Source organism: Platalea leucorodia (assembly GCF_965183815.1).
Source record: "Platalea leucorodia genome assembly, chromosome: 5".
Taxonomy (NCBI): Eukaryota; Metazoa; Chordata; class Aves; order Pelecaniformes; family Threskiornithidae; genus Platalea; species Platalea leucorodia.
In genome coordinates this window covers 60,479,369-60,623,547 of record NC_138827.1, presented here as the reverse complement: position 1 = coordinate 60,623,547, position 144,179 = coordinate 60,479,369, and the positions used below count along the sequence as shown (strand labels likewise).

General features: G+C 43.7%; 2 protein-coding genes across 2 annotated transcripts; both read left to right on the top strand.

Annotated features, from left to right (window-relative positions):
• Nucleotides 1-24,362: 24,362 nt before the first annotated feature.
• TRPM8 (transient receptor potential cation channel subfamily M member 8) lies at nucleotides 24,363-68,885 on the top strand (the record flags this gene model as incomplete). Its single annotated transcript, XM_082314537.1, has 24 exons — nucleotides 24,363-24,479; nucleotides 26,065-26,138; nucleotides 29,555-29,711; nucleotides 34,456-34,633; nucleotides 35,014-35,186; nucleotides 36,375-36,549; nucleotides 37,571-37,638; nucleotides 43,004-43,201; nucleotides 45,609-45,711; nucleotides 46,671-46,789; nucleotides 47,133-47,423; nucleotides 48,550-48,645; nucleotides 49,496-49,625; nucleotides 52,183-52,328; nucleotides 53,100-53,212; nucleotides 53,680-53,896; nucleotides 56,852-56,943; nucleotides 57,977-58,118; nucleotides 59,648-59,819; nucleotides 60,040-60,217; nucleotides 62,961-63,151; nucleotides 65,438-65,537; nucleotides 66,879-66,912; nucleotides 68,835-68,885. The coding sequence occupies 24 exons, from the start codon at nucleotides 24,363-24,365 to the stop codon at nucleotides 68,883-68,885; spliced, it is 3,315 nt and encodes a 1,104-aa protein (XP_082170663.1).
• Nucleotides 68,886-90,409: 21,524 nt separating this feature from the next.
• On the top strand, nucleotides 90,410-95,703 carry SPP2 (secreted phosphoprotein 2; the record flags this gene model as incomplete). Its single annotated transcript, XM_082314665.1, is given in 7 exon segments — nucleotides 90,410-90,449; nucleotides 90,452-90,517; nucleotides 90,622-90,746; nucleotides 91,674-91,796; nucleotides 93,386-93,496; nucleotides 95,165-95,219; nucleotides 95,606-95,703. Coding segments are annotated over 7 exon segments (618 nt in total).
• Nucleotides 95,704-144,179: the final 48,476 nt, after the last annotated feature.

The window sequence follows — 144,179 nt, the reverse complement described above, 5'->3', positions numbered from 1 at the left end:
CTGACTGCTGGGAAAGGAGCAGAGTAGCATGTATGGTGTGGATTTGAGTAACAAAAAAGGTCAGCACAGCTGTTGCTGTGCAGAAAACTTGCTTTAGAGATGGACTTCATTTTCAGATACCAAGTGTTAAGCTGGTCCTTTCACCATTTAACCTCACCTTCTATGTGATGGAAAATTACTGCCCTCATGTTCTCTCTTTGTCCTGTTGTAATATTAAATACTCTGAGAGAGATGCTTATCCATGCTGTTAATGTGTAGTAATGGGATTGCTATTTTAAAAATCGATACAAATATCACACTAAAAAAGAAGGGCTTATAGATTAGTCTGTCAAGAGCTGTTTTAATAGATCTGTCTGACATTTGAGACACTTTCCCCAAAAGTACTCTTTCAGCTTCAAATTACTTTTTAAATGTTGCTGGTTGCAGATTCCAGGCTGGCTAATACAGTTGTTAGAGTGAAAACCTTTCTCTGCAGTTTCAGAGAAGCTGGAAATCATAAACGTTTTCATTATTTTTTCAATTGATCAAGAATGTATTCTCTCACAAATTAGGGAGCGGCAGCTCCAAACACATGCTTCATTTTTGTGGTTTCAGCCATCTGGTAGATTGGAGAAGCTGGAGAGCTGAAGATGATGTGAAAGTTCAGAACGAATCTTTCTAATACTGCCACTTGCAGTGTGAAAAGCTGAATGATGCTGACTTGATTGAGATTCTTCTTGAGATGCAAGAAATTGCTAGCAGATGGTATATGCATTTATAATGTAGGTATTTGAAGTCATCTTTAATATCCTTTTTATATTTTAACAATATTTCTTACCCTTCTCATTTCCTTCCACAGCTCTGTGTGGAATGACTCAATGGTCCTTGTCTGTCAGTGTGCTCGCAGCCTTTCTTTTTCTATGATTCCTAAAGGCCTATTAATTACCACTAATTGCAGTCATTCATCAGATTCAGGGCCATGTCTTTGGGGTGTGTATGTTTTGCTGAGAGTCTGAGACCAAAAAATGTTACCAGTGCAAATAGCTTGAAAACTTGCATGTCTTTGAAAAATGACTGCTATTATTGCTCACTCCAAGACTTAGCACTGCTCAGAGAAGTACTAGAGTTCATTTGTGCAAGGGTTTGATTCAGGGGTGTGTTCGACTTGACTTAACTCCATCTTAACATCTGCTGCAGTTTTCACTTTGCATACAGGGAGGAACGAGGAACTAGCACAATTACTCCCTTCCCCTTAGAACCCACAGCATCAGTGGCAAGTAAGTAGATAAATGGAGGGAAGGAGGAAAAAAAAAGTGATAGACATTCACTGCTGCAGCTGGGTGATTCTTCACTCCTTTGGAGATGCTCCATTATGAGACTGTACAGAAGCTTTTGCTTGTTTGTGATCACCTTTGTACTCTAGCAGGTATAAATAAGTTTCACTAGGGACTGTTAGGCTTGTTGGTGTCTTGTTGGATCAGGGCACTCCAGTGAAAGACTGGGTTGTTGCTGCACTTTGATACAGCTAGCAGATTTTGTGATGCTCTCAGTTACCTTTGGAGGTTGAATAAATGAAGCCATCCTTTTTTTTTTTTTTTATGTGCTCAGACTATTTTTATCTGTGCAACATACCAAGATGTTTTGTCCTTAATTCAGCATTTTGTGGAGGGTTGCTATAAAGCGCTGTTTGCCACAGGATCTGTGTGGAATGGCTACCTGATCTAGGCTTTCCCAAATAATCTATAATGCCCAATTATATGCTTTGTCTTTAAAAAGTTTTCACAGCACACAGCTCTCAGCAGGAACCAGAGAAAGACTCCACAACCACTTTGAGGTCCTCAGACTTTAATCAATGTAGAATTGGATGTTCAAACTTTGTATAGTGGCAGTGAGAATGAAAAGCTGGGGTGTTTGTTGTTAACTGTAGTGAAACAGCCAAAGAATAGGTTTAGCCCTAGGTGTCCACAGGGCAGTGAGGGTGAGACACCTGGGTGTAATGGCAGGAATCCACTGAGCCTTGAAAAATTTGGCAATCTTTGAAAGATGTGCAATTGTAAAGGAGGGCCCACTGTAATACCCTTATGCTTATTCAGAAAGAATTGTCTAAAGTAAGTCCAGACCTGGTATTATTTAATCTCACAGTTCTTGATATTTGCTCTGTATTAGGAAGCACAGCAATTTCTGCAGAATTTGGTAAATACCCATTTAAAAGCTGTCTGTGGCTTAAAGAGCCTAGACAACTTCAGCCTTGTCCTATCTACATTTTCAAGTATTTTTGAGTTCATAGACTTACTGTAGGGTTTAATGGCCTGGAAAGTAGCTAGATCAAATAGCTTATTTACCTATAGGCCAAGTCTGCCCTTAGGCAGACCAAGGCCAAACCTAAAGGTCTTAAGGCTTGGTATTGCAAGCAGGGAGGTTAATCCCAGCAAACTTCTTTCCCCATGTTTTGTTTTTATTTATAGCCTGTTCCTCTCAGATATTGTGGTGGGAGTCTGTTACAGACCACCCAACCAGGATGAGGAAACAGATGAAGTCTTCTACAAGCGTTTGGCTGAAGTCTCACAATCTCTAGCCCTTGTTCTCGTGGGAGACTTCAACTTACCAGATATCTGCTGGAAATACAACACAGCAGAGAGGAAGCAGTCTCAGAGGTTCCTGGGGTGAGGAAGAGAACTTCCTGACACAGCTGGTAAGCGAGCCAACCGGGGGGGTGCCCCGCTGGACCTGATGTTTACGAACAGAGAAGGCCTGGTGGGCGATGTGGTGGTCGGAGGCTGTCTCAGCCTCATGTTGCTCAGCAACCATGGCATGATAGAGTTTTCAATTCTAGGAGAGGTAAGGAAGGGGGTCAGCAAGACCGCTACCCTGAACTTTAGAAGGGCAGACCTTGGATTGTTTAGGAGTCTGGTCAGCAGAGTCCCTTGGGGGGCAGTCCTGAAGGGCAAGGGAGTCCAGGAAGGCTGGATGTTATTCAAGGAGGAAATCTCAAAGGCACAGGGGCAGGCCATCCCCATGTGCCACAAGTCGAGCAGGCAGGGGAGAAGACCGGCCTGGCTGAACAGAGAGCTTTGGCTAGAACTCAGGAAAAAAAGGAGAGCTTACCACCTTTGGATGAAGGGGCAGGCGACTCAGGAGGAGTACAAGGATGTTGTGAGGTTATGCAGGGAGAAGATTAGAAAGGCGAAGGCCCAGCTAGAACTTAAACTGGGCACCGGCGTTAAAGATAACAAAAAATGTTTTTACAAATATATCAGCGACAAAAGGAGGGCCAGGGAGAATCTCCATCCTTTCTTGGATGCGGAGGGAAACATTGCCACGAAGGATGAGGAGAAGGCAGAGGTACTTAATGCCTTCTTTGCCTCAGTCTTTAATAGTCAGACTGGTCATCCTTGGGGTTTTCAGGCCCCTGAGCTGGGGGATGGAGATAGGATGCAGAATGAAGCCCCAGTTGACGAAGAGGTGGCAGTCACTGACCTGCTCCTCCACCTGGATGCTCACAAGTCCATGGGGCCAGACGGGATCCACCCAAGGATACTGAGGGAGCTGGCAGAGGAGCTTGCCAAGCCACTCTCCATCATTATCAGCAGTCCTGGTCAACCGGGGAGGTCCCAGATGACTGGAAGCTATCAAATGTGACATCCCTCTACAAGAAGGGTCGGAAGGAGGATCCCGGGAACTACTAGGCCTGTCAGCCTGACCTCAGTGCCAGGGAAGGTGACAGAGCAGATCATCTTGAGTGCCATGACGCGGCACACGCGGGACAACCGGGGGATCAGGCTCAGCCAGCATGGGTTCATGAAAGGGAGGTCCTGCTTCACTAGCCTGGTCTCCTTCTATGACAAGGTGACCCGCTTAGTGGATGAGGGAAAGGCTGTGGATGTTTTCTACTTGGACTTTAGTAAACGCTTTGACACTGTCTCCCACAGCATTCTCCTGGAGAAGCTGGCTGCTCACGGCTTGGATAAGTGCACTCTGCACTGGGTTAAAAACTGGCTGGACGGCCGAGCCCAGAGAGTGGTGGTGTATGGACTCCAGTCCAGTTGGTGGCCGGTCACAAGTGGTGTTCCCCAGGGCTCAGTGTTGGGGCCGGTCCTGTTCAACATCTTCATTGATGATCTGGACGAGGGGATGGAGTGCACCCTCAGTAAGTTTGCAGATGGCACCAAGTTGGGTGGAAGTGTCGATCTGCTGGAGGGTAGGAAGGCCCTGCAGAGGGACCTGGACAGGCTGGATCAATGGGCCGGGGCCAACTGCATGAGACTCAACAAGGCTCAGTGCCGGGTCCTGCACTTGGGTCACAACAACCCCATGCAGTGCTACAGGCTGGGGGAGGAGGGGCTGGAGAGCTGCCTGGCAGAAAAGGACCTGGGGGTGTTGGTTGACAGCCGCCTGAACATGAGTCAGCAGTGTGCTCAGGTGGCCAAGAGGGCCAATGGCATCCTGGGCTGTATCAGGAATAGTGTGGCCAGCAGGACCAGGGAGGTGATAGTGCCCCTGTACTCAGCACAGGTGAGGCCGCACCTCGAGTACTGTGTTTAGTTTTGGGCCCCTCACTACAAGGACATCAAGGTGCTGGAATGTGTCCAGAGGAGGGCAACAAAGTTGGTGAAGGGTCTAGAGTACAAGTCTTATGAGGGGTGGCTGAGGGAGCTGGGGTTGTTTAGCCTGGAGAAGAGGAGGCTGAGGGGAGACCTTATTGCCCTCTACAACTGCCTGAAAGGAGGTTGTAGCGAGGTGGGGGTAGGTCTCTTCTCCCTAGTAACAAGTGATAGAATGAGAGGAAATGGCCTCAAGCTGCGCCAGGGGAGGTTTAGGTTAGATATTAGGAAAAACTTCTTCACTGAGAGGGTGGTCAAGCATTGGAACAGGCTGCCCAGGGCAGTGGTTGAGTCTCCATCCCTGGAGGTATTTTAAAGAATGGATAGATATGATGCTCGAGGACATGGTTTAGTGGTGGACTTGGCAGTGCTAGGTTAATGGTTGGACTCGATGATCTTAAGGGTCTTTTCCAATCTTGAAGATTCTATGATTCTATGATTCTCCACCAGTTTTGACTCGCCTCACGCAGACTGGTTTCCCCCAGTAGCTGTTTTTTGGGACACACACTATTCCCACCCCAGTCTGATCTTGCTGGAAGCGGTGCCTGTGGTTTCTGGCCAGCCCATCAATTCATGGGACTGGTGAGGTTTGTTTCTTGTCATTGTCTCCATGGGTCTTTTGTCAGGTCTCTGTCTGTGTATTTGTTTTCTGGTTTCCCCCTTTTTCCCTTGTTTTCCCAATTGACAGGGTCCCCAATCAGATAACCCCACTGGAGTAAACATTCTCACATTCTCACATGCCCTCATCAGTTGGTGTGACTGACCAGGTTTGCTCATCTTTTTAATTTTTTTTTTTGGCCTTCGCATATCAACCCTTTCCGTCACTCCCTCACAGGGCTGCTGGTAATTCTGTTGCTCCCTGGTCATTCCTAGTTTAAAGCCATCTTTACCAATTCCCCCGCCCTACTGGCAAAAATACTATTGTCCCACTTCTTAGTGGTGGATCCCATCTTTCCCAAGCAGAAGCTGATCTGCCAATAGTGTCCTGGTCACAGATACCAAAACCAAGACCAGCTCCACAACCAGTTGTTGACCTGTATATCAGAGCTCTATAGTCAGTCAGTCAGGTGGCCCAGATCCATGGCTTCAAGGCACATTTGGCTCCTCTTCAACTTTGAGGGTGGTGAACCTTTTCTCTTAAAGTCTGTTCTAGATATAGAAGCAACTACAATGATAAGAAACATCAGGAGAGCAATGAAGGGATCTGCATTGCCCCTGAGAACATAGCTCACAAAAGTGACGGTTGTTTTTTTTTTTAAACTGTGGGGACGAAGTGAAGATACTTGCCTTTTTTCAGCCCTGTTGATTGCCCTAAGATGATACCTTCTTCAGTATTGTGGCTGTATTGCGAAACTGCTTTCTTCAGGGGACGCTTCCAGCTGGGACCAAGGTTGATGGGAGCACAGAAGACAGAGAGCTGTTCCTAGCTTCACTGCGGGTTAATGATGGACCATGACAGATATAGCACAGAATAAATACAGCACCAGACTACGGCACTCTTAAACCCACTTGTTGTCCTTACGAGGAAACTTCTGGTCCTGGGACTTTGAGTGATCTTTAACCTTGTAAATATAGTGTCTTGGAGAAAGAATGCGTGAATGCTTTGTACTGCTGACTTGCTAAAGACATACTGGAAGAAAGGCAAGCGTGACCAGTCTTGGAGAAATTACAAACCCTAACAGAAATGTGTACTCTGTATGCAATACCAGTGTGTTCTGGAGAGTCATTTATTGTCAGAGTCGATGGTATCTCTTTGGAGTAGGGAGAGTAAGAGGGGTGTTTGTGGTCCCCTTTTTGCTGCTAGTTGTGACTGCAGCTAGAGACTCTGGTTTTGGTGAAAGCAATGCTTTGTATTCTTCTTCACCCCTGCATGTGAAGTCCAGGGGATGTCTCAGAAACAGCAATGTCTACAGCAGCAGCTCTCCAGAAGTGTAACTGCAGGCAGGTCATGTACTTCACCTTTGTGCCTGACCTTAGACCTATGTTGTTCTTCCCCTTAAAGTCTGTCAAAGCCGCCCACCTCCCCAGACACCAGGATCCTTATGGTCTTTGGGAAACAATGAAATGTGTAAGTGAGTGGATCAAATTCATGGTTTACTCTAAAACACTTATCTTTCATTATAATGCTGCATGATGGATATAAAATCAAATTTATAAACTACCTCTGTAAAGAACAGACTGCATAGTGTTTTTAAGCACAGAGGCTTGACAGCGGCAGCTGATTAATAATTAAAATAATGGTCAATGAAAGAAATATACCTTTGCTAATCTATAATTACTTGGAAGCTTCTTCATACATTTTCCATGAGAGTCTTTTCCTTGTAAGACTTAAAAAGTATATTCAGTGTTTGTTTGCTTTCAACTATGGTTTTCAGCGGATATTGACTGAAACAGTGTCTTAATCAGTCTGACCTCAGCCTCCAGGGGATTTTTTTCCATTGACTGTATCTCTTCCTCCTCACCTCTCCCTGTCTGCTGAAATTCTTGTCAGAGCTGCTAGCTCTGTCTATTAATGTTGCCTTTAGTGCTTCTTATTTTAAGACTTTTTAGCTCAAAACTTTTCTGGACATTCCTGTCTTGGTGGGCAGTTCTTGCTGACTTTGACCTGAGCTAAATTTTCTTGGAAGCAGTTTCCTCCCATTATCCTACTTTTCTCAAACTGACTTTCCAGCAGCAGCTGTCCTGAGGACAAAATACTAAGTAATGCAAAGCACTTTAGAGGGCTGGAGGAGTCAGGTCTTCTGTGTGAAGACCACTCAAACTGGATAATTCAGTCAGGTTTTCCCACCTCAAGCCTAGAGTGTGGCTATTATTTTTTTTTCTGTGGACTTGGCAAGGGTTCTTGTATTCTGTTTGTCTTCTCTGCATTCCCTGCCACCTACTTTTTCATTACTTCCTATTTCAGTAAGTTTGACTGAGTCCAGCTTTTCTATTGCAGAACATAAAGGTGTCCTTGTTCTCTCATCACTATGTTGTTTTTAAAAATCATATTGTTCAGAGTGATCTGGGTTGAATGGCACAGCTGATTTGAGATGCTTGTAGCTCTGAAGTCCAATTCCTTAAGCAAAAGACCACTGTAGAAACAAGCTATGGTGCTTGCTAAAACAGGAGCTCACCAACCCAAAGCAAGTGTGAGGGGTGGTTTGTCAAGCCATCCCTTTCCTGATTTTGCTTGTGAAACACGCAGGGCTCGGCAGGCTGGTGAGCAGGGAGTTAATCTATTTTTTTCATTCATCAGGTCTGCTCAGGAGTCACCACGTTGTAAATAGAGCCACTGGCAAGTGACGTGTCAACACGCAATGTGCTCGTGTCACTATAGAGTACCTTAAAAGATGTGCGTTTACTGTGTGTATTTGGACTACATACTGGGAAGTGTCACAGGGAGTCTGTAAGGAAATGGGACAGGCGGAGTGCGTGATGCTGTGGTCAGGCTGTTGCAATGAAGAGGTGGCTGCTGTCTGTGGTTACGTGGACAGCCTTAACAGGTCTCTGCCAGCATCTCAGAAATTGGATTCTTTGCCTCAGAGAGCCTCATGTTGTTCTCTCTCTCCTATGCATATCAGCCTCACGTTAACTATAAATTCAGCTTCTTGCTCATGTTGTCTCTCCAGTTATTGGAATCCTAGACCATCCTGGGGCAGGTTACAGCTTCCCACAAAATGTACCATGGAATTGCATTATGATACAGAAAGACTTGGGAAGGATGCAAGTTAGGGTTCCTCCAGACGGTGGCTGAACTGAGGAAAAATGAATAAGAAATATCACAGTCCCACTCTTTTACAACAGCTGCATTTGCACCTGTGCTATTTCCAACAGGCACTGCAGACTGGTGAGTGAATTTAGCCTGTGCCCAGATCTGTTCTATGCTGTTGGAGCAACAGGCCAGTATCTGCTGCCAGAAATGCTGTTTTCACAAAGTTGGGGCACCCTAAATTTATCACTCTGGATGACCTGCATTTCCAACCACACTTTCCAGCTGAACAGTTATCCTGGCACTGTTTTCATGTTACCTCCATGAGATTGATGATTGCTGTCCCTTTTTGTTCTGTGACAGCAGGGAAACAGAAAGCAACAGGACTTGGACAAGTTATCTCTGGTTGACCTGTCACCTGGTCAGGGACTGGTAATAGGCAGCGTGTTCCTAAAAGCTGCCAAGTTTGTACATAGGTTAGCTAGGGGTATGTAATTGCCTGACTGCATGCTTTTGGTCCCTTCCCTGGTAAATCCTGTCCTAGGTTAATAAAAATGTCCTTATCTGCATCTGGGGGTGAAAGGATCTGGGGGACAAAAAGTCAGCAGTGTTCCCTGGCAGCAAAAGAGGCCAACGACATCCTGGGCTGTATTGGCAAGAGTATGGCCAGCAACTCCAGCAAAGTGATCCTTCCTCTTTATTTAGCATTTCTGAGATCACGTCTGGAGTGCTGTGTCCAGTTTGAGGCTTATCAGCACAAAAAACGACCTGGATGTACTGAAGTGGGTCAAAGCAGAGGCCACCAAGGTGGCTGGAGACTGAAGCATGTAATACATGAGGAGAGGTTGAGTACTGGATTCATTCAGCCTGGAGATGAGAAGGTGCTGGGGGATCTTAATGGTATCTGCAACTGCCTAACGTGGGAGGGTGCAGAGAAAATGGACCCTGACTGTTCTTGGAGATGTGCAGGAATAGGGCATGATGCAATGGATGTGAGTTGGAACACAGGAAATTGCAATTAGAGAGTAGGAAAAAAAAAAATTCAGCCTGAGGGTCATCAAACATTAAAAAAGGGATCTTGAAAGGTTGTGGGATTTATGTTCTTTGAGATATCCAGGTTGCTTTGAGCTATGTGTCATTCAGTTCTGATTTACCCGGACCTGTTTTGAGTATGGGATTGAACCAGAGACCTCTAGAGGTACCTTCCCACCTACATGACTCTGATTCTATGATTTCCATGGATTAAAAGCATTTTACCTAAGATATTGTATTTGGATATTTGATTAAGTGTACCTTTTATAGGGGGCGATAATCAAATGCCTACTGCTGATGCACACTATTATCTGCATAGTGGTGTGAAATTTGAATAGATGTACGAGGTTTGCGTGTTACATCCAGTTTCCAAAGAATGGAGACTGAAATATTCACAAGCATATGTTCATTTTGACTGAATATGATTAGATGAATTTGACAGCATATTTTAGTAATATGTCTCTGTAAAAACAGATGTACTTCTTCACTGGAGCAGTTTCTTTTGATTAAATTAAAATTTGTGAAAGCTTTTTCTTCAGTGTTACCACCTGTCTTTGTGCCATGTAGCTTTGATTTTTGTATATGGTCTCAGTGCATGTAAAATAGGCATATGAATATTATGCATAAAACCCCCTCAAAATAGAAAACTATATTGTTTAGCATGTCTCAGTTATGAACTTTACAACAGTGAGTGATACCAGTTATTACTAAGGACAATTTTCTGAATCTTGCAACAATGTTACAATGAGCCTTAAAAAAATGAGTGAACTTGATATTTTTCTTAAACATTCTGGGTATATTCAAATATACTTTATTATTGAAGTATGTGTGCTTCGTTTTAAAAAACGTGGTTTGATTAAGTTTAGTTTTGATGCAAATGTGAAGAGAGTTTATTACTACTTTAAATTTTTTGTTTTTTAGTTTTGAAAGCTTTCATTGCTGAGTCCATATATTAAGGAACTGCTGTGTAAATGCAGTAGACTTCCCTGTGATAGTCATCAACTGAATTATTCTGGATTAACGCACATTTTTATTTTGATCCTAGTTAAATTCAAAGGAACTCATGTAGCTGCGGCAAAGCTAAGCTTGTGAACCTATTGCACTGAAACGGTGGGACTGAGTCTTCAATTGCCTCGTGTGCTTGAGGCTAGGGGATTGTTTGCGGTTTTTTTAGCTGATCTAAAGTGTCTTAAGCTTTTTTGCTCCTCTCTCCTCTCCTCTTTTCTCTCATTTTTGGAAGCTTGATGAACACTTTCTCAGAACATTTCCATCAAATTAAGTGCATAAAAGCCTGAGGTGCACAATTGCTAGTCACTCTGAACATTCATAAGCTGAAAATTACATAATTATTTTTAGTGGATTTCTTTTATTTTTAAGGCTTTTACAGAACAAATCTGAGAGTGTTCTGTTCATACCTATTAATATTTCACACCAAAATGCACTTTTAAAGCTTTCTGGGCTAACATGCGTATCGGAATGATTTCACCCATTGTTCTCCAAATGCAATGCACTCTCACTCTTAAAGTAAATACAAGTGTCTGCATTTAGGAATCTAAATTGTTAAAAAGGATTTTAAATGCTTGTGAAACAGCAGGATAGGTAATAAGAGAGGGCAGGACCACAGCTTTCTGCTCTGTCATAACCCAGCTTTCAAGGTCCCATAACACTAGGTCTCTGTATCTTTGCGAGGTCACACTTATATTTGTTTAGGAGGCTGTCCTCTCTAAGTGAGACTAGCTGGACACTCAGACTAATAAGAGGTGCTTCTAATAGATTTGGACACTGACAATAATCCCTTTTTGAACAGTTCAAATATCTGAAATTGCCAAAATATTGCCATTTTGCACTAGGTTATGTATGTTCTCTTTAGTGTGCCATTTAGTGTGTCATTGAAGGCTTGATAGAATATTCTGTTACATACTTTGGAAAGGCAAATAGCTAAAAAAAACCAAAATTGCTTTCAGTAATTAATATTAAATCCTTATGACTTGAGCAGTCAGCCAGAAATAGGCCATTCTAGAAGTTTTTCCATTCAAAATGAGTAAGAATCACTGGAGCTGGGTATCTTTTATGAAACTTCATTTATCTCCAGCAGTGCACCTGCTTTCCTGAATATTAGGAAGAAATGAGTAATCAGAAAGTGTTGCCTGTTCACACAACCGTGTCTCTTGAGCAGTTGTCTCCACAGAGGAGTGCTCTTCAGGCTTTTCCAAGATCCTTAAAGATCCAAACCCCAAAGAAGCTCTGCTATCTGTGTTTTTGTTGCCGAAGTTGCACTGTAATGGGACTTATCACACCTATGCTTCAGGTCAGACTCTGGTATAGTTTGAATAGTTTTGTTGACCTTTCTTGGAATGAAGAATACTTTCTGCAGATGCTCATTTTACTGAGCTTTAATATAACCCAGAAGTTAAGCCAACAAATCACCTGTATTATCTGAAAGGAAAGAGACTTATTGTAGTGTCTGGTAGGTGCATCCGAGTGGTCCGCACACACAGAAACAGGAGTCGGATCTCTCTCTCTCTTGGCTAAAAAAGTGGGAGGGAAAGTCTGTCCTTGTCCTTTTGCTTGATTTGAAGAGTTTCCTCTGCTTTATCTCAATGCTTTTGTGGGGTTCCTGTTGCTAGAGTGCCACATGATGGCTACATCTGCCATCCATGTAATGACTTCAGATGTTTTCCTTAGCCAGAGCTGGGAAATGGTAAGACACAAACAGGGAACTTCTCACCTTTGCTGAGAACAGCTGGGCATTTAAGGAGCCAGGTGAGGTAGAGAGACAAAGGGTATGGAGCTGAAATTACAGGTTTGTTGTTCTCATGCTAATTACGTTCAAGGTGGTTTTGAGGATGAGAAGTGCTGAAGTATTATCTTGTAGTTCACATTTAATAATCTTCATTGCTTTCTCCCCCTCCTCTTCTAACACCGTTGAGAAATGCAGTATCTGAGCTGGAAACATAATGAAACCGTTTTGTTCTCCCTGGTGGTTATGAATCCAAAATCACAACATAAAAAGGGTAAGGAGCCACACAAGCTGTTACACCTGCTCAAGGTGAGTTTCTGCAGTTTGGATAAAAAGGGAAAAAGTGGGTCATTATAGCAAGCAATAAAAGGGGGTACAGAAGGCAGGTCATACACAGTAAATGAACTTCTGTGTGCAACTTCATCAGTGACTGTTTCCTGCTCAGAAACAGGAACCGCGTGAACAGATTGTAGCCAGAGCAAAATAAATCCAGAGGGATTTCTGTGGTAGAAATGTTCTTTGTGAATCTCCATGTAACACTTTGGTTTAGCTTCTGTAATTAGTAAGTACCCTGGCTGTTCTACAGTAGCATTCGACATTTTGTTCGCTCTGGTGATCCATGGGGAGAATGTAGACTAGGGAAGGATTAGCACTCAACAGAATAAGTATTTCACCTTTTTGCCCATTTGAACCGTCATGCTTCGATAGTGCTGTAAAACCCAGCTGTATTTTTGCTTGGGCTCTTCTCCGAGTTTCAGGTGGGAACAGATGACCCAAGAATACTTTCAGCCATTGAATTCTGTGGTGGCTATGCTGTGAAACCCCATATACAAACCTCCAGTAAGACATTGTCTTTAAATGGTGTGGTAATAATGTGTGGCTCAAAGCTTAGCCAAAACAACCTTATTCCTAAAAAGGTTTTCATGGCCAGTAGTGGTGATTTTAATGCTGTCAGCTCATGACAGACTCCTTGGCATTAAAAATTTCACTCTGTGTGGTGAAGTGAGACTAACTTAGTCAAACAAACAAACAAACAAACAAAAAACAAACAAAAATGCCCACAAAACAAACTTTACAAGAGAATTAATATATTTGTTAACTTCACAGGTGCACTGTCAATTCTGCCTTCACCAATAAAAAGCCCCTCTTAAGCTCTCATAAGTCCTGGGATAGAAAGTGATTTACTGCCAACCACTGAAATGAACCCCATAGTACCTGACTTTCTGCATAGCAGAGGCTGCAGGGTTCAGAAATTCCTGTAGCTCTTCAGGCACTATTTGCCTTAAATCTGCTCTCTTGCTTTATACTTTCTTTTTTTTTAGAGGATCGTAATGTTCATTGGTGTGCAGAAGCATCTGTCTTCCTTACAGTCTCTTCGTTCCTGGCACAATGGAAAATGTTTTCGTATCTATGTGAATTTCCATTTCTTAGTAATAGAAGTGCTTGCTGTAATTTGATTTCTGCACAGACAATGACACTGGTGGTCTGAATGCTGATCCTGAGGATGAGGGCTCTTACTTCATTGATCATAGAAACACAGCTTTTTGGCCAGAATCCATAGTAATGCCTTTTCTGTTGTTCACAAATATTCACCTTTGTTTAGTCCCAAACTGGAATTATATACTTTCTGTGAACTAGGAAAGGCAGCATTCTGTGCAGTTTGGCAAATTCTCATTGAAATCTCTCTGGTGGGGACAGACCTGATTTCGCTGGAATACAGTAAATATTAGTGTATTTGCTATCACTTGGTATAATTACTGTAGTTTGGAATACTTGCATGTGTATTCTCAGACCAAGAATGTAGGAATGCTAGGAAGTGTGAATTATTGCCAATGGAAGAACTCTTGTCCATGGAAAATATTCATCATCTTTGCCCAGGTAGAATAAAAACTTCCTGACACATTCAGAGAGCATCTCTGACTTATGCTTAGAGTGCCTACTCTCTTACTTGAGGTATGGGGGGATTTGCTACACTTGAGAACCATAAAGTGGCCCCAAAAATCTGTCTGCTCTCCAGGTTTGCTGTGCGTGATAGGACCAGGCAGAAGGGCTTGCTCCCCAACACTGCAGCTACTTTTTGTAGAATCATAGCATCGTTAAGGTTGGAAAAGACCCTTAAGATCATCGAGTCCAACCGTTAACCTAGCACTGCCAAGTCCACAACTAAACCATGTCCTCGAGCACCACGCCTACACATCTTTTAAATACCCCCAGGGATGGGAACTCAACCACTTCCCTGGGCAGCCTGTTCCAGTGCCTGACTACCCTTTCGGTGAAGAAGTTTGTCCTAATATCCAGCCTAAACTTCCGCTGGCGCAGCTTGAGGCCATTTCCTCTCGTTCTGTCACTCGTTACTAGGGAGAAGAGACTGACCCCCACCTCACTACAACCTCCTTTCAGGTAGCTGTAGAGGGCAATAAGGTCTCCCCTCAGCCTCCTCTTCTCCAGGCTAAACAACCCCAGCTCCCTCAGCTGCTCCTCATAAGACTTGTGCTCTAGACCCTTCACCAACTTTGTTGCCCTCCTCTGGACACATTCCAGCACCTCGATGTCCTTCTTGTAGTGAGGGGCCCAAAACTGAACCCAGTACTCGAGGTGCGGCCTCACCTGTGCCGAGTACAGGGGCACTATCACCTCCCTGGTCCTGCTGGCCACACTATTCCTGATACAGCCCAGGATGCCATTGGCCCTCTTGGCCACCTGAGCACACTGCTGACTCATGTTCAGGCGGCTGTCAACCACCACCCCCAGGTCCTTTTCTGCCAGGCAGCTCTCCAGCCCCTCCTCCCCCAGCCTGTAGCGTTGCATGGGGTTGTTGTGACCCAAGTGCAGGACCTGGCACTTAGCCTTGTTGAGTCTCATACAGTTGGCCCCGGCCCATCGATCCAGCCTGTCCAGGTCCCTCTGCAGGGCCTTCCTACCCTCCAGCAGATCGACACTTCCACCCAGCTTGGTGCCATCTGCAAACTTACTGAGGGTGCACTCCATCCCCTCGTCCAGATCATCAATGAAGATGTTGAACAGGACCGGCCCCAACACTGAGCCCTGGGGAACACCACTTGTGACCAGCCGCCAACTGGACCGGAGTCCATACACCACCACTCTCTGGGCTCAGCCATCCAGCCAGTTTTTAACCCAGTGCAGAGTGCACTTATCCAAGCCGTGAGCAGCCAGCTTCTCCAGGAGAATGCTGTGGGAGACAGTGTCAAAGCGTTTACTAAAGTCCAAGTAGAAAACATCCACAGCCTTTCCCTCATCCACTAAGCGGGTCACCTTGTCATAGAAGGAGACCAGGCTAGTGAAGCAGGACCTCCCTTTCATGAACCCATGCTGGCTGAGCCTGATCCCCCGGTTGTCCCGCGTGTGCCGCGTCATGGCACTCAAGATGATCTGCTCTGTCACCTTCCCTGGCACTGAGGTCAGGCTGACAGGCCTAGTAGTTCCCGGGATCCTCCTTCCGACCCTTCTTGTAGAGGGATGTCACATTTGATAGCTTCCAGTCATCTGGGACCTCCCCGGTTGACCAGGACTGCTGATAATGATGGAGAGTGGCTTGGCAAGCTCCTCTGCCAGCTCCCTCAGTATCCTTGGGTGGATCCCGTCTGGCCCCATGGACTTGTGAGCATCCAGGTGGAGGAGCAGGTCAGTGACTGCCACCTCTTCGTCAACTGGGGCTTCATTCTGCATCCTATCTCCATCCCCCAGCTCAGGGGCCTGAAAATCCCAAGGATGACCAGTCTGACTATTAAAGACTGAGGCAAAGAAGGCATTAAGTACCTCTGCCTTCTCCTCATCCTTCGTGGCAATGTTTCCCTCCGCATCCAAGAAAGGATGGAGATTCTCCCTGGCCCTCCTTTTGTCGCTGATATATTTGTAAAAACATTTTTTGTTATCTTTAACGCCGGTGCCCAGTTTAAGTTCTAGCTGGGCCTTCGCCTTTCTAATCTTCTCCCTGCATAACCTCACAACATCCTTGTACTCCTCCTGAGTCGCCTGCCCCTTCATCCAAAGGTGGTAAGCTCTCCTTTTTTTCCTGAGTTCTAGCCAAAGCTCTCTGTTCAGTCTTCTCCTCCGCCTGCTCGACTTGTGGCACATGGGGACGGCCTGCTCCTGCACCTTTAAGACTTCCTTCTTGAATAACATCCAGCCTTCCTGGACTCCCTTGCCCTTCAGGACTGCCCCCCAAGGGACTCTGCTGACCAGACTCCTAAACAATCCAAGGTCTGCCCTTCTAAAGTTCAGGGTAGCGGTCTTGCTGACCCCCTTCCTTACCTCTCCTAGAATTGAAAACTCTATCATGCCATGGTTGCTGAGCCCAAGACAGCCTCCGACCACCACATCGCCCACCAGGCCTTCTCTGTTCGTAAACATCAGGTCCAGCGGGGCACCTCCCCTGGTTGGCTCGCTTACCAGCTGTGTCAGGAAGTTCTCTTCTACACGCTCCAGAAACCTCTGAGACTGCTTCCTCTCTGTTGTGTTGTATTTCCAGCAGGTATCTGGTAAGTTGAAGTCTCCCACTTCACGTTTTAGACAGATGATTGAGCTCTCCATTTATGTACTCATTAGTTTCTCTTTTTCAGAGCTATCAGCCAGACTGGTTTCACAGGGCAGTGTCTAAGGGACTTACTGCAGCTATAAACCACAATAAAGATTCATGTTCAGTACTTCAGTAACGTTGACGCATGACCATATTGCTACTGTCTGCCCCTGAAAACTCTATTCTTGTGAAATATGATGACAAAAGATGTACAGAAGCGACTTAGCAGCGTCTCAGGATTAACTGCAAGTCTTTAATGTGTTTCTGTATGTTTCTTAGGAGTAGTGGATCACTTAGATGAGTTATGTCTTTGGGCTGAACACACATGTGGTAGATGTGGGCAGGATGGTGGTCCCTCTTGACTTAAATAAAAGGTCCTTGGCATATGCTGTTCTAGGAGAAGTTTCATGGATGGTGAACCTGCATCCTACATTGCTGGGTCTAGATTGAGTGAGGAAATGAAATAAAACTTTTTGTGACAGTTTGGCAGTGCACAGCAAATAAAATGCAAACTGCAAGAGCCTTCAATAGTTTAAACTCTTAACTGCTTTTTGCTATCAGCTTAAGGTAGGTTTCATGTGATAATAGCTCTGACATGAGAAGGGGAGAGACGTGTATGAAATTACCAGCGTTATGGCTTTCGTTAAGACTTAGTTTTGTGTGGTTGTCTTGTGATGCTAGTACCATTTAATGTCTAAGCTTCTTCAGTCTATTTGCTACTTGTTTCATCGATGAACCAATTGCATAACCAAGCCCAGAAGGAAAGAAAATGGAGCAACCAAGTGCATGGCAGCTGCCTGCTTGTAAGTCATTAATTGCTAGTGTGCAGTATGTATCGTAGTGCAGACACAGAGCCGTTAACCCTCTGACTGAAAACTCCTGCAAATGCAGATGTGTATATGCCAAGGTAACATGAGATTTAACATAAATAAAGCCATCTCCATAACAGAAGGAAAGATTGCTCTGAGGCCAAGCTGCAGGCTGGAAAAATCCACCTCCATTCCCTCTTCTGCCAGTGCCTCTTGGCAGAATGACTGGGCTGAGTTGGTCAGCCTCTTTGTGCTGCAGGGCCTTGCAGAGTAGCAGTACCTGCCTCACTGTGACTAGAGAGAAAAGTGCATCTGACACTTCTCGCTCCTGTCCTTGCAAAAGCTACAGAAGTACTTCTGCTGAGCTTTTCTGGTGGTTATCCAGTTACATGTCCTAGCCCACTGACTGCATGCTGGGAACAGATTCCTATGATGTGCATCATTCCCTCCATTTGGTTTCCAAGGGGAGAAAAGCCTGCAGCTGGATGAGCAGAGGGAGCCCAGTGCATGGCACCAGGTTCTTTAGTCTGGATGCTCCAGGATCATGCTTCAGAATGCACTTGCACAGTTTAGAGACACCTGTGATTACCAGGAAACAGCACTGTGAGCTTTTGATCATCAACACAAACCCAAAACACGTCAGATTTTTTTTAGTGTTGTGTTTTCAACAGCAGTTCTTCAATTACAACACATACTTGTTTTGTCTTGGGCCTTTTGAACAGTATGGCCTTTGTTCTTTCCCTCTGCTGCTCTGGGATTGCTTATGGATTAGAAGCTTCTGCCCTCCAGAGCTGGATGCATTTTCTCCTTGCGTGCTCATCCACTGCAGTGCAACGTAAAATAGGATTGCGGGGGAGTGCTTGAGCTGGTGGGGTGCTGACATCTGTTTAAAGTGGGTGATTAAAAGGATGTAGAAGGTTCTCCAGCAGCACACCGGATAGCTCTGCTTTCTGCCTGGAGAGGGAACTGGGAACAACCCGTCTCTCCAAAAGTCACTGTGAATGTCACAGCAATAGAAATATCTCTCACCAAAGTGAATTGCTTTAAGTTAAAGGCAGAAGGAAACCAGGTTACTTTACACCAATGAGTGTCAGACAAAAAATTAAGGAACTGAGAGCAAGTTTTTTTGTTCGGTGAAAATACCAGTTGTTGTAAAATCCTCTGTTGTACTCACCACTTTTTCAACGACCTTGTAGTAAATGAGATTAATAGGTGTTGATTTTAGAACTGTTTCATTATCTTTTGATACATTAGATTTTAATTATTTATTCCCACAAACATTTTCTTATACTTATGGCTTTTTAATAGTGCTGTTGATTGCATAAATTTAGCTGCAGTATTGTTATCAGTTTCTGCAGTACATCATTGGCAGCAGGTGAGACAGAAGTATTGCTGTTCTCTTACAAATAACCCGCAACTGTTATTTCCTGCGCCCTGCTGCAATTATTCCTGCCTTCATTATTAATTGGTGAATAATCCTGCCGTTGCTTGCTCCTGTGCATTCTCTTCCTCCGTGCCCTCCCTTAAAAGGAAAGTATGACACAGATTGAAAAAGGTGGGGCTTTGCAAGCTGAAGTATATCAAAACCTTCCTCTTTGAGTAATGATTTCAGTAGGATTGCTGGGGCATATTCTGGAGACTTTGGTAAGTGCTCCACACTGGTACGTGATTAGGCAGTGTTTTTTCTCTACTTAAAAGTATGTACTTTTAATATGCTGAAATTGAGGTAGCTGTGCATCTGAAGTTTGGCAACATCTTTTTCTCTTTGGAAGCTTTCACATAAAGCCAGTTGCTAGAATTATGTTAATGCAAATAGTGGTTAGATTTATCTGAAACCTTTCTGAGAATCGAAGCTGGTCTTGCTTTTTCAGTTGCAGACAAGTTTTTAACAGCCTATTTATTAAAGTGTCTTTAGAACTAGTTATTTTTTGTCACCTTTTTTTTTTTTTTAATTCGTCACTTTCAGGCTGAAGATTTCCTTAGAATATTCTTCAAGTGCTGTGGAAGTCATAGTAATAGTCTTATATTTAGAGGATTATTCTGGTGTTTATCTAATGGTTATTACTCTCAAAATGTGTTAGTTTAAGAAGGTTATGCTTTAATGCACTAGTCTATGCTTTAAAAATGTCTTCCTATATATTTAATGGGTTGGAAATGTGATAGAAAATGAACTGTGTTTGCCTGTTATGTAGACTGCAGCTGTGTCACATCTTTTAAAGTATGTACAATTGCTGTGTTATTTCTGACACTCATGGAGTTAATAAGCTTCGTTCACAAATATCAGCTAAACACCGTGGTACCAATGCAGCTCTTCAAAACTTAAATTTACAAATAAGTCCAAGGTTTTCAGGGTTCCTTTGCACTCTTGCTAACTTTTGTCAGTTTGCAGCACGGTCATTCTTATCAATTATTTACAAATGCAGCGAGACAAACTTGAAATCCTTTAGTGTTTTGAATGAATAATTAATGCCCTTGTTTCCTTTTAATCTTGCCTCTGTACAGTTATGTCCATAGTCACTTTCTGGTGTTAACTTATTAAACAAATCAACAAGTAAAGTAAAACGCTGCCAGTAAGGATGTTACATAGATCCAGACCAAAATGTATTTCTCTCCGTGAAAATTTTATCTTGAATTACAGCTTTAAAAACACCTTTACACCAGACATCAATTGTGTGAAATGATAAGAATTGCATACTGGCTTATTAGGAAATACTCCCAATGCATAGTTGTCATCCTTACTCAGTTTAATTGACATGGTGGTGGTGGTTGGTGTTTGCTTTGTTTTAAACAACACAGTGTTTTTAGGGACAACACTTTCAGCCATCATGGTCTTGGTTGTTATCAAAGTTAGCCCTCCATAACGGGAGGATGATTGCTTTGTGGCTGTAGCCTCTAAATTCCTCTGGCAGTGTGTTTTTGTAGAAGAGGAACTGCTAGAGCTTTGATAGTTGCTTCTCTCCTTCTAGCTCATACCTGGAAACCATCCTTGCACTAGGTAAAATGTGCAAAGCTCGTGTGCTGCCTGGGGAGGGAAGGAGGAATCCTAAAATGTTTGCGGTGCTGAGTGAAACCTGTCATAACCCCAAGACCAAGGTCAACTGTCTTCTTGTAGCTTGCTCTGTTTGGAAATGCAGTGTGAGAGCTACCAGTCTTTTGTTGGTAGACTTCTTGTTTACCAGGCCCTTCTTGATCTGCTCTGAAGTTAGGGCCATGCAGGGAAGGGGGCTGCTACCTGCAGGACCGTGGACTTGTTTGGTGTTTAAAGGGTTTGTGAAAAGCCAGGCAGGCCTATAGATTGACAACGGATGGTCCCATACTTAGGGAAGTTAAAGACAGACTGTATTTGACCAGACTGTATAGCCAGACTATAAAGCCAGAACCACTGTGTTCGGTCTTGCATCTGTCAGTGAAAAAGCGATGCTAGCCAAGTCCCTAAATGATTCACAGGTGATTCCTTGGACCTCACTTCATGGGTGTCCAGTGTGAGGCTCCACTGGCCCTGAAATGTTCTTGGGAAAGTAATGAGCAGAAATGGTAGTTTGACTGCCCTTGGCAAATTTCTAGTGCTTTGTATTTCTTTAATGGAGCCCTTCCCGTTGGGCCAGTGGAGACAAGTCACTAGTGCAGGCACACACACCTGACGCACATATTCGCAGATCCCTCAAGCACCAGCACAGCCCCTCTGTCTGCCCAGCACCCATGCCTGGATAGTTAAGAAATAATTTATTAAGGAAATAGGAGAGACTGCAGGGATCAGGTGCAGGGTTCAGCCAGACAAGTCCACCCACCGACCCCATTTCACATGCAAAGGGCCCCTTTTATACCCCTTTCTGCCTGTCCCTCCTTTGTTCCTCCCCGTCTGCCACCCCCTCGTCAGCTGGCAGGGTTCCACCGGCCCCCCTCCAATATCCTTGAACCTCAGGTTTGCATCTGTATCAGCTGCAAAGTCCCAGTTCCCACACAGTTTCTTGATAGAGCTGTCAACTAGTATGACTGACAAAGTGTGGTTTTTTTCTTGCCTTTGTCTCCATTACATTTGCCTGCCAGGTTTGAGCCTCTGTATATTTTGTGTATGGCTTCCTCCTTTTCTATAGTATCCCATTTGACAAGCCTGTCCCATCAGATAACCTCTCTTGAAGAAACATTCCCACATTCCACATACCATTATCAATTAGTATGGCTGACTAGGTTTGGGTCTCATACCTCCCTCCCTTACTGTCTGTCAGTCAGGTTTTCCTCTCTATTTGTTCTTGTTTATGGCTTCCTCCTTTTCTTATCCTTTTTTGCATGGCAAAGGCACTTGAGTAGATACCCTTAAGGGAACAGATGCTCTCTCCTTCTACAGACCTTACAGTTCCTGGGCAAATAAAGCCATGCTTTTCTTCTGGAGGTCTGAAGCAGGGCATGGCCAGACTGGTGGCCTCTTTGGAGGTCAGTTTATTTAGTGTTTTGTTGTTACGAGCTGTTTTAGTAAGTTTGCTACAAAGTCTTTTCCTGAATCTGGTGCAAAGCTTGCCAGATTTCTACCCTTGCTCTGAAGATGGGAAGGGCTAGAGTTATTAACGCAAAGGAGATTACAAACTTCAAAGCAAGAGCATGCTCTATTTTCTTCTTCAGCTTTTACTTGAGAAACAGTGTAATGGCTTTCTGCAGTGCTGAAAGGAGGAATAAATTGGTCTGAGGCAGATCTGCTCTCTGAAACCTTGAACAAGTGTGCATAGCCTGACATTTGCAGCTGAAAAGAGTTCCCATGTGGAAGGCTTAGACCAGCACAACCATAGCTCTCAATGGCACATGTTTTGAGAAGTCACTTTTGGATCAGTGTTTTGAAGTTGAAATTTGAGGGAAAGATTATGATGGGAGATGAAGACATGTGAAGAGATTGTACACCATTGGGTTTCAAAGAAAAGGGTTTTTTGTTGTTATTCCTCTGGGCTGAGAATCCCGAATCCCGATGACGGGGGTCTGTGGAAGGTGGTATGGTGCTGAGAAGCTCAGGTGCCTGTGGAGTCCACATGAAATGTAACCAACCTGCTAGACTATGTACCAGGTTTTCAGGTTTGTGCCTGAACTGCGGTATTACATGATTCTCACGTGGCATGTAAGATAGCTCAGTGTTGTCTTGGGAGGCCTGAGATGAGATTTTTTTGTAACAATTTGATTTTGTTTTGCAGAGGGTATATAGCCTTCATTTCTTCTTTTTTTTTTGGAGGAATCCATGCATTTGGAACAGGGTCTTCTCTCTGCAACAATAATGCCAGCCCTGTTTGAAACACTGTGCTTTTGGCCATTCTTGGAGAGACAGGCATTGCTGTTCCCTCATTACACTCATTTGTTCCTCCATGCTTTGGGGAACACTGGCTTTCCATAGGTGCTGCTTCTAAGTGGTCAAATTAAAACCTGTGCCTGAATTGAGTATGGGTACCTTTTTAGGCATCTTACTTTCATACAACACTAAATCAGTGCAGAATAAATGAGACTTAATTTCAAAAGTTGGGGACAACTGCACTATGCAATATGATGAAATGCACTTTCCAGCCTTTTGCCTTTTCTTGTGTTTGAATTGTTCCTATTACATGCAGAAGGTGAGAAGGAGGAAGAGGGCTTTTAACGTGCTCTTCCATCACCTAACAGTGATAGAGAGTGACTGAGATCCCAGGCATGCTGAAGAGTTTGGGGGAAGTAACTCTGGACTTCTACCATGCACAGTAAACAACACAGTCAGTCATGCTCCCCCTCAACATGAAATGTTTTTCAAAGTATTTTTAAAATAACTGTGAAGTATAAATATACATGTTTTTGTGGAAACTTGTCTTTTCTTTCCTGCTTTCAGGGTTGCTCACATAACATTCCATCGTTCTATTTATGACTACAGCTTCCCGCTGCCAGTACCATTCCTATTTTCTCTCAAACGCACTGAGTAAATTGTTTTTCACACTTGCTAGTTTTTGGTCCTCAGAAATTATATATTTTTGGACAGGAATGCTTCGTCAGACCTCAAGAATGCATGTTGCTGTATCTGGGAGGGATGCTTTCCACCATACAGTGGCAGTATCACCTGAGAAGCAAGCTAAGTGCACATAGCAAGAGGAAAAGGCGGGAGAGAAAATAGTGTTGAAAGGAGAAGTGGAATTTGAGCTCACCATGTTAGCTAGCTGCCAGCCTTGCTTTCAGGAAAAGACCTTTTCCAATATTATTTTGCAAAGTAACATAAATGGAATTGAAGTATTCGCTATTAGCATAAATAAAATCTTGTTCTGTGCTTTGGTGCAAATGAAGTGATGCTCCTTCAAAGACAGTGAGATCAATACAGGTGTCTGCTCTCAAGGGCAACAGAAGTGTGTTTGCTTCCAAGGGTGACTTGTTAACTTTTGGATTCAATAAACTTTAAATCCACTTACTCTTCAGATTGCACATGTTGACTATTCTTGTTACAGGAGTGGACAGAGACCTGAAGGATCAGTGTTCAGGTGCTGCATCTACGCTAAGCTTCTGGTGTACTGCCAGGCCAACTTCTTTTTACGCTCTGTTCGTTTTCTCTGTGATTGAAATGTTTCTTCTTAATATCCCACTTAATTTGCAAATACACTGTATTAGGGACTGCTCATTGTATATAAACACTGAATAGTTCAAGTTCCTCAATGCGCCCATCACAGATGGGAAGGGAAACAGAGCTAAGACATGGCAATGAATTGAATGGGATGGTGTATAAGGTATGTACCTTTCTCAAAGCATGTTGACTTGGAGGTCTTTTTGGAGTGGGGAAAGAGAGAGGAAAGTCTCTTTGTGGTATGACAGAAGAGAAAAGATTTTCTCTGAATGTTAGTTTCACACTTTAGGAATCAATAGAGTTCCTAATTTTTTATGCTGGATTTGAATAACCTCTCCCTTGCCTTGAACGGGCACTAAGTGTCCTTGCTGTTTCTTACCTAGTGAAAGAAATGACCATTGCTCCTTCATCTCCCCCTCCACCATGCTCTTTCAGGTTTCTATGGGCACCATGCGACACCGAAGAAATGGCAATTTTGAGAGTTCCAGACTCCTCTATTCCAGCATGTCTCGCAGCATAGATGTGTCCTGCAGTGATGCCGTGAGTATCTGGTACATCCTTGGTGAGTTTGGATATTGTCTTGGGTGTGGACCCCAGGGGTCATGGCAGGAGAAGGATGACTGATTTTTCAGTTTTCCCTTTATGGAGAAGTTTTCCTAGCCAGTGACTCTTCAAGCAGCAGCAGTGCTTTGTTGACATGGTGAAAGTCTAAGGATGTATTGAATTCCTTTTGATCCCTGTAACTCTTTATTGTACATTCTTAGTCACTTATGTTTCTAAATCCTTTTTCATGTTTCAGTTAGAGACAAATTCTCTGTCTCTACAAAGAACCCCAACCTCTTCAGACAACTTGATGGCAAAGGCAGACAACATATAATTATGTTAAATATCCTTTGAAAAGCCTCAATCATTTGCTGATCGCAGCTATTGTCTGGCAGATTTCTTGCTTCTGATGGGCTTGCAAGAGGCCTAATGACTAGCTCTTAGGTCTTTAGCAAGCGGTTCCCCCTCCGTTTTATTTTTTTGGTCTTGCATCATTGTGGCTTTTACTGGCTAATTACGTTCTCTTCCATTTTCTTTGTTTTGGATATTATAGTCCTTTCCAAAGAATGCTTTTCCACTTGGAATAACTTCCTCTAACTGCTGTTTAACTATAAACGTTCTGTCAAAATGGTAAACTTAACTATAGTTGTATGTCTTCCCTTTTCATCCCAAGCTAAATCTTGATTTGCAAATCCAAGCTGTGCTTAATAACAAACAAAACCCACAAACCTCCAAACCTTTATCAGAAAGTGAGAAACTTTTTTGCTTTCCTAGCTTGCAGAGGCAAATTAGGAGTGAATTTGCATCTCCCAAGTTTAAAAGCTTCCCCTGCACTTGTGGATTTTCAGGGTTAATATGAGAGTTAATGGTTAAACAAACTGGAGAGGCTTTGCATTCCATCTGAGCTCGCATAAAGCATGACTTTAGTTGTTCACGTCTCCTGCTGGGGTCTTTTTGTGTTGAATTAAAATAGCCCTTACCCAAGAGGACATTAATGTCTTTTTTTTTTTTTTTTTTTTTCTTGGAAAGAAACAGTGTTTGCCATAGTCTTTTAAGCAGTATCTGGACTAGAGTTAACCACTGTTTGAAGGATATTGTCAGTGCTGCAAGTTGTCTGGAAACATGGCAACACATGCAAATAGAAATGCTCTGTAGTCTACAGCTAACCATATTATGCCACTGAATTAAAGTAAGATGTTTTCTATGTGGGTCTTTTGGATTAAAAGCTGAAATTAAAATAGGCTCTCCAGCAACTCTTAGGATATAAAATCTGTTTTGCTGTTCATTATTATTTTTTTAGAGGGAAAAGCCATACCTTTTGCCTCTGTAGTATATATTATGCTTGATAAATATAAAAATATTGATATCACATGTTCTTTGTAATGCCTATTTGTGATTTTACGTAGTCTTTTGTGTCCTGTCGACTCCCATCAGTACTTCCCAGTTGTGTCCCACTCTCCACTTTGGGAAAGGAGACTTACGAATTGGCACCCGTTTTACTTTGTGTTTAAACTGACTATGCTGTTTCTGAGGTTTCTCCTGTTTTATGAGTTATCAGAAGTATTTTTTTTTCTTTTTCAAGGATTTGGTCAACTTCATTCAAGAAAACTTTAAGAAGAGAGAATGTGTCTTTTTTACAAAAGACACCAAGTCAATGTAAGCAGACATTTTTCTCTCGTTTTACAGGAGTGGGGGACTGGGAGCTGAGGGTATTTCTGCCTGCTAAGCCATGTGGCAGGGGTTGGGTGGGGAGCAAACTTTTTGGTTTTTTGTTAAGGGTCTGAATCTAGCAGTGCAACCTCACTTCAGCCTTGCTTGTACAACTGCTTTTGTTGTCACTGCTTGTTTGGTTTGTTTGCATGTGCCTGGGGTATTCTGCAGTCAAGGTCAAAAAAGCTGGAAGTCTGGTGGTCAGACAGGCACCCTGGAGTGCTTCTTCCAGCTCTAGACCAGTGCTCTCCAAACTATTTTGATTGCACACCTCATCAGTAAAAATTTCCAAGCATACCCCCCAATATATGTTTATTTATAAATATGTACATCTACTACTGTACCATATTATGTACATTATAAAGCACACACAAAAATAGCAATTAAAAAAGGATGAGATAAAGATGAAATAAACACTATTTTTAATTTATTTAAAGTTTATTTAATGCACGCCCCACTTTGGAGACCACTGCTCTAGACTGTTAGGATTTTGTGTAAAAACTGGAAATATATCCGTTTGAGTTACTCCACAACTAACTTGATGCAAAACTAGGGGCCTGACCTTCATGCTAACTCTGTCAGCATGCCTTCCAGCAGCTCTGTTAAAGGGCTTTAATATCAAATTCCCTATTTGAAGCATAATTGTGGCAATATAGAGGTGTTTTTAGGGATGGAGTACCAGCACTGGTATTGGTGTATAACAATGTATGTATGTATGTATCAGAGCTTTGGATAATTTAAATTTTCCTTTTAAACCCAAATCACAACTTCCATGCACAAGCCTTTACAGCAGAGAGACACATCTGCTAAGTTTTGCTCAGGCTGCTGTTCTCTTAGGATATTACACTGGCTTCACATTCAGGCACAAGTACTTATGCAATGTAAGTTTGAGGACCATAACATTGATTTTGGTTTTTTGGTTGTTTTTTGTAATCTCAGGAGAAAAGTGATCAAACTAATGCAGCTGCAGAAGTCCTAATATACAGCTCCAAGGGCTCTCAGTAACTCCATTCTCCTCTGAAGCTGGGAGGAAAAATGCCTTGGAGAGGGGGCGGGGGGAAATGAGTCTCATTTCAGAAAGTCTTACTTAGGGTCCTCTTCTGCCATCTAAAATGGGATGTCTGGCAAAGGACCAACAAAGGGTGGAGAGCTGGTTCTTATCAGCCTCTCTTCCTACAAGCCCACTGGGAAAGGATTGCAAGTCATACTTTATAACTGGCTGGCTTTTTTTTTTTTTTTTTCTATTTGTAAGGTAAGTTGGTTTTATTTGCAAGCTACAGCAGAGTAGAAGAAACCATATAAGTTTTTTCTCCTTCAGAGAGGCATGCTGTGACTTACCTTTACAGCAATCTTCACAGGAGAGCATTACTCAATCTCATGTTTGCAGTCTGCAAGCTAACTATAAAGGTCACTGTAAGCACACAAATTAATGTCCTCAATCCTTTTGGGCCGATGAATTTTTTTTTTCTTTCCCCTCTGTATATTGCCAAATTGCACAGTGCTGTTAATAGCATTGTTCCTCTTGCTTTGTCTTCCCATCTACTCTTTTGTGCTGTTAGCAAATTAACATTGTGCAAGTGTTTACCTGATGTTGGTTGTTAACTGTTGTGGTTTAACCCCAGCCAGCAACTAAGCACCACATGGCCGCTGGCTTCCCTCTCTCCCACCCCACCCCCACCCTCCCGCTGGGATGAGGGAGAGAATTGGAAGAGTAAAAATGAGAAAACTCGTGGGTTGAGATAACAACAGTTTAATAACTGAAATAAAGTAAAATACTAGTAATAATAATAATAATATACAAAGCAAGTGATACTTGATACAATTTCTCATCACCTGCCGACCAATGCCCAGCCAGTCCCTGAGCAGCGATAGCTGCCCCCCGGCCAACCCTCCCCCCCCAGTTTATATACTGAGCATGGCATCATATGGTATGGCATAGCCCTTTGGCCAGTCTGGGTCAGCTGTCCTGGCTGTGCCCCCTCCCAGCTTCTTGTGCAGCCGGCAGAGCATGGGAGGCTAAAAAGTCCTTGACTAGCTTAAGCACCACTTAGCAACAACTAAAACATCAGTGTGTTATCAACATTATTTTCATACCACATCCAAAACACAGCACTATACCAGCTACTAGGAAGAAAATTAACTCTATCCCAGCCAAAACCAGGACATTAACTTAGACTGTAGGGGCCACACTTGCTCCCTCCTATTGCTGTTGACAATGCTTACTGTACTTGTCTGACTACAGTTGTCAGTCAACCCTGTCTTTTCATAAGCAAGGACCCTTTCTCCATGCCCTCTGAGGAATCAGGGACATAAGCTACGCAAAAGATTTCATGGTCTGTGCTGCAGCTTTTCCTAGGAAAAGAGTTCTCCCAGCTTTCCCTATTAGTCCTGGCCAACCAAAGTGGAGATTCTTCCTCCCCTTGATGCAATTTCAGTGTTGGTGAGGAGGTAGTGTACCAGCTTCATTGGTAGTGACTGCACACCATGCTGTGCAGCAGACAGGGGTGTGGTGGTGGGGGAAGTGTGCTAGGAACACTGCAAACTGCCTGCACAATCTGCTCAGAAACCAGTTGTTCATTCCCTCTTGGTATGAATATGTCTTGGGTGTGCTTAGACACCAGTCAGGCCCTGGGTTTGCATGGAAAGTGATTACACTTAGTAATCATCTTAGTGAACTCTTCCTATCTGGTTGAGAGCACAAAATGGAAATAAACTATTTGTATACATCAGGTTAGCAGCAGACGAGGTCACTTCTGGTGGTGTCTGATGCCAAATTCTGGTTCATTTTTTCATTTCTGTGCACAGTTGTAGGGTTTCAAATTAAGCTGCTGATGATCTAACTTAGTATGTGATAAAGAAAGAGGTCACATAGGTAAGGCCCAACCAGAAGTGTCAGCTCATCTCTCAGCATAGACTGGTTCCTGAGATGTACTCCACTCCACTGCCCAGTGCTAGACAGAAGCAGATGATAGGAGAAGGAAGCATAATTAGGTGCTGGTCTCAGCTGAGGGTTGATTCCTCTTAGCTGTTAATTTGTCATATAGCAAATCCAAGTAGAGTCCCGTGCACAACTGGTTCCGGAGCTCCACCTGCTGCTTGGCTTCTTGTGTTTGTACAACCCTGCTCCCAGACTCTGCACTTGATGTGACTGCTACAGTTGGCACCCTGCATTCTACTGGCTCCAGGTTTGCTGCAGAATAACACTTCTTGGGAATGTCCTGATTGAGCAGAAGTTTTGAAGGTGGTTTCAGCTGTGAAAAATTTCTGTCTCTTGTTAATAAACATATCAGAGCTTACTTTTCTGTGCTGAGGGGTACACTGTGATAACTGTGGGGTTTCGTGCCTATTCACTCTTCTTTCAGGGGCAACTTATGTAAATGTGGATACCCTGAAAATCAGCACATAGAGGGAACTCAGATTAATACCAATGAAAAATGGAATTACAAGAAGCACACTAAGGAGCTTCCTACTGATGCCTTTGGGGACATTCAGTTTGAAAACATGGGAAAAAGAGGAAAGGTAAGTGATTGTATTAAGCGTACGTGTCAGGCCCCTGTTGGGTGACCCATATTCAGAGTCCTGAATCCAACACCAGTGGAAGCCTCTGCAAAACAAGGAAGATGAAGCTAAAGTCAATTTTATTTTAATGGGAATGGAAGGAGTTAGGCTACAAAGGAGGCAAGCTGATTTCTGAAGCCCTGATAATAGGTAACAAAGAATAATTTCTTCTGTGTTATTTGTTTCATAGGCCAATGATGGGAGGGAAAAGAGGTTATCTATTTCCAGGTATGGCAGAAGAATGGGTGAATGAGGGTGATGCTCAATTATTATTTTTCTTTTTTCACGTAGCTAGTTCTATTGTAATTGGCCTATAATACACTTCTGAAGGTCTTGGGCTAGGAGGAAATAATTTTAAAGTAGATCTGTGCTGTCTCTCACTGGGACTGTGTACCCTGACTATATCAGTGTGCAGTTACAGTGGCTGTTTTGTAGTCCCCATCTATACTGAAATGTCATGGTGTTGAGGAGCGGTTTAGTACCCTTTACGTATTTTTAGTGGTGACACCAATGTAATAAGCTTAAGTACATGAATGATTAAGCTCCTGATAAAGATGCTTTGCTCCTGACTGACTTTAATGCCAAGACAAGGCTGTTTTTTGGAACATTGCATCTTTGTATTGTGGACTAACTTACGCTTCAGAAAGAAAATGGTGTGAGGGTGTGCACCAGTGCAACTCTTGGGACAGGAGCATGTGCAACATGCTTTGCCTTTGAAGGTGCAGCAGGATCCAGGAGGATAGCCATGGGGATTTCATATCCGTAGAGGTGTAAGACCTTTCTTCAGAGGATCTGTACTCTTCAGCGCAGAAGCTGCATGTAGCTGCTTGCTGCTCCACAAAATCATCACTCATGCTTTGTAATGGCTTTAATGTTGCACGGCATGTCATCCAACGCCTGCCTACAGAGCTTGCTAACCTATATTCCCTTCCTCCCTAGCTGTTCTATGTGCAGATCATTGCAGTCTGCAGATGTACAGTGCTCCTTTCCACACAGTTGTATCTTATGCCTTGGACTGGACACTCTGAAGGATGTTGTGGGATGTTGGAATGGGGCTTGTGTGCCCCACACCCTCATAGAGTAATTTTGTTTGGAAGGGCTCTCCAGAGTTTTCTAGCCAAAACTCTTGCTCAAAGCATATCCACATAGACCAGTTTGCTCAGGCCCATAACCAACTGAATATTGAGTATTTCCCAAGGTGGAGATCCTACAATGACAGTAAATTCAATGGGGGTGTAAGGTGTCAGTGGAACTTTAGAGTTTTATTCTGTTTGTTTGGGTTCCCCCCCCCACCCCGTGTATTCCCTTGGTGTGGAGGTGTGGAAAGAAGAAAATAGCTGGTGTTGCTATTTCTGATGATTTACACTAATACTGTGTGGGGAGTCACATGTGTCTGAGCTCATCTGCCTCTTCTAAATGACTGATATTTACTGCCAGTGCAGCTTGCTTCAGAAAATCAAAATAAATGAGGAAAACCAGAGCATACTATGTAAATTAATTGGGTTTGTTTTATGCAAAGTAGCAGAAACTAGAGGCATTTGGGTGGGAAGTAAGACTGAAGGTTTTGAATCGCGCTTAAACAGATCCAAGTACTTCACATATTTGTTAATATGCATATTTTAGCTTCATACTACTGTGTTGTAAGCTGCTGTGTACCTTTACTGTAAGAAGAAGTTATTTGCTCTGTTGCAAAATTTCTGAGTTCTTAGGGCTTAAATGTTCTTTCCTCATGTTGTGTCCCTCTTCCCACTCCGGAATTGGTTTGTGTGCCCATAGTTGTTTCATGAGGTGTCTCAAGGCCACTGTGCATGTTTCAGAGCATACTTTATTCAAATGCTGTGCATAAGTCTGCTAATCCATCCCATCAGCACATTGGCTGGAGTTACATCTTTAGTCCACATTCTCACTCCCTATACTGCAAGGCACCTGCTGGTCTTAAACATTACAAAATGTTTTCTCTTCATCTTGTGCACAGTGGGGAGAACTTTAAACCCAAGGTAACCTAAGAGTTGCAGACTATTATCAATAAGGGATGGGAATTTTTATACCCTGCATTGTACTTTTTAGCATGGATGAGTCCTAAAAAGTCCTGAGCAGAAATATTAGATGTGAACAGACGAATAAAATCTCTACATTTATTAAGTCCTGCTTGCACTCTTATTTTTGCAGTGTTGCTCAGATCCTGTAACATCCAAGGACATTGCAGTTGCTGTATTTTATGTTCTGGTAGCCCTCAATCTGAAAAAAAATGCTTCTCTTGAATACCTTTCTGAGTTCAGCTACTGAAACGCTTGGCACAGTTTCTGTTTGAGGGTTGGATCGATGATGGTTGGGGTGCACCAGCCGGCTGTACCAGGAGATGGCACCGTTGTACCTCGGAGAAAGAAAGTGGCTGCACTGAGGGGTTCACCTGCTTGGGTAGAGCCTGCAAAGGACTCTGGAGGTGGCAAATGCCAGATGTATAGTTGCTGGTACATTGAATGAAACTTAGGCGTAACTGAAGCGTTCTTGCAGTTACACACCTTGATGACGTATGAGAGAACAAGATAAGCTGTACGGACACATCAGCTTCAGCATCTTTTATTTAGTACTTGCTTTATATAGATGAAAACGACTTGTATAGATGAAAACAAGTCATTCAACTGGAAACCTTAACTGTTGATGGAACAAAGGTTGTCATACAGATACAAGGTACTTTGTGTTATCAGTAGGGTTTAGGCGAAATGCCTTCTAACTACAGAGCTAACAAGATTTTCTGTGGGGATGGCTTACTGGCTCTGTGGAGCAGTTAATGTTTCTGGCAGGCTCCCCTCTTCTATGGGGGACCCTCTCCTGAAAAACACCCAAGGCTGCATGTGGCTGATGCTTCTGGGAGCAGAAGCTGTGGGAGTCCCTTAGCCCTCCTGTGTAGCTGCTGGAGCCTACTAAGCTTCCTCTGTGATGTGCTGTTCTGAGCCAGATGCAACAACTACTCCTGGGAACTTCGCCTGGAACAGAAGAATATGTTCTTTAGTTCAAGTTAAATGCATCTCAAGATAGGACACTTCTTCCTCAAACTAATTCCTTAGTTTTGCTCTCCTGTGAATACTGGGCGATCTATACAAAATCCACTACGATTCAGGTCCAAGTTACTCCTTTTCATCCCCTGGTATGAGTTGTATAGCCGTGCCTGTCTTCCAAAAGTCCATCACACTAAACTACTAACAGTGATGAAATTGCAAAGGGGCTCTTAAATAGCATAGCAAAAAAGCCAGGGAGCCTTTTATATAAATGGAGAGATGGTAGGTCCACCTGAAGCCAGTTTATCTATCTATCTAGTGTGCTTTATGGCATCCTCGTACAGTGTTAAAGCTTTGATAAAGTTGATAAAGTTGTGATGTGTTAACTTAAAATGCTGTTATGCATATATGTTATGATAGGGACACCATGTTTATGGAACCTGGAATTTGTAGCTAGTCAAATTAAGGCTTTAATAGCGTAATCAAAATAAGACCGTAATTATTATTAGTTCACTTGTAACAATGCTACCACTAATCCATAATCCAAGCTATAAATACCTTTGTTACAGTTAAAATTGTTACGCCATTAACTTCCTTGGTGTTGTGTTCCTCCTTCCAATGTTCCTCTGAATCCCAAGGCCAGTGCTCTTGCCTGCCTCTAGTGGAAGGAGTGTTTGGAGGCTTTATGTTGACTCTTGAGGTCTTTGAAGGGATGATTTCAGTACTGATCATGGGGATCCCATCCTCCTTGGTCCTGGTGTGCTTGGAATTCTTTCTATAGATTTCTCTCAAGACAGTCTGCTTATGCTCTTTCTTTTCAGTGGTTCTGAATTATACAGTTCTTTTAGTTGTATTTGTTATTTCTAAAAATAGTCTTCCCTCATTCACAAGGTTGCACTCAAATAGTGACCATTATTGGCCATTGTGATTTGTTTTTACAGACTGGGACCTCTGTCATTTGGTGTCTGCATTCTTCCATGTCACCTTTTATTCTGGTCATAAATTGTTCAATCCCCACAGAATAACTATTTGTTACTGTCATAACCTAAGACAAATCAAATGTAGACAATAGTTGTTATACTGCTAGGCAACTGCTATCACAACTATACTCAGCTCAGGCTAAAGAGATCCTGAGAATCTGCACTCTCAGTTCAGTACAAAGCCTGTGGACTTTTACTAGTAATTGCAAAAATCATATTTCTGGGGCTACACAGTTTAGCTTCTGCCAAATTAAAGATGTGTGAGGCAGAACGTGATAGTGCAACCTGAGCACTGCACTGCCCCCTGACCCCACTGACCAGGGTGCTGGAGGTGCAGGTTGCAGTTTTAGGCTGAACCTGGAAATGGTGGAGCTGGGAGACCTTGGGGCCAGCAGTTATGTTCTTCACTATGCTGCTGGTCTAACACTAGCACTTTTGTTCTGCTTGCAGTAAGACTGTGTCTTATCTCCAGACCTGAGCACTGATCTGTCAAGAGAGATCACCTTGCAAGTCCTAGTTATGGGTCTCTGGTTGTAGGGGGAGGATAAAGATGTTTTAGAGAAAGAAACAAAGACTTAAGCTCTGGTTCATCATCACTTTACCCTTTGTCTACTGGTTATTGGAATAAGAGTGTAGATGAGAGAAGAAAATGCAATTCCTGATCTGTTCCCGGCTATTACTATTTATCTCTTACTTATTTGTTTCCTCTCTTTTCCCTCACCTAAGTACATCCGTTTGTCATGTGACACAGACTCCGAAACACTCTATGATCTCATGACCCAGCACTGGCACCTGAAAACCCCTAACCTTGTCATCTCTGTCACTGGGGGTGCAAAGAACTTTGCACTCAAGCCCCGGATGCGCAAGATATTCAGCAGACTGATCTACATTGCCCAGTCCAAAGGTAAATACCTGCATATGTGTCTGTATTATTTTATTGCTGCATAATACTGTTGGAAAGGTAGCAGCTCAAAGGGTCAGCAGGGAAGCAGAGCATTCGGTTTGTTTCTGCTTGGCTGGTGCACTTGGGGCAAATGCGACCTAACAGTTTGGAAGTAAGAGGGTTGAGAGCTAGTCATCGGGATAACACAAGGTAAGTTGTGTAGCATATCGTTTGTGTTTAATTGAAGTTGTGTAGCATATCGTTTGTGTTTAATTGAAGAATAAATGCCTCTTCTGAGGTAAGGTCTTGAGAGGGGATTGGGTTGTTGTATCTTAAAGGTAATATATTAGGAGGGTGCGTATTCCACTACATTCTCCCGGGTTATTGCATGTTGTCCCCAGGGGCCTGGATTTTCACAGGAGGCACGCATTACGGGCTGATGAAGTACATCGGCGAAGTGGTCAGAGACAACACCATCAGTCGGAGCTCGGAGGAGAACGTGGTGGCTATTGGCATAGCAGCCTGGGGCATGATTTCCAACCGAGAAAGTCTGATTCGCAGTGGTGATAATGATGTAAGAAATGTGTACGAGTTGGTGGGGAAACAAAGAGGAGGCTCGGCTGTCAGTTATACAGATTATGTCCCTGACTGATCGCTGCTCTCAGCAATAACAGTATCTGTGCTAGGCTGATGCTATCAGCCATGTGATGACTGACTTGAGCGGTCAGTCAAGCTCTGCTTGTACATTCTGCTAAAGCAGAGCTCAGCAGAATGCTTTCCAGTGCAATGTTAACATAGAAGCACGTCTGTCTACTTAACCTGATCTACTGTGCTCAATTCAACCCAGGACCAGCTTTTCCTCAATGTACATAACAGTGAGACAAAACATCAAGTGCTCTTCCCAGAACAGGAGGAAACTAAAATCTTCTCATGTTTGAGATGGCTGCACATCAGGCCTGGTGGGGGGACCAGCATGTGTTTTCAGCTGTGGGCTTAGTGTGTCTGTGTAGAAGTTCAGCTGTTCTGGTTTCATATCTGGCAGAGTATTAGGGAATAACATCTTCCATGGTTATTCTAGCTGCTGTGAAATCCCCACACAGTAGCCCATAGTGGGGATTCCCATTAGCTAAGACATGTTGTACCTGCTGCTGCTGTTATGGATCTTGCTTGTTGATACTATTGTCCTAGCTGTCAGATACCCTTGTCTCTTGTCCACTAGATGTTATAGAACATGTCTAAAAACCATCCTGCTAGTTAAAAAAAAGCAGTTTAGTTTACTGAGGGCTCTAAGGAGGTTTGAGAGTTGAACCAGATGATCTCAAGAGGTCCCTTGCAACCTAAAAAATTCTGTGATTCTGTGAGGTGTTCAAAGTAACTTTGCCACAGATTTAATGTTTCTGGTAGCTGAAGGAAGCATGCATTGCTTAAGAGGACCTCTGAAAGGACTAAACTGTTGCAAATAACTTCCACTGTTCCATTGGCTGAGATGAAGTTATGAGAGGATCATCACAAACCAGGCCACTCTTGTAAAGAAAAAACTTCTCTGCAAATATTTATGCTGTGCTCTTGTATGGGGTTTCTCTCACTGTCTTCTGCTGCTCTTGGGACTGACAGTGAGCAGTGTCTTGAGTCAGGAAATCCAGACTCCTAACTAATGAGGAATAGTTGATGGCTAGGGATTCAGCTGTCACTGGCTTGTCCTTGAAGGCTTGTGCATGTTCTGCCCTTGGATCTCTGTTAAATGCTGTGGTTGTTCTTCTAGGGGTACTACTTGGCCCACTACATAATGGATGATCTGAAGAGAGACCCCCTGTATTGCCTGGATAATAATCACACCCATCTCTTACTGGTTGATAATGGCACCCATGGGCACCCGACGATAGAGGCAAAAGTACGAACTCAGTTAGAAAAGTACATTTCGGAGCGCGTTATCCCAGGTAGGTGTGGGCATCAGGTTGCAGACCTCCTTCTCTTTAGTCCTTGCATGCTTTGGGGCTGATGCACAGTGATTCTCTGTGAACAAAATAGTGGTAGAATCCCTCGGATGCTGAGCTGGAAGGGATATGTTAACTGCGTTGCATCTTGAGCACTTTCAGGAACAACCAGGCTTCTTCAGAGCAATACCCCTCCCCTCATCTTCCTTTCTGTATGTGACAATAGTCCTTTGTGGGACACAGCAAATGATCCATTTTAGCCATACAGCCCTTCCCTCCCTCCCTGCTGGGCTATCTGTTGGAAGCTGACCCATCTACATATTTCCCACCTGGCACTGAATTCTGGGTAGCTAAGGCACAACTACACAGGAGCTGAAATTAGGCTACTTCCAAAATACAAGTTTGTGAAGATGATCGATCCATCTGAAACCTGCCCCCAAATTATTTATCTTTCAGCTCCTTCTTTGCCAAAATGGAAAAATCAAAAGCCTTGTCAAGAAATTATTAGTTAAAGAGTTTGGTTTTTTTTTACTGTGTACCTCAGCTGAAGCCTACTTGCTGTTAGTCATGACGAAGCACCCAGAATCATTATGAAACTTGGTATGTCTTTTAAACACTAGCTCCTAGATTTACAGAATTCCTAGCTTTCCTTTACAATTGAAAATGTGAAGTCAGAGGTTGTGAATCTTCAACTTGTGATAAGGACCTTGCACCTAGACTCAAAATGGACAAAGCAGTAGGTAAATAGAATAAAATCACATGTTTGGGGGACTTTGGAGCTAGTAAAAATTATGATAGTGAGGAGAAAAAAAGCATCCAATGGAGAAGAGTGTCTGAAGCCAGCTATGCAGAATGTTAGGCAAAACTGAGTTTTCATTAAAAACAGGAAAAGCTGTTAACAGATTATTGGAGTGTCTGCATGAACTACTTGGAAATTCTTTCATTGTACTAAAAAAAAAAAAGTTGTTCAAACTGCATTAATGGATTAAATCTTTTTCCCTGTTTCTTCTGGCATGTTTCACAGAATCTAATTATGGTGGTAAGATCCCAATCGTGTGTTTTGCCCAAGGTGGAGGGAAAGAGACTTTGAAAGTAAGTTTATTTCATTTACTTATTTTCAGGAGTAACAGTAGGGACATTGCTCTAATATTTAAGACAGATTACTCCACAACCAACATGATGAAGTAGCCAGTCCTATTATTTACTGAAGCTTACCCAGCACTTGCTATAAAGATACCTTGCTTGCAATTGCATTTAAGCTTATGAAGGTTGTTTCAGTTAAAATTTTCTGTGCAGTTTCTGCCTCAGGCTGACATCCTGGAAAACTTTTGGCTGGGACAGTTCAGTTGTCTCAACTCTTCCATAACAAATCCAGCACAAAAATGTTTGTTTCTTGTGTTTATTTGAGCAGCAATCAGAAAAGTCTTCGTCAGCCACGTAGCTCTTGATCGTTTTTATACAAATTTGCCTAAAATTTAGTTTGGGAAAACTTGGCTTGCCCATGCTCAGTGGAGACTAGTACTTTCTTGTAATATACAGGGAAGATCAGCTTGTGCTGGAGATACTCCAGCTCAGAACTTGCTTAAACTGACTTTTGATTGCTGCTTCTGAGAACTGTGGGCTGCACCTAGTTTAAATCTCGGCAGCTGAGCAGGGCAGGAAGACTTTGCTGACTCTGACCCTTCTAAGCCTAGAAGAGGAGGTAGCAGGCATCATCTTCAAATATACGATAGGCAGGAAGAGGATGAACAGGACAAGGCAGAAAGAAGTTTCTTGAAACAGGATGTCTAAGTAAAAAAAGGATGACTTCTAGATCTGTCTCAGTGTTAAAAACCAGAATTGTTACTTCCCCCTTCACCTTGCAAGAGTGATGATGCATGGCCTGAGCAAGGAGGGTGGAACTGAGGGAGCAAAGGGACCCAGCACCAGGGAGTTCAAAGAGAGGGGATGTGCAATCAGGCTATGTGGGAGGGGAACAGTAACAGGGACGACAAGATGGCTCTGACTAACAGCAAGAAGAAGAGCTGGCATAGCCTGGGCTGAAGGACCTTGAGAGGGAACTGTGAAAGGGGCGGGGTTTTGCAAGAGGATAGGTTACAATGAAGGGAGTATGTCAGTGTCTGAGTCCGTAAAATTGAAGCAGGGTGATATTTATAATTATCTCTTTTGAAGAGGTGATCTTGGTACTACCTGTTCGGACTACAGCTATGCTGTTAATATTGAGGCTAATCAAACTGGTTTGCCTGTCAGGATGACAAACAATGAATTCAAAGCGCAGTCTCTGTTACCACTTCATTGCTAACATTAATCAATTAGTCTGAACCACTCTGTGAAATTTCAGATCATTATCCAAGCCTCCTTGTATGTTTCCTGGGTGTTTTGCTTCCATTCACATGATTAATTTTAGCTTTGCCCACAGGTAGATTATAGATGAATACAGATGCAGAGCTCAATGTGTTAATCAGAGGTCCTAAGATGAAACTAAAGCATCCATTCAGGTTTTAGAGCAAAGCTTTGCTGAAAGTGACATATTGAATATGCCCATCTCTCCTTTTAGTTCCCAGTTGTCAATGTTTAAGAGATGATTTGGCCATCATTGAAGGAGCTGTTTCTATACGCCATGCAGTGCAGTTACTTGGGCAGCCTTGTGATTACAGGTATATTATGGAGACCTCAAACCCACTGTTAAGAAATGATACATAACACAGACTTACTAGCTATCTAATCAGAATGAATAAAAACCTTGTTAAATCAAATGCATAATTTCTGCCAAGAGGTTCCTCTGAAAAGTAACTGGATGACAGTTTAATTAAGGGTTCATGCCAGTCTCTTGGCTATTTACCGGTGTTACTAGCACACAGAGACATTCATGTCTGCCTTCTCGCTCATTTCTAGGTGAAGGCATCTTTTCAAGGAGTAAATAGGGTCTCTGATCAGCCCAAAGTGACACAGCAGGTTCCATGCTGTGGACGTCAGTCCTTGCCATGCCTTGATCTTAGCAGTGTTGGCCAGGCAAGACTCCTTTCTCAGCTTCTGTGACTTGTGCATGATGACAGGAATCAGCTTTAGCAGAGGAGAAGTAAAACTGTTTCAAGCTTCTGTTTTAAATTCTGTGTGATGCAAAACATGCACTTTAGCTGGACCCTTCTTAAGAAAACCGCTTTGATCTAGTTGGTAAGAATCATAGAATCATAGAATCATTTAGGTTGGAAAAAACCTTTAAGATCATCAAGTCCAACTGTTAACCTAGCACTGCCAAGTCCACCACTAAACCATGTCTTCAAGCACCATGTCTACCCGTCTTTTAAATACCTCCAGGGATGGAGACTCAACCACTTCTCCGGGCAGCCTGTTCCAATGCCTGACTACTCTTTCGGCGAAGAAGTTTTTCCTAATATCCAACCTAAACCTTTGCTGGTGCAACTTGAGGCCATTTCCTCTAGTCCTATCACTTGTTACTTGGGAGAAGAGACTGACCGCCACCTCGCTACAGCCTCCTTTCAGGGAGTTGTAGAGGGCAATAAGGTTTCCCCTGAGCCTCCTTTTCTCCAGGCTAAACAACCCCAGCTCCCTCAGCTACTCATCATAAGTCTTGTTCTCTAGACCCTTCACCAGCTCCGTTGCCCTTCTTTGGACACACTCCAGCACCACGATGTCCTTCTTGTAGTGAGGGGCCCAAAACTGAACCCAGTACTCGAGGTGCGGCCTCACCTGTGCCGAGTACAGGGGCACTATCACCTCCCTGGTCCTGCTGGCCACACTATTCCTGATACAAGCCAGGATGCCATTGGCCTTCTTGGCCACCTGGGCACACTGCTGACTCATGTTCAGGCGGCTGTCAACCAACACCCCCAGGTCCTTTTCTGCCAGGCAGCTCTCCAGCCCCTCCTCCCCCAGCCTGTAGCGTTGCATGGGGTTGTTGTGACCCAAGTGCAGGACCTGGCACTGAGCCTTGTTGAGTCTCATACAGTTGGCCCCAGCCCAGCGATCCAGCCTGTCCAGATCGCTCTGTAGGGCCTTCCTACCTTCCAGCAGATCAACATTCCCGCCCAACTTGGTGTCATCTGCAAACTTACTGAGGGTGCACTCCATCCCCTCATCCAGGTCATTGATAAAGATATTGAACAGAACTGGCGCCAGTGCTGAGCCCTGGGGAACACCACTTGTGACTGGCCACCAACTGGATTTAACTCCATTCACCACAGCTCTTTGGGCCTGGCCATCCAGCCAGTTTTTAACCCTGCGAAGAGTATGCCCATCCAAGCCACAAGCAGCCAGTTTCTCCAGGAGAATGCTGTGGGAGACAGTGTCAAAGAGTTTACTAAAGTCCAAGTAGACAACATCCACAGCCTTTCCCTCATCCACTAAGCGGGTCACCTTGTCATAGAAGGAGATCAGGTTAGTCAAGCAGGACCTCCCTTTCATAAACCCATGCTGACTGGGCCTGATCCCCTGGTTGTGCTGTATGTGCTGTGTGATGGCACTCAGGATGATCTGCTCTGTCACCTTCCCCGGCACTGAGGTCAGACCCACAGGCCTGTAGTTCCCTGGATCCTCCTTCCGGTCCTTCTTATAGGTGGGTGTCACATTTGATAGCTTCCAGTCATCTGGGACCTCCCTGGTTAGCCAGGGCTGCTGATACGGGATTGAGAGTGGCTAGGTGAGCACTTCTGCCAGCTCCCTCAGTACCCTCGGGTGGATCCCGTCTGGCCCCATGGACTTGTGTGTGTCTAAGTGGTGTAGCAGGTCACTGACCTTTTCCCTTTGGATCATGAGGGCTTCATTCTGCTCCGTATCTCTGTCTTCCAGCTCAGGGGGTTGGGTACCCTGAAGAACAACTGGTCTTACTATTAAAGACTGAGGCAAAGAAGGCATTAAGTACCTCAGCCTTTTCCTCATCCTTTGTCACTATGTTTCCTCTTGCATCCAGTAAAGGATGGAGATTCTCCTTAGCCCTCCTTTTGTTGCTAATGTATTTATAGAAACATTTTTTATTGTATTTTACGGTAGTAGCCAGATTAAGTTCTAGTTGAGCTTTGGCCCTTTTAATTTTTTCCCTGCATAACCTCACAACATCCCTGTAGTCCTCCTGAGTCGCCTGCCCCTTCTTCCAAAGGTCGTAAACTCTCTTTTTTTCCTGAGTTCCAGCCAAAGCTCTCTGTTCAGCCAGGTCGGTCTTCTCCCCTGCCAGCTCATCTTTCAGCACATGGGGACGGCCTTCTCCTGTGCCTTTGAGATTTCCTTCTTGAATAACATCCAGCCTTCCTGGACTCCTTTGCCCTTCAGGACTGCCTCCCAACGGACTCGGTCAACCAGGCTCCTAAGGAGGCCAAAGTCTGCCCTCTGGAAGTCCAAGGTAGCAGTTCTGCTGATCCTCCTCCTTACTTCTCCAAGAACTGAAAACTCTGTCATATTATGATCGCTGTGCCCAAGACAGCCTCCAACTCTCACATCACCCACCAGGCCTTCTCTGTTCACAAACAACAGGTCCAGTGGGATGCTTTTCCTATTTGGCTCACTCACCAGCTGTGTCAGAAAGTTATCTTCCACACACTCCAGGAACCTCCTAGACTGTTTGCAGCAAGAAAAAACATCTTGCTTTTGTCACGGACCTGCTATCTAATTGACAGGAGTAATGTCCTCGCAGTTTTGATGGCTCCAGGTTGATTTTTTTATTCTCACGAAACTGTCTCTTCAGAGAGCTAATACACATTCTCTCTTTCCAGTCGTTGATGATAACTTGCATTGACTCGTGTTGTACAATTTTCTGGCAGACAGCTTATATTCTGGTGACCGTGTTCTCAATGGTAGTGATGCAAATGAAATAAATGTCTCCTGTTGTGGTCTTTGCAACAGGAGGGCTAATGGTCCTTCCATCATTATTTCAACACCTTTTTTTTTTCTTACTGATGAGCCATGTACAACATTGCTGTGTAAGAAATCACATAAATAGCTACTTGGAGACAGTAACATTGGAGTTTGATGTTCTCGTGATGCTACAGAAGTGATATCTGTGTAAAGGACTGCTGCTTGCATCTCCAGCAAATAAACCCAAAGCCCTTGCACTCAGCTGGGGTGTTACTTGAGCAATGCTGTGCCATAAAACAGCAGTGACTCTAGCTAGGCAGTGCTGCAATGTGTCCTGAATGCCGTATCCACTTGGCAATTTTCCTGATCTGCTAATCAACTCTAACATTTGGCAGATGGTGATTTCCATTCCTCAGTTTCTGTGGGGCTCTTCACAGCCCTCTGTCATTAGATGAATGCTGTTTTAAAGAGTTGTCATTGGTATGGTACTAATAAAAGCGAGTAGGAATAAAAATACTGCTCTGGACCTTGGGTTTCTGTTTTTCTCGCCTAAGTCAAACCTACAATCTCTAGGCTTTGTTACTGAATAGTAGGCTCTAATAACACAGTGATGCTTCAAGTGCTCACCTCTCCCTCTTTGGCTTCCTAGTCCATCAATGTGGCCATCAAGAGTAAGATACCCTGTGTTGTGGTGGAAGGCTCTGGCCGGATTGCTGATGTTATTGCTAGCTTGATGGAGGCAGAAGGCACTCTTGCTTCTTCATGTGTCAAGGAGAGCTTGCTCAGATATCTGCCTCGCACCATTTCAAGGCTCTCGGAAGAGGAGACTGAAAGCTGGATCAAATGGGTAAGTGTGTGCTACTGCAGGGAGCTAGCGAGGCTGAAAGTGGGAGAAGGGTAGAGAAAATGGGAGGTCAGGAGCAGCCAGTGAGTTCCGAATCAAGGATGTTGCTATCTGGTGATACCTATAGGATGTGCAGGGCTCTTTGCCCTGACATATCCATGAGGTGTGCGTTTAACAGGATTTTAAAAAGAAAAATTCCACTCTCCTATTTTATAGGGATTGGAACAAAAGTGACGGGGAATTGCATTATTTTGGAAAGGCAGCACATGTCTGGGTTTAGGTCTGGGCACAGGAGAGCTAAGGCCAGATGCTTTGTAATGGTCTGCTCCCTGGATGCTTGCAATTCCTGCTGGATGTGTCTCTTGGCTGATGTGCTGGTTGGTGTCACAATTCCATTGCATGCTTTGTGAATGTGGAGAAATTGGATATTTTCTGAATCGGGCCTCGCACTGCTAAATCCTGCTGGATTGCTCAGGGACAAAGTGTTATCACTGCTACACAATGGACTTTCAAATTTTAGCGAATCTATTTCAGGATTCTCTCATTTGTTCCAAAAGTCTTTGTCTGTCTTCCTGCATCCCTTAAGATATCAGGTAGGACAGATTTCCTGTACAGACTAGGAGCACGGCCATTAGGACTAGCAGCTTACGTGGTCAATATTTCGTCACAGCAACATCCCTACACCATCTCCATTAGAACACTGTTGCTAAATAAAACATTGACTTACTAGTACTATGTACTTGGGATGCAGTTGAAGGTACAGCACTGTATATACACTGGCAAATTCTTCTTTTGCTTTTCTTTGCCTCTTTGACCAGAAGTAGAGCCTTCAGGATGTAGTCACCATTGTGATCCCATATGTAAGTGTTTATTATAAGAGTGATTTTTGGAGATTGGGGAAACTGGAGAACCAAGGAGAGCATCTGCTATCTTGGGTTGCTTGGGCCAGTCTCAGGAAACTGACCTTCAGATGGTCCTGGCTTTAGATATACTTGTGCTCTCCTTAATAGGAACAGAAGAAAATGGAGCTCCAGAAAAATCTTAATGTTCTGTTATTTTTCAGAAGTCTTAGTTCCAACAACACTTCAACTCACTGAACAATCCATTAACTTGAGCTAACTGACTTTCTCAATTAACTGCCCAATGCTTTATCCTGGGGTCTGATTCTGTTTTCCTGTCTTGGTTAATTATCTCCTACCCACTCTCACAGCAGGAAGCAGGGAGTGGGGAGTGATTGCATATTCAAACCTTAGTCGAAGTTCATAATGGGGAATGGAAAATGTTATCTTGCTTCATGTACACTTAAGGCTCCTTCTCTCAGCTTTCCACCCCCTACCCTTAACTCTTTTTTTTTTTTTTTCTTTTTAAATGAATGGACCATTGAAAGTTGTTTGCAGGCCCCAGCGAGGAATTCAGACACTCAAACTTTTGTGTGTGTTTTCTTTGATATAAACCAAGCAAAGCTTCTGGTGTTGAAGTGTAAGCAGCTATTGTTTCTGGCAAAGCCTGAGTCAAATCTCTTGGTCAGAGCTTGGCAGAGTGAGTCCATGGGACAACCTGCAAGTTCCACTGGGCAACCTGTGGACACTTGACCCTGTTTTGAGCAGCAGGCTTGGACGAGATCTCCAGAAGTATCTTCCAACCTCAGCAATTTTCTGCTTCTGTAATAAGAAGCTTACAGGGAAAAGGGCAGGAATAGGGCATGGCCTTTTGCAGAGTCCTGCAGAAACCATGTCTGAACTTGCATTTTGAGCCTGGGGTCTGTGGCGTCCAAACCTGAAGAGGAAGAAGAACTGCCCTGTGAGCAGACCATGAGCCTCTGGTTTCCAGGAGGAGCTCTGCATTGGGAAGTATGGAGCTGCTGAAGGCAGTTTTCCCTGGTTGGTCACCTGGCCACACTCCTCATGACTTCTGCTGAGCTGCCTTGGAGTGTACCTCCTCCTGCAGTGGCTAAGATTATTTGTTTTCTATGTGCTAGAATGAAAGTAACTTTATAAGGCTTGGTTATGTGAGAAATGATCTCTGGTTTTCATAAAGCACAAGGAGGTAGAAACTATTCTTGAATAAACTGCTAGACATTTGTTGAAATTGCACAGTCACAATCTGTTTTTTCTTTATAAGTTGTTTCTAATTACTGAGATTATATCTTTTTAGTTATGATGTCCTGCATAGGGGAATCATGGTTATTTGCTGTATGTTCAGAGGATAATTAATCTTGTACTTCAGTGACTTTGAAATAAATCTCATTACTTCTATCTGGACTTGATTAAATTTTAACTGTACGTGGAAATAGGACTGATGAGAAGCAGCTTTGCTACGACGTGATGGGAAATTTCTTTTAAAGACGCTCTAGGAGATTAACTACTAAACAGTCAAGATTGTTTTGAAATGGAGCTTTTCCTTTTTGTAGATCAAAGAAGTCCTTGAGAACCCTCATTTACTGACAGTTATCAAAATAGAAGAAGCTGGAGATGAAATTGTGAGCAATGCCATTTCTTTTGCTCTATACAAAGGCAAGTAATTGTTTTTCTGTTCTTCTTTGCTTGTTTGTTTGTTTTTAAATAGATGGAAAAAGATGGCTATTTACTTTCTAGAACAGTCTTCCTTAGAGCAGTGCCATCTCTCTAGAGTTAAGCTCCTGCCACAGTGTAGAGCTTGCTTTCATCTGAAGGGGTGCGGACAGGCTAGAACAGCATTATGGCATCTGTTAGTGTGAGTCCAGATAATTGGGAAGGCATTTAGCAGAGCTGTGGCGATGCTGGGATAGCATCTCTGAGAGCAGCACACAAGTATGCAACACAACAGGAAGTCAGAAAGCCAAGCAAAGGATCTTTTCTGGTTATACTGCAGAAGTGGATTACTCGGCATCCTGCAATGTAAAATCAAGTATCTTTTGGTATATATGTGGATTGAAGAGGTTTGACAGACATTCAGCAGGGAGAGAAGTATCCAGTTGATTAACAGTCAATGTGCAGGGTTGCTTCCTAACTCTTTCAAATCCCAGTAACTTGCTACCATGAGTAATTCAGACCTGGATTCTCTACTACTCCAGCAGAGCAGAATTGGTACTCAGTGAAGATTGCTGGGCTGACCTCATTTTCCTGTCTGTGCATGGAGAAGGCCTATGAACGTTACAGCTTCTCATTACACTTCTTGTGTAGGGCCCCATTGGGAATCCTGCAGAATTTCTTCTGTGTAGAGGATGCAGGACACTGAGGAGTCTGAAGGAAATGTGCTGATTTTGGTTGATGAGGTGCTCCTAGCAGCTCGTTTGTAGCCTGTGTTGGACCATAAATCTATCTCTAAGCCTCCAGCATCCTCTAAAAACCAATCAGGAAGATGGACATGAGTCTGGGGAAAGACACTTGATAGGGGTCTTGTCAGGTAGAGCATGAAAACAGAGATGAATAAGTACGCCAAGAAGCCCTTCTGTCTCTGGTCTTTTACCTAGACAATTGTTCCTCCTCTGCAGCTTTCAGCACCAATGAACATGACAGAGAGAACTGGAATGGGCAGCTGAAGCTGCTGCTGGAGTGGAACCAGTTGGACCTGGCCAGTGATGAGATCTTCACCAATGACCGAAACTGGGAGGTACAGACCACTTCTGTCTGAGTGCAGTGACGTGGGACAGGGGAGCAGTGGGAACAGAGACATTGTAACAGCAGCCACTATCTCAGCACCCCAACCTCTGTGATGATAAGTAAGAGTGTCTATTCCTTCTTGCACCGACATCACTGACTGCAAAGGTTATCTGCCTATGCCAGAATTACTCTAGGCCATCCAACAAAGGCAATTGCATACAGAAAAAACTGATTCTAATGAAAATATGACAGCATGAAGGAAAATGTGGCAATTCGCCACATGTGTCAGGCCCTTAGGTAAGCTTTAGACGGCTCGCGTGCTCCCTAATATGTGCTTTTCCATTTCTTCCTAGTCTGCTGACCTACAGGATGTCATGTTCACGGCCCTAGTGAAAGACAGGCCCAAATTTGTCCGTCTCTTCCTGGAAAATGGCTTGAATCTGAGGAAGTTCCTTACCACAGAGGTCCTTAGAGAGCTGTACACGAACAACTTCAGCAGCCTGGTTTTCAAGAACCTGCAGATCGCAAAGAACTCCTATAACGATGCACTCCTCACATTTGCATGGAAGATGGTTGAAGACTTCCGACGAGGTCTCAAAAGAGATGACAAAAATAGCAAGGATGAGATGGAGATACATCTTTCAGTAAGTGATGAACAGTTTGATTCCACTGTGTGTCCCCTGGAAGGAAAAAACAAAAATTATGTTTTGTTTCTGGTATAGCAGGATTTGCTTTAACAGTCTCAGCCTTGTTTTACATCTAACATACTGCCCCATTTTACAAATGCATGTAGGGGTCATTCAGCTACAAGAAAAACGGGTGAGTGAGTTTGGGTGTTGAGTTAAAGTATTTTCTATTAGAGCAATCAATGCTTTAGTTATGCTTGTAATTTATACCAATATAAATTCAGAGTCTGGTACAGAGATGCCAGCTGGGCATGAGGAATTTGGACTCTTACATTTTGGTACAGACTCTTGTATCTTAAACCTTGCTCGTTGCAAGGGTATCAAGCACCTTCTGCACTTTATTTCATTTTCAGGTAGAACCAGACTTCTTAGTTACAGCACAGCAGGTCCAAACGTCATATCCAGATCTGAGTTTCAAAACTGGAGCTTGGGTGTCAGATAGGAAACTTTTGAAATCATTTGTTGACTTCAGAGATGCAATGCAACACATGTGACATTCGGGGGAAGCTTGGTTTGAAAATGCTGGTTAGCTTTGAGAGTTTCCACCAAAGCTTGTTGTTCTTAAAAGTTTTGTTGCTCAGGAGTCATTTTGTGATGGCTTTGCCATCCCCAGTTGCTAATTACTCTTACGCAAAGAAGATGGTGGTATAGAAATTCCTCTCTGTTTAAGTTTTTGTGAAGTTCAGGGACTTGCTTAAACACAAAAGGCATATTGGTATAAAGTTAGTATTCCTTTTAGAGGACGTTCTCTAAACACAGAGGTGTGAATGAGACTATCTGAACTGCATGGGTTAAAGCAGAAAGTGACTTTGACCCAAATGTCCTTTAATGCCCATGTTAGGAACAAACAGGGATGCTGATTCTTGTACATCAAATAGGAAAATATAAGGCTTTAATATAAATATAAAATATAACCTAAGTTACATTACTGTGTGACAAGTGCCAGATAGCCAAGAGAGAGGATTGGTGGGCTGGCTGTAAAAGGAAGAAAATATGAAAACAGGAGAGTGGCAGGCTAGGATTTGTTCCAGTTGAAAACAGTTTGGTGAGCTTAGGTCTGAGGAGTTGTTGTTCTTTCTTTCAGGATGAGTGTCCTATCACAAGGCACCCACTGCAAGCTCTGTTTATTTGGTCAGTTCTTCAGAACAAGAAAGAGTTGTCTAAAGTCATTTGGGAGCAAGTAAGTTGAATTCTCCATTATTCCTCTTTGCAAACAGTACAGTGATGTTCCTTGTCTTTGGTTTGTAGGCCTTTAAAGGCTCTGGATCCATCTTCAAACACAAAACCACAAGAGATAATTGCTAGATGACTCTGTAAGTAGGTTTAATATCACCCATTTTGTGTTTGGGTGTGGATTTTGTACTTTCCTTTCCTAATGTCATGTGTGAGTCAGCACTCCAAGCTAGCATTTACCTGTAGTTGTATGTTCTCATCAATGTTCAAGCTTGGATGCTGAGTTCCCACCCATTCCACAATATGGATGTGTTCTGATCCCAGGTATTTGATTGAAATCCAATTCTAATTTTAAGTAGACAGTACATTTAGTGATGATTGTATCAAATACATAATTTGCAGGCTGTAAATGTGAGGCTAATGCAAGCAAAGCTAATGGATGCTCCTGCTCATGTTGGTCTTCATGTCTCAGAGTGCTGCTTCCCTGCATGTGTCGATGTTTTGAATGGAATGGACTAACATAGTCTAGGCAGTTCTGGGTACACCCAACTGGTCCAGACTGGTGGACAGTGCAAATGGTAGTGTAGCTTGTGACAGAGCAGACCCTCTTTTGTGAATCTTCAGCCAGAGATGCAAAGCTGATATATAACTATTAAACACAAGACCTTTTCAGACTGGTCACAAAGTTGTTATCAAACCAGTACACTGATGGTTACCATTTGTTTTGTGGAACTGGATCTTCATTTGCCAGTCTTGACTGGGAACTGAGCAGCTGCAAAAAAAGGGGAATAATTTTTAAAGCATATACCACATTCCCTTTGCAGAGGGCTTTGCATGACTTAACTCTCTCTCCATAGACCAGAGGTTGCACTTTGGCAGCCCTGGGGGCCAGTAAGCTCCTGAAAAGCATGGCGAAGGTGAAGAATGATATAAATGCTGCTGGTGAGTCTGAGGAACTCGCTAATGAGTATGAGACAAGAGCAGTAGGTAAGTATCTTCTTCAAGTCTTTTAGAAATTTAATAGAAAGGGTCAGAGATCTGGAAATCGTTTCTGTTCTTGGAACATTATTTGTTTTAATGATCTCCAGGTCTGGTGCGTACCAATGATTGCATAGCGATGTTTTTATTTTGTGCAAAGCAAAACTGATAACCCTGCTGGGTTTGTTCAGCAAAATGCAAGGCAAGATAATTCATTCTATTTGCCTGAAATGCTGCCCAGAAATCCAGCCTGAATTTTAAAGAAGAGAAATGACATCTCAAAAGGAAGTAGAAAGAAAACTTTATTTAGAAAACTAGATATCCAACATCAAATGCTTCCCTTTAATGTCAAAATGTGTTTTTACTGCTTGGAAATCTCTTCCACACCATCTGTTCCCAGTAGAAATTGTGTGTCCTGTCTGAACAGCTTGCCTCCAAAAGTGAGTGTTGTGGGGTTTTTTTGGGTAGAGAATTCCTTTCATTGGGAAGAAAAGCTACCTGGCTCTAATGGCAAGGCTGAAGAAGAAGGGTGCCCAGAAAAAGGAAGGAGAATATAGAATAAGGGAAGCTTTCTGCATGAGTGCTGGTAATATTCAGGTTGAGAAAATCCACACTTCAAATTTGCAGGAGTACTTTTGGGGTGTGAGAATAAATTGCAGGTAAAAAGTGGATTGAATTACTAAATTCTGAAGTGCAAAATCATATAGCTTCCTTATTCTAAGATGACAGGCAATACTGTCACTCATTGAGAATGCAGATCTAGCTCAGTTATTTTTCTTTCTTTGTATGACCTTCAGTTTCTCCTATTGCAAGGACTGTCAATAATTCAGGATTGAGCCCCGCATCTCATGGGCTGAAGTGACCAATAGTTTCTTATTTAATGAGGGTCATGGGTGACAGGAGAGCAGAGGAATGATTTTTTGTTTAGGACTTCCATTTCCTGAGCAATAATGCTGGTGTTTCCTCAGTGTCTAGTTATCCTGCAAATTATTCAGAGAAACGTGCAAATGAAAGCCGGCACAATTGGCAGATACCAGGGCAGGGATTAATTTGTAGCACCCACAACTTACAAATTCAAGCTTACCTGTGGTGCACCCTGTGGAGCAGGACCTTGGTTCCTCAACTTGGAAGGAAATACATTACAATGTTGCCTCTGGGGCTTTATTGCAGGTTATAGCCTTGTTCTCTTGCCTGGTGCAGAAAACAGGGATCTGTAACTGCATTGATGCGCAGCAATCTGCTGTCGTCACCATAAGTCAAATTAGATGACAGCTGAAGTGCAATAGCCCTGCAGGTTGAATTGGGAAATCATAGAAATGTTGCTGGACAGGGCTTCTGGAGGCCTCTAGTCCAATCTTCTCATTGAGGTGGTGTTACCACAAGGACTAAATCTGTTCAGTCATGGCTTCATTTAGACAAATCTTGAAAGTCTCCACAGATGGATATTGTTTTATTCCTCCTAAAAGCAGACCATGTTTGTTCCTTTTCTGGGGCTCATGGAGACTAGATTGACCTGTTGAACTTCTAGCTTTATTATTATTTGTGTGTATATCAGACTGACTACTGATAGCTATTTCACTATCCACTAAGGAGTGGCACAAGGCCACGCTGAAAATATCTTGCTTGTTACTAGAAAGTATCTCCTATTTCACAAGGCGAAAACTGCTTAAATAGACTTTCTTAAAGGTATCTGCATCCCTCGGGCCTGATTATTTAGCAAGACATTTAGAAGTGAACAGGTCCCATTGGAGTCTGTCTATCAAGATCTATCTGCATATTGCAATGTATGTGGTAATACCAGCCGAAAGTATCACTTTATTTGTGCATCCTCGCAGTCATGGTGACACAGCTGTTTGTGAAATGCCTGGGAAAATGCACTGTTGTAGAGAAGTGAATCTAGTGAAGGCTGGTGTTTTCTAAGAGGCTGGATTGCTCTTGAGGGCAGTTGCGTTCTGTCACAGATATACCAACAGAACTGCCTTTGAGTGTGAAACGTCCAGAGCTGGAAAGAGAAATAATTTTTCGCTCTACGTGCATTGTTAGTGGCAAAAATCTATGGGCAGAATAAGGTGCTCTTGACTCTTCTAAAACAACTATGTTTGCAATGTGTTTCCCAGTGAAAAAGCATCAGATTCTGCCCTTGTTCAACCCTACTGTTAATATAGGACTACTGAGACTGACTATAACTCATTAGATCAGTGCTAAATGAATGAAAATAAGATGAAACAAGCAGATATATTGAGTCATTTGAGTAGAAGTTTGTAGTTTTTACTCAATTTTTTAGTGCAGAACTCAACTTAATGCTATCTCTGTGTGAGTGGATTTAGTATTACAGTTTTCCATCTAGGCATGAATTCTGTGTGAAAGCTTAATGCATGCAAATGGGGTTGTAAAGCATTGCACACGTTGTTTTACCATGCTGCAAATGTTGAAAGAGTTCTTGTATCTGCATGCTTTAATATTAAAAGTGTTATAATTTGCAAGTCACTGAAGACAATTGCATCCAAGTTGGTGGGAAATTGAGTCTGAAGTTGGAGCTCAGTATGGGACTGCCTCTTTCCTCCAGAGCTGTTCACTGAGTGCTACAGCAATGATGAAGATCTAGCTGAGCAGCTGCTGACCTATTCCTGTGAAGCCTGGGGAGGGAGCAATTGTCTGGAACTAGCAGTGGAAGCTAAAGATCAGCAGTTCATTGCACAGCCAGGGGTGCAGGTAATGTCAGTGAAAAGAAGGTGCACAGATTACTGTAACTCTTGTGATCTGGGTAGCTCAAAGAAAAGTGAATATTCTTGCTGTGAAAATGCTACATCCATGTGAACAGTCTGTGAAAGGCCAATGCTGAGACACTGTCTTTGTGGAAGTGAGAGTTTCCCAGCCCTGTGAACACTGAGCTTTGCATGGCGGCAGCGTAGCCATGTCCTGCAGCATGCTCACAGAACCAGCGTCTGCAGTGCTGTGAAATGCATCCCAGAGAGCGTTGACTGTGGCTGGTGGGGGACAGGGTGTGTGGCTCCTCTTCTTGAAATAGGAGGTGGCTGATTTGCCCACAAATGCTAAGTCAGGAGGGGAAGACTTGATTTAGAGCTGTAAATCATAATGAGCTAGATGATAAAGACTGCTTGAAGTGAGTTCTCCCTTGGCACAACTCCTATGTATGCACAGTGTGGATGTACTGCCCAGTGTAAAGTGCCTTATAAATCAAGTCAAGTCCTGCACAGCCTCACTTTGAACTCCTTGTCATGTAGAGTGGAGGATGGCTGGACTAAGGAACCAACACACTGTTACTGATGCAGAAAGCTTTCTGTATTGTTGAAACAGGAATCCCAGTTATTTTGATTGAAATCTCAAAGGTGTTTGTGGGGTTTTTTTGTTTTGGTTTGGTTTTTTTTTTCTTTTTTCTCTAAATCAAATGTTCTCTAATAGCATTCCTAGGTTATTTTGTTGCTGCTAGAACAAATGAGGATATGTTCTTCTTCCCTGCAGAATTTCCTTTCCAAGCAGTGGTATGGAGAGATTTCAAGAGATACGAAGAATTGGAAGATTATACTGTGTCTGTTCTTTTTCCCTTTAATAGGCTGTGGTTTCATCTCATTCAGGTAATCAGCTGCCTTCTTATTAACAGAAGTATAGCAAGTCAACTAATCATAGAATCATAGGGCAATTCAGGCTGGAAGGGACCTCTGGAGGTCATGCAGTCCAACCCCCTGCTCTCAAACCAGGGTCAACTAGAGCAGGTTGCCCAGGACTGTCCAGTGGGATTTTGAGTACCTCCAAGGATGGAGGCTCCACAGCCATTCTGGGAACCTTCCAGTGTTCAATCACTCTCAAACAAAGATATTTAATGGCTGAATGAGCTTTTGACAGATCCTGTCCTCACTCTGATCTGGAGTTAAGATGTGCCAACTTACTTGTGTGCCTAAAGTCAGTGGATGCAGAAAAGCATTACCTTTAATGTCCTGTGCTAGACTTTGCACCTTTCTAATTTTCACTTTGACACATAGCACAAATGTTTCCAGGCATAAAAGCTATGCTTTGAGACCTTTTCCCTCTCTTAATTCCTCAGGAAAAAGCCTGTGGAGAAGAGTAAGAAACTCTTCTTGTATTATGTGTCTTTCTTCACCTCGCCCTTTGTGGTCTTCTCCTGGAATGTCATCTTCTACATCGCTTTCCTGTTGCTCTTCGCCTACGTGTTGCTTATGGATTTCCAGAAGGAACCTACCGTCCTGGAGATGATCCTTTACGTGCTGGTCTTCATTCTGCTTTGTGATGAAGTGAGACAAGTAGGCAGCGCTTGCAAACCAAAAATGTTTAGTGCTAGATTAAAAGCCTTGTGGTTTTTCCCCTCCTAGTAATGTAAGGCAGTGCAAGCTGCTTCTAAGTTACAGGAGAAGCACATCTTGGTAGATATGTTCAGGCAACTCAAGGTACAATGGATATTTTAATTTTTTTTCCCCCCCCTAATGTTTAATTCCTTCTTATACCCCAATAGCTGCAGTATCCATGCACCAACGGGAATGTCTATTGACTTTGAGGCTGTGTGGATAAGCTGATGCCAGTGGAGATATTTCTCAGGAATGCTTGGCTTGGATTGCCAAAGCAGTTGAGAATAGGAGGTTAGATTTACCACATTCATCTGGATACATACCTCTAGATCAAGTGATTCCTGCCTCTCTACTCCACATCCCACCCTCGTTGGTTTTGTTTTGTTTTGTTTTGTTTTTTTTGAGCAATGTGCAACATATCATTATATATTTCTGTTTATCTTTTAATCATAAACACAGTTTTTGCTAGTTTCACGTAGTCCCAAGGACCAGCTTTGGACTGCCTGCATTGCTTGTGCTGTTGTGGTTTGGGAGGTGTGTGTGGGACTGCCTTTATAGCCAGCTGCATAGTTGATGTTCTTCTCACTTCATATGTAGGGGGACATATGAAACATGTTGATTTTCAGGCAAGCTGGTCTCTACCAGTCAGTGTTCAGAATAGTAGGAAGATGCTGGGGAAATCAGAAGAGAAATGGGTGTGTGGTTTCAGTGCAGTGCTGCTTTCTGATTTCCCTGTAAGGCGTTACACCTGTCACACCCACATGAGTGTTTGTGGGTGATCTGCTGGATCAGACCACCCTACAACAACATTTTTTATGTGAACTCAAATGACATGGCTGAGCGTTGATGTTACTGTGCTTAACTTGCTGTGTGGTCTTTTTCCTTTCTAATAGTCAAGGTGGTACCCTCTTTAAGGCAACTTTACTTGCTAAGGAAAATGGGGGAAAAGTAAAAGACTGTGTTGCAATGAAAACACTAATGGAGTGTTTGTTTCTGCTGATTTAGGTTCTGGTGTCTCTGGACCTGTCCTTGCACTTCCTGTGTATACCCAGCAAAAGTCCTGGGGAAAGCCGTAGGGATAGAAACCTTTTTTTCCTACCAATGTCACTATTTCTCACTACCCTGAGCAGGTAGAACTGCATCAGATCCCAGTAATCCCATTAATAGCTGGTGGCCAGACTGTACCAGTTTGATTGTGGGAGTGAAGGCAGCTAAAACAGAGACTTTAGTAAAGATTTAAAGTTATCTTAAGCCAGTGTCCTGGCTTCAAACCTGTTTTGCTAAGGAGCAGAACACAGAGCAGTGTCCCAGTCCTCTAAGCTTCTCAGGAAACTTTCTCCCTGGCTTGCTCCAAGATAGATTGGGCATGCATTGGTCTAACTCTGCAGTCAAAATAGTATCTGTGTCCTCAATATTTAAAAAAAAGAGGGATGTCTCAGATTTTGTTTTCACATCAAAGGAAAAGTAAGAGTAACGTTGCCTGGGGTCCCACTGTAGCTGCTGCAGTCAGATAACTAGTTTTGGGGAGAAATCAGCCCTCTGATTAGAGAGTGGTGTGTCTGTGGAGATGACAGTTACTAGAAATTGTTCCAAATTTAAAGCAGATTGTTTCACCGTTCAGGAGAACTGGACTGTATCTGAACCATAAGCCGCTGGCTGAGGCCTGTTTTTGCTTCTGATGGTCCTAGAGATTTTTAACTAGCCGGAGCTACTTTCTGATATCCCATTTAGAGCTGTCATGGCAATAGTGAAATCGGAGATGCCTTTTTCCTGCTATCTTCTTAGCCACGTGGATGTAGCCTCCAGCCAGGTGAGTGGGTAGACTCATGGGGTGTGCAGCAAAACCCCCTCTTCTGAGAGAAGGAATCTGGACAGAACCTCCATGCACGTTAACTCTTAGCCGTGGAAACTACTTGATATTTGAAGGACTGAACTGCACTGCAATCTCTGTTGTTCTCACTTGTTTGCATGCATCTGCCTCTGTTTTCTCCCTTTCTGCTTTAGGACAAAACCTGTTTCCTTTCCTCAATTATTTCCACAATTATGCCCTTAATAGAAGAGGCATCAGGCTTAAACCTGCTGCATTTAATACAGCTGTAGTGCAGTGATATGCTTATTGCTTTGTGAAAGACATTTGGACCCTATGCAGCTAGTTGTTCAAATGAAACACCAGTTCACTGTCATGTATAGCAAGACAACTTATGTTTGATTTAGGGAGTTACTAGACAGAAACAACCCAATGTCATGGGTGTCAAGACGTGCTGTCCCCACTCAGTGCTCAACCTTTGGTACCTGAAGTAGTAAGAAAGGTGTGTGTGGGTCCCAGGATGCTGAAATAGTGTCTGGTAATATCTTGAGCCTGGCACCTTGGTAGCTGCCACACCTTTCCATCATGTGATGCATCCTATTATGTGAAGAAAATGCAATAATTGTGCAACTGGAATAGCAAAGTCAGGCTCTCTACTCATAGATCCTTCTGTGTTTAGAAGAAAACTCTGTTTCCCATATAAGTACTCTGTTTCCCATGTAAGTACTGAGAGCAGAACTGCCTTCCTTGGATATGCCAGTTATAGAGAGATTCACTGATCACTACTCTACTAAGCTTTGGTTATTTCAATGAAAATTAAAAAGAATCATGATCAGGGTCTTGCTCTATTTCTTCAGGCCTGGTGGAGGTTTCTCCTCGTTAAGTTACTTGTCTTAATGAGTCACCTCTGACTTGTATCCAGAAGTTGGTTCTTGCGCAAACTCTGGATCCAGGGTGCAGGACCAGTCAGTCTGGGAATGGGCAGAGATTCTCACTAGATTTACAATGCAGAAATAGAGAGCCAGGTAATTAAAATAATAGATTAAATCTGCATCTTTGATCAAAAGCATGTGTGGTGGTTACTTTCTGCTCTTTTTCTTTTCCAGTGGTACATGAATGGCAGTAAGTATTTCTCAGATCTGTGGAATGTTATGGATACGCTAGCAATCTTCTACTTCATAGCAGGAATTGTGTTCAGGTGAGTAGTATCTTTTCTTCTGGCCATGTTATGGCTTTGCTTCCTTTCTGGGTTTTTACTACAATGTGTAATGAGATTTTGGGAAATGACGTGTTCATGAAACTCCCTGTTCTTTATGAAGGCCCCAATACTTCCAAGTCTTGTCACTAAATCTTTAAAAGCAAATAAAGAAATAAAATAAAGTGATTGGGGGAACATCTGCATGCAATATTTTCTCTTTTTTGTTTAATGGAAGTTGAGTCTATCCCTGAAATCAAAGGTGGCTTTCCTAAACTCAGATCTTTTTGGGCCAGCAGGACAGCCCTTCTTAATGCTTAGGTTAGTATGAGCATGTTTAGAAGATGATGATTGAAATGGGCTTAGGTTTCATGACAATGCCTTCAAGACTGGCTGTATAGAGCATATCAGACAAAGCTGCAGGGTAAGATGGCCAATATCTTAGAGAGTCAGAAGTTCTTTGGGATTTTCTCTGGCTCCTGTTGTTGACTATTTAGTATGGTAATCTGGACTCTTTGAGGTTTAGTGTGTTGTATTTAAGGAGGCTGTAATTGTACCTACAATAGTCTAACAGAATGTCATTAGCTCACATAAGCTGTTTAACAGGAATGGGTGAGTTAACAACCATGACAAAGAAATGATGGAAACACATTTTACAGTGTAATTGTTCAGTCAACTGTAACTTCTTGTTGCCTCAGTGCAGCAGAGCGGTCATTGCACTGATGTTTTTGGAGGGCTGTGGGAATAGCTAAAGGTACAAAATTTCCTTGCTCTTAACAGTTCTAGAGAGGAAGAGGAGACACAGCGATGATGTAGCTAAGATAGGAAGGGTGTAAACAAGGTGTGCATTAACCAGTTCTATCACCTGTCATCAGATGGGAGTGGGTGGGAGAGGGCATGGGGCCCAGGATAGCTGTGCTCTCTTTTCCAGTTACTCACTTGCCACTCTGCATTTCAGTGTTTCATTGTATTTTTACCTGACTTCTGCATGCTTCACCCAACACTTCTCTTCATTTTCTTTTACTGTCTCCATCAGGCTTCACTCATCTGATGAAAGCTCTTGGTATTCTGGGAGAGTCATTTTCTGTTTGGACTACATAGTTTTTACTCTGAGGCTGATCCATATTTTCACAGTTAGCAGGAATCTAGGACCCAAAATTATTATGCTGCAGAGGATGGTAAGATTCTGGCAGCTATTCAAGAGAGTCTAAATAAATGATGTGATGCCTTGTTTTTCCTCAAGAGTGAAGATCACCACTGTTCTCTCCTTCTCTTAAATCTGCTAAACAGGATTAATTAAGATTTAAATAGGACCTAATTAAGAGCAGGGCCTCTTTCCCTCCCTCTGCACAGGGAGGAAATTTGTTTCCTGTTTTTCAGTGGTATATTCCATCACTCTTGTTGCTCACATGAGCATTCCCCAAACGTGACAATGATGATAAATGGTATAGGAGGAGGATTTCTGTCTTCCACTGCATCACACAAGTAATTGGAGAAGCATGTGGTGAGGAGCCTCTCATGGAGTGGCCTGGCTGATTCTGCCCTTGGTAGCTGGAGGCAATGTTTGCTAGCAGACTGGGAAAGGTAATAGGAAGAGAGTGGGGTTCCATATAATACAGATATGGCTTGCTGTAGGTATGGGAATGAGGGGCATTGGAGAGTATGACTGCTTGAATTTTCCTCCCAGTGATACCTCTGCACACACACACATAAACTGCAAAGAAAAGAGATTTGAAGTGCACTCAACATGGGGAGCATTTGCGGAATGGCACTCAAAGGGCACGTGAAGTGAGTATTGCTAGATGTCCTTAGGAGAGGTTTTCCCTGTCTTTCTGCATTTCTGCAGTGGTTGGGTTGCCTTGTGCCATAGCAAAGGATTGGCATATATGGAATTTAAAAACCAGCTGTATGGTGACAATAAAAGTAATAGCGTGGCCTGCAGCTTACCCAGAAAGCATTTAATTTGCCTTGTACCACTGCTGCAAAGCTGAAGTCTAGAGATCACCTGGACCTAGAGTGCCTTATGATATGGAAGCAACAACAGAGGATTGTTTCCTGTACATCTTTCTCTTGTTTAGCCTTCTTCAAAGGGGATGAGTTTTTGAGTAAGTTTAATAGTAAAGATGCTTGGGGCTAGTGGAAGGGCAGATCTTGGTGGAGGTGGATCTGCAACAAATGGGAAAGCTCAGCTGGGATACTGCCAGTCTTCAGTTATCTGTATATTGTTAAGAGCCAGAAATTCATGAAACTGTTAGCCAGAGTATCTGGCCTATAAATGCTGGTTTGAAGCCATCCAGGGTGGCATTTTCAGAAGTATGGCTGCTTTCACCTGACACTGGGCTGCAGGGTCTGCAGCTACAGTTGTTGCATAAATAGTCTTTATATGTGGATCTGGCTTTTGTGGGTGGACCCTGTCTGATGCCAGGGGGATATCCTGTATTCTGAAACGTGCCTTGGTTTTCTGGTTGTGTAAACATTTTTGAAGTTCCCTGAGTGGAAATGGTCAATTATTTGCATGTGTGTGTGTTGGTGACTGTAAATTTATGGAGCAGTGATCTGAAAACATGCATTGAAATGGTGCTAACTCTGTAGGTTTTCTAATATTTGTTCTCCACCCAGATATCAAATCAGGGAGAAAAAAGGCATGTGTGGCTTGCGACAGGCATGCAGTGGGGCACTGATGCGTTTGCTTGTTGTCCTTTTTCAGATGATAGATGTCTTCTTCTTCCTCTTCCTCTTTGCTGTGTGGATGGTGGCCTTTGGTGTGGCCAGGCAAGGTATCCTGAGGAAAAATGAGCACCGCTGGGAGTGGATATTTCGATCTGTCATCTATGAGCCATACCTGGCTATGTTTGGCCAGTACCCTGACGATGTTGATGGTACCTATTTTCTGTGGGAACCTATCTCTGTCCTTTCAGTGGTTGTCCAGTCCTGTGTTGACCCCTTTCCTCCAAGCAGCAAGGCAAGATTTTATGTCTGATGGGGAGATGGGGAAGGAGGATGCCACACGTATTGTGCTCAGTGGCAGTACCTGGGGCTGGACCCAACAGGAGGAGGGGGACAGGGCTCATTGTTTGCTCTCCTCTCTTGCCCTCTGAGGTACCACCTACAACTTTGACCGCTGCACCTTTTCTGGGAATGAGTCCAAGCCCTTGTGCGTGGAGCTGGATGCCAACAACCAACCCCGCTTCCCAGAGTGGATTACCATTCCCCTTGTCTGCATTTACATGCTTTCAACTAACATCCTTCTTGTGAACCTGCTCGTGGCCATGTTTGGGTACGTAATAAAGGATCGATCACTTGCTTGTTATCCCTGTATCAATATCCCTCTGAGAAAGGGAATGAAGTCCAGGAAAATGGCATGAAGCCAGGCCTTGGACTCTGCCTGTGTCTTTTGCAGAGGAATTGCTGGGAGTAGTCTGGACAGGGTTCCCAGGTTGAAACAGACCTCTCAAGTTAAGGGTGTGGTGTGGGAAGATGAACAAAGGCAAGGTTACTCAGCATTTCTCACAGCAGTCTCATCAAAATGGGTACAATGTCCTGGGGATGGATTGCTGCCTGTCCTTTTACTACTTCTCTAAGCATCCTTTGCACAGTGGGCTTAGTATAAACCCCTGTGGTTCACACAGGGGGTGATAGCTGGATCAGTGCTTTACCAAGTATAAGCTGCTGCACAACTGACCTTGCTAGACTGAATAAATGAGTTGTTATCACAGTCTTTTTATGACACTATGGTTTTATTAACCAGAACTGCTGTGTGGTGATGATGGGTGTATTACTGCTCTGGTGGACCTGCTATTTATTGTTCTGACTTATACCACAGGCGATGGGCTGCATCTCCTTGGGACATACAAAAGGACTTTGTCTTGAAAAATGCCATCATCTCTGTTTTTATATGGTAATTTATCTGTCGCGGGTCTACCAGTCAGGAGGACTATTCTGACATCTTGTGAAGTGTTACACCATGCAGATGGATCAGACACCTGAAATGTGGTGCTGGTATCTGCTGACCTTATCACATAGCCAGCACTGAATTGCCAAAAAAAAATGGTGGCTGTTGTGCACATTATCAAATATATTTTGAATGCATTGGGACCAGCAAGAGCAGGGAAAAGTTTCCTCAGCTTCTTCCAGAAATCTTTGTTGTTTACACCGCAAGCACAGACTTGAGTTAATAATGGGAAGTCCTTCATATCAGACTTCAGGAGTGTGTTGCCCTCCTGTCTCACTTCTGACTTGTGAATACAGTTGGATCGGTGCTGTGGCTCTGTTCTCCTTCACAGCCCTGCTTCTTTTCTGCTTTACACTCCCTCACAGCATAACAAAAATACTTACAACCCCTGGGCATCGTTCTTGAGGTCTGCTATGTTTATTTTTGCTTGTTTTGATGGTACTTTGGCAGTGACAGACTTGGCAGGAATTTGCTTTGGCAACAAGAGCATTTATAGGAACTGCTAAGGATCTTGGTTTGCCTCAAGAAGATCTCCCTTCTGAATGCCGGTGCCAATTTTTCCTGGCCTGAGATAAGATGTATTAGTGTGATGAGTTGAGAACCCCTTAGCTGTGGGATCTGCACTCCCCTCCGCTCTTAACCTTTCTTCCCCTGCTGACCTGGGCTCCAAACACAGTCAGAAATGTGACTTTTGGCAAGGCAGCTAGGACTGGTGCAGCATGTCTATTTATTGTACATGTATTTTCCTAACCTGCACAGGACCTGGGGACAGAAGACAATGCTTGTACTCCCTAGAAAGGGTGAAAGCAATTCACATTAATAAAGTACAGCAGTAAGCCAGCTCTACCCTAGAAGCCTTTGATATTCGTTACAACACTTATTTTAACAGCACCTAATGGTAAAAGTTCTGGTTTATACAGTTATGCCAGTAAAAACCTAGTTTTTGCCAGTTCAGCTTATTTTGTGAAAGGACCCAGCGTGAATTCTCTAATGACACTCTCGGAGCTTTGCATAGTTCATTTCAACAATAGACTGAATGATTTGATCAAGCAGGAGCGCTGCATTGTACTGAGCCTCAGGAAGCCCCGTGGGCAAACAGCAGTCCCAGATGTTTTTTTCTTGATACAGTTAGAAATGTGTGAATCTGTGGTGGCTCTTCCTAAGACCGGTGTGTACATAGTATTTGTCAATCTTTAATAATGTTGATATCTATTAGACACCAGTACAATCAGTGTCTTTATATGTTGTAATTACAATTATATATTAATTTTAACAACAGAGAATCCAACTTTTTCTTTGAATCCAGTATGCATTAGCTGAAAAGGATGAACATTACATTTTAGATACTTCTGAAATTCAGGATTGTGTTTATCTTCTAAAAGAACAGATAATTTCCACTAGCTGAAGGTTTCAGCTTACCTCATATAAGGGCCTGTTAGGATCTCAACACAGACATTTTGGAAACATCCATCTGCCATTTAATGTCAGCAATGAAAGGTCAGGCAGTCTGTGAGCTGTTTGCTCTTGTGGTTGTTACTTTGCTGGGTTCGTACAGTGCTTAGTACAGTAGGTTTGCTCCATGCCTGGAGCATTCTTAATGCCTCTGCTAAAAATCTCAGGAGCTTTTCATTTTTTGTAAATGTTCTATTTTTAGTTGGTTGTTTTTTTTTTTTTTTTCTTAGAAAGAAGCTAGCTGATGAATTAATGAGACACAGTATCTTGCAAAGCAGCATCCTGTTCTCATGTGTCTAGGCTGGAAGAAAATTGCCTAGAGCTAAGGTAGTGAAAGTATGCGGAGTATTTTCTCCCTGTTTCTATTCTTTCCAGTTTATTTGTAACTTCAGGGTTTTTTCTCTACTGTCTTAGTTACTCCCATTTTCAAATTTCTCTCTAAAAAGGAGAACAAACTCACTAACCTCCTAGTCAGTAAAAAATACCAGCTCCAGGATGACTTCACAAAAACATGCTGTGGTATAATAAAGAGAAATGCTGTGTTACTTGGCTCTGAGATGGAGTTCTTTGGTGAATAACTAATGCTGCATGTATTTTCTCTTTCTTTGCCTGTTAGTTACACTGTTGGATCAGTACAAGAGAACAACGACCAAGTGTGGAAGTTCCAGCGTTACTTCTTGGTCCAAGAATACTGCAGTCGCTTGACTATTCCCTTCCCTTTTGTCATCTTTGCCTACATATTCATGGTCATGAGGAAATGTTTCAAATGCTGCTGTAAGAAAGAAAGTAAAGAGCCATCTATTTGTTGTGAGTAGGATTATTCCTTACCACCTAGAAGTCAGCTCTGTGGCAGGTGCATTGCAACTCCTCCGTGGCATTGGGTGCTTAAACCAGGCAGTTAGTGTTTTGGAAAATTTTCAAGGGCAATGTAGACCTTGGAGGAGGTACTTGTACTGGAAATGAGGAGCAGTTCATTCATGTTCTCCATCAAATGCAAAACCACTGCGTTGCTGGAAATCTCTTTGATAAGATTCAAATCAAAGCCCCTGGCTGCTTCTCAGCCATAATCTTCCTTCAGTACTCAAGGTGCGCACTCTCTGGGATATGGGCAATTATATTCCTAACTCCTTATGCTAAAACTCCAATTGAGCATTGTTGTGATCCCCATCCTCTAATAGCTTTGGTTTTGGTCTGGTTAGAGAGCTTTTGCATTCTACCATGAGACCCGCTCTGCTTGAGTACTGTGCAGAGTTATCCAGTGCTTTCTTGACCAAGCCATTTCGAGGCAGAATTACCTCATGTATGTAAACCAATTAAATCTTCAAATTAATCCTATCAGTTTAGGGCTGCCTATGCTTTTTCCTAGCTTTGAAAGATTTTTTTTGTATTAGAGCACTGAACAAATTCATCCAGAGCCTGCAGCAGCTGAAAGTCATCTTCATGGTCTGCGTGAAAAATGTAAACCATCCCATTTGTCATTAGCATCTGATGAAGCATCCCTCCTGCACTGCTCCCAAGTGGCAGACATCCCTGATCTTGCATGCTCTGAATGTTTAGGTAAATTGTACAAGAGGTGGTCTTAGTTGCTGCTCACCACTCTACCTTCTGGCATTGCATTTCTTTTTGTCCTTCCATTACAATCTCCCAGCTAATACAACTAGTAGCTGCTAGGGCAGCCTAGTAGAGCACAATCGTCTTTAGAGGCTCTTCTGCCTGCTGCTGAGTGACTGAAAGAGAATGCAGAGTCTCCTGGCCCTCTGGGCCAAATGGGCAACCTGCCTCAACATGCAGGAGTTGCTGAGCCAATCCTCTAGCTATTTCCCCCTTATTTACTCTGTCAGAGAGCACAGATACGAATTGTTTTAACAAGCTTTTTTCCCCCAACAAATGGAGTCTTTTCTCTCTTTTTTAAGTGCCATTCAGAAGCAGATGAGAGAGGATAAGTTAAGTTAATTGACAGAATTATTCCCATCCATCAGCAACCTGACTGTTGCCCTGCAGCACAGGCTGGATTTGTTATTAGTGTAGGAGAAAGATGCCTGCTTTGGGGTATAAAATTCCTTAGAACTGACTAAATCGTTTTGGCTGTCCAAATCACTGTTTGGTTTCTCTGCTGGGGAGGTTGTTTAACTGCAGATATTTCTGCCCAAGTGATGAACAGTTGACGCTGCAGTTCGAAAAGCAAATAGAAGAATTAATTAGAGCCAGAATATCATTGTGGTTGAGCTGGTGGCAGGAACTGAGAACTGCATGGAGAATGCACACTAATGTATTGACTATTGCAAAATCCTGGCTTCCACAATTAACTCTTACAGAAATGGTTGGGATTCAGGTTCTTAAATGCCTGTTGGTATCTGGGAGAACATCTGAGGCTGTGTGAGGTCAGAGGAGCACTGAGTGGAGGCAATGGGACTTCAGTCATTTGCCAGCTATAGGCTTCTTTTGTCTCTGCTAACTTTTATTAATCAAAACCCATGTGGTTTGTGATGTCCTGTTGGAACAGGATAAAATGCAGAAGTATTAGCCTGGAGGACTTTGATGCCTCAAAGTGGTTTGCTCTGTGTCAGTCTCTAATTTACAGCATCAACAGGAGTTGCTTTTTAGAGAAGGCAATACTCCATCATATTGAAATGTTTTAGTTCAATGATAAATCATACAACATAGTTCTTAACATGTGTTACTCTTAATGATCCAATATGGGATAATGTAGAAACAAATGGAAAGCTTAAACCCAGATAGGAACTTTCTGGAATGTCCTATGCATGTTGAAGCAGCTGCCATTTCACAAAGCACCCTCATTAACAAAGACTCAAAAAATTCCAGAAAGACTTCTGGAGCTTTTTGGGGTTTTTGTTCATATTTTCTGTCTTTAACCAACTCTGATTGCCAGGAGCATACAGTAAAATGCATTAATGTCATGTTTATCAGAGCTGTGTCACGGGTGGGGAGTGGGGCTGTGAATGCTCTGGATGTGGAGAAGGGAATTATTAGCCTCTGAATGCAAGCACTAACCCAGCCTTTTTGCATCTTAGCATTGGAAAGACAAATTAACTGAATCTAGTCTTGTTGTTTTTCTTCACATACATTTTCCAGGCTCAAAAAATGAGGACAATGAAATTCTGGCATGGGAAGCTGTCATGAAGGAAAATTACCTTGTCAAAATCAATACCAAAGCAAATGATTCATCAGAAGAGTACGTCTGCCCTTCTTTGTCTTCACTTTCTTAACTTTCTGTTGAATATTTTTAGTGAAGGCAAGTTTTTAGCAGCTCTAAATGTTTGCAAACTAGTGAATAGATAAATAATCTCAGCATAAATATGCCTTATCTTTTTAAGTAGAATGATGGCTTTTCTGTCAGCTGCTGCAGACTGTCTTCAGAAAAAATTGATTGGGCTGGTAAAATGCTAATGGCAATATTGCAAGGGTTATAATGGCATATTATGCACACAGTAGCAGGGTAGATGTATTAAACACATTTGTTCCAAATGTCTGTCACAGTATTTCTCAAATGATTTCACCTTTCTGTACTTGAGTCTTTCTATTTTACCACCAGAACAGAAAATGTTGTCTTCCTATGGTGTTTTGAGGTCTCATCATGGAAAGCAGTGTTATAGCTGACTAGTTTTGTAACATTATGCAGTTAGCAGAGAATATTTAGTGTTAGACCTGGAATATCAAGCATTCCCATGGCATCAATGTATATGGAGGTCTGTACTTAATAGCATGAGTAGGAAAGACCTCTGGAGAGGGGAAGATGCTATTTGGAATGATGTTATTTGAAGGCTGGTGACTTGGACTACTCTTCTTTGACTGCCAGATCATGACATTTTATCTTTGGGACCCGTCTCAGTGTTTTCAGAGTAATAGTGTAAAAGGAAAGATAAATATAAAGATAGAAAACAGCAACAGTAACATGCTATGTATGATGGCGTAATTTTGTAGCTAGCTTCCCTAAGTCAAATGTAAGGGAAGAACTGATAAGAATGGATAGGAAAGACCAGATTCTTCCATGCCCCTCTGCCCCTGCTGTGGACATTGCTGTCCACAAGTAAGTGTTTATATTAAGACTACACAGAGGCACTCAGCATTGGGTAAGAAGACAAACAAATACAAAAAAATAGCTTTTATACTGGAAGCAGAAGTGTCGTGACAAGGAAAATGGAATAGCGCAGCAGAAACAGTAATTCATATGTTAGTTAATATACTTGTAATAAAAACAGTGCCAAACCACCTGCAGCCCAGCCTTCTTGGAAAGTTGAAAGACTGGTGTTCCCAAGCAGGGGCATCTGCAGACAATCTGTTTTGTAACTGACCTCTGACTACACGCAAAGAGGGCAGTCTTCTGACAACTTCTCTGTAGTTGCCTTAGCTCCAGTCTTTGGCCAAACACGAGGACTAGATCTCTTAGCTCCAGATAGACTTCTGCAAAGCAGTACTGCACAGTTTTGCAAAGGGCAGGGGGGGGAGGGGGGGTTGGCCAAATCTTGTCTAATACCTGGACTCAGACTTCTCTTTGCCCTCTTTCTGTTTTCAGGATGGTGCATCGATTTAGACAACTGGATGCAAAGGTACTTGTGTTTCAGACTGCTCTAGGGGATGTGCTTCTGTCTAGTAAAGCAGGTAGTGGTCCACAAGGAAAATGAGCATCACCGAGAGTCGTGTGCAGTCTTTGTTACTATTGCCAGGACTCCGTTTTAATTGGGCTGTTTTAATGTGCTCCTTTGCACCTTTGATTCCATATGTAGCTTCATATTGTGCTGGAAAATGAAGCAGAAAGATGCTTGCTTAGCATTAAAGAAGTGTTTCTCAGTATTCCTTATTGGATGGAATAGAAGTAAAAATAACTTCTATCTTATAAAACTACAATATCCTGCTGAGTAACAGGCCCACGGAACACTGGTGGGAAGAAGGGGCATTACACACTTAAAGTATGCCCTTCTCAAACACATATTCTGTCAGGTTTAGCCTCTAGTGCTGAAGGTAATTAATCCTACTTTTTTGTTTGTTTAACCGCTGCTTATAAAATGAAGTGGCAGTTGGGATATATTGTGGAAAGCCTGGTGGTGCTTCAGATAGCACAGGCAATGTCTGCTAGGTAAACAAAGAATGCTCCATACGTATTGCAGGGTAGGAAGACCTTTAATTACAATTAAAATGACCAGTTCTTATCTGATTCACAGAAACATCCTGTGATGAAGCAATATAAAACTACCAATGTACTAAAGGGCACATAATTATCAGAATTGTCATACAAGTATACTTTTTATGACTGTGATACTGAAAAGACCTTCATAATGGATATTTTTTTGAGGGCTTGATTGAATTATGTATTTTTCCTCTGAAGTGGAGAGTTGCTTTGGTGTGAAGAACAGACTTTTTAAAAGTCCAAGGGTGAAAAGGCCCACATATACTTCAAAATGCTTCTTTTGATTGCTGTCAAATAATTTAGATTACAAAATAATAGCTTGCTTTCAAGACTGAGATGGAAATGGTGAGCAACCAAGTATATGTCTAGTGATGCTCCTCTTAAAACTGAAAACAATATGATAACTTTAATTCTCTACTGAAAAGTAATACTTAAATTGTACCTCGTATTCTCTGAGGGAATACCTTACAGCAAGCTGTTCTGTCTATTCATGCTTTCAGCTTTAATAACAGAAATGTAGTGAGGCCAGTGCTTAGGAGTAGTGCCCTTGAGGGCAAGGCACCCCAGGGATATCTCACTGTCTCTCACTTCAGATGATGTCCTAAAAACAAGTCTGAGGATGTAACTAAGTCCTAGACATGAGCCTTGATCATGGGGTAAACTTTTCTTTAAACTTGATGCGGATGTCCCAAGGAATAACGACTTCAGTTATGGCACAGGGAGGGTTTGAAGGCAGCTCCACGTGTTAGAATGAATGCTCCATGAAACTCCACTGATCTGCAATCTCTGCTTTGAAGGAGCACAAGGAGATGGAGTATAGACGGGAGCTTGTAGCTGTCATGATGCCTGCTTGTTAACTAGGTAGAATACATATGCATTAGGGCTCACTGCATTAATTGCATTGATGAAAACTGTAATTGGGAGTACCCTTTCAAGCACTGTTGCATTTGATATAATATTTGGAGAGACAATCACTTCTTACTCATATTACTTATTAGCATTGCTTTCCTGTGAAAAGCAATATTAACACTGCTTCATTTGCCACCACAGTGTGACTACTGAATACAAAAAGCAGTCAGTTATTACTTTCAAAGTAGTGGCTGGCATCCACAGGGTAGCCAGGGAGGCAGGAGTTCAGATAAGGGGTTTTATGCCTGTTGTTGCTGATGTTGTATGGTATTTTCTAGGGTATGTATGTTCTAGGGTATTTTAAGGTACTTACTACTGCTTGCTTGTTTTGTTCTCTTCCTTTCCCTTCATCCCAAGCTGCGATCATCTGTTGGAATGAGTTAGATTGACTTTACGTATACAAAGCTTCTTTTATTTTTTTTTTTTATTCTTAAGCTCTCTGATTTGAAAGGCCTGCTGAAAGAGATTTCCAACAAAATCAAATGAATGCAGCTGAAATCCAAGAGCAGCTACCTGAGCGGGGTAAGCCCTCTTTAAATCCATTCTCTGACTTGAATAAGTTTTCAGCATCTGTAATGTTAAATTGGTATGTCTCTGGAAGAAGACTTAGTATTAATTATTGATGGTTGTATTGGTGTTGTATAATGTTGGAAAAGAAATAAGAGCTAAATTCTCTCCTCATTTGTTTTTTCTGAAAAATATAATTTTCCATCTGGTGTTTCTAAAAATTTTTGGCAGGGTTTAAAATATCTTATTTTGCTCCCTTGCCTTTGAAAAACTGTGAATAAGCCAAAGTTATTTTAGTTGTCTTTGTGCTTGAGGTCCTCTGGTAAATTAGGAGCTGCTGTGCTGGACCCTTTACAGTTGGTTCATTTTAACTCTGAAGAACATAAAAACCAAATAGAAAAGATAGAACTGTGGGTAGGAATAAGGTTTATGTTCCCATTGTCAAAGTGGGGTGTTATGGCAGATTACTATAGCCTTCCTGTGTCCTTTACGATGAACTGCAGAGTGAAGTGTTGACCCAAAGTCTCCAGAGCTGCAGTTGAGTGTCGGTCATGAGCCTTGTGTCCTTTTTCATCAAGTTCTGTGGAAGAACTGGGTTGAAGACACAGGTACCACTGGGATGTGAAAGCCAGGCAGAATATTGATGGACTCAGACAACGCCTGTCATCTTTAAAGACAGCAGGTTAAGAAGTGTAGCTTTTGACAAGGATAATCTGGAACAACTTGATCAGCCCGAACATTAGAGCCTGGCTCCTTCTCCCACAGAGGATTTTTCTGCAAGATAACTTATACTTGTGCGAAATGTTCCTGAATCAGTTGTGTCACCATTTTTCAGGGCTAACTTCATATTCACTTGACCTGAAGCTTGGTTTAGCTATGAATGACTTGCAACCACCTAATAAAATCTACAAGGATCATCAGTTCCTGGGTATTTTCTTGGATGCAGTAAACTCCAAGTCACCTAGAGAATAGGCTGTAGAATAATGGAACTCTAGAGGTCATCTAGTCCAACCCTGCTCAAAACAGCACTTGCTGAGATTAAAGGTAGCTGCAGTTTGGCTGAAAAAAAAAATGTTGCAATTCCGTAAGAACAAATGCAAATTTTACAGTTACCTGGGAATTACTGGCTACACAGGCACAAAATGGGGGGAAATCTGATGAAACAGCAGTTCTGTAGAAAAGTGTCTGAAATGGAATATTAAATAGCTAGTGTTTTGTTGTCTGTGAGATGTATGAAGTAATCCTCCTGCTGCTTATAGTGCAATGAATCCTCTGTTGGGTACAGTGTCCAGTGTTAGCACTAAACTTCAAGGAAGAAAATGGAGTGGCTGGAGAGTGTTGGGAACAGTGACAAGAGGATCTGCAAGTCTTAACAACATAATCTGTAGAAAGGAGTGAATGAATTATGGTTAGCTAGCCTGGGACAGCAGACACCTGTTTATGATGGAGCTTGTGGAAATGACCTCTAATTGTATATAATCAGTGCCTTGAAAAAATGGAGTCTCTTTCCAGTTTATGCCTGGTAAACTATCTAGATGGCATCCTGGTTGTGATCAAACTGTTTTGCATGTGAGCTGTCCTGACTCTGAAGCTGAGCCTTGGCAGTCCACAGTACTAACGTCATGGTGTGAACAGAGAGGTTAGTGTCTCACAGGAAGCAGATGTGTGTATTGTACTATCTCATCTGAAAGGGAGTGCTTGTATCTGCGCTGACCATCTTCAGTATGAAATGCTGGATTGGCCATTCCAGGTACTTTGCATGCAGGTATTTCTTTTGCTTTCATTTCCTGACAACTACTATCTCTGCTACTCTGCTAAGACACCATTTTCTAGATGGGTGCCGCAAAGAGCTCCTTGATCCCCAGTGTTGCACAAGACATCCAATTTTCTGAGCTGATGTCACGAGGATGAAAGCAAAACGTTGAGGTGGGCTAGGAGCTCTACTCTAATTTTTTTTCTTTTGCTCACGCAGGTACCGATTCATCAAGAATTATTTCTCTGAGATAGCAGTAACCACCAAGCAAACAGTAACTGATCCACCGGAGCATCAATGTCTCAGCAGGAGTTACTAGGAATTTTTTTTTTTTTTTTTTTTTTTTTGTGAAAAAGAAGTCCTTTTGGCTTGTTGCAAGATGATGGTAAAACATTAAGACGACTGTTTATCTCCTGGCAGGACTCCCATGTTACCCAAGCTTCCCTTTTCCTCATCTCCCCTGATGTTCAATGGAAGCAATTAGTCCTTGTCAGCTGTTGTTAAAAAGCACTCCTAATTCCAAGAGTTCTGCTGCTGCTGCCAAAATCACTTTGCTTTTCAGTTTCACTCTAAGGGACCTGTTCATGGGTTTCCTTTAGCCATTAATTGCTTGTGTTAATGAATCAATCTCCCTTCCCTTTCCTTTGTGTAGTAGCCAGATCTAGCTTGTTACTTGCATGGTCGGTCTGTCTGTCAGACCTGCTGAGGTCTGTAATGCTGGCATGCCAGAATACAATGTATTTCAGCATCATCTCCCGGAGGAAAGACAGCCTTTGGTCCAACCATGCACCCACATCTCAGACTCCACATGAACAGTGTGGACATCTTCCTGCTCTACCTGGAACTGTGAGGCAGTGCAGAAGCTCAACTATTACAACCCTGCATGGCAGAGACTTAATTCATCTAGAAAGTGTTTCCAAAAGCCCTGTGTGCAATCCTTGCTTCTTTCTTTAGTGATAATTTGTATACTTGGAGCACTGCAATTCATTTAATTTTTTCAAACATCTGTTTGCAGGTGTTTGCATTTTGAAATGGAGAAGAGATTGTTGCCAGCTTTAAATATTGTGGTGCTTGCTATGGTGAAGTTGCTCTTTCTGCTTTCTGTCTAAAATAGCAGCTGAATCTTGCAGCATTTTGTGTGGTATAATTGGATGCATTACCAATGGAAGGGAAACCACTGCAAATGGCATTTATTTACCTTGCAAAGCATTGTATCTGTCTTCATCCCCAGTGTCTAGGAACGGTCTCCCAAGATGTTTGATTTTGAAGGTTTAGGTATTTTTCTTTTGCTGGCAATGGCTATCATAGCCCATACACTTTACCATGACTTGCAGCTAGTCTGAGGGCTGTCAGGCAGAATACATGGATGCTTACATGAGTGCCACATGAGGTCTCCAGATGAGTAGTTAGGTAGATGGAGAAAGAATTTCTGCTGAAGCAGAACACTCCCCAGGTGAGTCACCTTGACCAGTGGAAATGCAGCCATCTGTTCCCTGGCTAGAAACCAAAGCCTGCGTGCAGGCCTGCCTCTGTGCACAATAGCATGTTCCAGTCCATGTGTGCTGTGAAAACATGTTGGTCCAAGATGGTGAAGACAAGACAAGACCGTTTTGTGTGTTTTGGTGTTTGCTTTAGTAGAGGGATATGAAGTGCTGTTATACGTGGGGAATGTTTCTACTTTGGGATGCAGCTGATTGAGGTGCAGCTTACTGACTGAGGAGGCCAGCACATGCATGCGTTGTTTACTGGAGCTGCTGCTCTGCTTGTCTTTGTAGCTGAAAATGGAATAGTTTTACAGGGAAAACTGTGATGAGGCGTTATCAGAAAGGTTACTGCTCTTTTCTTGCTGCTTCGCGTTACCTAGCTTTACTGTAGGCCATGCATTACACGATCCTGGGGGATATAGCACTACCAATAGCAGAGTTACTTGTTTACATGTGGAAATATTTGTGTTTTCCTGTTAAAATCTTATAAAGGACTCGGGCTTTCATTGACTTCCGTGGCAGTTAGCTTGCATCATAAATTATTGAGATAAGTTTCCTTTCTAGAAATTATTTTCCCTATGTCATTTGTATGCCTTGATTGTGAAAATTGTGCTTTTAGTTCATTCCTTTCATATATAAAACCTGCAGTATACTTGCCAGCAGCTCTAGTGATCTGTTCTCTTGTAAAATGGTGAATGTAACTTTGAACCAAGCTCTGAAAACTCAAAACCCCAAAGTCTGTCCTTGCCCACTGCTGCAGCCCATCGCTGCCAGCCTGCACCCCACACACACTCCTTTCCCTTGGGTGTGCGGCCTCACAGGCTCCTCTCCCTCCCTGAGCCTGGGGGTGCTGACGGAGCCCCAGCCCAGCTGGGCTTTGGCGGCAGGGTGGCACCGCAGCTCCCCGGGGAGCACCCAGCCCTCTGCTCCCTCCAAACCCCGGCACCAGCTGGCTGCTGGCTGGGCGTCGTGGGTGTCCTGGCAGGGGAGGCCAGTCCTGGGTGCAGGGGGAAGAGTCTGCACCAACCCTTCCCTCCGTCCCCTTGTGCTCTCTCCAGCTGACAGAGTACAGCAGCAGAGCAGACGAGTACCTGCAGCAGTGCCTGCTGTACCTGGACAGCCCACAGGAGTCCATCCGAGAGGCGGCCATCAGGTTCCTTGGTGAGCCACAATCCCCTGGAGGTCCCTCCCTGCCCCACTGCAGCTTGGCCCCAGCCCTGGCTGTGGCACCAGCAGCAGGAATCGGCCCAGTAGCTGTGGAGCCCCGACTGCCCGAAGCAGGGCCAGGGCGCCCACGGGGCTCCCTGCCTCCCTCTCCCACCCCCTGCCCTTGGGTGTCATGCTCGGGGAACGCCCCAGCCTGAGCCCTGCCAAGGGGAAGAGTGCTGCTGGGGCTAGCAGGATTCGTGACGGGCTGTGTGTGCCTAGGGTTCACAGCACGTGAGGGGACAGCAGAAGAATCTCCAGGTCATCTATGAGGGTGAGGGCAGCGGGGTGTCAGCGGGGACTGGCGGGGAGGAGGAAAGACCCTGGGCAGGGATATGTGATCCCTGCATGGATGAGGGGTGGTGTGGGCAGAGCAGAGAGAGATTTCAGGGGCACGTGGGGTATTCGTGGCCAGCACCTTGTGGCTGATCCATTAGCCCCTGCTCCCTCCTGGCCATGGGAAGAGCTGGGTGGGGTGGCCCTGGCAGGAGGGGTTCCTGAGGTCCCCACAGATCTGGGCTCTGACCTCGGCTCTGTCCCAGCCCTTCAATGCATAAAGGACAACACCAGCTGCTCCTTATCAAACCCGGTGGCTCAAAACCTGTTTGTCCTAAGAGCTGCAGAGAGAAAGTCTTCTTTCGGATTCAGACTAACAGTGCTCCAAGAACAGCCCTGGAGGACATGGAGGAGAAGACCTCTCCTGAGCACCAGCTTTCTGTGCTGCTGGAGCTCTGCGCAGAGCTGATCCTGGGCACAGCTGAGGGTACACGGAAGGCTGGGTGGCTCCTGGCCTCTTGCTGCCAGCGGGACAGATCCAGCCCTTGGGTCCTGCCCATCCCCTTCGCCTGCTCCCAGGTTATCCCTCCACATGGCCTTCCATGAATAAACAGTCTGGCTTCTTCACCTTATCCACGTGTCTTTTCTTTGTGTAAATGAAATGGCAGAAAACTTGGGCCCTGAAGCACACAGGCCCTGGTCCTGCCTTTCTTTTGCCCCACGTGCTGTGTGCAGAGACAGAGAGGAACAAGGACAGTTCATGGGGGAAATGCCCTCCAGTAGGGTCAGTCCCTGTTCTGAAGGTCCCGTCACCTTCACAGATGCAAGAGGATCTTTCTCCATCTGGTCTGGGTCTCAATGCTGCAGAGGAGAAAGCTGGCAATGGATTTTAGGAGAATGGCCTTCTCCACACAGGGGCAGGTGGGTTGGGGTGCTGAGCAAGGGGATGCTGGCCATGGAGAAGGAAGTCCTGGAGCTTTATTCCTGCTTTTCCCTGCATATTCCCTAGGTGTTCATTGTTGAAAATAACTGCTGTTTCATCTCCTGCCGGCCCCTTCACCAGCCGGTTGGGTCCACCATCTCAGACGGCAGCTGGAGCTGCAGTCATTCATTGCCCAGGAGCCCAGCTAGTCTGCTGGTTCCTGGCCCATTCCTCAGCTCCTGCCTTGCTGCTGCAGGGATCGGCAGAGGGCAGGGCAGTCTCACCAAAGGGCAATTCTCAGGAGACAGGGCTTCCTCCTGAGAAGTAGCCACCCCAGCTCCCTAGAGCAGCACCACAGAGATGAAACCTCTCCCAATGCAACTTGTACCCATTAACCCTTGTCTCCTCCATGTGGCTCCTTGTGAAGAGAGGGCCTGCATCCTCTTTGCAGCTACCCTTTAAGTCCTGTGATGAGGTGTTCCCCCCGGGCCTCCTCATCTCCAGGGAGAAGAGACCTAACTCCTTCAGTCTTTCCTCATGAGGCAGGTTCTCCTGCAAGTGCCAATGGGCACCCCAGCTAGCTGGTGGCTGTACAAGCCTACCCAGAAGCTTAAGGTCTCCAGGGAGTTAGAAAGGCTTATTAAGCAGTGCTTTACGGTTGTTGGAAGCATGGTGGTAGAGACCAGGCGAGGGCTGCTCTCTGCAGCAGACAGGAATCAGCTACCTGGCCAGGATAGCCTGGGGTAAGTGGAGGTGGCCACCCAGACAGATCTTCCTGTCAGGGAAGCTGCTGTCCAGATGGAGGGCTGCAGAGATTCCACCCCGCTCCTGGGTGCAGGAGGGTGGAAGCTCCACCTGTGCAAGGTGTGCTCTGGTGGAGTCACTCAGGCAGTGGGTGGAGGAGCTGCAGGAGCAAATTAGCAGACTATGCTGCATTGTGGGGGGTGAACAAGAAATAAGAGTATTATTCAAGGCTTTGCAGGAAAAAATACTGGGGCCCTTTGGCACTGACCTCCAAGGACCACCAGACAAAAAGTTTCAACAGTGAACTGACAGCACCTTAGAGAAGGAAGTGCCATGGTCTCTGGTGGCCTGTGGGACCAGGGTGTCACTTCACTCCTATTCCTCATATGTACCAACCAGCAACAGACATGAAGCCTTGGCAGTAGATAAAACCAACAAGCAAGATTCACACGGAGGAACTGCACCAGCAGCACATACTAAAAGCTGCAAAAGGAAGCATCGAGTGCTACTACTGGGTGACTCTGCTGAAAGGCACTGAGGTGCCCATCTGCTGGCCTAATAAACAGTCAAGGGAAGTTTGCTGCTTACCAGGAGCCAAGATCTGGGATGTCACAGAGGGACTACCACAGCTGGTAAAAAAACACATACTACTGTTCCCTACTTCTTTTTCTATGTGGGCCAACAGAACCTGGTCTTCACAGGTGACTTCAGTTACTTGGGCATTTGTTGGGAAAACAATGCAGCTGTGTACAAGCCATCCATCAAGTTCCTGGAATGCATTGAGGACTGTGTCCTGCTACAGATGCTGGACATATTGACTAGGAACAATGCATTGCTACATTTACAGCTCGCAAACCAAGACGACTTACTTGACAACATGTTATCCTTAATGTTATCCTTAGACACAGTAACCACAACATTGTGGAGTTTAAGATCTTTCAGAGTACACTGAAGACCAGTAGTAGGACAAAGACCTTGGATTTTAGAAGAGCCAACTTCAACATGCTCAGAGCCCAGCTGCAAGGGATTCCATGGGAAGCATCCACAGAGGGCAAAGGAGCTTGTGAATGCTGGGAGTGATTGAAGAATAGCCTCCTGAAAGCACAGGAACAGTCCATCCCCTACAAAGGGAAAAGACAAGGGCTGAACAAGAGATGACCCTAGCTTAACAATGAGTTTTGGGTGTGCTTAAAAGAAAAAAAGAAGCATACTGGCTGTGAAAAGGCAGCCAGATAGCCACTGAGGACTACAAGAACCTTGCTAGGGCATGCAGAGATGCAGTCAGGAAGGCTAAGGCTCAGCTAGAAAACTGGCCAAAGCTGTCAAGAGAGGGTTCTTCAGATACTTGAGCAGTAAACAGAAACACATGAAAGACATATAGACCCATTACTAAACATGACAGGGAATCTAGTCACTGATAATGCTGACAAGGCAGACGTTCCCAGTACCTTCTTTGCCTCTGTCTTTACCTGTGTAGCTGGACCCTAGATCACAAGATCAAGCAGCTATGATAATACATGTGTCGACCCACCAGAAGGGGAGGAAGGGCTGGTCTGCGGGCTCTTGCAAGGGCTCAACCCACATACATAAACCTATGGGCCAGGACAGAATCCACCCCAGGGTATTAAGAGAAGTGTCTGACATTGTTGCAAGGACACTATCTATAATATTTGAAAAGTTGTGGAGATCAGGGAATGTCCTTGATGTCTGGAAGAGGGTAAATGTCATACCCAACTACAAGAAGGGCCCGTTAGTCTTACTCCAGTCCCTGGGAAAGTAATGGAACAAGTCCTCCTAGAAATGGTTACCAACCAAATGAAGCAGGTGACTAGGAAAAGCCAGCATGGATTTACCAAGGGCAAACCATAACAGACTACCCTGATCACCTTCTACAAAAAAGCAACACCTGTTGACATGGAGAGAGCAGTGGGTGTTGTTTACCCGGACTTCAGCAAAGTGTTTGACACTGTTTCCCACAGCCTTCTCCTGGAAAAACTGGCAAGAAACAGATTGGATGGGTGGTCTGCAAGATGGGTAGGAAATTGGCTAACAGATTACACTCAGAGGGTGGTAATGGTTTTTAATCAGGCTGGCAGCTTGTCATAAGTGGTGTCCCCAGGGATCAATACTGGGCCCGATGCCGTTCAACATCACGGATGATGGGATTGAAAGCACCCTCACCAAGTCTGCTGATGCCACCAAACTGGGTGGGGAGGTAAACATGTCAGAAGGAAGAGACATCTTACAGAGAGACCCAGGCAGGCTGGCAGAGTGGGCTAGCAAGAACAGTATGAAGTTGAACAAAGACAAGTACAAAGTCTGGCACCTGGGACAGAATAACCAAGGAGCCCAGTACAGGCTGGGATCTGTGTGGCTGGGGAGCAGCCTTGCTGAAAGGGACCTGGGGGTCCTGGTGGACAACCAGCTGAACATGAGACAGCAGTCTTCCACTCCTTCTGGCTCATTGCACTTCAGAGAGGGACAGGGGAAGGGAGAAGGCTTTTCACAGCTGCCACTGTGAGAAGGAGGCTTGGGTTCTCTGCAGCTGCACAGACCAACTCTAAACATGGTCCAACCCAAGCACCTGCCAGCAGGGTCTGTTACCCATCTTTCAGCTGAGGTCTGAGTGGAGCATCTCTGCCCAGCTGAGAGCCCCAAGGCAATGGTTGAGTCCCCATCCCTGGAGGTATTTAAAAGACGGGTAGATGTAATGCTCAGGGATATGGTTTAGGGGTGGCCTCGGCAGTGCTAGGTTAACGGTTGGACTTGATGATCTTAAAGGTCTTTTCCCACCTAAACGATTCTGTGATTCTAAGGGGGGCACACAACCCCTGTCACAACAAAAGAAATCCTGCTGGGTTAAATGACTCCTTTCTTGTCAGTGGATTATTGAACATTAAATACACTGTCATGGTGGCTGGCTAGCTCCTGGGACATGGTCAGTTCCATACAGCAGTGAGAGCTGTGAATTAAAAGGCCTTTACCGACACACGCACATCTATTTAGGCTTTTTTAACCCGTGGCAATATGTATTTGCCTGGCTTTTGCTGCTGTGCCCCAAGAGGTGATGGATCTATCCTGCTTTTTACTTCCCTTACACAATAATCTAAGCTAGGGATGCATAAATTTAGTGTCATGATATTCTAGTGCCTGATCTCTCTAGGCCTGTGCCGCCTCTTCTGTGCGGATGGAGATGGTTCCAGACAGATGGAAAGTTAGTCACAGCCTCTTCCTTGGTGGAAGCTGCTCTGGCCCAGAGCCAGCACAGAGCTGAGACGCATGGGCCATGCACCTTGGAGAGTCCTTCTCTGTATGGCACCCACTGATCTTGATGTGTCCCTGGCCTCAGGAAAGGGTTGGAAGGTTTGGCTCCCAAAGCTTCCTCCCTTTCTGTGCATCTTGGAGAGAATGAGGTAGGCATTTTTGGCAGCTGTTACTGCTGGGAATTAGCGGACCTTAAAATCAGGGTGTGTTCTTGAGCAAGCTTAGACATCCTGAAAGGAGCTGGATGCTGTTTGCTCTTCTCTGTTGGCATGCGAGGGTTTGTGTGGTTTCAGGATGACACTAGAGTGTTGTGGGTATGTGAGGGGGTACTACATGTACACAAGTTGGCCTTTAGACAGCTAGTCCTGTCACACTGGGTCCCAGCAAAACCTCCTGGCTGTCCTTCATCCACGTGTGGATGCTGGTCAAGACTGGAAATGGAGGCAGCTGATTTTAAGCTTGCGTGGGTACCTATACGACAAGCACAATGATGTTGCTTCAGACGTCCTTCAGGATATACCTGTCCTGCCAAGTCTCCCCTGATCTGACGGATGCTTTCCACATCTTGTGGTACAAGTTGCTTTCCTGTGGAAATGTCCTACATCTGTCCCCAGGGGTGGGGGCCCTGGCATGGGATGGAGAACTGCAGGGACGGGAGGATGCAGGATGGCCCACTGCTGATATTTGAGGCTCCTGGAGGAGCAGGCGATGCCTGAGGCTGTGCCTCTTGGTCAGGAGGGACGTGTGTGCTGCTGGAGCCTGCCATAGGAATCTCAGCACAAAAGCAGTGCCTGGGTGTTATAAATAAGCCAGTCTGTATTTTCTTACAGATGAGGCAGCTTACATGTTTTTGCCCCTGGCTGTCTTCTGCTTTTCCATTATTAATTTGATTTAAAACATTGATATGATTCCGTCTTAAGGCAACTTTCTGTCAAGTTTTTTTCCTGCATCCCCAGTATGAGTGGGTAGTAGCTCTTGCTTTATGCCATTCCTATTATTTTTTTTTGTGTAGGACGTTAATGTATTTCCAATAACAACATTGTAAAACTGTCATCTAAGAAACACGTAAATCTAATAATCTCCCTGTTAATTTATGATACGAGTTTTCTGCTATCAGGAAATCTTTCTTGTGAAAAGGAATATTAACAAGATCATATAAAATGCTTTTTTTTTTTTTTTTTTTAAGAGGTATGTGCTTAAAAGATGTGGATTTGCTCTTCATGGCAAATAGCTGAAAAACAATGATGTGTTTTATCTGCAATGTGGGCTTGGTCTGGGAGACACCAAAATGACATACAGTTAAAAATATTGGCTCAAGCAAGGATATATGAGTAAGTGAAGGCTGAAAGCATTCTGATTGCCTAGGCTGGTGGCTGGTATGCAGGTATTGTGAACAAGGATTTATGTAATTTAGAAATTAATTACGGGCTGTAATTAAACTTTGATTGCAATAAATTTGCTTTTTGTGAAGTCTCAGATTCATAAATACAGGATTGTTTCAGCAGGAGCAAAAAAATGCAGAATGAGGTTGTAGCCACGTGGCTGTATTGCCTGCAGCAGAACTGCTCGAGGTGAAGTATTTCTTGGTTTCTACAAGAAACCCTTTTGCCCACTTTTGGCTGGAGTGCACCCAGTTGCTAAAAGAAAGGGCTAGTTTGTAATGAATAACTTATTCACAGACTTCATCTTTCTTTCCTTTTCTGCTCCTAAGAGGTTTTGTTTGGATATTAGAGACGTTTTTTATTTTGTGACTAGTATCAGCATAGAATTCAAGCTACGAAGTATTCAGGATGTTTGTGCGGTGTTTTGTACTTGGCTCATATACATGTGCTGATGGGGTCCTAGTGCTTATGCTGGAGCGTAACTGTAAAAATTTCTGTAAATATTTGCTGATGGGCTTAGATTGGGAACACTTGATAGCTGACTCCCACAAATGTTTTTTTCAGGGAAACTTGAACACACAAAGTGTTCCTACCTTGCTGGAGCTGTACTTGTATAGAATTAGTTGCTTTGGATGACTTCTGCTCTAAGGCCTGTGAAGGCCCTGCCTCTTGCAGTTTGGGAATCTGCTTAAAAGCAAGAAAAAAACCCAAAAGCTTGCTGCAAGCCCTTAAAATGGTCAGCAAGACATAAAGTTGAACTATAAAATCCACAAATCCAAAGACAACAACCTTTACCCATTCTATAATTTTCTTCAGTCTTTTGGCTTTCTGGGGTTTGATGCTCAAATATTTGAATGCTAAGAATCACTGGTGTCGGTGATGACTTTGATGCTGTGCCAGGCACTTAACACTCAAGAGGCAGAGGAACTCTAATGCTACAAAACTGTTGAATCAGGGAGTACTTAATGCTGAAGAAAATGCTTCAGGAGCACCACTCGTGTCACTGTTGGAGCTGGTTTATCCATGTTAATGTATACCTTTCTTGCTTTCTGCCAGTGCCATGTGATTGCATTTTGCTAGCGTGTATGCCCTTAGGATATTTGTTTGTGTGCTCAGTACATCAGGAAAGTAATTGTATTTGTTTCTGTGAGCTGGCCATTGCAATCAAGTCTGTCTGGTAAATGCAGCCACTCAGGGAACAGAGGCAGTATCACACAGTTGGTGATGGATTGCACTGAATGCGAGTGTGGCAGGTTGACCCCAGCTGGCAGCTAAACCCCCACCCAGTCACTTGCTCACCTTCGCCACCAGTGGGATGAGGGAGAGAATGGGAAGGGCAAAAGCAAGAAAAAAACCCTTCTGGATTGAGATAAAGACAGTTTAATAAGTGAAGGGTTAAAAAAAAAAAAAGAGAAATAGTGATGCAAAAGCAACCACTCATCACCAGCCTGCTCAGCCCCTGAGAAATAGCTACTTTGGAAAAAACTCCTTGATGCTGTGTAAGCACTGCTCAGAAATAGCTGAAACATCTATGTGTTACCAACACTCTTTTGGTTGCTAATCTGAAACATAGCACTATGCTGGCTGCTATGAAGAATACTAACTCCATCCCAGCCAAACCCAGTACAGCAAGTTATGATTTGCAACAGCAAAGTGCACATTTAAATAAACTTGGCAAAATAATTATATACCTAGGAAGAGACTGCAAGTGATGAAACAGAGAATTCACTTGGAAATGGTTGCTCAGTTTGGCTGGAGGCAGAGTTGAAGAGGGTGGTGAATGATGCTTGAAGATGCTGACAGATGCTTGCAGATAAACTTTCATGAGTTTATTGTGAAATCAAACCAAGGATTTCAAGGGTTTCCTCCAAGCATAAATGGAGGAAGAAGTGTTGCAGTACTGTGAACCAAGGAGGATCAGTTAGCAGATTGGGTGCAAAAGCTGTGTTGCATGATAGGGAACCTAGATTCGATTCCTGTTCCCATAGTGCTGCCACAGGTGGAGTTTTAAGCTTTGTGCACATGCATGTACAAGGGGTGGTTGATGAAAACAGTAGAATTACAAGAATTTAAGATAGTGCTGCAAAGTCTCTGTCTCAGAAGAGAGGTGATTGATTGAGCAAAGTCCCTACTGACTATGATCAACCAGGATCTACTCTGGGTCCCCAGGTGGGCCATGGGCTACAGGTGCTTATCAGGAGTGGTCCCAGTTGCTGTGAACCTGCTGCCTGGGCTGACAGAGAGCCAGATATGTGGCTTCTCCCCTGCAGGACATCAGGCTGTGTCTAGTTTGGATGGTTTTTGCTTGCACAATACTGACAGAATTAGGGCAGACTGATAGCGTAGAGGGCTGCAGCAGATGCCCTATGGCTTTCCTGCTCAGGCCTTTACTGCTGTGGTTCAATCCCGGAGCTGATTTGCTCTATAAATCTATAATGAGAGACACATAAGAGGTTCAGCAGCTCTTCTTTGCACTGTTCCTTTCTTCTGTGTGGGTGTAGGTAATCACTGCTGGTTGTTTGGACTCTAGAATATCTTGTCTTGCTTTCCTTTGCTGCACTTGCTGAGTAGCTGACGTTCCTCCTGTAGCTGTAACCAAGAACTGTTATCCTTGTTGCAGAAAGGACCAACACCCACCGGAGTCAAGTGATCCAGGGAGTCTATCAAAAAGGAGGACATGAGATGTGGGGAGCAGCTTGCCAGCACTGTGGTCTGTCTGCATCGTAGAGTGCTCTGTATCATCGTGTCTCTTTTGCACTGGTAGCGCACAGGATTAATGCTCTATGCTCTGGCTGCCAAAGGGGTAGCAGCCAGGACACTTGCTCCCCACTGTAGCTAAGTATCTCAGTAATGGGTGGGCAGGAGGAGGCTGTAGCACAGGTAGAAGGTGGCAGCTGGTATTCATGCCAATAGGGAATCCCTTAATGGGCAAGACTTCCCCGAGCTAAGGTGTGTTCCTGGTGGAGAAAATGTAATGCAAAAAGGAAAAGGAAATTTTAGGCTGCTTGGGATTCACTTTTGTAAGGAGAACGTGGCCAGCTGTGCACTGTCTCCTGAGGAGTCTGGGTTTGGGGTGTGTCTGAGAGAGGAGAGGCCTTATCCTAGCTTTGGGATTTAATTCTGTTGGTTGTAAAATGTGAGCCTAGGTAGCCTGGCTTGAATAATAACATTGGGCTGATAATACCTCTTCTGAGAGCAGTGTGCTTGGAATCAGAGTTGATTTACCTGTGTGGCCCTCAGCAATTCATAGGGAAAAGTGTCAGCAGATGTGCAAGACAAGTCCCTTTTAGGCTGTTTCATTTAAGCATTTCTCAGATGCCCAAGCACAGCCCTTCAATGAATTCATAAAACTAATTGCTCCAAGTAATTAAATGAGTCTTACTTAAAAAAAAAAAAAATACACCACTTTTTGCTGTATCTTTTCAACAGAGAGGACACAGGTGCTCATGCCACGTCTAATCTGGGAGAGCAGGATCTGTGTTCTTCTCAATGCTGGCGGAAAGGAATGATTAAGACAAGGCTTGATGGTGGGATCCAGAGTAGGTCAGATAGATAGTGTAGAAGGAGCTACCAAGCTGTTCCTGAGTTTCGTGTCCACTCCTAACTGTGCTTGTGCCGAGTGCTTGCCTGGAGGTATGTGCATATGTGGAGGATAAAGATCGGATACCTGTTTTTTGTGTTTGAGGGCCTCACCTCAAGAGGTGGGTTTGCAGAGGGCCTCCATCATGTGGTGTGTGCTCACCAAGGGACTGGCATGCTGTGGTGCTCTGTCCTTGTACATTTTTCTCCAATCCTTCTACTATTTGCACTTATTTGTTCTCTGTGGTCTCAGGTAAACAACTTCTGCAGTCAGTGCCTCTGCCTCTTAGTGCCATCACAAGTGAGCTGATTCTAGGAGTGTTTCTAAAGAGCATAAGAGCTGCCTGCATCCCTGGGTTTGGTGGTGTTTTTTTTTTTTTACAGAAACTGTAGCTATGCACCATCTGTTGAACCAGGACCAGAAGCGATTTCTTGGGTTTTTCTTTGCTTCATTATATTGAGCTCACGCCTGTACAGTCCAATCTCAGGCACCAGATTGGTCCCTTTCAGCATCTGAAAGTCTTTGTGGTTTCATGTGTACGCTGAGGCTTTTGCATCCTTGCTGCTGTGCAGGACATGAGACAAAACAGTGCCTGGAACTGCCTGTTTGGCTAATTCTTGGTTTTGCTGCTCATGACTAAAGTAATTATCTAAAATATATGCTGATTTAAAGGTTGAGCTCACCACCAGTGACTTTTTATCTAATGTCTAAAACCTTGTGTAACTGCTCAGAGACTCTAAAAAACAGAGATGAAAATCACAGCTTTAGTATTTAAGAATCCTTGAAGTTTGTTTGGACTTCTGATTTTTATGGTTATGGATCCTAACGCCTCTGGGAAATTACAAAATATACTACATTTTTTTTATTGAAAGAAAGATTGTAACTTGAAGAAATAACTTTTTTTTTTTTTTAATTCACACTAAAAATTTATGACTTGTGTTCCTCTGAATATGCACCTTCTCATGACTTGCAGCCAGAAACAACCCTTTATGTGTTGAGTTACACTGAGGATGAGGGCTGAGGTTGAAATAGCATTAGTACGAAATGCTGTTAATGTGACTGAATACCAGAAAGACTGAGCCTACTTCAGCAGTGCAAGCCACTTGCACTAAATGACAGTGTGAGGCTCACAAGGGTATGACACTGGTGGCTGTACTTGGCAGTCGATGGCTTCAGAAGTTGGAGGTGAATGTTTTGCCTGGTTTCACCTAGGATTTCAAGTTTTACCAGGGCTTGGTTCGACCGGTTGTTGCAAAGAATGCAAAAGGATGTAACAGCTGAACTATCTGAGAACATGCCCTAGGGACAGGGAGAAAACCTTGAAAATTACCAGTACAGTCAGCAAAAGTTGTTTGTTTGTTTTTTTTTTTTTTTTTAAAGAAAATTAAAAACAGCTATAGCTCTTTGGCTTTTCAGGTAACAATCTTTGGGTCTGGAGGTAATGTTTGCCTTACATCAGCTACAAAGTTGTGCCAGTGACCCTGTAAGAGCTATTATTGCTGACCTGGCAGGCACAGGGAATATAAATATTTAAAGTTTCAAAGGCTCAAAAAGTAATGAAGTGAGACCTCTGAGATTCTGCTGCAGCCTGTGATGTTTCAGAACAGTCATCCAGTGTGTGTTATGGTGGTTTAGTTTGCTGTAATGTGTGCTTTCTATTGCTTCACTCTCAAAGTCCATTTCCAGCAACAGAAGTAGAAACTCTGTAGGTTTAGGTTGCCTTCATTAGACAGGCATGTATGGGGCACCTCAGAAGTGCAGTGCAAAAGGGGTTAGGCACTACCTCTATGTGCTTACTGAAATGTTTCCTTTAATCTTTGTAAAATTACTGTTAAGGTGTCAGTTCCAATGGTTTTCAGTCTTGACATAGAAGAACTCAGTGAGTTCTCCCGGAGCATCAGCAACCCTTGCAGAGTATGAAACTGCCATGGTGTGAACTCCAGACTTAAGAAATGCATCTGTTTTCATCCTTAATACTGTAGGTGTGGGAAGTTGAGGTGTCACTATATTCACTTGTCTTCACTTTACTCTCCTTTTGACCACCAAATCTTCAGGTGCTTTACAGTGGAAAGCTCTATGTGGGGTTGAGAAATGCAGCCAGCATGGCAGAGGGTACCATCTTATGAGAGCGTGAGAGCAATTAGAGAAATTGGAAGAATCCCAGGTGGGCAAGGGCTGGAGAATGTTCAGCAGCTCACGGGCAGTGTCTGCACTGGCTGTATGATCGAATGCTGGTTTCTCAAGGGACATGAAGACAAGATCTGAAGGGAATCAAAGCTCAGTCTCTGTTGGTGTCTATGAACTATGGATCAGGTCTCAAAGCCCCTGTTAGTCTGAGCAAAATCTAGACGCTTTTCTCCTACCTCTGTCAACTGATGTTAATACAACATTCTTCTGCATGTGTAATAAAGTTACCCATGGAGAAGAACTTTTAGGGAGCCCTTTGGTTTTGCCAATGCCATGCTGTGAGATCTAGGGGGAAAAAAAAGAACATGCTGCTTTGAATTTAGTCAGGTTTTCTTTTAGCTGAAGGGACATCATTAACTTTCATCTGTCATCTGAATGTCCAGGAAACAAGGGATCAGGAATAGCTCCTCAGTGCCTGGGATGCTGTTTAGACTGTTTTCAGCATACAGGGATGTGATGATGCTGGATTATTTACATTTTAAACAAAAACACATCTTGTAATTATCAAAATTTCACTCAGAAAGAGAAATTATTGTTCTCCCAGTTGTCTGGGGACAGAGCTGACTTGATTGCTGGGAGTGAAAATGATCTGAAAATAGTCATCTAACAGAAGATCTTTACTTTGCTCTTTTCTTAAATGGTGCATGTCTGTTTGCTGTGTAGATTAACTTGGATAACGCCTCCCTCCCTCTGCCCCAACGTGCTTAGCATCTGGAATTTTCTGGTAGTAGAGTCAAATTTTCGTCCTTAAATTGTGAAGGGTCTTTCTCCATCTTGCCCCCTCTCAAATTTCAAGAAGTTTTGCATTTTGGGGGGTTTAACTATAACATTTGTCCTTTTGTAAAAGATGTATATGTATGTGCCCATATGCTTTTTCTGCCTGCTCTGCAAGCTCTCTCTAAAAGTCTTCTCAAACTTTTTCAGTCTGGTTAATTGGTGGAAAAAAATGTTATCCTGATCAGAGACATTGTGAGCTCCATTGGTGCTGCTGCAGCCAGAAGTTTTCATAAAGCTGCAGATGAAATTTGTGGCTTCTCCCCAGTGCTGTGTGGTATCTGGGTCATCTTCCCATGAAAGCCTGTATAATTCCCGGGGATGTGGAAGGCAGCAGGCAACACGTCAGAAACACTTATTGTCTCATTTTTTGCACCTTCTTCATTTTGTTCTGCCCTGTTTTTAGTTTGACGCAAAGGCTTCACCTTTCGTCACTGCTCCGTGTGCCATGGCACCAGTCACCAAAATGGATTTTAGTACCTAGTAATTCGTGGCAGGGTCCTTATGGGCAAATGCCAGGAGCTGGTTTCTAGAGGAAGGGAAGGATGCTTTGCTCTTTCAAGAGCATGTTGTCCTTGGTCTGAGTGGTCATGCCTGTTGATTCCTCAGCATAGGTGAAACGACAACTTTCTGTTCTGAATGTGCCAATAAATGAAGAGTCTCTTGGATTCAGAAATTTGACCTCAGAGGCCTTCTGCAAAGTATTGAATTTCAGATTGAATTCCAGTCACTCTTCACAAGTGTAGTGGCGTTTCCTAACCTGAAGCTTCAGTTACAGTCTCCAGTCCAAAGTGGAAACCTCAGACCTCCTCAGAAACCCAGAACTTGCGGCACTTCAAGTCTGAAAATGTAAAATTGGTTCCACTGCTTAAATCTACTGAAAGCAGACGTTTCCCAAGAATGCTTCTTTTCAAACCCCTGCCCCAAAGGAAAATACCCCATCCTTCTCTTCTTGGCTGTGCCTGGCCCGTTAGCACTAGGCAGGTAGTACCTGTGGAGATGCATTACCTGTGAGTGGGGATAACACTGCACCCTGCTCAGACTTGCCTTTCCTTCCGCCAGCACGTGCCTGAGCCTGTTTTCTTCATAGAATTTCCCTTCTCCCTCTTCCCATCCTGCCCGCCCCCAGTTTCTACCTCTTCCCCAGGTCCTGTCTCTGTTTGGGTTGAGCACCCTCAACCCAAACGCGCCTCTGACACGGACAGTGAATGAAACCAATTTTGCTGTAACAAGAATCTACTGGACTGTGTAATGTATCTGTGGAGAGATAGGAGAAATATTTACCAAGTTCATTACAGACTTAATCAGCCAGGATTCAGAGAGGTGGAATAGCAAACATCTCTGTTCTCTGGATGCCACAAAGCAAAGCCAGAGCTCTGCAGAGGAACTTCCATTTCATTAAACAATTTTATTTTCAACCCCCAATCAACATTACTACAATCCTGCTGGCAGCATTTCCTTGTAGCTACTCTAAGAGGAAAATCTTTAAATCCTGTTCAATAGTTAAAATTACTACTGGACTGGCTATAATGCTGTGGCTCAGCAGTTAGGAAGCAATTTTACATATTCAGGTTCTGGTGGAATATTAACCGGTCCCCGCATGCAAGAGGCAGATGGTTCCTTTTCTAGGGATGGAGTTGAAAGCTAAATGTTATCCAAACTACCACAGCAAGTTGGTGGTGAAGTGTGCTGGAAAACAATAAGGACTTTGGGGCTCCAAATGCCAAGTTCTTTCCATTCAAGTAGTTTGACCTGTCTCGTTCTTGTGTTTCATTACCGCAGCAGCAGCACAACTGGTTGCAGAAAAACCACCGCAGAAACAGGTCAAACAGCATATCAGAAGGTTTCCTCCTTGGTCTGAGGGAGCATGGTCTTGGCTCTGGTTGCAGAAAAGTTGGGCATAGCGCAGCAGACTCTGTTCTTGAGAATCTCCAGCCCAGTTTAAATCCTCTGCATTGTGGTGCTCTGGTGTGGCTGCAGCCACAGAAGAATATTACTGGCCTCCCTGTGGCACAGACAGCAGTTAAGGAGAACTGGGAAGCAGGAAGGGCAGACCCTGCTACAGATGAGTGTGTCCAAGAGCCGGGAGAGAGTGTCTTCAGCTGCAGTGAACGAGGAGAATGGATGTGCAGAAGAGGCTCTGGCTTTTGACTGGGCAAAGTTTCAATTGGCGTTTTTGATCATGTTCCCAATGCTGAAATCCAAGTTGGCTGGTAAAAAATGCCCACCCCTTCTTGGAATATGCACGCACATCCACCTCTCTCAAAGCAGTGCTTGGGTGGGATGGCACACACGTGGTGTGGCACTAGCCAGTAATGTGGCCCCAGCGAGATTCCTGTTTGGTGCTGTGTCTGCTTGTCCCCCCCAGGCATGGCTTGTTCCTAGTACAGTCTCTATGTTCATGTGCAGCTCTACCAACTGGCACAAAAACTCTTTCCTGGGGTGTACCATGGCTCAACAGGTTCCTTTCCTAGGATCTCGCAGCAACAGCAGGGAATGAATCCTGTGACCATCAAGGCCCACACCTGGCCAGCTGTTTCTGTTGTGTCTTAGAAGTGCATTGCCTTTATGGGTCTTTGTCTTCAAGTGCCTGCAGTGTGAATGATACTTAACTGACTCCATCTGTCACCTGAGGGAGTCAGATCCCCCCAGTGTGCAACCTTGTGATTGGCTGCCATCCTGCAATCTGACAACCTAACAACCAGAAGCAACTTCATCCTCTTCCTTATTAAATCTGAGCCCTGGTATTTTGCATGCTCCCCTGTCTTTCCTTGAGTGCTTGTCATTTGGGAAGTTCTTAAAATGACCCTGTGCCACATAATTCAAGTGGAACTGTGATTTGAATGTTAATGAAGGAATTTCACAAATGGGATCTTCAAAATGATCATGGATAGACACATGTCTGCCTTGTGAACAGTCAGCAATGGGTGAGCTTGTTTGAAGGCAGCAGTTTCCCTCACAATGCCCGTGGACAGTCTTTAAGCACTTAAAACACAAGTGCACCTCTGAATCTTGCTAGAAGTGTTTCAGTGTCTCTGTTGTGGGGTAGTTGTGGTGGAGTGATAAGATACATTGCCTGTAACTGGAAACCAAGACTAGCAAGTGCTGACTGCTGGGGGTTGGAGAGGGTATAGAGAACAACTTGCCCTGTTGCAGTCTGGCTCCAGTTAGCTAAGAGCTGAGGTGTCGTGTCCAGCTGATCCCTCTAATTCCTTATGATTTTTTCAGTACTGTAGTCAGGCTTTAATTTTCCAAAAATCCCATCAATTTCTGTGCTGAAACTGAAGCCTGAGCATCTGGGGGATCTGACAAGGGAAACCAAATGTCCACAGCCACTCACTTGTTTGGTTAGCTGGGCGCAGGCTTGGCAAGAGTCAAACCAATATGGGAGCTCTTCTGGAGCACACCAAATAGCAGGGGTCCCAGGAGCTTGCAAGGCAAAGAGACCTGGGGTGAATCAAGGGTCTGCCATGTGCCTTGTGTCAGGGAGGCTTCTGTTGAATGCTGGTGGTGGTGTCAGACAGGTCCACGTGGGTGGATTCCCATTCCATGCTGGGGAACCGTCCCCTCCTTGGGGGACGCCAGCTTGTAAGTGCTGTCAGTTGCTGCCAAGACACAAAGGTGCTGGGTCCAGTGCTAAGGCAAGAGTTGACTCACCAGTTTTAAATGGATAACTAATGGCTAACAGTGAACAACATAACAAGGTTTTGCCTTTGGATCAGGAATTCAGTGCTTCCTTTTAGTCGCAGTGCTGGGAAAAAGGCACTGCAGCCCATCTCTTATCAGAGAACTACTGCTAACTGGAGAAAAGCTGACAGTAAATATTTACTCTCAGATCAATTCTGTTTAAAGTACAATGTTTGTAGCAGAGCTTGGACACAGGAAGGTCAGGTGTAGGATCAAGGCTGCATTTATATAAAGACAGAGGAATATGCACTGGAAACCCTTGCTTAGAAAAGGAAAAGACCAGAGGATTTTGAAAGTCACAGTATGAGGATCTTAATTTTTGTCCTCACACTGAGCGTTTTCTCGTGTTCAGGTAAGTTGCTCAGAATGGAACCACGTCCTCTTTCTTATGGTGGTTTAGGGAGGAAGAGTACAATACCACACTGAACTTCTAATGGAACTGTGCCTCTGTCTCAGGGTTTCCAGTGTACGACTATGAACTCCCTGTCACAGAAGAGGCTCTCAATGCTTCCATTGCAAGGATCAATGCTCAGTCTTGGGGGACAAATCTGTATGGTGTTGTCAGGAGCCATGTCACAAGAGTAAGTGTGCAGATAACGAAGATCCTTTACCTGAAATATGCTTTGCTGTGGTGGAAAACTCTTTTTCACCCGATCCTGGAAACCCAAATTTAGTTGGAGTTTTCTGATGTTGCTTGGAAGAGGGTGGGTTTGGGGCATTATTGGAAGCTATGGCTTTAGGAACCTAAATATGTATCAAGTCTTCTGCAAGAATGAATGACAAGATGACTTTTGGATTGATCTAGTTTGGAAAAAAAAAAGGTGCTTGAAAGCAGTAGGGATTTGTTTTTTGTTGTTTTTTTCAGGGATTTTTCTTTTTGAGTCTCCCATCTTGAGCTAAAACATTGATTAGACTGTGAGAAGGAGGAAAGAAAATCCTCATGTGTCAACAAAAGGAACCAATCTCTCTAAGCTTGCGGTGTGACAATGCACACTGCCCATTGAGGCACCTGAGCCGACAAGGAGTGACTCTGTAAACTGCATTAATTCAATTGCTTGCAGTCCTGTGATTTACTTTCCAAGTCATGTATTTGCAATAGACTTCCCAGCAGTCTAAATATCCAAAGCAGAGCTGTTAGCACCCTGGTTCCCACAGAAGAGGGGGTAGCATGCAGGGGTAATGCTATGCTTATCTACCTTTGACAGCTATAGTCCCTGCAACTGACTTTGAGCAGCAGGAGGGTCCTGCAATGGGCTGTGGGGTTTCAAGTGAAACCCCCATGGAAAGCTGGTCTGTGTTGCTGTTACCAAATCTACTTAAGAGAGTAACAACTCCTGAGCACAATGAAATACCCTTTCTCACTCACAGTAATCTGCTCTAAATTGGGCACTGAGCCACAATGTCCTTATGTCTTGCTTCTGCCTGACAAAGAAGCAAGGTTGCCAGGTAGTGGGCATAGAAGAATGACAGGCACTGATTAGATGTTGTGTTGACCTTCTTTTTACCAGGTTGACATGTGGGACAGTGATACTTACAGACTAGAGCTGCAGTTCAGCATTCGTGAAACTGTGTGCAAGAAAGCTTCAGGGAGAGACCCGTTCACATGTGACTTCAAACTAGGGCCTTTCGTGGTAAGTGCATCTGATGTGAATGTGAACCCCCCCACCTCCACGCAGGATGTTCTCAGGACATGTTGAAACACTACGGGTGCTGAAGAATGAAGAGTGACTGGCTTTCTGAAAACAAAACCAAACCCAAACAAATACAACCCACACATGGAGCAGGTGTTAGATGGGAAGGGTTGCTGCTGGGAAACTCTTCTGCCTGGTCAGTGGGGAATACAGGAACTGCTCTGAGCTGAAAAGAGTGGATGGGTGTCTTGGAGCAGCATATAGTGAAAGTGTCTCTGTCCTTTGGGACCAAATCCTGGAAGGAAGGTGAGGCTTCTTTTCTAAGATAAGAGTATGGAAAAACTGACATTGGACCTCCTTTTGTCTATCATGCATCTAGGCACCAGATAAAGGCTTATCTTCCTATGTAGTGCAGATTCCTACTCTGTGCTGACAGTGCTAGTCTTTCAGATTTTCAACTCTCTTTTCAGCCTGAAATAAACACAGGTAAGGCTCTTGATATAGCTCTTGCTGCGCTCTGATTCTTAGATGACCCGCTTTGGTGTAAATACATCATCTTTGAATCCGGACTTCTCTGTGCACAGTTATTTTTGACAAAACATGGCTCCCATTGCAAGCTTCTGAGTGGTTGTGTCCTAACTGCTTGTACAAATCTTAGAAAGCATGTGGGGTAGCTCTTGAGTCCCTGTGTGCAATGGTGCCATACTGTGTGTCAGACTTCCACAGAGATTATCTCTGGTTCTTTGTGCTGCTCCAAGCTGAGCTCTTCTTGCGTCTCTTTTCTCTGTAAATGGCTGCCAAAATTGTCTGTCCTTCCTGAGAACAGTCTTTAGGGAAGAGGAGGGATTCTGGGAAGGCACTGAACAGATGGCGCAAAGGCTTTCCTCATAGCTTATGAGTCATGCTACTACCTTGGGAGGTAGTGTATCCCATGAAGAGGTGGGTAAACATCTCTTTGAGTATCGCTACTCTTGAGCTAAGCAGCTTTTGTGTGTGTGCAGGTGGAACATGGAACTGATGGTTGTTCCTAGGTTTGCTTTAAAGACGCAAGGGTTGGCTGCTGTGAAGTTATCACTGTATTCTAAACAGACACCATCCCTCTTCTTTTCTTCTTGGGGCAATATGGTATGAAAGATACTATGAGGATCTCTGTTTTCCAAACTTTGGTGCAGGATTGGCTGGAGCTTCTGTCAAATCGTAGAGACAACTTCTCTAAAGGTAGTTTAACTTCTAGAGCTGGAGCTGCTGTCAGCATAGCCCAGCACAGCTCTTTTGTTTGTGCTTGGTGATGCTAGAGCCATGAAAAGGATTTGGAGATTTTCTTCTGCTTTGGCAGGCTTAAGGCTTCATACAGCTAACATGCAATTGTGGAGCAATAACTTGTGTGTAGTCATATGCTGCCAGAATATACTCATCTGGCTGCAGTCTGCTCCAATAATTTGTTAGGTGTATAATCTTGCTTGAGTTTCTTCCTTTTGCAATTGTTTTTAAAATCTCTGTACAGGTTCCCACCCTCAATGAAACTTCCTTGAGACGGTTTGTACTGTACCTCTGCTCTACGAGATTTGCTCTGTTTTGATCTGTTACAGCCAACTGCTTTCTGCAGAAGTGTTGTGGAAGTCTCTGGTGAGCTGATCTCAAACATTATCGTGCAGTGCCATCGCGGCACATCCAGCTCCGAATCAATGAGCAGTGAGGAGGTAAGGAAGGGGAAAACCAATTTCTGCTGCCTAGGGGAGCGAAAATTCTGCTCATCCTCTTTTAAGAATGTCAGGTGTATATGTGTGAACTGCAACTCCTCTTGCAGTTGGAGGTTTTGATCAGAAAACTGAATGTGGTTTGAAATCCAGCTGTCTCCTGAAATGCTTCACTTTCCATCAGCTGAGAGGTTTGACCCTGCTTGATGGATGCCTGGGGAGAGTGTGAATCTCTGCAGCAGTCTGGCACATCCACCAGCTCCGACACTCTTTCTTCATTGACTTACAGAGTATGTGCCTGGAGAACCGTGATTGGCACATCTTAGGCAGAAACAAACACCGATGACTATGACTCTGGCTCTGTTACCGAACCCAGCTCTCAGCTGAGCATGTGATCACAGTATAGCTGAAGAACATTTGCTCTACTGACATTTGTGTTCCCTTTTTGAGCTCTTATGTGGTTTTTAAGGTGTGATTAAACGCCAACCCAACCTGTGAATTCCTGCTAGCTGTTTTCAAATCATGCCAGTGTCCACTTTTTCCATGAACTGACACCTGAAACGGGGTGCCTGCACTTACAACAGAGATCTGCAGTGGGTGTTGTGCTTGAGGACTATATGCAGTGAACAAAGACAGTTTCACAAGCAAGGTGCCAGAGGATATGGACAGCTTTTATTTTTGGAAAGTGCAAGCGACTAAATGAATAACTTGAAGCAAATAGGATCCTGTGTCACCTTCTCTTGGTTTGAATTGCCAGATGATCTTGTAATTTTTTTTTTGTTGTTGTTGTTCAGAATCTCTATTCAGAGCTAGCTAGTGAATGCACCACAGGAAATCTTGATTTGCAGAGTAGAAAGACTGCATGTGAAGTACTAAAATATGTAAGGTAGTCTTGGGTGTTCAAGTCTATCCTCTGTGGGTTAAGCATAACTCTTTTTTAATAGGGCACTCAGTATAAACACTCGCTTTTACAAGTGGACATCTTCCTGCAAGTCTTCTTTAACCATCACTTAAAATTCAGTACTGCTGCCAATATTCCTGCTGAGGAATACATTTCCTGCAATGTTAGTAAGGAATAAATGCCAAAGGGAATTATTGCACATGAAAAGGAAAGTATTTATTTCTGCAGAGGGCTGCAGCAAGTGCACCGCAGCTCTTGCTCTAGATCTGTAACTCAGTTCAAGGGATTTCAGCCTCATTTACTGTGGATGGTGTTGTTGTAGCTCCTATAGTGCTGGTGGCATTTGGATAGGAGAAGGAATTGTGATTGCCCGAGGCTGGGATCCTATTACTGGAATAGAGACCAACAAAAGATGAGTATAGAGAACTTTAAAAAGAGTAATTTGGGATAAGTGAGTCAAAGAGGTGCCCTGTCTGACTGCAATAGACTAACTCAGCTCTCCAGGCTCTGCTCTCCTGGCTTTATCTGCACTACACGAAGGTCAGGTAAGGTATTAAGTATGAAAGGTGTTGACCTGAGAACCTACTGGCAACTGCAGACTTCCTTAGCAACATCACTGCTTTGCAATAGTATCAGCAGTAATCTTGTTTTCAGAGAAATGAATAATGAAGTTGGGAATGACTTCAGTGATCACATAGTACCTGAGGAAATGAAGGAGAGGCTGACTTCTTGACAGATGAGCTTTTTAAAGAAATGTCTTTAATTTACAGATGATGCGTATGCCGATAATGAACCCCAACAGGCGAGGCAGCAGTCGCAGAGAAGGTAAGCCATTTCTGCCATGCTGGACTGTCCTGGAACATCTTGGTTTGCCTTTTGGATCATTTCTTTGGACCATCTGAAGGTCATCTGTCTGAGGGAGAAGAAAATATGGAAGACAAGCAGTTTGCTCTGGTCACGCCCAGCTGTTTTTCTCCTGTGCAGAGGGATGTCTCATTGAGAAAGCGCTGAGGGCATTAGGCTTCAAAGTAGGGCAATGCTGAGGTTTGTATACTCTGTGTAAGCATGTTCTGGATTGCCAGATTTGTGATCTCATAGCCGGTACTTGTGTGCATCCTCGAGGTTGTCTTGATGTTCTGCAGAATGCTGAATGAATACCTGTTTGAAAGCATATAACACTCATGTATGTCTCCATGTTCTTTTTTAAAAAGAGACATTTGCTCCTGAAGCCTTCCCTTCAAGGGGAAGAGGTGGCAGCCGTGGAGACTGGCATAAACACAGCTATTTCAGCTCTGACAAGATTGAGTAATATGGTTTGGGTGAGTACAATTCAAAGTGTAGCTTTTATGCATCCTGGGTCTGGAGGTTTTGCGGCAGGGTGGGAAAGCGACTGCTCAGAATAAAGGACCTCTTTGGGAATGTTCTTCTTGGCTGCGAGCATGTTAAAAGCCATTTTACTCTGGGCATTTGTAGGACTGACTTATGGGGAAATTCAGTAACGCAGAATACAAACAGCACTATCAGCACCATTGACAAATGTTGATGGGGTGGCAATCTCTGGTGCCTACAGGAAGTCTCACAGAACGAGGGTCTGACCAGCTGTCAAGGCAGCAGAAGACGTTTTTGATTTTCCTCTTGTTCCTTCAGTCCTAGGAAGACATCCAACTATAGAGCTCATGCCTTTCACTCGCTCTCAAGCAGTCCATCCCACATGCTCATGCAAACAACGAGTGTTCTGGTGTGCAGGTGGTATGAACCGTGTGCAAGAAAACCAGTCTGCTGGCCTGAGTTTAGCATAGGGCTCAAGCTTTGAGCTACAGTTCTGCCTTTTTACCTCCATCTCTCTTGGCTGGCAGAGACATGTTTCTGTCTAAAGTTTCATGGATACTTTGGACCTTGCCCAAACTGGTTGCCCTTAGCAGGGATGTATCTCTTCACTGTGGGATCTGGAACATGCCCTGGCTGTGTATTGGCAAAGACACAGATGCGTTGTTGGGTGCCCCATTCTGCCCCAGTCTTTCATCAAGTCATCTGCCATTTTTGCACTGGTGCTCTCCTCACACCCACGACTTGTGTGCCTATTTATACTGCAAACTCTTGGATGAATGGCCATGTCTTTGTGCTGAATGTAATGCAATAGGGCCCCTAGGACACACAGTTCAGCAAACAGAAAATGAATGTGGTAGTAAGGTATCTGGGAGAACCAAGATGCAGTTTACCCAGGGCAAGTGTTTGTTGCAGAGAAGCTGTGAAGGAGATGTTTGGAGCCCAATTAATGGGAATGATAATGAAAGGCACTCATGATTCATTGGAGCTGGCAAGACCTATCCTACACAAACCATCTTTGCTGACCTACTTCTGAGACTCCATGTGGGAGCAGCTCTAATTGCTGCTTATATTTTAACTGCCATCTTAGGAGTTAATCTAAAGGGAAGTGTTTTTGAAAGAGTTTCAGCAGCGCAGAATGGAGATCATTCTTTGGCATGCTAAACAGCTTTAAAGTAGTTGGGAAAGGAAGAGGAAATTACTTAGCACTATGTGATTAAAAAGGTTTCGCACATTCACTTGGGTACATATCATTAGCAGGTCTCTGTCCCTGTAGAGAGTGCCAGAACTGAATACTCCATGTGTGTGGAGCTCAGTTCAGGCCTGCTGCATTGGAAACAAGACAGTTTTAGATGTCATTTAGCACCGATGACTCACCAAAAACTAACACATGTTACTCATAAGCGTATCTGTGGTAGATCTATATGTGCTGAAGGAGACATACCCCTTACTCTCCTAGAAACTAGATATGAAAGGAAACCCCAGTCATTCTGCTAGGTCAGGTCTGTCTTTGTAAAAATGATTTCATTAAATCCATATGCTATTTTAGTTTATCCATGAGCCAGTAAGGGTGATATGCTGGTTTAATCACTGCCTTTCCTCTTACAGGAATCTCTGACTTTTCTAAATGTCTTCAAACTTCCTTAAGCATGTTGTAGTGGCATTCTGGTGTGCACTCTGTGTCCTTCTGAGTAGCTTTAATCCAAGGAGATGGTGTGGAAAGACTGAGGCTTACTGAAGAGTAGCATAAGGTTGACTTTCTATTCCAGAGAAGAGAGGGACAAACTTTGTAAGTGCCTGACCATTGTTGGCTTCTGAGAACCAAACCGTCTCAGTCTGGCTGGGTGAATTTGGGTTGAACTTTCTTCAACAGATCTTCCAGAAAAATTGTGGGGAAGGAGGTCTATGTGCTTGAAATGGGCAGACATCCTTTTTTTTGCATTTGGAAAATGCCAGGTATTTTGAATTAATTCTTTGGCTCTCAAGAGGAGCTGTCCCCATAAGCAGTAATCGCAGATTTTTTGTGTTCCTGGATCTAATGCCTAACAATCCTCTAAACCAGAAGCAAGCTGTAAAATCTTCTTGAAAAAGAATATGAAACAAATGGGGAGGGATTTATGATTCTTGAAATCCTGTGTAGTTCTAGTTATAATACTTTCTGCTTGCTCTTGAAGATGGGTTGCAAGTGTCAGTTCTGGATCTGTGTTTCATACCAGTGTTCTAGGTTTTGGACATCTCAGAGGCAGATACATCAGGAGATTAAGGGAGATTTTCAACACCCGCCCCCCCACCCCCCCCAACTCCTTGTTTCTTTTGTTTTTATTGATTTGACTTACTATTAGCTGTAAAGTCCGGAGAGAAGTCTTTCTTACTTCTCAATTTCACTTGTATCCAGAATTAGAGGGTTTCACCCATGGATTTAATTCGGAGCCACATGTATCCAAATTATTTCATGTGTTTGAGGCCAGGGAAAGTTATTAATGGCTTTTTTCCCCTTGTTTTGGCACCTGTGTGATCATGGCTAGCATTATTACAAGCTGTACTGTGATGGCAGTGTTTGAGAATATTTTGGGGGAGGCTGGGGAAACAGTAATTTAATAATAGAAGACTTTTTCATCTCTTACTCAAAGAACCTGTCATTGACAGGCAAAGCTAGACAAGTTCAGGTGAGAAATGAAATATGATTCTTTTTTTTAATGCAAAAGTATGGCTAACTGACTACTGCAAAAATTACTAAGGCAAGTGGCTGAAAGAGGTTTTTATGCTGGATTTTACATTTTCTGAACTAGATCTTCTTATCTTTTTGGCCACAGGAATTGTTTCAGGGGAATCCTGTGCCTGACTCAATGCAAGAAGCTAGGCTAAATGATCTCACTGGTGCTTTCTGGCTCTTTTTATTTATTAGAATGTGCTAAACATTCAAGAGGAAAAAATCAGTGCAATTGTTATATAAAGAACTTTTTCACGTCTGCAGTCTTCAGACCCACCAGTCTGCTGATGCCTGCAGGAGTTAGCAAATTGCATATGAAAGAACCACATCAATGATTAATGAGCTTACTCCAGTGACAAGTCCTAATCAGATTTTCTGGATTTATTTCCTAGTGCATCTCTGGAACTGGAGAGATTGTAAAATTCACATATCATGCTGTGGACCAGTCTTTCCAACAAATAGCTCAGGCATGTAAGAGAGTGACAGCAGGAGAGCCAGCTGCTGTACAACAGCTGATCACTGGTTAACAACCTTAGCCTGCAATAAGCGTTAAGGTCATTAGTTAGCTTGGCCTGCCAGGTATGTGCAGAGCTTGTTGGAGCTGTGTCACTTGCCACAGTGTCAGCAAAGGGCATGTTAGTGATGCAGTCAATCCCCTGCAGAAATTTTTGGGGAGGAGGGACTCCTGCTCTGAAATGACGCTATTTAGCACACACACAATATGAAAGGCTTTTTGAGTGTGCACAGGTATGTAGAATTATGGGTTCCATTAAGCTGGAATCTGCTTTATGGTGTTTGTGGCTCCGAATCGCAAAGGGGAGCTTAAAAAATGGCTCAAACTCACCTAACACCTTGAACTCCAGAAAGCAAAAGAAAAGGGCCCCAACCCTCTGCTCTTCCAAAATCAACTGCCTAAGGCAGTTGTCTTTGTGCAGGGTGGAGTCTGACCTATGACTTACGTCTGGAGCCGCACCAGCAGTGCTTCATTTCCTTGAACAGGAAAATTAAGAAGAAAGCTCCTGCCTTTGCTTGCAATATACATGTAGATTGTGAATACTGATTTTCTCTCACTGTCATTAATCACACAAGGAAATTGTTTTTTAACAGACAATCAGATTCCTTCTGCATCAAGCCAAGGGGCTGTGATTTCCTCCTCAAGTTTTCCACATTTTCTTAAAATGACTCTCTGGCTGAGTTCTCACCTGGCATAGCTCACTGCTGGTGGGAATGTGGTGATGGCAGTTGTTACAAGTTGATTAGCAGCCTTGCAGAAGCAGAAGTGAATAGACTGGCATCCTTGAATATTAGGGGTTTTTTTTTTTCAATGGAAGAATAACTGGCAACATTGGGCCTCTTCTGCTCGTACCCAAGAAATCCAGGATCCAGCCTTCAGAGTGAAATGAATGCTTGTTTGTGTGTCTTCCAGAAAAATAATAATGGAGCAGGGTGCATAAACCTCCCTGGGGCATGGAAAGAAGAGCTTTTATCCCCAGTGTCCTCATTAAGAAGCTGCTTGATTTTAGTTCCAATTTTGTATTCTCATGGCTTCCTATATTCTGTCTTTTTTTTTTTTTCCTCTCCATTCACCCACCCCACTTTCTACAGTTCTCAGAAAGCAGCTTATTGCTTTCTGGGGAAAAAAGTGAAGCATCAGAGGGAAGGAAAATCCCTGCAGAATGGGATCTGTTGCATAGTGCATGAGCTCTCTATCGGATCAGCTTTGAGAGTGAGAGCTAGAGAAATTTATCACTTTTAGGCAACATGGAGGAAATGACAGGCTACCATTATATTCCTCCTGCCTTGGAATCCATCTGTGATAGCTAAATCCTTGGTGTCACCTGGCATCTCTGATATGCTGTAGCATGCTTTCATCTGTTCAGAAGTGAAGGACTGAAACTGAAACAGACCCAGGCAGGACCTTTCCTGGTGCTCAGGTCAGATCAGGGTGCAGGGATGAAGCAGAGGTGTTACAGCTGAGAAGAGAATCGCAACCTCTTGTTGCTATTCTAAATGGCAGCAATTTTTGCCTTGCCCTTTGTCCACCTCTTCTGGGTCTGTTTTAAAGGATTAGACCCACTGCTGCACTGAGGGAATTGTTCCTGCTTCTGGAGGATGCAGAGCTTGGATGATTCCTTAGACTTCACTATGTCTTTAAGGCCTGATTGCAAGCCCCTTAATTTAATTGCTGGACACTTCAGTGAGGAACAGATCTTCAGTGGAGGAACAGAAAGGGATCTCAGCTGTCTTCCAGCCTACTGCTCAATGTTGCACTTTGCAAGCACTAGAAATGAGCTTGTCACAGAATCATGCAGGTTGGGAGGGACCTCTGGAAGCCCAGCCCCTGCTCAAAGCAGGGCCAGTTTCATGAGGCCGTGTAGCTGAGGTTTGAATATCCCAGGATTATAGATCCCTCATCCTCCCTGGGCTCCAGGTTCAGTGTTGGAGCACTCTTGGGGGAAGATTTTTCCTTAAACTGAGGTGGAATTTCCCATGTTCCCATTTGTTCCTGTTTCTTCTTTTGTCGCTTGGTCCCCAGTGATGAGTATAGCGGCTGGTCCTGGTTCTTTGGCCTGCACCACCCATCTCCAGGGCTGGACAAGACTCAGGCATTCCTGGACAAGCTGCTCTCAGAGGGTCGCTATATCTGTCACTACCACATGTGTGGACACTCCTTTCTGGCACAAATCTACCCCTAAAATTCTGCTAACAAAATTGTCTTACAGAAAAATTTCACATTGCCATGGTGACAAACTTGCTGAAGATAACAGCGTAGGCTACAGACTGCTGTAGAAGCAGTCACATGTTCTCTCAGAAAAACATTTCTCAAATTTCTTGTGCATATTGTAGCTCTTAATTCAGATACATTTCTCAGAAGACCGTACGGCGACTTATAGCCTCAACCATCTCTGCTTTTGAGACTTTACAATATGTGTTGATTTGTGTCCCATGTCACTTATTTCACTGTTGTTAATTTTTCTAGCAGTCTGGTTCTTTTTTTTTTTTTCTTTTTTTTCACTAATTAGCAATTGACATGACATTTTTGCACATGTGAAGTGTTTTGCATATGCAGGTTTCTTTTTACAGATTCCTCATGGTGTGATTTTGACGCTAAACAAATTAATAAGCAACTCAGTGAAGCTGAATACATTTTTTCCAAGGCCATGGATGTTTGGTTAGTTCTGTAAAGTATGAGACAAATTTTGAGCTATGACGTTTCTCACTCCTCCCTTTTTTAACGTAGATTGGAGAACGAGAAGAATCGAGAATCAAAGATCCAGCATGTGAAGAAAGAACCTGATGCCATTTCCTTTTCTTTTTCATGGAAAACTATTCTGTAATGAAGTGACAGTCTTTCCCTAAACTTACTTTCTTCTGTAATGTCAAATAACCATTGGATAAGCTCATGAGATGCTAAATGCTTGCACTTGTCAGTCGATAGCCGCCTTCTGATGTGTTGGAGCTCACGGGGAGGACTGTCTCAGGCACCTAGTGTAACTGTGTCCAGTATGCGCTGTACCATCTCATAACGATGCTATTAAAGGATCATTATTCCATCTGTTTGTTCTGCATTGCTCTCTGGTTGCTTGTAATTTTCTGTAATGCTTGTAGCTAATTATTGATTCGTTCAAACTAATAAAGGCACTTAATTCCTTTTTCTCTTTCCAACAGCTGTGCACAAGGTGTCTTGCTACAAATCCAAAGGTGTAAGTTTTAGCCCACCTGCAATCTAGTTTTAATGGGTACTTCAGCACTAATGTGGGGAGCTGAGGGAAGCTAATGACAGTGATTGTCAGGTACTGATAGCTTTTGGAAAAAGGCCAGGTTAGAGCAGACATTTGATGTGTTCCTCTCCTGGGAAACAGGTCTTTTTAGCCTTGTCCCTTTCTCTTCACTCCATGCAACAGAGCTCCCCCTGCAGCCCTTTGGGAAGGGAAAGGTTACTGTGCAGTTTTGGAGTGGGTTTTGTTGTTTATTTTTTTAAGGCTTTAACACCAAGTTTGCTTTTTGGTTATAGTTATGGTGTAGGCTGGAATTAGGGCTATGCTTCTATGCACACCTAGTTCACCTAGTGCAGGTGTGACCACAGTGGACATACGCAAGTCATCTGTAAATAGACAACAGAAGCTGTTCCCACAGAAGCAGTCATATAGGAAAGTCTTTTGTACATAGTGAAGGTACTGAAGAGGTGGCTTTTTTGTGTGCAGTTGGAATAACAGGAAAGGTTCATCCATGTGCTGGGTTGGTCACGCCAGCGCCTGGATCAGCAGTATTATAAAGGACTGAGCAGCCCTGCGGTGCGGGGAGTCTCTCCCAACTGAGCTGCAGACCCTGCTTCAAACTGTGCAACAGAGACACTTGTTGCAGCTGACCAGTTTGAGCAATTTGATTCCCTGCATATTACCTGATCCGAGATCCCAATGAAATAGTTTTCCTGTTACCAAGCACTCTGTGAAGTGTGGCTTTCCACTGCTCCTGGCTGGGTGGAAATAAACCAGGTGAGGAGTTTGCAGTTTTGGGACAGAATGTGCTTTTCTCCCTGTCTTTCTCTATGTCTTTCCTTCTCTGTTTCCAGCTCCGTTTTTCTGGTATGGGGGGGAGAGGCCTCTGGGGGAATGCCTGTTGCCTGAAGCACTGAAGATCCAGATAGGTGCTTTCTATCATGCTCGTGATGGCTTTGTGCCAAACTGGATCGAAGTAACAGGTGAACCTTTTGAGACAGAAGTGGTAAAATTAGTTGGATATCTGGTGGAATACAACAGTGCCGTTTAGTGCTGAAGAAATCTTTGAAACATGTGAACATAATAAAGTTGTCTCCTTTAGGAAAAAGTATCAATGAGTTTTAAGATCTATTTCCATCCCTGTTCACTCCCATCGCACAGCGCACTGGCTTGGTTTGCAGTTTGCTGCTGCAGTCCCTAGTACTCAGCTGTCTTTCTCGGTAAGTGGCAGTCATGGGAGATGTAGCATTGATCGTTGGCTCCTTATCAGTTACGCAACTGTCTCTTCTTTCAAAATAAACTGATTTTTCTTGCTAAAGCAACTCTCCCATCCAGTCTGACTCTCAGTTAATTTTCCTTACTGATTGCAGCAAGGTAGGGATTTCTATCTCATAAACATGACAACACGTAGTCAGAGGAGCCCTCGATGATTACCTGTAGCAGCAGCAGGGAGTAGAAGGGAGTGGAAGGTGCTGATAAGGTGTAGAGTAGAGGTCCAGCAGAGGAAGGGCTGTTTTCCTTTCTTGTGGTGGTTTTTCTTTGCCTATGTCAACAGGATTGGAAACATCACCCCTTCCTTTGTTGTGAATGCACAGCTCCAGAGTCCTTGCATAATCTGTTTCTCTGCTGCAGTTGAGTAATTTTTGCTGAGCATCTTCTTCCTAATAGGGGTGACTTCACACCTTTGTGCTGATTTTAGGTAGAACCATGAGTCTTCATTTAAAAGCTGGTGGAAACAAACAGCTGCTTTCTGAAACACCTGAGCTCAAGTGATTGTGGCCTGTGTCATCTTATGTAGACATGTATGTCTTCCTGTCCTAGGCAAAGGCATGGCTGAGCTGAACTTCCTAGGCTGTTCCTCTAAGACCATACTTTGTCTCCTGGAAGGGGTGAGGTAGATTGACACATGAGCCAGCTTCAGGGGTGCTTGTATGTATCCCTGTTTCCCTCTTGCTTTTTCCCATTTCCCAACAGACAGTTCTCTTGGCCTAAAAGCAGACATATTTTACTGATTGAGAGTAGTGGCAGGCGTCTGCGTCAGCAGAAGAGGAGGGGAGCATGTTTGCAACAAAATCCTTATATTGTGGCTCTGTATGTCTGGGAAAAGAGACAGAAGAGACTACTGAGTTTGATAGTGGGTCTTTCAAGACCTGGGGTAGAAAACTTGTCTTTGAGCTAAGGGCTGGCTAGCTGATGCTGGAATGATGAACAGAGCCTGTCCCTTGCTCTTTCAGGTGCACTGTGTTTAGGGAAATAACCATCTGTAAGCAAACAAGAGTGGAGCACCACTTTCCTTCAGGAAGCTACTTTCAGCATCATTAATATACATTATCTGCCCTCTGTGGACAGAAGTTCTGTGGCAGGGATATGTTGCTGCAGTGATTTCCATCACTCATGGGATATACTGCCACTATGTTGTTACTGGCAATGCCTGGACATTTATATAATTATATATACACAGTTATTGTCTGAGCTAAAAAATCCTACTACTGTTAAAGAATGAAAACCGAGGTTGCCTCTGACCTCCAGATGTGACCCTTGTATAGAAAAGGTCTTCTGATCTCTTAGCATTGCTAACACAGGTGTTCCATGAGTAGAAACTTCTCAGAAGGCAGGACTTTGCAGTCATGTCCCTCGGGAAGGAGGGCAGGAGCTTCTCTGCAGGCAAGCACCATTGTAGTGCATGCGTGGGCTGTAACATCTCCTTTTGACAGATGTAATGAAAGCAATGAAAGGCCAGCCCTCTCCAGTATACATGGGACACCTATATGCTAATCATGTGTTCACTTCTCTCAAAAAAAGCAAAGAAAACACTTTTTTTTTTTTCCCCAGCCACAATGATTATAGGTACTTTAAGCTCCTTGCTACATGTATGCAAATACCTTCACACCTAGAAGCTGATGTGGCATCTGCTGTGCAGATGTTTATCTGGCACTGGGGAGAAATATTTTCTTTGTCCACATTACTCAAGTCTTTCATGGTCTCAAAACGCTGACTCAAGCACTTGTTGCTCCAACATACCAATGATAGTTGCTATGGATCTTCCCTTCCAACTCCCATGTCTGAGACTTTGGTCTGAAATACCACAACTGCGTCCAAGAGCAAATCTCTCCTCACTGTGACTGAAGCCTGAAATCCTACTGGGGTCCTGGTTCTGTTCATATTTAGCCATGTTCTCACACTTGTGGACTCCTAGCCTCCAAGTACACAGGTAGACTCCAAAACTGCCTCCATCGGAGGGAGCAAGCTCTAATTGAGAACTTTATCATCAAGCCCTTTTTGTACTCCTGCACCAAGAAATACTTTGTCTCATCCATTTGCATGCTATGTTATCCATGGCCACCCTCCCCAAGCTATTATTTACAGTAGCTTTGTTAAGTGATAACCAGGGTGTTACACTGGAGTTCATTAGATAACATACTGCCTCTCTTCTATGTTGTACAAGGGACGTTGGCATTCTGCGTTTAGCATAGAAAGGAGGAATGCTGCAAAGAGCAAGATGCACAGCAAAGTACAGTGAGGAGGAGGCAGGCTCTATGTAAGCAGACCACTAGTTTTGTTGTTGGATTTTGCTTGGAGAGTGAAGATTTATGCAGCAGCAGGGACAGGGAGGAAGCTTTCCCCACACCGCCTAGAGACGCTACTTGCAGTGGAAGGAATGTGCAGAGTAGAAATTCTTCTCTTGTAGACTTCGAGGTTGTTCAGAAACCCTGAGACAGCAAAACCAGGAGCTATGTCTGAAGAGAGACAGCAAAACTATGAGGTATTAGACTGGGGCTTGCACCATACAGGGACTTTGTGGCAGTTTGTTTGAGCCTTGCCTCACCGGAAGGTAAAAATGTAGTCACCCTTTCAATGCAGAGCATCTGCAGCAGTTGCAGCATGAGGAAAGAAGTGAGGACTTACGTTGATTTAGACTTGTGCAATAATTTGGGGAATGAGTAGGAGCAATGGTGACTTCCTGCTGTGGCTGGGGCAGTATCAGGAGATCCATCCCTGCACACAGTGTGTCCTACGCAGACCTCCAGCACCTCAGTTTGTCCCTGTGGAAGGAGAGAAACTGCTGACTTTTTACTCTCTATGACAAGGTAGTAAAACCTGCACTCATGGCAGGTTTATTATATGCATTTTCTCTTTTTTTCTGTACACCCCAACACTTTTTATGCTGGCAGTGTCTGAGCAGGAATTCCCATGGTGTGGTATTGATGAAGGACAACACGATACAGTGGTGCAGAAAAACTGGCCTCAGTTCCCGTCTTGCCCTTCTGTCAACACTTGGGGAAACACACCAGTATTTGGGCTCCAGGGTGCCACAGCATTTCGTTTCCCAGACCCTTTCTTTGCCATTGCACCATAGATGCTCGGTGATAATTGCTGCATATAGTGCTTGACATTGTTATGGTTGGTGCCACCATGGGAAGTGTGCTGGTGTGTTGGTAGCCCCACAGCAATTCTGTTCACTTGGGCTAGCTGGGAATGGGTAGAATTACCAGCAACTGAGAGGGGTTCAGTGCTATGTGAAACTAGTCTAAAAAATTTCTCAAAGGGCAGAGATCATCTCAAGTGAAAGCTGTGTGGAACCTAGCCTATGTTAGAAAGAAGGTTTTTGCTCATCCTGAAGGAATGTGGAGATTTCCTGGCATACACTCTCCTGTCAGCAACCTAATCTCAGGTGGGTGACAAACCAGACTGACCCCTGGATGATCTCTCTGAAATGAAGGATAGGCCTTAATTGCCAAGACTGTGTCCTAATTCAGAGTAGTGAGATGCTGGGATCGGGACCTAAGCATTTTCCAGTCTTGACTCTACCGTAGAATGTGCGATTGTCAGTATGTCTGTACGTGCAAGTTCAACACAGAGGCTTGGGAGGGTTTAAAGAGACACAGCTGTGCTAAGGATGGAGCACATCCCTCATGGCAGAAGTAGTCAGTAGCCAATGCTGAGCATCAGCATTACTGCTAGGGCTGTTTGTGAGTGTGGCTGGCCACTTCTGCTCCTGCTTCCCACCGGTGGTGATGCCCACTAGGTGTCAGAATTGAATAAATACAAGGCTGGCACAGGGAAGACAGGATCCCAGTTTTCAAATAATTCTTATTTTTTTTCTGTCTGATTTTTGTCCTGCTGTGTAAAAAAATGACTTTTGGGGAAGGAGGATCTGTTTGTTTAGATGGTGAAGAGAACAGGGGAGGAGGAGGAGAAATGACTAAGACAAAAAATCCTGGCCAGGTTAGAGTGCTCATTTTGCATGTGGGAGACCAGAGCTCAAATTCTGCTCCAGACTCAAAGATGGGTTTGCTTTTTACTGATGAAGACAGTAGACTTTTCCATCTCCTGCATGACAAACTTATCCTTTTTGATAAAATCGCTTTTAATCAAATTTCTTAGCCATCCCTTCCCTTGGATTACAGGCTGTAAGGTGCCTTTGGTAAGATGAAAGTTAGAAAAATACTGCTTTAATTTTATAGTTGAAGCTTTCTACCTGTTCCTCTCACCCCTGCTCCTAGCTCCTGTCTCTCCTCTTATTCAAGAGCTCAGCTCATTCACTGCAGCTGATTAACATTAGCAAGGGCATCATAATGGCTCCAAAGATTAGATGCACTAATTAATGCTTGCACAACCAGGAAGAAATTTGCTGCTGTCTGACACTTCACAGCTGCCACTGTATTTTCTCCTTTCAGACCTTTTGCTGGCTTTAAAATCCTCTTTTTTTCTCTCTTCCCAGGACAAATTTTTGCCTCAGTCTCATGGTGCAATGGGGACTCTCTGCAGGAAACAGAGCACCAGTGGATCCCTGGAACCTCAGACTAGTTGTATCAAATGAGCTTCTGGGCATATTGCTGGTGGGATTTAATGGTTCAGCAGTCAGACCTGCCATGTGAAGGCCCAAGAAGGCCTCCCAGCTGGCCCTTGGCCAAGGAGACATGTTCTTGTAGTTTTCTTCCTGTGGCATTGTTGGGAAAAGCTCATTCTCCTTTATGATGTTCTCACGTGCCTTGCTCAGTTAAGGGTGGCCCAAAACATCTCTCAGGGAAGGAAGCACTATGTTGAGTGATGACTTGAATGTGCTTGTCCTGGCCTTAGCTGGTTCTTCTCTTCCCAGAATATGATATTTCCTTCCCACTTGCCTTGGGTTTTCTTCATACTGTCTCTGTGTCACTTCCTTGGTGAAACAAGAACTTATCATTAGTGATCTTTGCTGTATTTAGGAGTCCAGTCCTGATTTTGTTACTACTTCTGACTGAGCTATAAGTCTGAATCTTTAGCAGCAGCAGCCAAATGAAACACTTTTCCTAGCATGAGGAAGAAGCAAAACAGGAGTCACTCCTTTACAGAGAGGTTGTGATGCTAATAGCATTAGGAGAATACCTTTATATATTTTTTTCTCAGTTTGTTGCTCTACCCCTGTTTGATTCCTCAAGCACTAAAATGCTTGGGGACCTATCAGATTCATTGATCATGGAGTACCTAGGCACATGCCCCTCCCCATCTTCCACATACTGTTTGATTTTTAGACTGATACTGAAGCAAGATCCATCTGTGCATATGTGCCTTGATTGTCAACACGTGTGGCACTTATTGCAAAGACCAACAGCAGATTTCTTCCGCAGCTTCAATCCAGGCATCATTGGATGGCTGATAGTGCACTTGGCAATCTTCCATGTGGCGAAGGTTTCTGAAAAAGTGGTGGCTTGTCTATGGGCATTGCTTGTTCTGTGGCAAGTAGGGAGCCTGTGCTAGAAAACCAGTGTTAGACCAGTGCTAGAAAGGAAAGCTTAAAACATGGGTCTTAACTCTTTCAAGGAAGTCAGGCTCTGGAAGTAGTGTAGATGTTCATTGCAGATGAAGTTGGAGGGAGGTGAAGCTGGAACAAAACGGAGAACAAGAAGGAAATTGGGATTTCTTGTTGGCCTCCAGACACCAAACTGGTTTAGGGCATTAGCTATCTGTGAGACTTGGAGTTGAAGAAGGAGACCACCAGGAAAACCACAGAGCCTGGCAGGATCCCAGGGATTATAGGCCATGATTAATGAGAACTTAAAAAGAATCTTATGTGTTTTTTGAGACTGAAGCTTTTTCTGAGCAGTGGGGAGGTGCTGCTGCTGGCTGAGCCTCCTGATCTGGAATGAATAATGGAGGAAAAAAATAACAGCCTCCCAGATTAAAGGCTGTTGATTTAAATGAAAAAAAAGCCTTTATAAAAAATAGGCACTATGCAGAGGACTGGGGGCCAGAAACATTTAAACCTGCAAATATTAAAGCAGTAAGCCTTGTATCCACACCAAGCATATCAATTGACATGATCCTGAAAGTGTGTTTGGAGTATAGCAATCTAGTGGAGTCTTGCCAGTGCTGTTTCTGCACAGGAGAGCTCAGAAGTGTTTGGGATGCATCACGAAAGTAGAAGCCTGATCTAGACTTCCCAAAAGCCTTCCGACAGGCTGAAGAGAATATTAAAGAAGTGAAATAGGCATGATGCAAGGTGAAAAAGTGTCATGGCTCAAAAACTAGCATGGACAAAATTACAAAGTGAGTGGATGGCACTTGGCAAGTGCAGTTGGTGCAGAGCTGGTTGTTGCAGACACCCTCTGAGACTGCAGTGAATATTTTTGTTGATGCCCTTACAGGCATCATGCTTCTAGAAGGCGGCTATGTGACACCTGTGGGTTAGTGGGAAGGGGCAGCAAAAGCCCAACCATTTTTTTCTGCGCATGTTTTAAAGGTCTTTAATTTTCTTTCGTATTTGAATACTGAAGGCAATCTTGTTCAACAGTGAGAAATCTCCATTAGGCAGGCTTGTCAGGTACTTTGTGAGATATAAAGGGGCAAAAGACCAGAAAACCCTGGGATGATCTCTGATGTGGGGGCTACTAAGGAATTTCCTGCTTAGTGGAATGGTCTTGCAGAATATTTTGAGGGGAAGAAGCACTGACTACAGGAAATGCTAGAACAGATTGCAAGAGATTTTGACTTGCTTCGTTTTCTAAGCTGGTTAAAAACTGTTGTTTTATTAATTGCAAACTTTTTATCATCTTGGAAGGAACTGAAATAAATACTTGTCCGTGGAATTGTTTTCAGCTTCTTGAGTTCCTAAATGCTTTTAAAGGATTCATAGGTCCTGATGGTGAATTTTCTGGAACAGGTAATATCAAAAGATAACCCAGGCCCCACACCATGTTTCTGAGCAGAAAGAAAATGTTCCAAATAGATAAAGTTATTGCATCAAGAAAGACTGTCACAAGAACAGGAGCAGCGTTCGAAGCCTGCCTCTTTCAAAGGGTCAGAACAGCGGATCTGTGCATTTGCAATGCATTCAGTGAACCAGAACACAGCCTTTTCTCCAGAAAGCTTACATGCCAAAGTCTGCAAACATACCTACTGAAGTGGGGATGTTTGGGGAAAGAGCAGAAGTGAATGGTTAGGTGCTGTTGCTGCTTGCCCGTGGTTCAAAGAGTGTCACAGATTTAGTTCTTTTACTGAAAGAGGATGGAACAACAGCCTGAAGCTGAAATATTAGGCCTTGGCTTTCTGCCCCAATTACATGACTGAATCTTCTTTAAAATTACTATTCGTTATGAGTATTTCATAATGAAATGACTATTTTGTTGCTATCTGCTGTTGCACAACAGGCTACGTTCTGACACTTTGAATTTCTCGTCCCTCTCTGGCTGAAACAACTCTGCAAAAAGTTGCCAACAATCTAGTTTCCCTAAAAATCCTATTTTTAGGAGAATTTACTATTTATTGAGAATGTTGCATGGTCCCACTGTGATCAAAAGCACAGATACTCAATGTGGTGCTCATGCCTGTCATCGATTGACATTTACAGTGTCGGCTCTGCTGGAGAAGAGCAACTGGGAGCAGAGGGCTGGAGTTCCACAGGGACATGCTGGTAGGCTGGAGTCTGCCATGGTTTGAATGCGAATGCTGCCGGCGATGCAGGAGACTCCATCTGTTTGTATTTGTACCCATGCTCTGACGATACTGCAGGGCTCTGGGCCTGGCCTTGCAGGGGCTTCAAAAGCCAATGAGACCTTGCCCAAGAGCCTGGCTTGTAGGAGTGGATTGTGATCTCTTCAATGTTAATCTCTGAGCAGCCAGAGAAATTGCAAGACTCAGGTCTAGGGTAGACTAGAGTCTAGTCTAGAAATTGCAAGATTCAGGTCTAGGCTCTTTGTCTAGGGTATTTGATGCCAGGGCATCAAGTCCTGCTACTAATTTAAGGATAAGACATCTGCAAGACCTGGCATTAGTGTTTTTTTCCAGCCTTGAGTGCTCTTGGATTTGCCACCCTTTATACAGCCCTGGTATGCGCAGTGATGGAAGGAAGTGGGCTTGTTCCACCTAGGAGCTGTCGGAGTCAAGGGCCGATTTGGCAAAGGAGAGGGTTTCTCGTGCTTGTGCCTCCTCTTTCCTTCTAGAGAGAAGGACCTGTGTTTCACAGAAGAGATCTGTGTTTGCACAGAAGAGCTGCTTTTCAGTTCCCAACTAAAGGGAGGCATGAGGGCTTTCTTTGCCTGTATGTGTGATTTGACAAGAGTGGGAAATTTACTCTTTAGCAGCCCATGACATATGGCAGAGTTCAGTAAAGGCTAAACTGAAAGTCTTGTAAGCACTTTCTCTTGTCCTTCTCTGAATGTCTGGTCTCTTACCTGCTGTCCCTGAGTGCAGTGTATGATGTGACTGCTGTGTGGCTGATGTCCTGAAAATACACGTCCCCAGCCCCTAATGTGTTAAAAAATATTGCAGCTGCTTGTTACAGGGTTGGTAAATGATGTTCTGAATGGCTGAGCCTAGCGTGAGCCAATAATCTTTGCCAGATTCCCTTGCACTAATCCCATATAACGTAACCACAGGACTTGCTGTTGCATGAAAATACAGTGAACAAATGCTTTGCAATTATTAGAGACCTGTAGATACTTGGTAGCATGGAGTGCTGCCTGGTTTGTGGTTCCTTGCTCTTTGGAGTCCACTTTTAGAGTAGAATTAAAAAAGTCAGTTACCATCTGGTTCCAAGAGACTGAGTTTAGCAAAAACAATAATAAGTCTGGCTCCCCTCTTTTCTCCCCCCTCATCCTGCTCTTCGCTGATCAGGGACAGCCAGTTCAAATGTGCAAGTAAAATACGAGCTGAAAACATGAAAGGCAGGGAGAAAAGGCAGCTCTGAAACTAGGTTAGAGATGAAACGAGCCTGAAATTTGGCAGCTGTAGGCAAGGCTGGGTGGCCCTAGGGAAATGGCTCAAAATGATTGATGAAATAAATGATTAATGAAATGGTGTGATTAGCCTATCACGGGATTGTGTTACTGTTTGGATCCCAAAGACAGAAACTAAGAGGAACCATGTGGGTGTGAATGATGTAGAGGAAAGAGTGCAAGAGCAGCATCTCCCAGAAGGCAAGTAGATCCCTCAAGGCAACCTCACATTTGCTGTATTGGACCCTGCGGCGTCTAAAATATGCCCCTCACTACTGCACTGTCCAGAGAATTGACTCATGATTTGGTATTGGGATTTACCATCTGCACAGCTATCCTTTCTCTGTTCAGGTGGCTCAAAAAGGAGGCATTTTGTTTTATGCATCGGTATTTGCTTTTACCTTCGCTGCCATCCACTGAACACCTGGGCAGAGCAGGATTTTTGGTGCATTAGGAATATTGGGTCTCCTGGGCTTCCAATGGCTTTCTGGATAGGGGCAGTAGCAACCTCAGGCATTCAGGTCTCGTTCTGCTGTTTCCTGGCAGATACTTATTTCAGGAAAGCAGAATGCTGGTGTGAGTTGTTCAAATAACAGCTAATCTGTCATGTTGATAGTTGTGTCAGTGCAGTCTAAATGGGAGATTGATCTGTGTTTACAGCACCCCCACCCCCCTCCCGCCAACTTCTTGGAGGGGGAAGATTTCAGAGCTTGGAGAGTGGCTTGTGGGAACTCGTTGCATCTGCCATTAGATTAATAGATTCAGACTTCAGAATGACATAACTATGCCCCGAAGGGGTTTTTTTGCCAGTTAAAAACACAAATACATCACTGTTGCTCTAATACAAATGTTTACAGTGCAAAATACTGCCAATCAAACTCTTGTTCATTAGGAGTTAGCTTGAAGAACCAGTCTCTTTGGGCCCATTAGATGACTCCTATACTTCCAGAACTGCAGACACATGCTTTGGCTTTCCATGGCTAGCATGTCCTAACAAGTGGCTACCTCCTACTGTACCAGCTTATAGCAAAAGCCACACCAGGAAGATGCTGTTTCTCCCAGAAATTGTAGCACCTTCTGGACATTTAATGGACTGGGATGGCTGGAGACTAAATATGTGTGTGCATGTACACACATACACATATATGTATATATAGATATAAATGTGGCTGTCTTTAATATCTAGAAGATTTTCTTCTCCCCCTTTGCTCTGCGGTTCTTCAGCTGTCATTGATTAGGAGGACACTGTTGTATAGAAACCATACAGTAGAGAAATGCCAGATTTCTTCACCTTTTCCTTTCTGACATGAGTGACTTCTTCAGCACGGCCTGGTAGCTGAGGTGGTGTTCTGAGCAACACAGGTCTGGGCTCTTTTCCCGCTTTTGCTGCTAAATAAACAGGCAGCTATCTTTGCAGCCCTGTATTGTCTCCAAGAGGTTCACAGGGAAAAACAGCTCTGTATAAAGGTCGTTTATTTCCTCAAGGGCAATAACTTACATGGAATGGATTGTCAAAGGAGTAAAAGTTGGTAGCTGTGCTGTAGAAATGGGTTATGCTCAGTCTTTTGTAACTGTGCAGGTGGAGAACTCGTAGTGTTGGTTACTTGCTAGGCTAGATTTAAGCTCTGGTCTGACTTGGAGAAAGGTTAAGAAAAAAAAATATATTTCTGTGTGTCTGTCCTTTGCTCATTCTTTTCTTCTTTTTAACAGCAAGACTGCGTTTTGGTAAGTGTGTGCTCTTTCAAAGGCTTGGATGGGATTCTTGGGCCGGGTGATATCACTGTTTAAATGCTGAGGTGGGTTTCAGGTACTTGTTAATTTGGTGAGCACGAAGTCATGAGCCAGTGAATTTGTCTGACCTTCTGAAAGGCATTGACATCAGGAGATGAGGACCTCTTACGCAACCTTTGAGGTGTTACACAAGAGCCGTTCCCTTCTCTTGCTCCTGCTGACCACAAGGCTGTTTGGGTGGCTCCTTTACAAAACTCCTTTACAAAAATGGGACTTTTGAGAACAATTACCCATAATGGTTTGCCTCTGAGGAAACTTGCTCTGACTCCTGCCATGCACTTGGGCTATGTTATGGTTAAATGCCAGTGGGGCACTGTGGCTATGCCTCTTTTTGGCTGAACATCAAGAGGCACACATCCAAATATCAAGTTTTTTTCCATATACACAATCAAAATCTTTTTTAAATGAAGGGCTTGAAACAAGGAAGCAGAAATGAGATCTCTGTATGATCATTCCATATAACCTGTGCTGTCCTTGATGCTGCAGAGGACTTCCTTTGGTCCTCAGGAAAGCTGGACCTTGCAGCCTTTCCTTTGCTGCAAAGGTGTCCCTTGCTGGAATAACCAGGTAATTGCCTTCAACTGAAACCTCCAGGGCATGGAAAGTTACCAAATGCCATGTCATCAAGACCAACCATCTAATGTTGGATTGCTGTCTCTCCCTGCTGAGTAGGCTGGAAAGCCTTTGAGTCCAAAGATCTCTAAGATGTGTCATCATCATGAGACAGAGAGAGAAAAAAAAGCTGTACAGAAGCCAAGTGCACTGGTGTCTTCTTGGATAGTACTGGTAGAGATTTTGTGACACAAGGAAGCCATCTTCTTTTTTTCCAGGACTGCTTTCCTTCAAGGTCTTGGGAGCTGAGGAGCCTTAGGAGAAATATTATAGCACAATTTCTTGCTCTCAGACTCATCTACAACCATTCCCTGGCTTCTGCAAAGGCACATCTTGCAGGCTTATTGGGATGCTGGGAATACAGAGAGTAACGCTCAGCTGCTCTTCATGCTCTTTTCCCTGCCTGTCCTTCTTTCATTCTGCTGGATATGACAAGCATTGGGAATCCTGACAGTTGCTGAATTTGGTTTCAGCAGCCGGACTGTACTTGTGATTTGATGTTTCTCTGAGTAAAGTGAAGGATGAAAAAAAAATCACTTTTTTAAAAAGATAGTTTATAAGAAGAAAATCGTGCAGAGCAAAATAAAATGGCATACTGGACAAGATTGACAGGGTGGTTTCATCAGCTGCTTGCTCTCACAATAAGCATATACTTTTTTTTACCAAAAAAGAAAAAAAAGCTTTTCCAAGTGAAAGGTATCTTCAGTGCAGCATGCTGCACCTTGTCTTCTTTTGGTTTAAGTGAAAGGCAGTGATGACTGCTCTCCTGAAACTGTCAGTGAACAAGCCAGTTCTGCTGCCTGCAGATTCCCAGGTAAAAGGCACTGTGTAAATGTCAGAAGAGTATCTCAAGACTTGAAAAATCAACTGTCATTGTTTGCACCTTAACATGAAATAATAGGTAGGGAGGGGGGAGAAGATAGGACAGACGAAAACTGAACTCCAAGCCAAAAGTAGGCCTACCTCTGAAAGCATTTTTCTGATCAATAGATCCCTTTCTCCACATGTGGTGGATTGACCTTGGCCAGCTGCCAGATGTCCTCCCAGATGCTCTCGCACTGCTCCTGCTTGGCGGGACAGAGGGAGAAAATAAGATGGAAAAGCTCATGGGTCAAGATAAAGACAGGGAGATCATTTACCAGTTACCATCATGGGCAAAACAGGCTTGCCTTGGGGGAAATGAATTTAATTTCTTGCCAATTAAAATATATTTGGATAGCAAGAAACAAAGAGAAAAATTAAAACAACACCTTCATTCCCAACTCCTCTACCTCCCTGGCCCCCAAGGGATTGGGAATGGTTGCAGTCAGCTCATAACAGCTCTTCTTTGCTACTCCTTCCTCTTCACACTTTTCCTCTGCTCCAGTGTCGATCCTTCCCATGGACTAATGTCCTTCATGATAAACTTGCATCTCCATGGGCTCTCCACGGGTTTCAGTTCCTTCAGGAAATATCCAACTGCTCCAATGTGGGGTCCTCCATGGGCTGCAGTGTGGACATCTGCTCCACTGTGGTCCTCTCCATGCTCTTCAGGGAAATACCTGCTCCCCTGTGGTCTCTCGATGGGCTGCACATCTTCCCCCTCCTTACTCTCTGACCCTGGTGTTCACATGCTTTTTTTCCTCAGTCCTCACTGCTTTCTGAGATCTTTTGCCCACTCTTAAATATGTTTTTGCTGGGCTCAGCTGTGTCTGGTGGTGGGTAAAGTGCCTTGCCACTTGTACCCAATACACCATATCTGCAATAATCACTTCAATGCAAGATTCTCCATTGCACCTGCATCAGTGGTGGCCTCTCAGCCTTACTGAAATGTTTTTGCACATCAGCCTCTGTTGTTTTGTTGATCCAGGCAACATGCTTTTACAATTGCACTCTCTGCACCCAGCACCTGCTGTGTACTGGGCAGAAGCAGTAGAGCAGCTACAATGGTAGAGAATAATGGTCTGAGACATCAGAAATCTGGACTGTGGGCAAATTAATTCATCCTTGGGGCTTTAATTTCTAAGTCCAATGCAGGAAACAATGTTGACCTTCTCTTGTGAAATGTTTGGGGTTCAATTGATAACTGTCCTAATTGAGGGTGTAGTGAGATGGCCAAGTTATTTAAAATTCCTATTTCCCTGTTTGTTCTGGCCTTGTGATGTAGTGTTTAATAAATCCTTCACAACACTGAGAATTAAAGACAGTTTAACAGGTTGTCACTTCAAGTTTATGTTATTTTAGCATTTGCATAATTGCATTCATGATTTTGGCACTTAACCTGAAGCCACTGCAGAAGTTCTAGCTTCTTGGGTCACCCAGCAACAGAAAGTAGGGTTGGGGGTAGATTGCAAGGGTTGATTTTCCTGTGGGGTGGGCAGGAATGTTCTCCATGATGGTAAAAATAGGCTGCTTCTAGTTCAGCTAGGCTAATGTATCTGAAGCACATTCAAGTCTGTGGTCCTCCCACTTCTCTTCTTTCCTGGCAGCTACCACAGCAGTAACAGCTGCTTGTGGGCCTTAGCTGTATGAGCTGCTGCTTCAGTCCAGGCAGCTGAGATCTTGTTCCAGAACAGAAAAATCTGGGCCTGATTCATCATCTGTGTTAAATGCCCCCACGTCACATCATACTGAGTTGAGCTGGATGGCTCATTGAACAAAACCTCTAAGTCTCTTGCCCGTACTTCAGCTGGATATCTAGAGTAAAGAACCTTTTTACCCTCCTCCTGCTTTTGTTTCCCCTGATGAGCTATATCAGCCACATTTTCTCAGGAAAATGTGTTTTAAGAACACAGTCTGCAATATCTTGGATGTATACCTAGCTTTTTTTTGGAAGGAGTTTTTTGGATATGCCAGTCAGAACTGGCTGAGGTCCCTTTTCCAAAAGATTTGTAAACATCTAAAATAACCACAGTGCCTTGATTTAAAATCAGAAAATGCATAGAACAAAACACAGGCATATGCAATACAAGATGCACACTCAAAGCATCTCACATTGCACGAAGGCTTCAAAAGCATATTAGATGGCAGAAAAAACAATTTGTAATTACTTCTTGATGGTGTCTGGATGAGACAGCAGAGTGCTCAGTTTGACAGTAGTACTGCTGAAATAACGGGGAGTAGAATACCAGGAAAGCACTGGAGGCAAAATGAACTGGGAGTTTTCATAGCCGGACTCCAAAAGACGCTGAACTCCAAACAGTGATGCAGGTGTGCCTGTCTCACATAGGTTGAGATGCTTTCTGCCTGCCAGAAGATGATGAAAAAGGACCTTTGTTATGGAATAGATGCTGAGCTCCTATTTATGCAGAGTTTCTCATCTGTAGTTGTCCTGAGATTGCCTTTGTAATCTAGTTTCTAAATCTTAGGGAAGAACTTCTTCCCCAAACCCCTCACTACCTGGCTGTGATCTTTAGAAGCATTTAGTGCTCTGTTTCCCCTTGTCCCTGTTATCTCTTATTATGCTGCATTGCTATTGATGTATCTAGCCTTATCTAGGTTGTTCTAAAATCCACAGTAAACATTTTTGTTTGCTCTATCTATGTGAATGTATAGGTACTTTTCTTACTGTAAGGCAGATTCCTTAAACTCTTCTAGTTCCTAGCTTATTTCTAGGAAACAGCAGGTGTCCAGTCAGAAAAACATCACCGATAGAGCCCATTTGCAATCTTGTTTTCTGATGATTTTCCCACCTTTGAAAAATCTTTCAGAGCACTCTTTTAAAACCAGTCCTTCTATTTTTGGAGACACTTTAGCTTAATCTTGACCTCAAAATATCTGACTGAGCCAATATCAGATTCGATACTCTTCAAGTTTTGGGTTTTTTTGCCATGTGAAAACTTGACACTTCCACTTCGCACCAGCTGTGATGAAGGAGATTTCTTAGGATTTCTGTAGGAAAATGCTCCCTTGCTAATGTGTTAGGAGGATGGTAACAGCTGCTGTGAATTGTCAGTGCCCCTGGAGGCTCCTGGAGTTCGGAGAGCAAGGGCAGAGCAAGATGAGAAAAGGTGAAGCCAGCACCTGAAGGAATGTGGAGAATGAAAACAAACTAAGAATACCCTTCAGTCATGCCAAATGTAGATGTGAACACTCCCATATCACTGGCATCCAACTAAAAAGTGGAAACGAATGAGCTAATGAGATGCTGAAATTAATGCGGCATGCAAGAATGCCACTGATCCAGACCCACTCACTGAGCAGGGATGGGAAGCAGCTGAAAGTTGAAGTGAGGTGATGATAGTTTCAGAAACAGCTCCCACCTTATGTTTTGAGCATGCTTGCAAAGCCTTTGCTGAATTAGAGGCTTGAAGTGTGTATCCTATCTTGCATGTGCATGTTTGCTGCTGTTTGTGTTCTCTGATTTTAAATTATTCAGGCTGAATGGAATAGCAGCTTGTTAAACAAGAAGCCCATTAGAGAGCAAGACCTGTTCTTGGAAGGAGGCAGAGGGAGAGGACTGGTGGAGCTGGGTTGGCTCCTTAAAATGGCTTTGATCCCAACCTTGATACAAGGACATGGGCTGGAAATATGAAAGTCCAGGTACCTGGTTTCCCTAGAGCAACCAATGCCCCTTCCACAGCAGGAGCAATGACAGCTGCTGCAGTGTTGCCACTTCTGCCCATCCAGAAATGGTTCTTGTTTCATTACCCTGAGAATGACTTAAGCAGACACTAAAATTTGACCCACGGCTCAGAAACTCGAGAAGTAGATGAGCCTAAATGTATATTTTTAACTTTTTCTGCATTCATAAGAGTTAAAAGCTGAACATTCTCTGCATGAAAGTGGAAATTTTGTTGATTGCTTGAGTCAGAAGTGGAGAAAAAGAACCTCTCTTCCCTTCATCCTTCCTTAGCTGTCAATGACAGACTGTAGTTGCAACAGTGTGAACAGTGGCATTTACTACTGCATTGCCAACCAGGCCTGCTAGGAGTCACTTTCTCCAATATTTAGTTCTTACCAGGCTGTGACCTGAGAAAGGGTTTGCTGTGCTCACAGGAGGAGTTGGGCTATGTGTAGGGTGTCACCTGACCTCGGTTGTATGTGGGTGTGGGATGTGGCTTTGGAGATGCTGTGGAAGCCCTGTGTTTGGAAAACTGCCACTCACCATCTCGGTGAGAGTCAGTGGCAGATGGCAGTAAGCATCAGTTGCTGGTCTCCAACTGCACAGTAACAGCTTCTCTTATTTCTAGCCTTTTCACACCAAATGTGTACAGCAATGGATGGATCTTGTGTCTGACCTAGTACAGCCCCCAGAAGTTTCCTGCAGTAGTTACTTTTCTCCAAACTCTTCATAGCGTTAACAGTCCCTTTAAATAGTGGTCATGTCTCAGACTTTTGGGGTTGGATGTTAGAGGCTGCTGTAAATCTCATGGCTGCTGTAAATCGCATGGCTCCAGTAAATAGCTGGGACAGAGCTGGACTCAATGCAAAAATACCGCGAGAGCTATCAAGTATACAGGTTGACTATCTTCAGCAACCCTCAGGGTTCTTCTGCCCCAAGATCAATTTTTATCTTGTAGTATGAATCAGTTGTGTCCTTAAAAAAACAAGCAAACCCACAAAATCTGAGTCATCACTCTTTGCCTTCACTCAGATAAGGCCAATACGAGTGGCTGTCGAATGGGGCAAAATATCATTTGCACCTACCAGTCCCTCTATATATTTCAGTCATGTTGGGAAGTAGGGGAAACTACCCCTAGCCAGGGCTCCCTATCCTCCTGGAAGAAGCCTTTCTCTAAAGTGTCGAGATCATACGGAGAGTGACCATGCACACATATGTTTCTGGCAATTCCTGTTTCACCCTTTAATTAGTTTGGTTTCCAGAGGTGTTTTTACCACTCAGTTATGTACCAGTTAAAAATTTACCTCTGCAAAACCAAACTTGGTTCCCTGTATATAAACCAAGAAATGCTAGGACTTTTGAATGCAAGTCAGTAATGCTGTTATGGTGGTAGAGATGCTGATTTCCATGGACAAACCGAACACCACCCTGTGCTGACATTCCTGGCTCATGTCTGACTGTGAAGAATGTGTCAAGCCAAGCTCTAACAAGCTGTAATACCTATCATTAATCTTATCTGGAAACAGTGTTGAGGAGCGACTGTCAAATATCCTGTTACACTTACAGCTCCAATTCCACTTCAGCTTTCTGAAAGCAAACCACTCTGTGTCACACGTAAACTCTCTATTTTGGGTTGTGTGGCTACATGCTGATTTTCCAGTAAGTCACAGGAAAGTGGAAAAAAAGCTACCCTAAAGTTTTACACTTCAAACTTGACTAGTAGTTCCAAAATGAGGGTCAGCTTTGTTGTCTGTCACTTTTCAGCCAAGGTGATAAAGTGTACTTGGACAGGGATTTCGAAAGCTTTCTTTGCAGCAGTAATTGTGGGAACTTGAATTCTGCAGGACCTGAATGCTGAGCAGCCTACAAGGAATCCTGAAATCATCTTTGATATGCTAGGGTTCCTTCTACAGGAAAAGTTGTAAAATCTGCCTGAGACATCAGCAGTTTTTCCAAGAGGAACTTGGCAAGCAGGCAGGAGGCTGTATGCTCTTGTCACCTTGTGTAGGCTGTAATAAATGCCAGTGGGAGTTGTGTGCTTGAGGTATGGATCCACAAGGAGCATTGAAAAAAGTCAACTCATGGTCCGCAATCCTTCTTTCCTGTCTAGGAAAGGCACTCACTGAGTAGAAACCTTTGGATGACATGCCTAACTCCAGTCTTTGCCACAGTTTTCAGCAAGATTTTTGGACACCCTTGTTCTTTCCTTCATCTCATTCAATATTGAAACCTTTGCCTCCTACAGTTGTCTTCTAATGTGGTATCTTGCAAATGGTGAGAATATGTTTTGTGTGTCTTGTGGGTGTTTTGGCAGAGAGTAACCAGGGTTTTGATATGGTTTGCAGCAGGTTTCTGAGAGACATCGCTAAAGAAGGAGGAAAACTCAGCATCCTTGGCATCTTTGTGTCCTTTCAAATTAATTTAGCACCAAAATCATATTATCTCCTGAAGACCTAGGTAAGATGAGACTAACCTGACCACCTACCTGTGTACCTGAAGAATGACCCCTATGTAATGTGTGTAGCTAGAGACGCTTTTCCACTTGCCAAATGATTGTTTAATGCTCTGACTTGCTACTCATATTAGAGCTTTATATTAAATATACTACGTATTAATTAACAGCAATAATCAATTGTACTGTAAGATAATTATTTTGCTCAATAACAAAATACTTTCCAGGAACTCTCAACTTTTACATCAGCTCTAGCTTGCCCCTAGCTTTCGTGCTGCTTTCTTTCAAACTTGACAGTTATCAGTGGCTTTGTAGAGGCTTTTTTATATGAATGTTTGTTGTCACGCTTCTGCGATGATTGCTCCTCTGAACAAATACAACTGAGCCTGTTCCCAGAAGATCTTACCAGGACCTGTTCGTGCAGCTTAGACCCTGTAGCTGTCAGATATTTCAAATATGCATAAGCTATTGCCATGCTTCTGGACTATTTATTTCCTACTCAACTGTCTGTTTTGTGGTAGATTTTTTCTTTGTTCTCTTTTTTATTTCTTTGGGGGGCTGTGAAATTCTCACTGGAAAAGTGCAAGTGGAGAGCACAGCTGAATCTTAATTCTTCCCATCACTGGCTTGATATATGGGCTTGAACAAGTCTTCTAACCTGGCTGGGTTTGAAGCTGTGTCAACAAATACAGTGCTGTGTCAACAAATTGAAAAGCACTAATTGAAAGCACTGTAATTAGAAAACTATACCCTGGGAGATTTTTCAGGATGCTTCCTATATTTTAACACCAATGCCAATGGGATGTATGGTACTTTATAGGAATAACTGCAAGAAATCCTAGACAGTAAATTAGAGGCACAACCTTTGTAATCTTACCAAAATAGCAGTAGGGAGCATTGCTGAGAGCTGTCTGTGACGGAGGATCCAACGCATGTCAGAGCCTTGCTTCAAGTTGACAGCTCAGCTCTAGCCATGTCTGCCTTTCTGTGCTGCTTTCTTCACCTGGTGGTAACTCTGCTCAGGTCTCCTCCAGTGTAGAGAAGCTGCGAAGTGGACATTTTTAGCTTATTTATTAAAACACTAGGAACAGGATTTATAATTTTTTTTTTTAAATGCACCTTTCCCATATCTTCCAGTGGTACGGCTTACACCATGGAAATTGAAATGCAAGCTTGGAGATTTGTGCAAGCTTTTGAACTGCTAGGGACATCTGTTGTTAGTGCCACGGGCAGGCTCTGGAACAGACAGTGCTGCTGACAGCAGACAGGAGAAGATCTGCCCGGACAGCATTAATCACAGTCTTCGGCAGGCTGGGTATTTGAAGCCAAGCACAGATGGCTGCCCATTCTGCAGTCACTCCCTTCAAGTAGGAACTTGCCATTATTTGTAGCTTGGTGGTATTTTGTGAATCTATCTCATTTTAGCACATTTTATGTCTTATGCTCTCACCAGGCAAGGACTGCCATAGTTCTCCTCTACAGCGACACTGAACTGCCAGCTCAAATTTGATTCTCCACTGCACTTCTCTCCCATGTTGGGGTATGATGTCTGTCCTTGTAGCCAGCATCTTACGTCATTTAAATGCCTTTTATTTGAAGGGGTGCCACTTAACAAGAGAAATAGATCTCTTTCAGCCTGTGTAATACTTCTTTATGTCCTTTCATCCCAATCAAAATATCACTGGGAACTTGATTAGGAGGAAATGTAATGCAGATCACCGATGAAATTATACTTCAACAGCTTTGCATCTGGAAATGATCCTAGAAATACCATTGTTCATTGACAACTGATTAACAGAAACTCTTTACATAGTCATTAACATACCTGACTGAGGGCTCTGTAATAATCAGCTGTGTTAATGCTTTCATTAGGGTAACAAAGGAAGCAAGTCAAATCTTACAGCACATTTTCAGTGTCTCTTTCTAACAGAAATGTGACTGTGAAGGTCATCATCTTAGTTGCCTAATCTGAATGGTGCTATAACATCAGCTAGGCGCTTAGAGCTTTCCTGGTATTAAGACCCTAAGTGGACAATGAAGATCTCAGCCAGCTCCTCCAGGACTCCCACATCATTGTTATCTGGGTTAGTTTTAATTCACTAGCACCTGTTGGGATAACACTTAATATCCTTTATTACGATGGAAGTAGTTTGTTTTAGCCCAATAGCTGCTCTTTGAATACAGATGAATCATTTATTGATCCTTTCATGATAAGCGATTTGTACTGGGTGCTGGTGCCCAGGAAATGGCAGGGGGACTGCAAGGGGGCCCCCTTGTGAAGGTCCCAGCTGTCTCCAATGGACCCACTGCAGGGCACAGCTGAACCCATCAGCCATAGGTGGGGCACCTCTGGAAAAATGGTATTTAAGCAAGGGCAAACACAGCAGAGAGCAGTAAGGAGTAGAGAGAAAAAATGAGGAGTAATTGTTCTGAAAAGCTAGTATTAGCAGTCTACATGTAAGGAACAAGCTATCGGTGAAATAGCTTTAGTGCAGAATTTCTAGGTGCTGGTTGAACTAGCTGGCAACTTCTTCAAATAAAACTACCCAAAGAGCATGTATGTTCGTAATCTCTATACTTGTACATTTACAAAGTACCTAATGTAAAGATGCTATTCTGTTGAGGACATTCCTCTTCATTACTATCAAAATGCTGATCTCCTTTTGTAAAGGTAACTCTGTGTGTGGATGTATATGCTTCTGTGTGGGCATGTAAAATGAAATTAAGCAGAGAGGGTTTGCTTGCTGATTAAAGTCAGTGCCTATAAATAATTCTAATGTTAAATGCTGCCTGTGCCCTGCAGTTGTTGGTTCATGTTCTCTGTTAGTTCAGCACTTAGACAGGAGTCTTAAGAGTGAGTATAACATTATGTTTGAGCAGTGGCTAAATCGCTGTCCGTAGCCCAGGGGGCTGTAGGGTGGTATTACGTATAGTCCTTGTATCACAGTCCAGCTGTGGCAGAAGAGCAGAAGATATCCCTCCTGCTTAAAATCTGGGAAGGCTCAGTGACAAGTTTCTTGGTGGCGTGCTCTGAGTGGGACTGTATTACCATGCCAAGCAGCCTTGCTGGGACCCTGGCTCTCCATAGTGTCTGTGCGTACTACATCTGTGCAGCAGTTACTGTGCAACCAGGAAAACTCATTCAAGTGCTTCACATTCATGTTTAACCACATCATGCCCTTCAGTACTTCTTGTTGCAACCTCAGCTAAGATGCTTAAAGAACCTCAAGGATTCTCCCAGCATTGTAAATGTTCTGGAACAAATACAGGATATTTACTGGAAAAGGAAAGATGCAGGTTATTTTGTAGCATGCTATTTCTTAATTCAAAGGCATCACTTTTGCAGGCAATTACACTGTGCTAGCAGAACAAATTTCAGTGAGCAGTTGATAAAATTAATAATTAATGAGCTTTGGCTACCACAATGCTGATTCTGTTCAAAATAAGCTCACATTCCACACTTGCTTTTCTAAATAGCAATGAGTCTGCCATTAGTAGAATCAAATGTCATTTAGACATATATAGCCTAGGGGGAAAGTACATTCTTCAGCTGTTTAGTACCTGTCCCAGTCTGTTCTCAGGGATATGTTGATTTTGGCCTTCTGGGCACAAAGTAGTAAGAAGAAAAACTTTCTCCTCTATTCTATAATTCTATCATGTTAATGCTGCCTGTAGGGCAAGACAAACTTATACCTAAAGCATGAAATGGATGGAGATGCCTATATGAGCTGGCTGTCGACTTTGATATCAGTCTCTCCCTCCCATTGCTTTCCTCTCTCTTGGAGGAAATATGTATAGACCTTTGGTGTGGCTTCTTTGGAGACATCTTTCCCAGCCAGATAGCAGTGCAAGTGGTGGGCTAGGAGGATTAGAAAAGTTTTGAGCTCCCCATGAAAAGGGAGAGAGTAGTTTTGAAGAATATTCCCCATGGAAAAGGGGAGAGTAGTTTTGAAGAACCTTCACCATAAGTGCCTTGGGGGAGATAGATACCCACAGAAATACCAGGCTATTGACCTAAAGAGGGAAAGCCAAGCAGTTCAGGAGACAGCATAGAGAAGGAAATACCACTTTCTATGCTGGAGTCAGCAGTGGAGAACATCAGCGCTCCTCTTTCTGCTGTGTCTTGCAATGAGTGCCTTGGTAATCATAGAATACCAGGTTGGAAGGGACCTCAAGAATCATCTGGTCCAACCTTTCTTGGTAAAAGCATGATCTACACAAGATGACCCAGCACCCTGTCCAGCTGAATCTCAAGTGTCCAGTGTTGGGGAATCTACCACTTCCCTGGGGAGATTAGTTCAATGGCTGACTGTTCTCATTGTGAAAAATTTTCCTCTTGTGTCCAATTGGAATCTCACCAGGAGTAACTTGTACCCATTACCCCTCATCTTTTCCATGTGACCCCTTGTAAAAAGGGAATCTCCATCTTCTTTGTAGCCACCCTTTAAATACTGGAACATGGTGATAAGGTGTCCCCAAAGCCTTCTTTTCTCAAGGCTGAACAAACGCATTTCTCTCAGCCTTTCCTTATACAGCTGGCTTCCTAGTCCTTTGATCATCTTTGTGGCCCTTCTCTGCACCCTTTCCAGCCTGTTCCACATCTCTTTTTGTATAGCGGGGACCAAAACTGAATGCGGTATTCCAGGTGTGGCCTGACAAGCGCTGAGTAGAGTGGGATAATGACTTCCTTATCTCTGCTGGTGATGCCCTTGTTGATGCAACCCAGCATCTTAGGAGGCTGCATTCATGAAAAGGGTGTTGGAACACTGGGGGAAGGAGAAAAAGAGGCTCTTGTTAATCCACAGTCTATGGTTTCAGGGGTTTTTTGCTAGTACTAGTGCAGGTGGCCCAGCTCACTGGAACAGCTGGTCTAGCAAGGAAAACTCTGAGCTTTAGGAAACTTAAGGCTGCTAGAAGAACTGATGTGTCAAGTGAGCCAGCCTTGCAGACAGCACTTTGGTAGAGGGTTGTTTCCCTGCTGGCAGGCTCAGTGATCTGAGTAACTGTGTTTGGAGGATGAGCAGTGGAGCCAGTCATTTGCTGCAGGGACCTTGTATTATAAATTAGCCCTGGCTGCTCAACTAACTGAGAAAATATTGATGAAACAATCAAAGCTGAGAAAAGGTGAGCTGGGAAAGTTTAACTGGTGAAAATGAAGGAAACCTCAGCAGCCAGCTCAAGTAGGGTTAAGAATCACAGTGTGATTAGATGCTCACATCTGTCAAGCCAGAGCAGGGTTTTTAATCTTCAAACCAGCCTTAGATTAGCTCTGCCCTGGCAGAGATGTTATAATTTATTATTTTTCACCTGAGTGAGATGGTTGCCTAAAGTGTGGTGAGAACATATCAGCCAGGGACCTACTGGGGAGGGCAGAACATTTTCCCTGCTTTCATATCTTGGAGACTGTCTCTCGTAGGAAATTAATCTGTGTCTAAAGAGGCTCAATTTTTCTAATAAAAACTACTTCACTTCTTCCCTACTGTATCTACTGCAAATGTTTATCTTTGGCCTGTTGCTGATCCTGTTGGTAAGAGAAACTGGATACGCAATTTTGCGTAGCTGCGTTAGGAGCCAAATAAATTCAGGTGCCTGGACATGTCCTGTGTGTGTGCATGTGCTGATCGATGTCGTGAAGACATACATGGTCACTTAAATGCTGTAACTTCCATTTACCAGTGAGCTGAGGTGGGGTCAGGTCAGGACAAAGATTTCCAGCAGCTGCCTTCTCATGGGTAGGAGGTACTGGCGGCATCTGAGGTGGCATAGGAAAGGGGCAACAGACTAGAAGCAGCCTGTTGAAAATAAGAAACCCAGCTCTAGATAGAAGCAGAAGTGGAAAAGTAATGCTGATTTGGGTTTCGGTGAGCTTTTGGAGTTTTTTTTAAGACTTTGATGTCCTGCTTTGGGAAAAGCAAAACCCATGGGTCTGAAACTAAAAAAGTAATATCCCTATTCACCTGATTTTTTTTTTTTTTTTAGGACCTGTTCACCTGCTTTTTTTAGCTTTAAATCTTTCAGGTGGAGTGTGCAGTGTGGGCATAAGCACCTGGCTTCCTCCCACAGATTTTTGTATGTTGGCAAAGGGTTTAATACTCCTTAGTATCCCACTCCCTTCATAGTCTAATGCAGTTTGCAGGGCATGAAAGAAAACCCAGCTTCGTAGCAGGATTCAAAGGGAAAGCAAAGAATTGTGGTCTGTTTCAAATAATTAAAATATGCAGATATTTAGTGATCTCTCAAGTGGTATCAGAGAGTAATACCACACTCTGTCCAATTTGTTTTAGAGCTAGAGTTTGAGCACTCTAGTATAAAATTATAACCTATGAATTAATCACAAGAAAGTTAACTGGATCTAGGTCAAATCCACATGTGAACCTCCACAAAACTTTTGCTTCATTCAGCTTTTTCATGATTATCTTTACCTTCTGGTGCCTCAAGGGAGGAAAAAACCCTTTGATTTTTTTTTTTTTTAAAGGGCATTTTTTCCAGTTTCCCTTTAACTTCTCCTCCCTGCCTCATTTTTAAAGTAGAAAGCTTTTTCTGTTAAAGGAAAAAAAAAAGGGTTTGTTTTATGTTTTTCACTGAAGGTTGCTCAAATTCAGCCAGTCCTATTGTGGCTATAAAAGAGCCATAAAATTTCATTACTGCTTTTCCACAGAAACCAATTCAAGTGTCCGAGGCTTAGTCTTGTGGTTTAAAGATATCTCTCTAGAATTGCTGTGTGCCTCTTTTCTGTCCCTGTGCAGTTGCCAGGTTCAGTTCACGTTTACTGAAGTATTTCTTTTGGGAGTGAAACCAATTAAAACTGTGATGAATTAGAGGTTCTGCTTTAGGGTTAGCTCTAAATCTTGGCTTCATGTTCACGAGCATCCCTCTTTGCAGGTTACCATGAGGCTGGGTGTACTCTTTCTCATTCTCATTTATACAGAGACTGAAGAAGAGGGAGCTCTATTGGCAACTAATGCTCTGTTTCTAGCTGAAGATCTGAAGAGTGGTTGGTTTTGGGGTTTTTGTTGTTTTTTTTTTTTCCCCCGTGGTAGACACTGCTAAAGCATCATCTCTTGCTGATGCTTCCCTGGTGAGGTCCAGTCCCAGGGCTCTGTTTGAGAAGCTGAAATACTGGTCTGCAATTAGTCTTACAGTTTCTCCAGGGAGATTTTAAACTGGATTCCTGTGTCAGCAAATGGAAATTCTTTGTGTGAAATAATGTGGTTTGTTTTGTTTTAAGTATTTGCACTTGTTTCCCTTCTGAAATCCTTTCCTCTTTCTCTGACATCTGCAGTTGTTTCTAGTCAGCCCTTAGCGACTAGAAAGGGTGGGTGTGTTGAGAAAATGGAGTTGTACCTGCTCATGTTTCGGCATGACCTTGGATGTGCTGGTTGTGCATCTGCAGGGCTTTGCTGGAGATGCAGTCCTGCAAACCTGTGTGCAGCTACAGAAGTTGCCAGCCTGTCCCTGTTAGCCTAGGAGAACTTTGTGAATATGCATTGCCTTTTTGGTGTAACTTGTCTGCACTAGAGAACAGTGGAATGAATTACATGGGACATTGTAAATGGTACAAAGAAATCATACTCCACTCATATACTAGTGATTGCTCTTCATTAATAGCCCTTCAAAAAGCTTTAAAGATAAAGTGGCCATAAAAATAAGGAACAAAACATTCAGTTTTAGCTCCTCTTTTTCCCTTTTATGTTAAAGCTCTTAACATTGGATTCCTTTGAAAGTGTAATATCTCTTCAGGTTTGAGCCACTAGTAGTTCCCATAAATCTTCCCCCTTTAGACAACACACATACAGAAAACTAGAGTTTGAGAGTGTCTGGAATATTTTAAAGCATTCTCTTGGCAAATGATGTCTGGGATGTGCCAAGGTGGGGAGGTGAACTCCTGGACCCATGAAGCTGGGGCAAGATCCAGCACACACCAGTTCTTTGGTATATTCATTACTGTGAGAAGAAAACCAGGGTGCTTTGGTTTTGGCAGTACTACATCAGTGTGAGTTGCAATGCAACTTGCACATTGCTAACCTGAAAACTGCAGGAGGGTGTGCACTCCTAGGCTGAAGACTGCTTATGGCAGCCTTTTTACTGAACCATATACAAAGCCTAGTGCTGCATCTTACATTTCTACCACATGGCAATCAAACGTATTTGGTAGCGGTACAGCTGAGCTGGCATCATCTCAGAGAACGCATCTTATTTCCAAAGCTATTCCAGCTTGCACAAGCAATGCACGAGAGCTTATGGCCGTGTTCGCTTGGTTCTGTTAAATGCCAACTATCTCTGCAGCTACTTTCAGCCTGGTCCTAGCCTGCATCTTTCAAACTCCTGCTTCCAGCTGGGCAGGAGGAGAGAATGAAGCACAACCCCACCATCCTCTGGAAAGCTTTCATCAGTGTTGCAGGATTTACTCGCAGCAGACTGACTGATCCTCCTCTTCCTCCCCTGTTGTCCTTAGATTTGCCTTTTGACTCAAATGTGCAGCAGAGCTTGAAAAGTTGACATCAATTTTTCCTTTATGAGGCTGCTACAGCCTTGCAGAAAAGGAAACACTCCTGCTCCATTGGCCTTCATTGGCTGCATATTCATCACCTGCATGCTGCTGCAGTAAGCTGAAATGCACACTATAGACTGTTCTGTGCCTTTGCTCTGGCTCTTTGCATTTGCCAGGAACAATTAAGCTCCTGCTTTCCTCCTGTCTCTTATGGGTCACTGTTTTCTCTCCATTTTAGTAAGTCTGGATTCTGATTTTAACAATAATGCTAATTTAAAAATAGCAAAGCAAACAAACAAACAAAACACAACCAAAACAAAACACCCCACCTCCCAGAAAAACAACCCCAAAACCAAACCTTGGGCAGGGAAGTGGGATATAATCATATCCTGACTCTAATGATATGACTGTTATCCATACAGCTGGTCACACCCAAACACTGGCTTAAAATACCTCTTTATTGTTTCCAGAGGTAGCAATTTGAGTCAGCCTATAACTTCATCTTGTCTTAAACTTGATCTCTGCACCAAGGATTGCTTCAGGTGCTGACCAGTGCAATGAGGCCTGATCCTTTCCCTCCCAAGACATCCTCCTCTCGTGTCCCTGAGTGATTAGTTATCTCCTCCATAGCGCTTCCCCTGGAGCAGCAATGTGAGAGCAGTGGCACCATGGCAGAATGGTTGTGATCACTTCATTTATTTACTGAAGGCTTGATTAAACTCAAGAGGACTCGGGTGAAATTGCTTGTTCCCTCATGTAAATACATAGCAAACTGCTCATCAGGAGCCCAGACGAAGCCCTTGCCCTTTGCTGAGGCTGCTAGCAAGTGCTTTTCTGCAGTGCTGAATTGCACAAGCAGAGGTTCATGTCTGGGTATCCCACGTGTGCTATGAGTCAGCTGTCACTGCATGGCTGCTTCACCTGACCCACAGTGAGGAGCATCTGTGCTTTTTCAAGTGCCCCTGCTAGTTGCAGACAAGGCTACTCACGTTTCCCATGGGCAATAGTGTAGCCCTTAATCAGAATAGACCCTTCTGACAGCCATAGCCTGAATAAATGTCTCTTCCTTGCCAGCTTTCCATTCTCATTTTGCTTTCCCCAATGACTTGCGCTCTCACCGCTATGAAGAAAACAGATTTATTTTTGAATGTGTAGCTAAGCTGGCAGTAATGTAACACCTTTTCAGCTCTTGCTTGGTGTAACTGCAGGAATAAATAACTGCTTTCTCTTCCTAGTCCCAGGAATATTTCAGCTTCCTGTGACTTTTCAGTAGAATTTGATTTATAGGTAGTTGTAGCCATGCATTGTTTGCATCTGACTTGAGGAGATTTTTATTGCTCTGGAGTGACAACTACAAAGCGAAACTGGAACCCCCAGTGTACAAGTGCCAGCTGATCACTTGTCTTGGGCTCAAGGGCAAGGCAGAGAGGTTTGCTTCTGCAGAGAAGCCAAGGACTAAGGAGACCTTGGTGGGCATAAGGGGGCTAGTGGCTTCACGAAGTCCAAGATGTGAGCAGGGGAGCTTGGAGGTATGTGATGTGCAGCAGGCAAAGAAAGAGCAGCAGTGTCTACTGCTGTACCTGCAGCTGCTGTTCTGGCTGGCCTTGGCCATGCTGGAGGATGTGGGCCAGTAACAGAGGTGGTCGTTATTCATTAATGGAAGAAAAACTGGAGCTTGGATGTGCCATCTGAGAACTACCTGAGACAGGGACTTAGGCAGGCTGTGGTAGCTGAAACTTCACTTAACAATAGTTAATAGTGTGAAAACTGCAGTTTGGGTTGAAAGAGAGATGCAAAGGTGTTACTCGCTTACAGAAAGATAGTTTTGAGTTAAAAGGTAAATATTGAAGCAGTGAGGGAATGAAGGGGTTGCAGCCAGAACTTTCAGTCTCTGCAGCCCTGACCTTCACCCTGAAGGCACCTAATCTTGAAACATGCTTCTCAATAACAGAACAGATGAATGTTTGCTGGTTTAGATACATTTGTTTTCTCTGCCCTTGGGAGGTGCAAGGCAACCTGTGCTTGAACTTCTCGTGCCCCCCTGCCACTGCCTAAAATGTCCTAAACCACAGAGTGTGCTTCTGGTTTAGGCACTTCTAGGCCTATAAGTCTTGCTATTTCTTTGGGTTTACTGTGGGAGAACATGATCTCTGCTGAGAGGCTCTGCCTTCTGTTTGGTAGCACTCATTGTTTTTCAGACAAGTTTCTGCAGGTTTATGACCCCCTGTATAAGGGTTTGGTACATGCTTGACCAATGGCAGGAACCTGTACTTTTGTGTGGGGGTAAATGTGAGCTGGAGGTGCACTGTCCCCTTACTGAGTCACACAGTGCATGAGGATGCTGTCAAGAAGTTGCTGGAGTGTGCAGAGGGGGCTCAGAGCAAGAGTCTGTTGATGGCAGCCTGGGATGGAAAGGGGGAAAGCTGTACTCCCGCTTGTCCCCTTGCAGTGCACTGAATGGGGAATTAGTGGTATAAGCCTGGAAAGCCAGCACTTCGCTCTGTCAGACCGCTCTGTTCCATGTGGACCACCTCTGCTCGCTGAAACAGGAGACAGCCTGCCCTTTTGACTGCATTTGTTAGCAGGTTTCTGGGATTTTTTTTTCTTTCTCTGGCCTCCCACGTGGAAAATAATCCTTCCAACATGCTGATGGCAGCTCTCTTCGCAGAGGGGCAGGCGTGTGCAGAAGGCTTTATTTTACTTTATTCATAGAACATGTGTACGTGTCATTTGCAGGGTGTTACTCTCAGTATTATATTAAAAATAGCTACTGTGTTAAGCTTCTAATTCTCACCTTTTTGCTTGTGCTCCTAATTTTGTAGTCATTTGTGATTTACAGTGTAAAACTTCTCTGCGGTTTGGAGAGCTAGTCTAGCTTTCTATGAAATGTCTACAGCTTTCTTCTAAAATCAGATTCACTGTTTCCAGGAGCTGATAGTTAAAAACATGAAAAGACTTGACTTATTCTAAAACTGCCAGAATAGACACTGGACATCTATGTCCTGGGTTGAACGCTGGTGCCTAAAAGCACAGAGTTAGTCTGGAGTGAATGGCAATGCTGTTGCTGTATAACTGGATACTTGGGTCATCAGTGGGAGAAGTGGCAAAATCCTCCAGTAGACTGTCAAACTGCTGAAAGTTGGCATTAGAAAAAAAGTGTATTTTTTTTGATCTTCTAGCCTTTCTCACATTATTTGTGCAACACCAGTGGTCATGTTCCCAGAATGCTGCAGCATTTGGATGTGTTGCATTTCTGGGCTGCTGTTCTGTAGAGAGAAGAGATGAAGTGCGAGGAAAAACAGAAAGAGAAAAGATTTTCTTTTTCTTTTTTTTTGAAGTGGTATAACGCCCCCTCACTTCCTCCTGCATTTTGCCCCACTTCATCTCATGATTTTATTAAGAGCCTCCTGCCCTGCTTTCCTTTCAGCACAAGCTTGGCTTAGTCCCATGAAAAAAAAATGAACCCCCAAAAGCAAATGCCTTGGACCGAACCCTTCATGTGGGGGATGCCGCTTCTACACTGGACCAGCAGCAAGGTATTCATCCCTTAGCCTGGCAGACTACAGACCAGTCTACACATCCTTGGGGCTAAGTGTGAGTGGCAACCATGTGGGCAATGAGCAAGCTGCCAGTACAGCAGTTAGCTTGGCATCTGCAGCAAGACACCATGGTAACAGCATCTTGTATGTCCTGGCACACTGGTTAGCTGGGGCAATGACTTCTGGATACAGGAGCCAACAAGCCACCCAGGAGCTGTTGCTGTGACTATCATGTCAATGTATGTGTAAATTCTAGCATCATCTTTACCATGAAGTTATTAATGGAAATCATCACCCTCATTTAGTAGCTGCCATCACTTAGTAGATTAACCTTTATCAAGCAACTTTGCTATGCCAGCTGCATGGCAAAGTAATTACTTTTAATAGAATCTGCCCTTGATTTAAAGCCACAGGGGAAGCAATTAAATTTAACAAAGGCAAAAGCCATGACTTGTAAATGAAGACGGATGGCTTTTGTTATCTGTTTCATAAATTGTATTGTGTACAAGTATTAGAAAATATTCAGTCATCTTATGTTTTGGGGATTTTTAAAAAGGAATATTAGACCTTTTTGCTCTAAGGATGAATTGAATGTCATTAGTACTAGCTCTGGGACCTGGATCAGAAATAGAATTTAGTATCATTTACACTCAAGTCACAAATGACTTGCAAGGGACTTTGAACTTGAGTTGCCACTTGCTTCTCAAACATTTAACTCTTGTGTTCAGCATGAAGATTATACTTAATGGTTTCTTGGATCACCTGATCTCTTCCCTATGTCTAGCTAATTAGGTAGCATTTTGCTTTAAATCAAGATGCACTCTATACTTTTCTATGCATCTATAGACTTTTTCAATTAAGATTGTACCAGTGAAAAAGAGTTGGTCAGTGTATATCATATGTACCTGTATGATGGCCCTGAGTATGTTAGTTTGCAAACAGTTCATGAGCAACAGCTGCTGTATGCACTTCTGTTCTAAAGTTATGGTGATGTCCGAGCTCTCTGGGAGAAAAATCTGTCCTAGTTCTTCCTTTAAACAACTACTGTATTTGCTTAGAAAGCTTGGCATGTGTATGGATTGGCATTGGGCCTGTTGAGAGATGGGCAAGAGAAGTTGTTTTTTTTTTTTTTAATTGAAGTAAAATCAGATACAGTTGTCTGCTGGGGAATAGTTTCTTCTGTGTGGGAGATGGAGATTGCAGTTGTAAGAGTCTCTGTGGGCTTGTATAGGAAGGTGAATCTCTAGTATCAGTCATGTTAACAAACTTGGCCAAAAGGAACTTCTTACACTACTGGGTTGGTTTTGAGGATCCTAAAGGTGGTGTGTGGTGTTTTGGTTTGGGGTTTTTTGAGGTTTTCATGAGTGAGATGAAGGTCATGAAATGCACAGTCATCCAGATTTCAGTGACTGGACAATGGAAATCTGCTTATGAGTAGGCGTGGACAGTCCCTGCACTTGGAGTGAGTGTGGTAGTGGTATCTTGTCATGGCATTCATCATACTGCAACATCCACACCTAGCTGAGCCTCCAGTGCCTTTAGCTAATCTTGATTGACTGCAAGAGAATCCAAAATGTTCAACAACATAGATCAGGCTGCCAAAACCAGTTCAAAACTGGGTTGTAATAATATGGTACGGCAGCATGGTGCTGGAAGAACTCCTGGGGAGATCATGCCAATCTTGCAGTGTGACATTTTTGTAAGAAAGAACCTTTAGGAGAATTGTTTTAGGAGAAATGCTTACCAGGAATTTTTGAAGTGAAAGGCATCCTGCTGTGGGGCAGGTAGCTGCTGGGTAGCATTGTGTGATCCCTTCCAGACTTTGATGTCAGGAACCAAAAATACAAATGTCTTTTACTACTTCAGTTTAACCCTGCCAGATTTGACTTGGTTTAGGTGTAGACAGGGCCACATGTCCTGCCCAGACCTCCAGCCAGTCTTCTTTCCTTCATCTATCACCCTCCTGAGAAACAGCTGCCTAGCTAGCATCTCCCTTCTGCCTGTATGAGCACTTACCCTCAGCCTAATATAAATGGCATCCCCTAGATGTCTTACTTGCTGACAGCTGTTTCCAGAGGACTGGGGCTAGAGAAAAGGCTTCTCAGCAGCTCCTTTGAGCAACTGTGTGCCAGGATCCTTCAGGTGACCTATGGAGCCACAGGGTTGCTTATGCAGAATGCAGAGACATCTCCTAAGCTGCAATGCTAAGAGTACTGTATCTGCTGTGGATAATGCAGCTAAGCAAGGTTTCCTTTGCTCCAACAGTCCATTTCCAGGTGACAGACTGAGTCTCGCTTCTGGCTTGAGTACAAACCACACAGCCAGCCTTTCAGTATTATCCTCGGGTGTATTCCCTGTTTATTTTGTTTATTGTACCCATCTTGGGGAACAGCTGAGCGGTGCTGTCCCTTTGCTTGCCGCTTCTGTGATGGATGCTCAGTTACCAGGAATGCTGACTCTATGAAGCATTACTAGAAATGCTTTGGCTGGATGAATGGTGGGATGTGCTTAGTAAATGGAGACAGAAAAACAGTGGACTTCAGCCCAGACTTTCTCATAGCTGTAATCTGTGAAGAGAGATCCTCTTTGTTCTGGTTTGTCTGTCAGAGCAGCTTCTCTTCAGTTTGCAATATGTTGTAGCAGGGCTACTTGGCGTCAGAGCCCTGACTTGGCTTTCTTCCTTCAGTTCAGCTAATATCTGCTCTGCAATCAAATGTCTTTGCCTGAGACTTTGAAGTTTCTATTTCTTTTGAAAAGTGGAAGAAGCCAGTGGTTTCTGACAGGTGTAGATTAACATGAAGTGTCCCTGCTCTGCCCTAAGTTTCTCTGCTGGTATGTGTCTTCTACATCTTGGGGCTGCTTGAGGTTACTCCCTCAGTGCTTTCATCCTTTGTGAAGCTCTGGGGTGATTTCTGTACCCCAAGCACTGCCCTTAAATGGCTGGTGTGCAGAAGTGCACATGCAGCATTGCAGCCTCTGCATCAACAAATTGCCTTCTGTGAACTATCAGCACAAAATTCAGGACGTCAGTCCTGAGAGAGACAAATCCTTCACAGCTGCAAACTTGAGTTCTAAGGGGTGATGGGTTTGATGGGAGGAAAGGCAGTCTGGGGCTGAAGTGGTGTGCTGTCTCTCTGCGACTGACTTTCCAGAAAAATTTGTGGAAGTCTTTAACATATCACTGTTTTTTTGGGGTTTTTTTGTTTTTTTTTTTTTTTCTCTAGTCTGTAAGAAAGTAGGAGAAAACATCTCCCATGATGGCTTTTTTATATAGTTTCATAGAGCTGAGCCTTGGCCTTTCCCTTCAGCACTGGGAGCAAGGGAAGAGGCTGAGATGCAAGAACTGGGAGCTTCCTCAGGGACTGCTTCTGCTCCAGAAAACACACTGAACATCTCTGGGGAAAAATTCGGGAGCTCCAAGTCATGAGACAGCTAGTGTCCTGAGCCGCCTGTCCCACACCTCTGCAGCCACCCTGCGCGCTGAGGAAAGCATGGATGCCCCTGTGTGAACTACAGAGCAGAAAAAAGCCTTTGGTAATTAGTCATTCCTCTCTGAATTTCCACTGTTGCGATGGTGTTGTAAATCGCTGCCGAGGTACAAGTAGCCCTACCTGTCCTAGGAAACCAGGAGTGTGAAGGCTGAGCTTGCACAGGACAGGGGATGGAGGCAAGGTGATCCCTGCAGGGTGCACTGCAGGTGTGGTGGCCTGTCCAAGCTTCTCTGCCATGCCTGTACTCTGGAAAGACCTTGGTTTCCTCTGGGAGCTGAGTTTTAGCTAGCGCATCTAGTGCAGGAAAATGTGACAGCTCTTGGGAATGGAGCAGCTCATTAAAGAGGAAATAGGTTTCATCCTGTGCTAGGCAGCTTTGATTGCTCTCCCGGGAGCTTTGCACCACCTCTCCTCTGCCACTGCTGGCAGATCAAAACCAGGTTTGTCACGAACTGCATTTTCCCCGCTTCACACTGACCCTCACCTGGGGGATGCAGTATTGCTGTTCTTCATATTGGGTTCAGGACATATGGCTATAAAATTTTCCTAAGATTGGTAAAGGTATCCAGTTGGTTATGACTCTCCTGGAGGGAGGGAACAGGACCAAGCTTTGTATTACTTTGGTTTTGTCTCTGCCACAAAGCTGCTTGTGTTTTCTCTGCCAGTGGTTTAGTGTCTGTCCTTAGTTTTGATCCAGTGGTTTTATTCTCTTTTAGGGAGATTGATTGCAATGGAGAGAATGTTCTTTGACTGGTGGAGTCAGTTGTTTCAAATGCAAAAAAGCATTTGAGGCTGTTTTAACTATCTTTTGTAGAAAAGGATATATACACATTTCTGAGCAGCTCCCAAAAACAGCTATAGTCTGGCAGTGAGCAGCTGCCTGTGCACGTGCAAGGCTGATTAAGATTCAGTGCTGCTTCAAAGCTTTCATTTAGTCTCAAAACAGGCTTCAAAAAAGCAGGAGAAAAAACAACTGTATTAAAAAGCATCTTCCAAATTAGAATTGTTTGTCCCTCTCAGAAGAATCGGGAGCTGGCTCTGTTTTTCTGCAGCCCTCTAGAGCATCGCTAATCCTGCTGCAAATCTGTCCTGCACTGGAGTGGACGTCTAGTATGGAAGGGGTTGGAGTCCAGCTACAGCATGTCTGCAAGTTCCTGACACCCAGGAAAGGCTTAAACGGTTATGTAGATGCGAGAAAAGAATAAGCTTTACGATGAACATGTTAATAAAGATTTTTTTACTAGCAGGGGCAATATATTGACGTAAGGATACTGTATCTTATGTATGCAGTGGAAATTAATCTGGATTAATTTGAGAAACTAAACATGATTAAAGTCACTCTTTTGGAATCAGAGTAGCTTTTTATTTGATTTAGTTTAATTGGCTTACAGAGTTAAGTGGCTGTTCTCAAAAGGATGTTCATACCTATGCTGTCTATGGAAGCATATACTCCAAACAAACCCGTCTCTGTTTGGCCTTTGGACTTGCTGTGAACAGAGTAGTTATATTGACAATATTATACCATGTAAGTGAAGAGAACTGCTCTCCAGGCTTGCTCTCACCTGGGGTGCTGTAAGATGTAAATGCTGCAGATGACACCTTCCCCTGCAGCAGGCATTGGGAGTGCAGGAGTTGTTCTCAGCACCCCAATGCGGAGAGGCCATTTCCTCTACACCTTCCGTTTAATAAGTGGGGAAAAACGCTACAACACTGTCAGTGGCATAGAGAGGAGGGAAAGAGAATCCCTTGTTTATCTTCCCTTCTGCTGAGAGAACAAAGAGGCAAAACCCACCATTGCATGCTGGCATTTTGTCCCATGATCAAAAGCACTTCTGCATTTTATAACCAGCCCCAGAGATTTATTGCTCTAAGAATCTCTGACAAGCCAGGGTTTCAGGATTCCCAAGGGGATTATGTACACAAATGACAATATCCCCTGGAGTAAATATTAAAGTGAACTGGGGTTTTGAAAAGGATATTAGCCTTCATGTCTGGGGCTCTGTCACCTTTAACTACTCATGCTTAAGCAGGCTGCTGGGAATTCTCCACTCACAGGCACCAGCCTCTTCAGGGAGAAGGGCTGGGGCAGATTGTGGCTGCTGGTGGGGCTGGGGTCCACATGGGCTGCTTCTCCAATCCCAGATGGCAGTGTCCATGGGTCAGCACAGCCTGTGCTGGATCTCGCCCTAAACAGTCATTTCCAGCCTGAAGGGACAGGGGGCCCTGCAGGTCAGAAGGAAATCGAGGGGCCCCTGGCTTTGCAGCATGGGGTAGTCTCTCTTCTGTCTCTGAAAAGTGCGACTTGTCCTTCAGCATCAGCATGTCAGAGCCAGTTCCATGTATTTCAGTAGTGTTAAGCAACACTGAATTTTGCTTCTCTAAGGCTGGATGACCAGGCTGGCCCTGTCCCAGAAAGGGAGAGCAAGGCTCTGGAGACCCAAACTTGTGGCTCTTGCAGCCAAGGAGAAAAAGGTGTTTACTGTGAGTGGAAAGGGCTGTTCTGTGTTGCACATCTTCAATCTTTTTGCACATCATCTGCACATGCATCCATGCTCTTGGCTATGCCACAGCTCTGAAAAAGCACAGTAGTTCGGAGCAGGGACTGAGGCTTTCCGGCAATGTTTGCTGATACTCTTCTGAACTTCCCTGCCAGCAGTCTACTGTCCTTTCCCTGTAACAACTGACTTCAGTTGCAACAGGTAGGCACTCAGCTCTTGGGAACTGCTGTGGTGCAGAGATCTTGGTAGGGAGTGCATAAAGCCAGGAAACTGTTTTTTGTCAAGGTGCAAGTCACAAGCACTTATGTGCTAGTTATCTGCAGAGCACCTAATAAAGGCAGGTTCCCTCCTGGGGAGGGATTTGACAGGCATCTTCCAGGACAGGGAGGAAGACTATCTAGGATGGTGTTGCAACACCAAACGCAGCAGAGCATTGGAGATGTAGCTCTCCACTGAAAATCTTCTCCCAACGGAGTGCATGCATGCAGGTGCAAAGGTTTGCTTTTAAAAATCACCTTGATTGATAGAGCCTGGCTATGCTGCTGTGGCTCTGTCTTCATGCTGTTCCTCATTCTAAGTCACTTTGGGTTCCCCCCCCCCCCTTTTTTTTTCCCCCTAGAAAAGCTTTAAATGGATCTATATTTAGAACAGGCTGCATGCTGCCTGAAGACTTTCTGACAGCAAATAATGATCTTAATAGGGCCCCCTGATACATATCAGGATTATTCCATTTCTAATGCTCTGTAGTTTGAAGCTTGAAGAAAGTTTGTGGTTTTTTTTCCTTTCCCCAAGTGATGACCACCTCTTGGTGTAGGGTAATTGAATTTGAGTCAGACAGGGCCTTCCTGAAGATGGGCTTGCTGCAAAAATAAAGGCGACACTGAAAGCTGTGCAGCAATGGGGGAGTTTAACCCTTCATTCTCCCCAAGTCTTTACTGGGCAGAAACCATGTTATTTCTCAGTGGTGGAGATGGCTCTTTGCCATGAGCATCAAGCACTGCTCAGATTGCTGACCTGGCTGAGATGGAAAGCAAGTGTTGTGTGAAATGTTATGGAGGAGCAGATTTCCTCCCCATAGGATGAAGCTTTTCTCCTTAACCAGCAGCCCACAAGGTGATGCATCCTAGAACTGTAGGCTGCTGTCCCTTGAAGCTTGCTGTGTGTGAGGGGGTAGGAGCTCATGGAGCGGAGCAGTGGTCCTCTGCCTAGGAGGCTGCAGCCCCACAGGATGCTGCTTGAAAGGGCTCTTCCCTCTTTAGTTTCTCTCCTTCTGCCCCAGGGAGTTCAAAGGAATGGCTGAAGGGCTACTTCTGGCTGACTCTCATTTCATATCAAATTTAAGGGTTGACCCCTGGTGCTCTGGGTTGACCTTTTTTTTTTGCAGCCACTGTCAGGGTGAGGATTGCTGCCACGAATGGCTGTTCTGATGTCTCCTGTCAGCTCTCATGGGACTCTGGAAGGGTCTGGTCTCCCTGGATGTGCAAAGTGTTAATTATGCTCTTCTGTCCCCCATGTCTGCTCTGCTCGGTCTGTGTGGAAACCTGCTTCCTCCCCCAGTTTTGACCTATAGCCACAACTAGTGAAAGTGGAGTTAATGTTTCTGGTTCTTAATAGCTCCCAAGTTAGCTGGTTCTCTGCTGAAACTTCTCCTGTGGCAATGTAACTTCTTTTTCTGTCTTTTGTGGTCAGCACATCATGGCCAGATGGCTGCCAGTGCTTTCTGAGGACAGCTGGTTTGATGTATCATGCCAGCTCCTTATTTCCAGGGATGATACAGCTTCAGTTCAGCTATGGAGCATCGCAAGCTGAATCTTATAAGAGCTCTTTTCAGTGGCCTATAAGCTGTTTGCTTTGCAAAGCACTGACTTAAATAGTTGTTGAGTTAGGCTGACAGCAGGTACTTCTTGCAAATAAGGGGAAGACAAAATTGATGCTTTAAAGAAGCATTGTTGTACATGGGAAGCTTTTCTGTGTTATAATGTTTATCTGCTTGAGCACATTATTATAGCTGTTGTTGCTTTTTCAGCACGTGTGAAAGGTTGCAAAAATATCTGTTCTCTGCTGTATACTTTACTTTGCGTCTGGGATAGGGAGATGCCATGGTGGATAGAATTAAAAGCACCAGTTGTTGAATACTGCCATGTTAACATTGCAGATTATTGCATTTAAGCAGGTAGGATAAATATTAATTAAAATACTTGGTCTGAAAGACTTGTAGAAGGACTGGAAAATCAATTGCATTCCTCTAAGGAGCTTTCTTGTTGAGAGATTTTTTTTTTTTAATTCTTTGTAAATCTTGGTGTCTTGCTGTGCTTGTTAAACTTCTGTTTCTTCTACACTGCTGTATCTCAAAGCAATTGCCCCATAAAACACCACAGCAGTGGGGTTGGAGAGCAGTGAATTTCAGTGGGAAACTTTAACATGCATTACATATAAAAATGAAATAGTGATGGTTTTAGATGTCTTGATGGAGAAATGAATATACAGCCAAAAACTATCTTGGAAGGGGGAAAGGCACAGAGTTTTCAGCTGCTGACACACAGATGAATTTGACTTGCTGTGTAAAGACTGATAGAAAAGAACTCACCTTGTCCTTATGCCATTTGTGCATTACTGGCAAAAGGCATCAGAGTAATTGTGTATTTACTTGTCAGGAGCTGAGAAGCCATGATGCTGATTATAAACTGCAAGGCTTAGGGATCTGTCTGTAGTATTTCCAGGACAAGTAGGGTAACAGGGACAGTAATTCAAGTTTCATTTTCTTTGCTGTCTTTTTGGCAAGAGATCCACAAAAGGCTGCTGCTGCCTCTGAGCTGCTATTCTTTGTTGTCTTGGGGAACTGCCACCACCAAGGATGGAGTTGAGTGCCTACTAGCAATGCCTGTGAGCAGGAATCGTAAGAGTTGGTGCAGTGAGTGGGGAGCCAGTCAGCTCTCCAACAAAATGCCGAGGAGGGGCATACGGCTGGGAAGCCTTCCTCTTGCACCCTTGTCTTTGTGCCACAGCACCCATTGGACTTGGCCAAGGCTCTGCCCTTGCCACTGGGGACATTTCCAACATTTGCCTCTTCCATGAGGACCTGCCTCACCACCCCCTAGCTGTTCAAAGATGGATGGGCTTGTACTGCCTTAGGGATTTAATGGAAATGCTCTGTCTGACGTGGCTTCTGTGTTGTTACTGAAGTCATTGGGGATATTCTACAATTAGCTGGAAGCTGATTGCGTTGCATGGTGAATGTCACTATGATGAGATAATTAGAGCAAGCACCTCAAACTCATCAACAGAATCCTTCCTGACAGGTGCCCCATCCAAGGGGTGCTGGATGTGCTCCTCAGTTTTAGGATATCTGTAACCCGTCTCCAGATACGAGCTTACGCTGCTGGCTCTAAGTAATGGTCAAAGAAAAGCCTGTTCTGTGCTTTCTTTACATCCAAACTTGTGTGTCTAAATAAAAATTGAGCTTGGGTGAGCATATTTATGGTCCTCCTGCTAGGGGTGCTTGCTTCTTCCCTGACCTTTCTCTCTGTGAAACACTACTGAATTTTTTTTTTTTTTTTTTTTCTTTTTTTTTTAGGGAATGGGACAGGCCTTTCCATGGGGAGGTTGGAAGTGGATACAGCTGTGTAGCTCCATGGTCATCATTTTGTGTCTGGCAGACTGGCATTAGAAAAAACTCTCAAAGTTTCCTTAACAGCCAGTCTGGCAGAGTGTCACCCAAGTACGGTTATCTCTGTCTTGCACCTTGAAGCTACCCTTTACCTTGAGTATTTTTGTTTACCTGTTCCTTCTCACCCCCTCCCTGCCCTGGCCTGCTTTTTTTAGTTTGTTTGCTTGGGTTTTTTTAACTGCTTGCACATTTTGTTAGTAAGCAGATATCCTGAATTAGAGGCTGTGACAAGTACACATTTATTGTTGTCTCCTGGCTGCCCTACTGTTGGTGCTCATGATGCAGACCTTATTGTTGCATGGCTGACATCTTTAATCATAGTTATTATGTACTTGAAAAGCTCTGTGCGCTGAATAAGTTGCCTTGGGCTTTTGGGTCTGTATGCCACAAGTCAGCTACTAATGACTGTGTGTTTCCATTTGAAAATAGTGTGTCTTCATCTTGCTGTCCTACAGCCTTCTGCCTAGGGATGATGGGGTACCATCTTCCTGAAAGGAGGCACAACATGTGGCCCTGATGTTAAATTTGTCTAGCACAGTCTCTAGCCTCAGTGTGATGTGGAACTACCTTTCAAACCTGGGAGAAGTCCAGGCTGCAAGGAAAGACATTTTTGCAGTAACAGAGATGTGAGTACAAAGTCTGGGAGCAACAGGTGATTGCAACTAAATCTACTGAAGCCAAAAGAGAAGTTGCTGCTCTCACCCAGAAGTTGTCACTCCTCTCTGACACGCAGTGGCCAATGTGTGACCACCC